This window comes from Daphnia magna, linkage group LG10, assembly GCF_020631705.1.
Source record: "Daphnia magna isolate NIES linkage group LG10, ASM2063170v1.1, whole genome shotgun sequence".
Lineage (NCBI taxonomy): Eukaryota > Metazoa > Arthropoda > Branchiopoda > Diplostraca > Daphniidae > Daphnia > Daphnia magna.
The window spans coordinates 2,107,185-2,247,872 of NC_059191.1; the positions used below are offsets into that span (position 1 = coordinate 2,107,185).

Consider the following 140,688-nt stretch of genomic DNA (forward strand, 5'->3'; position numbering starts at 1 on the left):
AAGCAAAGAAATTGTCCGTCTCTTTTTCTTTCATTACAGAAACGCCCTTTGCATTTTGCATTTTTGTTTTTTTTTAAAGATTTTGCTGCGCGCCTTCATTCCAGTTGATTTGTTGCTTTGTTTTTCTTTCTTACTTTGTTGGTTTTTCTTCATTAAAATATCTAAGAAAAATAAATAAATAAATAAATGCAAAAGGGAAGAACTTGTTTCTATGAATTATTAGACTAGTTGGGTTGTTGGCCACTTTGCGTGTTGTGTGTGGTTCGCGTCATTTGTAAAACGACACGGAACAAGACACAAAAAAATGAATACGTATAACAATCAAATAACACGATCATACGTAGATTTGTATTTATATTTACAGTATTTACAGTACAGTACGTTGAGTATAGTAAAAAATAAGAGTAAAAAAAGAAGTGAGACAATTAGCATCAGGACACTGGTGAGAAATGAATTAGAGAACTTTTTTGAATATTTTGGGCAATTTTTTTTTTTTATTTTTTAAATTTTTTTAAATTAATTTGTTCTTTTAAAATTTTAGTTGTCGCTTTTCCTCGTCTGGTAAGGGGGGGGGGGCGGAGCCTCAAATACGGTTTGTTTGGTTTGCGAGTATTACTAAATGATTAGCAAAAAGCGGCCATCGGCGTTCCTTATACATGTTGACGATAATACAATATATGTACAACACGCTAAAATACATTTTTCGAAAGAGAAAATCAAGTCAAGGGGAACTTGGGCAGGGCGTGGTGGATCACGACGTAATACTTTGTGTGTGTGTGTGTTTACCTCCTCTCGGGTGATCAGTATTGATAGTTTGATACAAAGCGATAAAGGACGTTGTCTCGCAAGATGGCGGGTGGGACCAATTAATAACAAACTGACATTCATATCGATGGTTGTAGAAATGAGTAAAAGAAAAAAACGAACGAAAGAAAAAAAAAAGAGATTACTTTTCATGCAAATTGAAAGACATCATCGGACTGGTGAGAGAGCAACCTTGGCACGTCTATCAAGCGCCCTGTTTATCTCTCATTTGTTTTTTGTTTTTTTTTACTTTATTTTATTTTATTTAATCAAATGTTTATTTGATGAAACAGTCGCAGACAGATGAATAAAACCAGTTTGATTTGAATATTGAAATGCAGAGGGCCATCATCAGGCGAGCTGATGGTATGTACCTCTCGTGTTAATACTGCCATCATCGTCACATCTCACAAACTGACGTCGCTTTCGGCGCTGCTTGTGCTGTTCGAGCTCGTGGCGCTGGAGAAAGAAGAGCGTGAAATGTCCACCGTTACGGCCATCAACTCGGACGTCATGCCGGCTGTCGGTCCCGCGCATCCGGCGCCACCCAATGTGGCTGCGTGGACACTGAGCTGACTGGTGGCCGACGGTTTCTGCCACAATCGGCTCATTTTGACGAGCAGGTGGCGCACCAACTGAGGCCGGCCCGGAAGCTGGTCAACGGCCGCCGACGAAGACGGAAGCGAAGCCACCGGCTCCTCCACGGTGGACGAGAAACGCGAATTGCACGACAAGGCGGCCTGCACTTCTTCCGGAGACAGAGCGTCAGCGCCGCGCACTTGTTTGCGCAGCAGTTGACGACGCGGACTGAGAGAGCGAAGCGTCTTGACCCGCCGCTTGTGACTGGCCGACAATTCGCGATGGCGGTGCGATCCTTTGCGCGACTTGGGCGGCAGTCCGAACAGCCGCCGCACCTCGCGCTGGATCCGCCTGGACCGATAGGCGTAGAGGAAAGGCGACGCCAGCGAATTGATCAAGACCGTCACCAACGTCAAGTGGTAGGCGTACGAAGGTAAGCGATGGCTCCAACCGGCCCAGCCGTGCAGGGCCAGCAGAACGTGGTACGGCATCCAGCAGCAGACGACGAGAACGAGAACAAAGACGGACACTCGGGCGGCCCGAGACTCCTCTCTGTAGAGGAAGAGCGACGCGTTGGAAATGCGGTAGCGCAAATTGTGGACGATCTGACTGGAAGTGGAGCGCAGCGACGGGGTGCGCGATGGCAACGCTGCCGAATCGGCGCAGCCGCTCAATTGACACGAAGCCGACGGCATCATCTGCGAGACTTGGGCCAACGAGTTGGACGATCCGTGGCCGAGACAATGGACGACCAACTCGCTGGCGCTGTGCGTCAAACTGGTGCGCCTCGTCCGCTGGCTGTTGCGGTGGGCTGCGCTGTAGATGCGCAGGTACATCCAGCTGAGCAGCGCCAGCGGCACGACGTAGCACAAGACCGAGCTGGACACGAACAGCATCGTCCACACTTCCTCCGAGTAGCTTTGCAACCAAGGCTGGACGGACGTTTGATTAGCCGGCGATGGTGTGACCGACGAGGGCGTCGTCGTCATGTTGAGCTGGTCGTCGTCACTGGTGGCCGACGACCCGGCCAAGGCGAACAGCTGATCGCCTCTGTTCGAACAGCCTTTCCAGAAATGTTTGCCAGCAGAATCTGGCAGGCTGAAGGCGGACATGGCCACGGCCAAGATCCACTGTCCGGCGAGCAGCAGACACGCTTTGGTCTTGGTCACTCGGCGGTGGTAATGGAGTGGCGCCATGACGGCGCAATACTGGTCGACAGCGATGACCAAAGCGGCGCTAATAGAGCCGGTCGTAACCAAGGTCGTAACGGCTTGTCCAGCCACACAGACGGCGTAGTCGACAGTCGAATGCGTGTAAGATAAATGGACGTCGATCAAGCTGTCCATAAGGATGAGCGGCAATAAAATGGTCGTGGCTACCAGGTTGAACGACAGCAACGACATCACGAACCTTTTTTTTTGTTTTCAAAACGAAAGTAAAGAAAACAATCATCAGTATTTTATTGCTTCTCTCTTTAAAAAAAGAAAAGAAAAGAAAAGAAAACGGTAAACTTTCTCTCGGTGCTGCGAACTCGTTTCGCTATTTTTAGCGCGTTTTGGAATTTGCCTTTGAAAAGATTTGCGCTTTTCTATTTGGATTTTTTTTTTTTGATTTACCTGTTGGATAAGGTGCGCAGGGCGGGACGACGGTAGAAAATGACGATGACCAAGACATTGGCCACGGTGGAGAAGAGGAAGAGCAAGGCGAGCAGAACATGGATGACGATGCCCGCCGCGGCCGATATCACCGATCCTTCCACGTCCATATTGAAGGCGTCCTCGACGGTGCTGTTGGCCGTGCTTCGAGTACGATCAGGTCAGCACCGTTTAATTCCTGTTACCGATAAGAAAGCCAACAGAAATGTTATTAGATTCCGCATTTCGCACGACATCCACCACAACTATAAAAGGACAGACAATCGAAACTGAAATCGGCAACCGTTTTGGTGCGTACCGATGTCTCGCAATCAAAGGATGACCCTCGGCAAATAAAAAAGAATCACAAGACGAAAACACAAACAACAGTAGATGACGAAAAGGACGCTTGTTGCTGGGCAGTATGTCGGTTGATTCGTTTAAGGTTCAACAGAGATACAGTTGATCAAAAAGTTGGGATCGAGTATTCCTTTATAGAAGTCATGCCTGATATGAATAATACATTCAAATGTGAATCTTATTCGATTCTACGGCTCTTTTTATTTCGCTGTCGTTCTTGTTAGGTGTGTTTTTTTTTGCTGTTGTTGTTGTTGTCAATTATGGAAAAATTCGGGGTTTTTGAAATTGTTTTAACGACACAGATGGTGATTGATAACGCCAAGTGTCACTCGTTGAATTTCGCTCTTTTTTGTCCCTCATTTCATTGACTCGTCATATCGCTGTAGTGTTTTTCTTTTGACGCAATGGCCGGACTTGTATAAACTTGTTCTCTCTCTCACCAAAAAAAAAAAAACAAGAAAATTATCGTCTCTTATAAAGTCAGAAAAAAAAGAAAGAAAGAAAAAAAAAGGACTCCTTGTAAATTAAGGGAAGGGTGAGGTAACTTTTGAAAACAAAAAAAAAAAAAAAACGCAGTAAAACAAAAAAAAAACAAAAAACAAAAAAAAAAAAAATCCTTTCCCGTTTTCCAAACTGAGAAAATTTCCGGGACGGGCGCTGACGTCAAGATCTCACCGTTTCGATCAGCGATCTCTATTTTTGTTCCATGACACATTGCAGGGTTCTTCTTCTTCTTCAAAATCAACAATTAAAAAACCCCAAAAATAACTCGGTAAGAAAACTCGAGTTATTTAACTCTCATACGTTTAAATGCTAACCAGAGAAAGTGGCTGAAAACAAAAGAAGAAAAACATGGAAACAAAAATTGAGAACTTTCCGAGACGGAACACAATGCAAACTAAGCACTGCCGGGTCTTCTGAGTCCCGCGGCCATAGTTTGGCCGCCCACGCCCCGTGCCAAACGTCATCCAACTCGGCAAGAAAAGGAGGTTCGTGAATGTAACAGCTTTTAAAGTTGGATATATACTTGCATCTTCTCTCTCTCTTTGGCCAGAGCTAGTTACAACCTTGACTCTTCTACAGACAAAAAAATAATCAAACAACAACCGTCTGAGCACAACTTGTTAAATGCATGCTTGACAACCACGCAATTCGAATAAGAGCCACGCCTGCCGGTTGAAGAACAGCCAAAACGTTTTTACATCGGAAAGCACAATGGTCATAGCGCTCGCTAACTTTAGCTGCCGCTTACAACAACAACAAAAACAGCAACAACAACAAAAAGAAGGAGTGAAGAGACCGCCGAGTTGAAGAAACTTTTGTTTCAAGCTGTTAGGTCGTCATAGAGTTTGGAAAACAAAAGATGGAGGAGAAAGAAGGCACCGACAAAGAGCGATAAGATGAGCATGTGGCAAGACGATTCAAAAGCTAAATGCTTATGCAGCCACTATCTATTGTGGCCGCAGCTATTTGGCGCATATGTTGATCCGCGTGTATAATAGACGGCTATATACCGTCCAGTATGGACAATCTTCATTCATTATTATCATTACATCCCATGTGCTGCAATACAGCGCATAAAAATCCAAAACAAAAACAATCAAATGCATTGAGCTTTTAAATACGATGCTTTGCGTTATTTTTGTTTTTAATATGCAAATTCGTCGCGATTCGAGATGATGTTAATGCCCAGTGTGTACAACGCAAAGCATTGATGGCCAAGAACGAGCACGCTGTTGAAAGAGTGTGGCTCAATAGTCGATCGATAGTTTAGCAGTTTGTCATCCCGCACGGTCAATGACAGATTGCCAAAGCCGTTCATGAAAATGGAACGTAAAAAAAGCCAACATCGGAAGGCGCGAATTGGAAGGAAGAACACAAAAAAAAAAAAACAACAAACTAGCCAAACAACTTAAGAAACAAGCAATATAACTAAATGTATATAGAAATAATGGCCGCGTTGACTGATAAAAAGAAAGAAGAAGGAGGAAAGAGAGACCAGCGCGGCCTCGTATCGAATGCACCGCAATTTCGCCGCTTTTGCTGTGCCGCAATCCACTTGACTCGTTCACAAAAGAGCGTGCAAAAAAAAAACGAGTTAAAGGCGGGATATAAGGTGGAAATGCTCGTAAATGTCAACTCCTTTCGCACCGTGTATGGATAGCCCAAGGATTGGCAACGTCTCTTCCTGCACACCGCGTCAAGTCCTGGGCGCGAATTTCGTTTAACCTTGGACAACGTTTTTGTGTTTTGTTTTTTTTCACGTTGGCCGTTTATTAGGAATCGGAGCGGGCACAAGTTCTACGGCCAACATCTTTTCCGCATTGGAATCTTTTCTTTATTCTTTGAAATTTAGTTTTTTTGTTTGTTTTTTTAGGTTGAATTTTTTCATTCGTTTTGATGACACTACAAAGTGTGACAATCAGGAAACGAGGGGAACGGTTATGAATATTCATTAGATCATTAAAAAAAGGAAAAGATCATTCAATATATTATTTTTTTTTGCTTTCGATTGAAAGCGCCGAAAATATTTGTGACGGTTATTATTTTCGAGGTGGACTCGATTTCAAACGTCGTCATCGATCACGAGTCTGGGAAACGATTCGGCTTCAATTTGTTCTTTTTTTCTCTCGCTGTTGTCGGTCCGTCCTTCCGGCCGCCCGACAATAGGCGGACGGGATAGCCCAGTTTCGTAGCAACAATAAATATACACCGCCCAAACCAGCGAATTGCCGGTGCACACGATATGATGGCCGTTGCTATTGGGATGCGGCCAATTCTAAAACGCGACCTACAAAAAGCAGGGAAGTAAGTCACTGTTTCTTCGTCCGTCTTCTTTTCTTTCTCTCCTTTCGTCTTTTTTTTTTTTTTTCATTCCCCTTTTCTCCGCTTGGGTTTCGCACGCCCGCACGTTTTGGCTTTCAATCGAATGCGGTGCGGACAAGATGGAAGCCAACATATCAAGAACGCAGAGGAGAATGACGGAAGGCAGGGTGGGGGGGGGGAGAGAAAGAAGTACAAGAGCATATATAACAAGATGTATAGGGATCGAATGACATGATTCTTGTTCGGCAAGGTTTCGTCTTTCACCTTCACATCTTCACATGGTTATGGCGTCCCTTTTGGTCTGTAGAGGAGTGCGACTTTGTTTGCCATTATGGCCTCTTCTATTTTGCATGCCAAACGGTGCACATTGCAGTCTTAGATAATAAGACTTAAAATTTGTTTAGTTTTTCAAGTCGGCTGTATAGCAGTCTTTTTTTTGTTTTGTTTTGCATACGAGTTATCGGTCGAATCGGGCCGTCGATGACTCAGTCATTTCTCCATTGAAGGATTCAGTTCAAGGCGAATGTTCTTTTAGTACGATCGCATCCTGATGATGTTTTCTTTCTTTTTTTTGGTTTATTGTCTTTGATACGCGTTTTTCACTTGTTTGTCTCGGCGTTATATTGTTATGGTTTTTATTCGGCACCTCGTATAATAAGAGAGAGGATTCACCCATTTTCATAATCGTCTAGACTTGAAATGAGCCTCAACATTTGAAAACGCCTTCTTTGTTTTGATTTTCGGCCGAAATCCAAAACAGCTCTCTCTCAATTCCATTCTTTACCTCCGTGCACAGTTAAACGGTTTTTGATCATCGTCGTTCAAAATTGCTGCAAGCGTTTGCATTCGTTCTTCATTCAACTCTGTCATGTTCCAGCTTCCCTTAAAAAAAAAGGTATACCTTTGCTTGCAGCTGCTGGACCCACCTGTCTGTAGGCCTTTGCCTCTCTCTTTCTGCCTCTCTAACAGACCCATACTAACACACATACCAAAGCCCCCCAAAAAAACAAACAAAACAAACGAAAAATGTCCATTTGCAGCTAGGCCTTCCAGAGAAATCGTGTGCGTGAAAGAGAGAGAGAGAGAACGGCTGTGAAGGAGCCTCCCTCTTTTTCGTGTCAAGGTTTTCTTCTATTTCACAGCAGTCAAGGCAAGAAGGTTTTTGTCATGCCCTCCACTAATCTCTTTGAGTTCTTTCCCTTCATTCGACTTGTCATTGAACTGTGACCCTAAGAAAAAACCTAATCTGTCGGTCAATGTAAAAAAAAAAAACTCCTACACCGGCCAGAAAAATTCCCAAAATTCATTGAACCTCCAGTGGCTTTCTCGATCCCTTCAGATCTTTCCATCCCATAAATAATTTGTAAATATAATTTATATATAAGGTAGAGACAGAGGGGGAAGAGTCGTGATTGACACCAGGTGAGGCTTTAAGATGAAGGTCTACTGGTGGGTTATAGGTGCAGCTCATCAGGTAACGCGGTACACACCAATCGAGCAAAATCTGCACATTGTGCGATATATACAAAGTACACACACACACACACACCCAAACAACAAACGAAAAAATCAAAAATAAATAAGAAAAGAGATGAAGAAAACGATCGGGTGTAGCGACAGGGAAGCCCCAGTGATGGATTGAATGATGGATGACATTATCACGCTCAAAAGCGAGGAAGTGGAAGGTTGAGGGCGCGCGCGTACGGTGTACGCTCCTTCCATATCTTTCCGTGATGGATGGCGTGCTGGAAGAGGCTTCCACGGACACACTTTTGGAACGTAGGAAAAATATTGAAAGGAAAGTGTTCCGCATGTGTTTTATCGTTTCTTCGACAACGCTGCCCCCCCCCCGCCTCCAACTCCCTTTAGTGTTTCTAACACGTTCCACAGAGTTCATCCATGGCAAGGTCTCCGTGTGGAATTTTTCATTTCCTTTTTATTTTTTGTTTTTTTTTTTTCATGGAAATTTACGAATTTCTCCAATGGTCGACTGATCGCCGATGGTCATCAATGACCATTTCGGTACACGGAGGTTGTTGCGGTCGGCAATACGTCACCCATCAGGTGTTGCATCAGGCAGTTGAAAGGCCCCCCCAAGTTTGGCATCCAGCCGCTTTTGTTTTATTTTTCTTTCTCATCGAATGAGCGCAGAAATAAATTATGAAAAGTCCTCGTCAACAGGCCAATATTACGAGACGACCCACGTAGTTTTAAGGGTGGCCCGAAAAATGATGCAACTATAATCCGGCACACGAGAATGACCTATATCAATCACCTGCATTGCAAGTTTAAATCCCTTTTTTCTTTTTTAAAATCTACGCGCACGCTATAAATGTTCAATTCACTCACGTCTCGGAGGACAGGTAGCTTTTACATGCAACGTCATGTACTTTGCAACTCGGCAAAAAAAAACAACACAACATTAAAAATAAGAAAAAAAAAAAAAGGTCAGTTGTGAGCGGCGTTATCGGTGATTGCAATCGGCGCTTTGGCAACGGTGGGCGTGACCCGTGGCCGTTTATAGCTAATTGCTTCCAGAGTTGTCCATTTATTTGATTTTTTTTTTAAAGACCCTCGATGACATTTCTGCAGTATCATTGACTTTAAACGAATTGTACTATAGCTTTTAGCTGCCTCTTCGAATGTCATTAGTTTCAATGCTCGTGTCACCATGGATGAACGCTCTCGACCCTATCTAGACACAGGCAAAAAGAGGACCCAATCAAAAGAGGGAAAAGGGCCAGTATCAACAGAGCCAGTTCTATAACTTCAAGAGAACGAGATAGGATTTAAAAACAAAAACAAGAACATCCACGATCTTTGTTTTTAAAATGTTCCAGTCGCTAAAAAAGGGGGTTTGCTTTTTATGATATGGTTTGCCTCTTTGTTGTACACGCAGCTTGTAGCAATCCAGATTAATGGTTGTATTCTATTGTTTTGTTTTTGTGTGTTTCTGTTTCTGTTTTGTTCGATTTAAATTGTTAAATCCAAACGTCGAAAGATAAGAAGGTAATCTACCCAAAGCCAGTTGTAGTGTATCAGGAACTGTGCACAAGGCCAAACGAAGTTAGCGACACAAAGTGAGCTGAAACGAATCAAATGGGAAAGAGAAAAGACAAAACTAGAATTGACCTCAGGTATATGGTAGACTAATTAGCAAGAGAGGGGGCAGTCCAGTTGTCGCTGTCTTATTTATTATTATCACTTCCCAAGAAGCACGATCAACAAGCAGAGCTTCAAATCGACCAATCAACTACTAGGAACACGATTTTTTTTTTTGAAATATTATGTGCTGGTCAATTATTATTTTTTTTTTTTCTAAATAAAAATAAAATAAAAATGAATATGTAAAAAACTGCCTTTTTTTTTTCAAATAAATTATTTTCCTTTTTCTCGGAAATGTGAAAACATTGGAGGGGATGGACGCATCGAATCGCAATTTTCTTGGACAACAAACCAAGTCGATTTCAAAATGAATGAGCACCGGCTTTTCAAAGCATTAATCCCCACCCCCCCCTTTTTTTTTAAATAAAATTCTTTTCCTGTTTCACTTGAATTGACGCCATGATTTGCTCTTCTTCAGTTTTCGCGAAAGAAAAAAAAAAACACAATTTCTGCAGATGAATAGCGAAATGTGTGGAATGCGACAACAGCTGCATTTTTACCGGCCATGGAAGGAAAGGTCACTACGCAGTACTATACTCGCTTTATACCTTTTTGTCTTATTCTTTTAGGTTTTTTTTTTCTTTCGTCCAACTCGTAGCCGATGCGGCACTGACCCTTTTATTACAAGAATCTCTCTCTCTCTCTCTCTCTCTATTCGGCAGTGGATTTCTTTTGGCCATTTTAAATTTGTTTTTTTTTTTACGCACATATACCGGACTGAGCGTGTCCTTCAATCAAGAATGTGGTTGAACGTTATTGCATTCTTTTTTATTGAATTGAGAAACAAGACGTGACTATAGGTATATATACAGCGTTTTCGTCCCTTTTTGATTGTTTTGCATATGTTCAATCACTGGACGCTATGTGTTTGCGGACCCCACCGACTGTTCTATATTCGAAATAGTTTGTAGGTGAAACTGTTGCCTTGTTTCCCCCTCCCTTATACCGACTCGCGGTGTGACATCGATTGTTTCTACCCAATACTCGTCTTGGTTGTAACGTGCCAATCGTCTGGCCGGTTGGAAGACGTTTGAAGAGCGGCCAACACGGTCACACAATGAAAGCCACTTACCCGAATGTCCAGTTTGAGTGGCAAGATGCGGTGAGGAAGAGCGAAGAGGCTTCGATGCGTTCAGGGCGTTCCGTTTTTTTTGCGACACAAACCGTTCGGAAAATTGAAAGACACACAGATCAGGATATTGTCTGAAATTTTCCTTTGTGTTGCAGACTGTCACCCTCCCTCCCCCGAAAAAAACAAAACGAAAAAAACAAACAAATCGATCAGCTGCTAGTATTTTTCGACCGGAACGGATAGCAAACACGAGCTCTATTCCCGTTTTCACAATCTAGTCGGTCCATGATTTTCTGTTTCACCATTAGCGCAAACGACACACTTCTATTGTCTTCGTTGGATTCTCTCTCGGCTAGTGCGTCCTGCTAGCCAAAACAAACGTTCCAGTACAAAGCGGAGCGGGGGAAAGAACCAATCAAACTCAAACTCAATCGAAGAGAACTGGAACAATCGATTTGTTTTTGTTGTTGTTGTAATGCTGTCTTTCTCTCGTTGTGTCGTTTTGTTTGTTCTTTTTCCTATTAGGAAGAAACACTGACGGAAATCGAATTGGGGATTCCAACTGGAGGGGAGGGCGAACAGTTAGGAACAGCGTCGACAGCCGAGGGGAGACTAAAGAGGCGACTCGCACTGGACCAGGTATTTGAGAACTATAAGGCTACGCACAAGACGCACAGTCAGCGAAGGGGGCCGGCCAAGCTGGACCGCCTCAGGCTCCCCCTCCCTTCTCTCTCTCTCTTCTCTCTTTTCTTTTCCTCATGTTTCCCTCCGCCTTCTTTCCTTCCAGATGTTCTCCTCTTCTTATCTTCTTCTTCTTCTTCTTCTTCTTCTCTGTCTCGGTATATGAACGGTCCTTACTTATAAGAAGCTTCAACATTTCTTTGGATGTACTCTTTGTTCCCCCCCCCCTCCCTTTCTTCCGTCATTTCATCCCCTCTCCGCTTTACTTTCTTCTTTTGGGGTCGCCCTTTCTCTCCTCCACTCCATTCTGATGTTGAGTTTTTCAAGTTGTGGCCGGCTTCATCATCCATCCGTTATCCGAATTGTTTGCTCACTTCTTATTATTGATTCAAGTTTGTTTTGCTTCCCTCCTCCTCCCCCCCCCTTTTTTTTCTGTTCCAGCCCAGTCCTGTCAGAAATAATAATAATAAAAAAATATTTAAAAAAAACGTGAGTACACACCGCCCACGGGTGTAAAGAAATAGCCGAACAATCAAAAAGAAAAGAGGGTGCGCGTGTGTGTGTGTGTGTGTGTGTGTGTTATGGGAATACGGTAACCTCAAGTGACTGGAACGACGAGACACGGCGTCGCCGGCCAAAAAAAAAAAAAAAAAAAAAGTGATCGATAAACTGCATGGAATACTTAAAAAAAAAAGGGGGGGGGGAGTTGAAGAGAGTGTGGAGTTGACCTGACGTAGCCGGCCCTCACTTCCCTTTCTCTCCGCTGCCGTGGAGAAAGAAAAAAAAAAAACAACACTCCAACAACTTCTTTTGTGTGTTCCAGTTGTACGTCTATAAATATAAGAGTGGGGGAAACTTTGGAGTTGCCAGACGGAAATACAAATATCCGGGACCCTTCCTGTAGTAGACCCCAGCTGTGTCGGCCAAAGACGTGGACTCCGTCGAAACAAGACGGAACAGAGAAATCAAACGGAAGTTATTAGTCGAATGTTGCTGATCGGGAATTGTTTACTGGATTTTAAAATAAAAAATAGAAAAAAAAAATGAAAGGGGGACATGCAAATGGCTTTCAAAAATACCCGAATTGTTTGCTGCAATTCAAAACATGGCAAAAACGGGATTGCCGAAACAACTCAAGTGCAGTGCAGCGGGAAAAGAGGGCGAAATAAGAAAACAAAAAGTGGGGCATGATCGTAATTTTGGGTATCCCACACACAATTCCGCAAAAAAAAAAAAAAAAGGGACGGTACGGTGCAGAAAGGAATGTGTTGTCCCGTCTTCTCCCCTCAATTGCGTATCACGCCCTTCTAAACCAGGGCCGGATTGAAGGGAATTTGCGTGTGATTCATGTGACTTGCATTTGGCATATTGCTTAATGAGGTGAGAGTCTAGAGAGCAAAAACAGAGAAAAAAGGCCGGCTGGTGTCGTCTTTGCGCCAGGTTTCGATTTGCGACGCGTCGCACTTACACCACCGTAGAAGGTCTTTCCGTTCCTGATTGCTCTGCACGATTTCCAGGCATTCGTCGTAATTCATTTTCTTTCTTTTTCTTTTTTTTCCCGTTTTATATTTTGTTTTTCTTGTTTTAGGGACGCCAAAGTTTGCACACCAATCGGGTCTCCTTGAATTGACCGATTGTTTGTTACGTCAGCGTTGACGATACAGCGTCGTGAACGCGAGTCTTTCATGAATTTTGACGCTGATTCGGTGCGACATCCAACCCTCCTTGTCAACCGCTCCGATCCCGCACTGCCGGCCCCCCTCCGTTGCTCATGACCATCCTGGCTCTCTTCTCTCTTAGCCTTGCCCTGGATTAGAAAATTTGCGACGAAAGTGCATACAGAAATCTATATCACTTACGTGTACGCGTTGGCATGTCAGGCGTCACTGATGAATCAAACTGTCCATTTTTTGTTATTGATTAATTTTGTTTTTTGTTTTTTTCAAATAAATCTTTTGCCCGTTATTTCTGATTATATAAGCCTTCGTGATTGATCATTTGGTAGAATAAAAGTATATATGATTTTTGTGACGTGTCGCCATTTGGTCTTCCCTTTGTTCATTTCTGTTATTGGCAGTTGGCTGCCAACTATGATCTGGTTGGACCGGATAATTTTTTTTTTGGGGTTTGGGGGGGGGGGGTTTGTTTCAGTGTTCCACTGTGTAGTTACACCTTATCTATCATCTGGCTGTCGTTGTAGAGAAATCTAACATTTACGCGATTGACCGAATTATTTGGAGCGCACAAAATCCCGCTGCCATGTTTCCCTTTCTCTCTCATTTTTCTTCGTCCACCTCCGTGTTTAGTTTCATATTGGAACAAGCGCAATTGGCGTGAGACAAAGGTTTTAACGGAAGTCTATTTTTCGTTGTTCATTTTTTTTCTTTTTTTGCTGTCGGTTTCCATCAGCACGCTGTCAGATGATTCGTTTCGTAAACCCAATTTTGTTTTGTCAATCGCAATATTATTTGATATTCTTTCATAAGCAAATGGAAGTGGCTTCGTATCGATCATTTAGTGTGACTTTTTCTTTCCGGATGGCATCCAACGCATCCGGCATGCGGACAAAGCCACTGAAATATAATTGAACAATATCATCACTGCGATGATTGGAATGACACGTTTTTATCCCCCGAGCAAAGTTATTGCATAACCTGTTGTCAGGACATGCCCGGACGAACGACAGCACATTGTTTGGTTTTGTTTTGTTTAATTAAATTGGCCCGTCAAGTGTCTGATGCAACTTTTATTAGAAGACTGGCTATGCATGTCCGACATTCCTAGCGTTCCATTTCTTTTGTTTTCATCGAGTCTTTTTTTTTTGTGGTTTTTGTTTCCTTCTTTTCTGATCTAATTAGATGTTAGCTTCTTCCCACGATGTCCCCTCACAGGGCGAAATAACAAAAAAGGAGCTGAATAGCAAAAAGGAATTTATAGTTTTGACAACTCAATTGAATCCCGTTTACAAGTCTAACAAGAGAGAAACATTGAATTCTTGATGGTAATTGCCTGATATGATGACTCGCTTCCAGATTGGCCATCTCTCGAACACCTTTCGGCTTCACTTGCCAATAAGCCGTTGGCTTTATAACAAGAAACCAAGACGATTACGAGTATGGCGTGACTGTCCGTATGTACAGCACAAAATCCGGGCCAATTGTTTTCCCCTTTCATTTTGGAATTTGCAGAGGACCCACCTTTTTTGATGGATCAGTTCCACGAATGAAACCAAAACCCTTGAATCAGAATGATTGGTGGTGATGAGGCCCTGGGCGCACATACCACCACGCATTGTCGTCATTATATAACTGTCGCTTTGTTTGACTATTTTCTTCTTCTTTTCGCCTCTGTCAGTTCCCTTTTCTTTATTTTTTTTCTTCATCAAGTTCTCAACTAGTTACCGAAGAACGAAAGAGGGCGGGTATTGAAAAGACTAAATAACTAACAAACAGGAATTGAAGCCGGAGCCGTGAATCACGACCGTATGCATCTACGTCAAACCTGTTGATAGCACGAGAAGCATCTTTCATATTCCGGATCCTTTTGTTGTTGTTTCACCTTATACCACAAGGGGTGGAGGGATTTAACATGGGCGACGGCCATTTTCTTCTTTTGGGCTTGTGTGTGCGTTTGTTTTTTGTTTTTTTTTTTATCATGATCCTTTATCATATATGTAGGCCTACCATATCGGGGGAACAATTTTTAATGAACGGCTTGATGCTGCCGACCGCTTTTTCCCCCGTTATGCATTTTACCGAAATTTACATAAAGCATTTACAACCCAGGCTATAGGCAATGGCCAATGAAGTGCCACTCATGGTTCTTGATGAGTATCTCCTTATTTAGGCCTAAAACCGAGCGCTACGGAGAAGAGAGAGAAAAAAAAATTGAACTTTCATTTCTTTCAGCTTTTTGGAACAAACATGGCACACAAAATTGTGTTTTAATTTAAAAGGAAAAAAAAAATTCTTTTTAAGGGGTGGTAAACAAGTTATCTTGAAAAGAGCAAAAGAGTTCGTGTTCCCAGCGACTAACTTTGATCCCCCGTAAAAGGCAGAGGCTTGAAATTCAGTTGCGTCAAGGTTTTAAATAAAGATCACAATACATTTCAAACAGCTTAAAACGAGAAGGAAATATTTGATTGGATTTGGTTGACGAAGAAGAACTATAACATCCTACCCGCTGGCAAATTCTCTGATGGCCTTCGTTCTTTGCTGGGTTTTTTCTGAAACCTCGTCCATCTCAAATGACGTCTTCGAATCACGTCTGAAGTTTATAAGGGTCCAACTTTTATTTTCGTACAGGTTTTTCGACAATGTCTGCAACAAATGAACGAAACAAAACATTCAACTAAAGCAACAAACCTCTTCGATAGCCTGTTTAGCGGACTTGTATATTCACGTTGTTGTTTTGTTCTTGTTAAGTTGTACACTTTTCTCTCGCAAATGGTAGAGGTTACAAGTCTGACGCAAAATTCGAGATAAAAAGACGGACTTAAACATCGCTGGACACATTTCTGCTGTACGCTTTACACATGATTTATCTGTTGCGCTATGTATAATATACATACTATATACTTTCAACAATGCCGTTGGAATGAGGTCTTGCGTGCAATTCACGCTAGCTCCACTGACCGCAACTCGCGTGATCACATTGGAAGCGGTCTTGACAACGACTTGACGAAATAGAAAAAAAAAATAATAATACTGGAACACACACAAAGACAACAACAACAACAACAAGAATTAACGTTTTGTTGTCTCATTTTTATAATTCCTCCCCATTCTTTTCCCGCGCCATCAATTTCACAATGTGACATTGAAAATTCCCCCCACCCACCTTACCTATAGAAAACAAGCTCTATACACATTAAATTGTTTTCTCTCTTTTTTTTTAATGTGGGTGCGCTCAAACGCGACTAGGTCGACGAAAGACTGTTAAGGTCAGTGGCGGTGATGGGGACTGCGAGATTTTGGGCTTCCCGAACATCCTTGACGTCCTCACAAGTCATCCGGTGACTCCATATACGTAAATATATCTAATACAAACTCATTTTGGAAATCGGGTTTGAAAATCGTATAATCGAAGCTTTCTCCCTTTCTGTTGGGGTCCCTGGAACGTGCCACCAGTTGGCCCAAGAGCGTCAACAAAAGTGAGACGGCGCCCACTCACACGCCGTCCGTTCATCCTTGTCAGAGCAACGCTGGTGGCCGTTAAGAAATCGGTTCATATTGGGCAAGGTCGACAATCAATCGCCGATGCAGACCGAACGAGAAACGACGTCTGCATATCAAATTCGAATCAAACGCAATCAATTGCCAGAACCATTTAATCCCCCCCCCACCTTGTTTTTATTGTTTTTTTTCCATGTATTTTGTACACGTTTGCCTCGTTAGCAGGGAAATAATTGTCTAAGGAAGCAGAACAGGTTTTCAGGTGTCGCTGTTGATGACGATGGTACCTTACTGTTAAACGAGACGTTAAAAAAAAAATGTGCAAACATCAAAATGCCATATGGGGCGATGCTTTGTCACAAGATGAACGATCAAGTGTTTCATCCGCGTATATACACAAGTGGATCAAGGTTTTTCAGTTGGTTTTTCCGCCTGCCGTTTCTGCTCGGTCAGTTTTTGTTTGTTTTTACATTTGCAAATGACATTTATCAGAACGGTCGCCCCTCCCGGCCCCTTCACGAGCCGGCCAAGAAAAGGGTAGACTTTTTTGTTTTTTTGAAAGCAAAACTGTCAGTCAACTAAGAATTTCGAGACCATCAATTGGCAATGTCTGTTTTCTTTTAAGTTGTCCCATATATACACCTTAACCATTTATTCGATACACGTGCTATTGCAGAAGGGGGAAAAGAAACAAACATTCGTCCTTCCGGCTTCCTGCTTCGCCAAAAACAAATTTCGCATCGCCATGAACGAAATAGCTATGGCCTCATAGCAATGAAGCAATATAGCAAATTCAAGGACTGAACATCACCGTCTTAAGTTTTTTCTTTCGTATATTTATATTTATTATACTTGTTCCAATCGGACATATCTTATATATTTATTTTTTTAAAAAAATAATAATCTTGAATTGATTCTTTTTTTCTCTCATGTTCAGATGGTTAATAGCTTTATATCGTCCATCTCCTTCTTGGAACAGAGAGGCTATACACACGAGCATTGAAAATTGCTTCATAATTCTGGAAATCGAACTGGCAATGTAGGCGACCTGGTTAACCTTTAGTTTACTATTAACGAACGACGTCGACCTTGATGATGTTGAATGGCGAGCGTGGTTTATTATTCCAGTGGCGATGTCATTTCGATATAGACTTGCTCGCTCACCCGCCCTTTTTTGACGCTGTCTCCAATCGTCGTGGACGAGTCGAGCCAAACGAAGGCGAAAGACAAACCAAATCTTTGGACGTGTACTGTGTGTACATATGTCGCTTTGTTTCCATTCCTACTGGACTAGAATAGCGTGCGCATTTTTTCTTTCTTCACCGAGTCATGTATATGTCGGTCAAGGCTCTCCAGTTCTCTTCATCAGCACATCGACAAACTCTTATAGGCTATACAGCTGTACGTTATATAGTGGCCCGTATAGAAGCTGCGGCCGAAACCGAAGTGAGAATCAAATAACGACCGTTATTTTCATCTCGTACATGCGGCCCTAATAGGCTTTCGTTTTTCGCGTGTGTTGCTTTGACTTTTGGCCTATGTTCCTATAGTGCGCCATGTTTGGCATAAGAGAGGCCTCGACGATATAAACGACTTGATTGCATCGGGCTGATGTTTGAAAGAAATAATAAAAATAACAACAACAACCAAAAACAATTCGACACTCTATTGTTTGCCTTTAACTGGCCATATGAGTCGTATCCATCAACCTGTCCAGAAAGTATACCATTGATGGTTTTTTCTTATATATACACTTTGTTCTGTTCATCTTCTTTGGTTTCTCTCTCCTTTTATTTGTGTGTGTTTAATTCTATTCTTTTCTTGTTTGTTTTTTGTTTGGTTTTTTTCTTGTGTCTATACGCCCCACATGCGACAGTGGTACGTTTACCAAACCCGAATTCTTGTAGAAGCTTTTTATTGTGTCAGCTATATACCAATGTTCTGGGAAAGCTTTAGCATTTGTGTATATATGCATATGAATAACTCATGATACTTTATTATACATTCGATGTAGGTACCTCTCCTTTTTGAAATGAATTGCTGATTCGAGTTTGCGATGAACATATTGAACGAGAAACTAATGTACATTACTTCCACCCGCTCCATCCAAGCCATCAAGCGAAAAAAACAAAAACAAAAGGGGGGGGGGCACATAAAATAAACCGGTTGATTGAATAACCCAAAAATGTTTTTTTTCCGTCTAACTGGCACGCACTTCTTTGAGTGCGTGTATACCATTTTCTATCGAAGCGCGGACTGGGCCAAAATAACGAAAGAGAGAGAGAGATGCTGGTTGAACACATGACTTATATGGTCACAGAATCAATCAGCATCAAACGCACTGATCCGGTATTTAATTGAAAGAAACAAAAAGTACAGAAAGAGAAATAAAACTCAATTTCATTTCGTATATGTGCTGCTGGGTGTACATACAGTATACGGATGCATTTGTATATACATTTGCCAACTTGTATTGAGTATATACACAAACAAAAATGAAGGAAACTTGTCCTGAAATCGTGTCAGCTGTAGAGGAAAAGGACGTGAAGGGATCGACACAGACGCAACTGACGTTCGTATATCCGCGTACCACCCAAGTTTGCGGCAAAAGTGCGTTTGATTTTTCTTGCTCGATTCCCATGACCTTTTGCACAGGTCTCAAATGAGTGCCGGCCTCCGTGATTTTACTCACATTTTAAGACAGATAATTTACGTCCCACTCGCATCATGCGCCTCAAAAAAAAAAAAGAAATAAAAACGCATATCTCTTTTTTCTTCGTTTCTCGCTTTGCCAAACTGCGCCCACTCTCGTCTTTTCCAAACTCCTTGCGCACGTATAACAGCTCGACTAATTAGAGCTCGTAGCGGGTGGTGACGTCAGCTCGTGCTATAGCACCTCACGTTATCCTTTTCCTCTCTTACTAAGGCGCTATATTTAATTGATCGTTGGTCTTACACATATTCATGAGTCGTTCATGTGGCGGACTTCCGCTTCATCTTTTCCATCTTGCAAATAAAAAGCCCAAACATTTTTTTTTTTCGAAACTTTAAAATGAGCCATTTGGAAGAAACAAGCGAAGCCAGCAGTTGAGCCGGCCTTCTCTCTCACACGGAGCCCAGCACATAGAAATGGAAGGAAACAAAACAACAACAACAACAACAAAAAAAGACATGACATCATCGGTGTGAACTAGAAAATTGGTCCGCTGCTGCCGCCGTTATTTTTCATGCTGGGCTTAAAGGCCACCCAGAGTGTGTTTGCAGCTGGTCGGTGTGATGAATATTCAAACCAAAAAAAAAGGGTTTAGTTGGTCGCTGTCTCCGACCAAAAACCTTTGCGATCGCAAATCACACGGAGGTCTGAGCCGTCCTTTTCCGTTAAAGACGTTGTATTTGTAAGCAGCAAGAGAGAAAGATAAACATCTGAGTATGACGTAATATAGAAAAGAGTCAAAGCAGAACAATCTATTTATTTTCTTGCTCGATTGGGTAATGATTTTAGTGCTCTGTTTCTCGCTTGACAATGTCGATTGCATCTAAAGCAAAGTCGAGTTGTTGTTTCTTTTTTAAAGTGGGGTGGGGAGGGACGTCGGTTTTCTTTACTGCCCATTCACGTATGGCCGTCAGGGACTTTAAAGGAGGACAGTACATAACATTTAAAAAGGAGAAATTCCATCAGAGAAAAAAAACCAAACACAGGAGGGGGTTATAAACGAATGAATTAGAACTGAGTAGCGAGAATACAGCGCCTCGATGACCTACATGTCTCTTTCATTGTCATCACTTCTTCTTTCGCTAATGTTCGCTGTCCGTCCTCCCCAAAACTACGCGCATCGAACATCATGACACAAGAAATTGGTGCTTGAATTTTAAGAAAATCAAAAGTTATTTCCAGCAGTTCAGTTGACGTCAGCTATAGGTTATAGTCAATGGTACACCTAAAGGCAGAGTTATAGACATAGGCAAACCTCCTGCAATGCAGGATATCCGCTTCGGAAAAGGCCCCCCCCCAAAAAAAAAGAAAGTAAAGAAAACGATTGCTGGATTGAAACAATAAATGGCTATCGTATTTTTCTATGGAATTGCGTGTTTATTTCAGTATATATAGTTAGAGAGGAGCAGCGTATGGACGATGATAGTGTTTGCAAAAGGGCCGTTGTGAACAAAATAAACACACGCGAGAGAGAGAGAACGAGTTATTTTCGCATCTCTGGCAGCTCTTTATTGCTCCTTGTCTCTCCTCTTTTTCTTTTTCTTTTTGCCAGTGGGTCCTGTACAGTTCTTGTGCTGCATTCTCATCCGGGACGAGAACGTCCGCATCGTTTATTTTCAAATTCGTCGAAGAATTAAAAACAATCGTTTTTTTTTTGTTTAAAGAAAATCTCGCAAATTATTCCTTCACATTTGAATAGTGTCGAATAATAATAAACATGATATACATAGATAAACAACTACTGCGTTTGCGCTAAAAGTTTCCGGAATGGCTTTCGACTGTTATGGTCGTGATATGGCTCAAAAATCAAAACTGCTCGTTCATTTCTTTCAGGTTCCGTTTTTGGAAGAGAGCAATTTTATTTAATTAGATTTTTTGTTTTTTTAAATAACGAAATGATAGTTGATTGCCAACTAGAAGCGGCAAATAAGATGCAGCGAGAGATAAAAGAAGAACAAACACGACGAGCCAAAAAGCATTCCAAATGCAACTCAGCTTAAAATATAATTGCGTTCATAAAAAAACAAACGAAACAAAACAAACCAAACAAAAAAGTGGTCCACTTGTTTACCTTGGACGAGGCTCGAGAATATGCTAGCCACTTGGCCAGCATCAGGATAGCAAGAACAAATGTATGTGATTTTCAGCCTTCTCCCTGTTCCAAACTCCGGAATATTTTGTTGTTATTCCATTAGAAAACACACGGCAACCCTTTGGCCTTTTTTTTTTTGTGTGTGTTATTGTTCCAGCCATTAATTTTTAAAAAATCAACGCGTGCGGCCATTAACATCGCAAGGGGCTAGGCTCTCTATTGTCTTATTATGCGCCCCTGCGATTCATCCGCCAACTATAAATTAAAAAATCGAGTTTTGTTTTTTTCCTTTCGATTTTTATGGCCGGCGTGTGATTTTGACAAAGATTTTGTTTATTAGTTATGTACGGCGGCAGCCGCCGTGAGCGTTTCCAGTTCGCCGTATACTTTCACTCGCCATGCGCAACATCCCGCAAAGTCCCCCTTCACATCACGACGTCCCCCCACCCATTGCCCTTTCCTGTTCTAGTCTTTCACCAATTGTTTGCGAAAACTCGAACGGCTTTTTGCCTCTAAACCATCGCTCTATATTTATAAGAAGTGGCTCGGTGAACGCGTGGAAATAGAAAATAAAAAGATAACAAAACATAACAAAACCAGTTGTTTCATTACAGTTCGCTTGTTTGTCTATTTTTTTTGTCGTGGGGTTTCATCGCTTTGCGTTTCAATACGAACGCACTCTCGGAAACGAAACAGATAACGGTAACACCGAAAATGGGGGTCCTCGGTCACGACAAAAAAAACACACAAAAACAAAACAAAACAAAAACATATCGCATTAATAAAGTTGTCAGCGATTGGGACATGTGATCAGCTCTGCTGATGGCCACGGCTCCTATCAGGGGCCGGTCTGATGTTCAGGCGATGACAACGACGACGACCAAAAGTCAGTCAAGGTTTGCGCAGTCATTCGACGCCCGTCGTTCTCTGTACAGTCAAACGCTGGACGCTCAGCTCTTTCTCCCGATGGCCGCCAATCATTGCATCACACAGTCAGCGTCTGTTCTGGCGCGTCAATGCCGCGCACTATTGGCAAGCGACAGCCAAAAAACAAAAGAGAGGGGAGACGAGAGAGATAGAAGCCTGGCGAATGTCTAACTGATTGAAGGGGGTCCCAAGTTCCTGCAAAATAGCCAACCGGTGCGCAATCAATGCGCCCCGTTTCTTTTTAGATCCATTTCCAGATCGGATATCTGTTGCGCGCTCTTGCCCTGCTATGGTTTTGTTTTTTTTTCTCATACATTTTTCGCCTATTCTTGGCCGACTTTTACGTGTCAAGGGTGATGAGCTCAGCGTGAGACACGATCCCGCGTAGTGGTTCATCGCCTATATCTGTTCTACTGCCAGAGCTCTTTGCCCCTCATCGTTCTGTGTTGTGTGTTTGCCTTCGTTTACTGAATTTATATACGAACCGGAGGGAGGCAATCTGATGTGCCGTCCGTGACCGTAAGGCAACCAAACGGGACAGAAGACCAAGGAGAAGACGCTAGTCACGACAATCTGTCCGCCCCGTCTTCACCCCGTGGTGTCTGTCGGCTTGGCAAATCAATACGTAAATACAAGCAGCAATGAAAACATGTCAGTCGTCACCTTGGCAACGGGGTATACGACTTTCTTTCTTTTTGCCTCCTTCTCTTTTCAGTCTTCAGTGCAATTGGCTATTCATTTTATTTGTTATCTGTTTTGTTTCTCTTTTACTTAGAATGAATGTGTCAGTAATAAGCGACCTCAATTTCTAGTTACGCCATTTACCAAACGTTGAAGTCGTCCATTTTGTTTGCAAACTACAATTCTATCTATCCGCTTTTGGTCGCAGTCAGCAACGGCTGTCGCCTTAATGTTTACATTTTATTTCAAAATGCCACTTTCTTTGGGCTATTGAAGCACGTGATTTCCTGGCAGTGTGTCAACCGCACGAGGAGGACTTCCCTCAATCTCACACGGCGAGAAATAAATGAAGTGAATGTTTTTTTCCTTTTTTTGTCTGGGATATTTCGAATGATTTTTCGTCTGAGTGTGTTAATTGCAAAGGAAGTTGCAGACAAACGCCCATCGTAAATACGTCATCGAGCCTCTTTATTTCACACTGCCCTTTCTCCTTTCATCGGGATAATGTATACACTGCATATAATAACGAACTTTCTCAATTCTTTTCTCGCCGTGATTCTTCTCTTGAATTAACGTAATCGTATAGCCCATCGACGGATGTTATTACGCATTAAAGAATTCCCCCCAAAAAACAACAACAACAGAAACACACAAACAGCAGAACATGTCTATACAGCTCCAATCGTTTCTTCAATATAAAGGGAAAAGAAACATCGCGAATAAGGTGGGAGGAGATCATGTAGATGAAAAGCCAGCCACACCTCTACTTCATCCTCAAACTAATTGAAGGTGGATCGGCGCCAACGTGTTCGGTCAGAGCGAGGTGTTAGTCAGCCAGCTGGGGCACTGGGGCCTTACACAGAAACCGGTATTTTTCTTTTATTCTTTTTTAAGGATTTATATTTATCTATAATTTTTTTTTTTGGTTTTTGGGGTGGCTTGTTGCTTAATCTCTAACGCTTAGTTGACTTAACACTTTCCGATGGCTCACGTCGCCCCACTGTTTCTGATATACAGCCAAACAGAATGAAAGGGCTATACGTGCTTCCTTGCTCAATCTATTAAACCCTGATCTACTGAGGACATTTGCAGATCCAGAGATTGCAAGCTATTTCGGTATTGAGCACAACCAGGCCACAAAAAAAAAATAATATCAGTTAGTCCTTGTTAAATGGTTCCAGGAAAATGAGATCTACTTCACTGGTATATATATACTGGCTCATTATTCATTGTTGTTTTATCAGAAATATATGTACCCGTCTAAAAAAAAACTATTCAAATCTATGCGCTTCTGTATACTGTCGGCAAAGTATAAAGCAAATCAGTAATAATAATTGAAAAAAAAAAAAGACCTTGTTCCAGATCTTTACGACCGTAATGATTGACACAGTCAATAACGTCTTATGATATGTCTCCTTCACGTTTATTGAGCTAGCCACGTTCGATATTAGCAGAGGAATCGACATTCGGCGGCTGCTGGAGTTTCGTTGATGATGATGATGTCAACGCAGCAACCAAGACCGAACCTTTGAGAATAGAAAAAATAAAAAATAATAAAAAAATGAACGGAAAAGAAATAATGGAAAACCAACAGAGAGAACAAAGCGTATACGTGACAGGAAGAAGAAATGGGAGGTAGTTAAAAAAAGAAAACGTTTCTCTTTTTTTTTTTTCTGTTGTTGTTGACATCATCCGGTGCGTATAGTTCATCACCTCCATTACAGTCTACCCTATAGCCGAAGCTGAAAAGAAAAAAAAAGACCCAATAATAGGTTGTAATCACGTTGTGCGATGGCCCATCAACAACAAAACGGGTTGGGTCATCTTCGGGATGCAGACAAAGGAAACAAGGTAGAATAAAGAAGAAGACGCGCCTTCCGATGTTGTAATATGCCTGTCTTATAATTTTCTTCAATGAATAAAAAAAATAAAATAAAATAAAATAATTTTTTTAAAGGAAAAAAAAATAAATCTTTTCGCACCGGGCGAGTTTCCGGCGCCCGCTGCGACAAGCAAAAGAGCGAGAGGGGCAAGTATTACCTATAGTATTTATAGATGTAATATATACACGATATATAAAGGCGAAAAAGAGAGGGAGAGAGAGAGAGAGAAGATAGCCTTCAAGAAACCCGCAGCGAGGAGAGGGGCAATTATGTAAATGCAGCTTGCATATGCAAAACAGCGCGTTCGGGACTGTGCAGCAACTGGCGGTTGAGCCTGCCGGCTCACGAGAGGACGGAACGATGTTTGCGCGCGAGCGTGCGGCTTCCTCGTTGTGAGAGCGTAATATACTGCTGTCCGTGTCCATTGATATGCACACCGACACAGCCGCATCGGATCAAACTTGATGGCCTCATATTTTTCCTTTCACACAAATCCTATTGTAGTAGTTCGTGTTGGCGCATATCAATACTCCACATAACGACGGATGCTGCTGCAATACTTGTCTCGAATCCAAGCGAGATGGCCGTCTTCTTGTCATGCTAATGTCTCAGCGCAATAGTAAAACCGGCCATCGAAGAAGATCGAACGCATTTGATTTTTATAAAGGCATGTACACACACATTTTGAAGGGCAATTTGATGTTATTTGAAGTGTATCATCTTTTAACTCGCATGATGGACTTGTCAATAATAACGGCCTAGTAACTGGACAAGTCCTTCGTTTCCCAAGGACCTTTTTTTTTATTATTATTATTATTTTTAAAAAGAATAGAGGAGACGCCTAATCAGAGAAATGCACAGCGATTCATCTGTTGTTTGTCCCTACAGAATTTTGATTTTGACATTCGTTATATTCTATAACCCACACGTTCTTTGTTTTTTTTTTTTTTCTACATTCTTCTTTTGTGCACAATTTTTTGTTTGTTTTGCTTCGAGCTGACCTCTTTGATGGATTGACACGGCACTGAAAAAGCGCCATTATACGATTCATGATTTCTCTCTTCACCTTGGCTATTCTTGACTTGAGCTCACGTCCACGCTGTCGAATCAACTTCCGGGGGTCGGGCCGTCTCTACACGACCGGCCATTACAGCCGTGTGTGTATACCTTTCCCTTCTTTATTTTTATTTATTTATTTATTATTATTTTTTTTTATACATTAGATTTGTGTATTCAATATATTCGAAAGCCGTGAAGGTATTTCACGCTCGTCCAGCCATTCATCACGGTTGCGACATGGCTATGCGAGCGGGAGAACGCGACCGCCAACTACTCGCTTGTTTATACTGGTTTGTACATTTGCACATTGACAACGAACATTATTCAACTCCTTTCGATTTCGCGATGACCATAACCCACCCTGATGCGACGAGTCCAGCGAGTCTCGCTCGTTATAGACTATACTATTCGTATAGATTGTGTATATACCGACATGACATGGTTGGGTTATAAGAAGCCCTTCTTTTGTTGTCCAACGTATATAACATCGATATATAGGCAAAGAAATGTCATTGGGCATGGCTTACGTCTCTCTGATCGACAGACACGCGCACCTCCGCATGACGGCCAATATAGGGACTGGTTGAGCGAGTCAAATGCAAATTTTGTTTGTTTTTGTTTGTTTTTTTGGGTAAAAATAATCAAAACAAACAAGCAAAAAAAAAATTTGTTATAAAGAAAGAAAAGAACAACAGAACAAACATGAAAAAATGGCTAAAATTTGTAGTAAACGAGGAACTAAGAAAACAAAACAAAAGTTTCGTCATTCCGCCTCCACCGATTTCAGGTGTATCGAAGAAGAAAATAAAAAAAAAAACGCAACGGTTTTGGAATGAATGAACGTGCCTCCCTGCTGTGACGCAAACGGAAAAGATGGATTGTCTCTAGCTCGTCGATCATCGGCTTCATCATCACGCACCGATGCGCCATTCATTCGGCGATTATGGTCGGTGCGGGGAAAGGAAAAGGGACAGACAGGACAAGAGCCAAATTACTACCGTCCTATCATTTCGGCGGGGTTTTTCCACATCAATGAAATGACATTTTTTTTTTGCGACTCCCACGGTTGGTGTGTGATTGGGATAGTCAACTTCGCATGGAGGGGTTAGCGTGTTGGAGAACGGCGATAAACAATCCGACATGATTTTTGAACACGGGGGGAGAAATCGCTTGTGACCGCACCGCCTGAAATTTCCAAGTTGGCAATTAAACGAGAATGCCCGATTGCCAAATTCAGGATGAGAATGACTTAAATATATGACAACACCCACTATGTCAACAGAAAAAAAAAGGAGAGAGGAAGAGAGAGACAAGATTGCAATGTGAATGTATAAGGAGAGTCAATTTGTTGATGGAGAATGCGGTGGGTCGTTGAGGACGACTGCACGAACAGTGGCTACTGCGTTCACGGAGGTTGTCACGTCAGCAACAGGTCTGATTGGAAAAACAAAACAAATATAATACTGTATATAAAAAAAAAAAAAAATCCTATCCAAATCAGTCAAACATCCAAGGTTGTTCAATCAGTATATTCATTTTTGATTTAGTTATGTTATCTTTTATCTTTCAGCTTTGTTTGTTGTCTTTAATTTATTCCTAATTTCCAGAGTTGCATCTGAACAGAAGTAAGTTTCTTTATTATAACCAGATTTTTGTTTAATCATTGCCATATAAGCAACTATAGCTATATCATGGTGAATCAACGCCAATGATATGGGAGTCCCAATTGTCCAGTTGTCAAACAAGTGAAAGGCAGACAGGAAGTCGCAATCGCTGTCGAAGAAGCTGGACATGTCCAAAACCGGTACGGAACTATCGGTATGGCCCAGCGTACTGTGTGCCCATTGATTCCATGAATAATAACTCGACGCGTGACCACGGTCAAGGCATGAAATGGCCATCCATCCGGCACACCTTGCCATATACTGCCATTTCCTCCGTTTCCTGTATATCTGTCTCTCGAATTTTTAGTCTTCCAGCCCTACACGTATATGGCGAAACAAATAAAAACAAAACCCAAACCAAGACAAAAGAAAAAGAAAAGAGAGAGAGAGAACAAGTCAAAGGGAATGATTTCTGTCTCTGAATCAATCCGTCTTTCTCAACATCCAAGGCCGGCTATCGCTAGTTTGTCTATACACACACACGTATACAATTTCTTCAACAGTTTTTTTTTTTTGTCTATCGTGCGCTCTTCCGTCCCGTAGTGGGATGTTAGAATGGAATCTCCTGCCCCTTTTTTTTTTCTCCTTCCTGTGTCCTTTTTTTTTTTTCCTATATCTCGTTTGGATTTGAATTTTTGTATTTATTTATACCTCAATTTTTATCGTCCCATTTCCTTATTTTCATTCTGATACAAGATTCGTGTAGTAAATTCGAAATCGCCTGCTGCGGTGGGACGGGACAAGCGGGCCTTCAAAGGGCCACATCTTATTACCATCTGTCCTTTTACCTGATTTCCAATCTTGTCCCCCCCTCTTTTTTTTTTGCTTTCCTGCCACGCAAAGCCACATGTAAATATAGTAACATCACAGGCGCACATATGTTGTTATGTAGGCGAACATACATAACACTGTTTATAAGACAAGTATAAGAAAATTGCAAAAAGAAAGAGAAGAAGAAGAAGAAGAAGAAGGGCTACGCGGAAGAAATGTTTATAGACACGTACTACACATATATCTGTAATTAAAGGAGAGTTGCGTTGGGACAGCCACCGATGCGAGCGGCAGGCGGTGGCAAGAGCGGCACTCTTAAAAAGGTTATGTTGATGATGCGCAGTTAGCTAGAATTTTTGGTTTTCTTTATATTGGGAGAAACGTCCAATGCAAGGGCCCTCAGCGCTTACATCAGTCGGGCCATTTCAACGTCGCTCACCGTGTGCGGAATGTTGTTCGTCGTCTTCTCCTCTTTCAACCGTTCAGCCACGCTGCGATAAATATGCACGTAGAAAGGCCAAACAGACAAAGTTGCAGCTGGATTCCGAGCCATTAATCGACGATTACTATACATAAAACGCTGCCGGCATGAAACGTGTTAACCAGTCGTTATTCAGAGCGCCGCATTTTTGTTTTTCTTTGGTAAACTTTCGAACGATGGTCAACAGCAATGAACTAAGAAGGAGCAGAATATGGTACCTGAAATAAAAAAGAATGTTGTGGCCGTGCATATAGGTTGGTGACAACAAAAACGGGGGGGTAGGAAATGTTTTGGTGAGTAAAAAAAAAGAGGAGGAGGCAGAGCAAAAGGCTGGATAAGCGTCGTGGATGTGGCGTGAGTGCAACACGCAAAGGAGGGTGGACGGGGCAAGAGGCGAAACTATCAAGTGCTTTTTTATACTTTGTCGGGAACGACGTTTACATCTTTCGATACGGTTGGGTTCATTTCCATAATCAAGTCGATTGTCTTCATTCTTCTTCTTCTTCTTCTTCTTTCGTTTTTTAAAATTTAATCTTCGATTTAAAAAAATAAAATGTCTCTCGCCAGTGAAAGTTCCTATTGGTCCACACACTGTGGTGAGCTGTCGCTTCTTTTTCTCGTCTTCTGTATTGTTGTGTGTACTCTGTCGGCCCTTGGCTCGTTGGCCGTCATTGGCGCTGTGGCTAAAAGAAAGAGAAAAAAACAAAAATCAAAGAAACAAAAGACATAACAAGAAATAAAAAATCCCTGAAAAGAGCTAACCGGTAGTATCTTCTTCTCATGTCACAGCCTGAAAAGAGAAGAGAGATTTCGCTTCTTCTCGATCCGTTCTCCCGTGTTTTCTTACTTTTGCTTCTCCGTTGTTTATGGCTATCGGGTTGCTGCTTGTGTGCGTGCAAGAGTTCCCGGACTGGCAGAGTCTATATTGGGGTCCGTGAGATCATCGCCGTTCGTCCCGTTGAATGTTAAGCGGAGAGGAAATATATAGCTGCCCACCTGCGCGTCCTCTTATTTACCTGGTTTTCTTTCTAGCCAAGCGCTGCTGCTTCGGCCAACACGCAAAAAACATTTTTGTTTTGTTTGACCACGTTTATTTTTTCAGTTCTTATAATTTAAAAATCAAAAAAAAAACTTTCCGCTTCTTCTGTTTCACCATATTTTTGTTTTGCTTTTGAAGGCAATCTAAAAGGCCCGAAGTAGAAGCAAACAGCAGCGCTATAGTATCGTCGTCATCTTCAGCCATGAAAAAAGAAAGAAAAGGGGGACAGCGAGAAAGAAATAATAGGTGATCGCGTGATGGAATGCAAAGGCCCAAATGAACGTGAGTGTTTGTTCTTTGCGTGAACGAATTGACTGGCAGCCGAGACGCAGTGAAGATTGGACGACGAGTGCCACTCATTTTTCAAAACGTCATTTCCCGAACTTGCCTTTGTATGGCTTTCGTATACCTTGAAATTCCTTTCTTTATTCGATTAAAATTCAATTCTTTGAAAAGTAGGCGAATTAAAATCGACGCATCTCAAGGGGAAAAAAAAAAAAAAGAAGAGAAATAAAACATCAACGAAACGCATCAGTCAGACCAAGGTTCCTACTCATAGCCGAGCAATATACGAACACGCACGTCGCGTGTAGTTTACGCCACGCAGGCGGATGTTTAATTCGACGGGTCAACGAATTTTCGACAAGAAGGCAAAAGCAAACGCAAAATGTTTTATGAAAGAACGTGTGTGTGTGTGTGTGTGTGTAAGCGTACAATGCGTGTAACTTATTGCCAACAACAACATCACGAAGAATGAGAAGAAAAAGGAAGAAACAAACAACACCCACACCTTCCGACGTTCTGGCTTCTTTCTCATGCTAATATTTTTCTTTTATTATTTGATGTTTCCGAAAATCTATTGGCATTTTTTTTCTCCCTCTCTCTCCTCTTTTTTTTGTGTGTTTTTTTTACGCGTAAACGTATTGGCGTAACGTACACCTCGTTGCAACTACGGCCGCAATTCTGGCTGCTGTTGTTGTATACACCTCGATGCGCGCCTTGAAATCACAATGAGGTCCTAATGGAGTGTGGGCGTGTTGCGATAAATCTTGCCTTTTCGACAAACTACCGTGCAGAGAGATAATCATCCATGGCTTTAATATATCAGTATACCCTCTGACTTCTCGTGCCTTTCCCATTGGCACATTTTGGACTACGTGCTGGTTAAGCAAGTGGTGAGAGAGCCAGCGACCGTCATTTATTGCTATTTTTTTTTCTTTTCCTATTTTTTTCGTTGTTGTTTGCTGAATAATTTAAGTCGACCGGAAGTCGGCCAATTGATGCAACCTCTTTCTTCTTCTTCTCTCTTTCTCTCCTCACGCGCAAACAGTGAGAACGCACCGTGATAACAGTTTCGGTCGACTGTGTTTGGAATTATTATTCTCTTAGTCGTATCGAATTTCGGCATCAACAACAACTATTGTCGTCATCTTTTTTTTTTCTTTTCCTGGTTTGACTAGCCCGATATATCTACGTGATAAGAAGTTTGATCGTTCGGTTTATATATAATGTGTTTTTTTGTTTTTTTTAAAGGAAATGTAAGAAATGATTTTAAGTGACGAAAATAGTCGTGTTATTTTGCGTGGCTCCATTTTTTACGAGCCAAGGGTCGACGCCGCGGGGGAAAGATGCGCAAATCGGATGAAACGACCGTATCATCCGAGCCGCTCGAGCGCGAAACTCACAAACATTATAATGATATAAAATATAGCATGCATTTCCCCTTTTTTTTTTTTAATCCTCGGTGCTTTTCAAGAGCTTCGTGGCGTATCAACAACCGCACCTTAATGTTAACATTTTAGAAACGTAAAAAAAAAAAAAATAGAGAAAATTCTGGTGGAAGAAACAAAGAAAAAACAAATCCCGAAACATTTGGTGGATGTCGGTTTTCCCCATTCCGCACGTGTTGGTGACATGAAAAGACGACTCTCCAAGTTTTTAGACACACCGTGAATAGACATGAAAATTAAAGAAGAGCGTGCCAAAAATATACATATATATATATTTTATTTTTTTCGAAACGAGATCTTACGAAGAAAAGGAATGAGAACCCACATCGTTTGCAGTCATCGTATTTTTATTTTTTGAGTGTTTAGATTTTCCGTTGGTTTCAAGGGCGCTATCATTCCAGCATTCTCTTCCAATATGGACAGAAAAGTGATAGGCGGTAATGAAGGCGGCGGTAAACCCTTGTCATATATTTATTTATTTCTCTTTTTTTTTTTTTCTCGGCCTCGGAGAAGTTTTTTCTCACGATTCAAAGGGCCCATTAAGTCTCCATTAACTTATGAGTGGATACAGATTATACATGCATTGTTAAATATGCATAATATATAAAAAAAAAAAAAATGGGAAAAAGACAGGCTATTTGGTTGGGATAAGATCATTTTTATATTGCCCCTCCTTGATCTTGCGGATAACTCGTTTTCAGATCGACCAGGCGAGGAGAAAAAAAAAAATATTTAAAAAGGAACAAGGCAACAATCTAATAAAGAGAAATCAAGTTTCTCAATTCGATACAGTCTGATTTTGGCTTGTCGATACGGTGACTACGTGCGTTCGTTATTTCAGGCCGTTTGAATAATAAAAAAACAAAAACGGTTGCAGTCCTGCCCCCTTGCGAGATTGGGTTCTGACAGGTAATCCAGTTTTCCTGCGAATGTATTCCACACGTACCCAGTCCACTTTAGAAAAACTAGTTACGCCAAGGTTGTTTTTTTTTCTTCTTCTTCTCATCATCAGATTTGAAGACAATCATCAAATCATCCACTTATTCAAGTTGGCCATAAAGCCAAAATATGATTTCGTCGTCAGATAACTGAACAGTTTGTGTATTTCGACAATCTTCCGAGTTCTTGACCCTCGGCCATTGCAGATAAAAAAAAAAGCAAAAAGGAAAGAGTACCGCACCTCGAAAGCAATAAGATATCACTCTTGTAGCGTGAACCCTTCTGCCGTGTACTTCACCGTCTCGTAGGAGTGTTTCTCTCCTGCATCTGTGTTTTATACATTTTGTTTATTTTTATTATTTTTCCCCTTCATCTTGTCTCGTTTCTTGGCTTACCTGCGCCGGCGCTCAATTCTTGTGCCGTATGCAACAGTGTCGGTCGATCTTCAGCTTCTTTTTGGAATTGAGCCCACGATGGGCCTCGCCCGGCTCTTTGTGAATGGAGGTTGAGCGAGCGCTCATCTCCGTGCCAAGAATCATTTTCACGATCGAACAGTACGACGCGCTTCTTCCCGGCTATCTTGGCCGCATTGCCAATGAGGTGTCCCGAGCTTGCACGTGTGCGCGAGCTGTCATCCATCGCCTGGCCTGTTGTGCAATAGTATCTATCTCTATGGCATGATCAGCCCATCTTACCTGAGTCTCCTTTCATGAATGAACATTTCTAATAGCCTTGAGCCAAAGTGTGATCTCTCTTTCTCAGGCGCGCGCCCATTCACTTGCCGTAAATTCAATCATGTCATTTTCTTAATTTTTCAAGGATGGTCTTTGTGTATCTGTTTCTCTCTCTCTTTTTTTTTTCTTTCTTTCTTTCTCTTCTTCTTATTTGTTTATTCCTTTATGTCAGCGTGTGCGTCCGGTTTTCGGGCGAGTTCGATAAAAAGATCAGATATATTCCACGAGATCAAACGTTAATTGGAAGTGTGAAGCAATGAAAGGCACTTTCCATAGAAGAAAGATAAACTCAGAACTCGTTTTTGGAGTTGGGAATCCTGTTGGGAAAAAAACAGAAAATGGGCGTTTAGTCAAGCGAACCTCTTATGACGTGCAATGGGCCTTTAACGCGAGTTGCTATTTTGCTTTCGTCCAGTTCCAGTCATTTCAAAAGTGAATAGCGACCCTCTCGCTGCTAGATTGGTCGTTTGTTACGCAATGGACGGCGAAAACGTCAGCGTCTTGTTTCTTCCTTCTTCTTTCCCCGTTTTGATAGGTTTCGGTGTTGGCCCACTTCTTGAATGTTTTTGTCAGTTCAGTTTCCGGTACGGTTTTTATGACCGCTCAACAAACGATAGGCAAATGTGGCACTCTTGCAATATTACAAAGAAAAAGAAAGAAAATCAATCACAGATAAGAAAACAATAAGCAAATAAACCTTTAAAAAAATAAAATAAAATAAAATAAAAAAAGATAGAAAGAAAAAGGAATAGAGGAGTTTCCAAAAAGGCTTGTACCTGCCGGACACGAGGATCGCTATCAGCCAACAATTGCTCCACGCGCTCAACGACGACAGGCTGTCTGCCCAGTTCTTTCAGTTTGTCGGTGCCCCTAGGCGAAAACGACGCAAGAAAACGAGCCAGTCTGAACATCATTCACGCTGTTTCCAAGGGTGATGTCACCCAAATGTTGCTTACCTGAGAGACAGGTATCCAATAAGCGTGCAACACCTGGACCTAATCATGGGGTTGCGATTGGAAAGCAAACGCACTAAATTCGTGTCTGCGTTAAACCACAATTGAAGGTTAGACGAGTTGAACTTTTGAAAGTAACTCTGAAATACAATCAACCTCTTTGAGTGAGAATATCTTGGACAACGCTGACATTTTCGGCGCGAGTCCGCAACACATGCGACAAAATGGCCAAAATGTGTCCGACGGCGTGAGCTTTCCTGCGGTCAACGGACAACAGGTGATGAATGGCGGCCGCGCAATCCAGCACGCAGACAGCATCGCAGAACTGATTGATGAATTCTGTGTGTGTTCAATTAAGAAGCAGAATAAAAATGGGGGAGGGGAAGATGAGGTACGGAATGCCATCAACCACCTCTTCATTTCGAGTTACACAAGAACAGATGAGTGATTACCTGCGGTCGTACGAAGGTGTACCAGACGTGCCATCAAGCCCAGCAACATTTCTAAGGACTGGAGATCGTCGGCGGTTAATTCGGCGTCGGTCTTCTTGCTATCGATGCTTCTGTTGCACACAAAACAAACAGTATTCTGACGTGAGAGAATAGGATAATGTAAATTAGACCGTGTCAAGATACCCTGTGCTGCGGTTATCGCCAGATCTCCTTTGAATCATGACTTTGCAAGCGTACAAAAGATTTGGTACGACGCGAGTGTCGGCGTAGGCACGGACGATTAACTCCTCGTCGACTGTGTCTTCGCGGTCAATCCCGGCCCACGGGACGGCCAATAACGTAGCAATTCGTTCAACTAGACTCGGGCTTGCGTTGACGTTTCGCAACGGTGCTACAACCACGGCGATCAAATCCCTTTGCTCAAGCGTTTGTGGATTCTCTATAGCGTCCGAAAGCGTTCCATCTAGAAACTCTTCCCACTCCTCGTTTTCTAGAGATTTCGAAAGCAAAGGACCGGCAGCGGCAGCGGCAGTGGCAGCGTTCACTTCTACGGTCGTTTCCTTGGCCTAAAATTCCCAACATGCGTTAGGAAATATGAAGCTTTGTGCGTTCTTCAACACTTACTTCAATTTTGGCCTCTTGGCTTGGTGAAACCGTTTCCGGAATAGTACTTTGGCCTCTTGGTGAAATCGGCAATGCTTTTTCGCTAAGGATAAAATTATAGGGATTCGTACCGGCATCTAGCGGATCAATATCGGCCACATTTTGTTTTGTCCGCCATCTGGTCGTTTCCAGAATTTTTTCAAGCAGTTGCTGCCTCTCACTGATGCGAGGATCCATTGCCGGTGGCAAATGATGAATATCGGTGACAGCGCTTTGTCGACGCGTCCAGTCTCCAAATGCCCTGCTCGTTCACACACCGCAAAGGAATAAAAGTGCGGAGAATTGTGTCTATTCTTTCATGAAAACATACGGGTTAAACTGTGTGCTATGGAAGGCTGCGGCGGGATGGGCTATTGCTTGCTTGGGTTGAGAAACCGGGGCGCTGTTTCGACGTCTCTCATATTCTTCCAATCTTTGAAGGGCTCGTGTAAAAACCCTTTCCACAGGGGTTAGTTACTAAATATGCCTTAAAATATGGCGGTTTTTACTTGTTTTTGAATGGCATCCTCTGCGATAGATCTTGTCTTTGAATCTCTTTGGCTAGCTCCTGCGAGGCAGTCAATGCAGTCGTTAACGGAAGTTGAGGTCTTACTTGAGAAGGTGAAGTCGTATAAATAAAACTCGTTATCCCCCTTGACCAAATGCGGAACACTGTGTGAAAACATACGTTTTTCAGGTGGTAGCAGAACTTTGTTTTCCAGGAAAGGATGCTCAAGTAAGTGAGGCCAACTTAGCCTCCGGCGAGGATCTTTTTCCAGGAGACCTTGAAGGAGGTTGAGGCAACCAGGGCTCAGATTTGTGGGCCAAGGCACAGTTTCGTAACGAATTTTTCGAATTAGCTGAAGCAAAGACGTAGTGCAAAAAGGGGGTGATCCCACAAGAAGTTCATACAAGATACAACCTAAAGACCTGGTGTTAAATGTAGAAAAACAAATCAATAATTTTCTGTGACATTGAGGCACAATGAAAACAAAATGAATACCATAGATCTGCATTATGGTCATACGGCTTTTCTTCTATGATTTCTGGTGCCATATATAGTGGAGTTCCCTTGACAGATGTTAATACATATGTGTTTAGGTCCATAGATCTTGCAAAACCAAAATCACATAATTTAATGATGCCATCACAAGTCAGTAGTATGTTTTGGGGTTTAATATCTCGATGTAGTATTCTATCTGTATGGAGGTAGTAGAGGGCAGATAGTAGTTGGCATGCAACCATTCGCATTTTGTCTTCACACAGTGTTCCATCTTCCAGCAACTTGTATAAGTCACTTTCCACATATTCAGTGATAACCACTAACTGGAAAAATTCATGATTACAATTAAATTTAATAACCAACCCATTATTAGAATACTTCTTTAAAGGTCTCAAAGGCACCAAGCACATGTACAATATTTGGGTGTCTCAGGCCTTTTTGTATTTCAAATTCATGTCTCAGGCTCTGGAGTTCAGTTTCTGTCCTGCCAATCTATACCACCAACAAAGGAACAAAGGATAGTTGTGAATAAATTTCAAATGGATTTACTAAAAGAGTAGGTCTATTTTTCATAACCTACTTTAGGTATAAATTTGAGGGCAACTAAACCTCTGAGATGCCTGTGTCTGGCTTTGTAAACTCTCCCGAAGGAACCTTCTCCAATTTTTTCTAACACCTCGTACTCTTCCATTTGGTTGTTATGCTTTTCGATGCCTTAGTTAGTTTCAGTGTTTCTGCTACTTAAGCATCTGAATGCTCTGCTGATTTTATATCACCTGTAAAAAAGAAGTAGGTTACAGAAACCCAACAAGAAAACAGAATTTAGAAGAAGGATAGTAGCAGACGGAGAGTAGCAGACGGATAGAATATGTTCCGCCATGGACTACTCTATAGACCAAGATCGGATGCTGAGTTGCCAAGGCTGAATTCCGACCTGCGGTATTTTTCCTCTCGGGCCCTATAGGAGGGAAATGAAAAATAATATATTTAATTAAGTTATAGTTAGTTTTATTACAAAATCTTTGGAATCGTGTACTATACCTCTGTGCTGATATAATACAAAAATTTTATCTCCAAAAAGCTGTTATTTTTCCAGGAAACTTTTGAAGATACTGTTTACCTTTCCACAACACCCCCTCCCCGTATTACAACTGTAGAACAAGAAGCAGACGTTTTCTAAGTAAATTTCTTTTCCTTATGAATAAGTCCTTTAGAATAATCAGATAACTTAAAAAGACTAATTGTGTCAAATAACTCATTACCGACATCACAAACTACACTACTCATGACATAAAAACGAAAACAGTTTGACACTACAGTCACTAGTCACAGTAAATCACTTTACGTCTGCTACGGTACATTGTAAACAAGTACCTTTCAAAAGTTTCCTGGAAAAATAACAGCTTTTTGGAGATAAAATTTTTGTATTATATCAGCACAGAGGTATAGTACACGATTCCAAAAGATTTTGTAATAAAACTAACTATAACTTAATTAAATATATTATTTTTCATTTCCCTCCTATAGGGGCCGAGAGGAAAAATACCGCAGGTCGGAATTCAGCCTTGGCAACTCAGCATCCGATCTTGGTCTATTGTTAAGGACGGGACTGTTCGACATTTCCTATGCCACCCATGTAATTTTTTTTTATTTTCTATTAAATTCAGTTTTAAAAAATAATTATTGACTTACCAAATGTCCCTATATTGAAAATTAACCCTTAACGAGTTATTAATTATTTTGTATCAGAAAATCGGGAAATTGGGCGGGCCGCCGGTGCCATCTGGGAGCCAAAAATCCTAACTCATTGCTTGTTTTCTTTCTACAATTTCAAGTTCAGTTGTCAATCAGCAAGATCATGCGATTTTAGTTGATAGATGGCACCCGACAATTTCGAGTTCAGTTGTCAATCAGCAAAAACTTGCGATTTTTGGTTGATAGATGGCATCGGCGGCCCACCCAATTCCACCTCCTACCAACATTAAAATCGCAATATCTTCTTAAATGATACGTTTTATAAAGAAAAAATTAGATGATTACATTCGCCTTTTAAAGCTGCATTTAATGGTGTATTTTTTATTTTTCCATGAAAATAGCCATCAGTGACACCCTTTAACAAGGCGGGATAGGGAAACAGTCCCGTCCTTAACAATAGAGTAGTCCATGGTTCCGCGCAAAAGCCCAATGCCTACTTAATAGTTAAGGCCTGTAATCCTATGGCGGCGACACGTTACCCAGCGAGAGGCAATCAGAGAAAAAAAAGTTGACTACGACTGCGCTATCTGGCGTTCGCATTGCTACCTCGTTGGTAGTCCGGTAGTCCCCAACCTAGGGCTCGGCCCCGATTACCCGAGAACCAGCTTACTACCGGAAGGTACTGGCGCTAAATAACAAAAAAAAAATTTTTTTAAAGCAAATTTTATGTGTGTCGCACCAGTATGGCGGCGATTATCTTTCAAAAAGTTTCCTGGAAAAATAACAGCTTTTTTGGAGATAAAATTTTTTGTATTATATCAGCACAGAGGTATAGTACACGATTCCAAAAGATTTTGTAATAAAACTAACTATAACTTAATTAAATATATTATTTTTCATTTCCCTCCTATAGGGCCCGAGAGGACAAATACCGCAGGTCGGAATTCAGCCTTGGCAACTCAGCATCCGATCTTGGTCTATTGGAAAAGTAGATGTTCCACATCAAAACTAAGGGCATTTTTTATTCCTCTTCGAGAAAATAAATATTCGGGCTTATTTTTTCGGGTTTAATTTTTAATTTTCAAAATTTGCACAAAAACATTTATTTCTTAGAATTAGAAATAGCTAAAATTGTATGTTATGATTAAAATTTAAGCTGCATATGGAAATAATATTCGTATTCTTATTAAGGTAGCTGTTTTTTAAATAAATGAGATAAACGCGTTGCTTGCGTGCCAGCACTTTCACTTCGTGTTCTAGGTTTATTTTTAAGCTATCGCAGTTTGTTGTAATTATTTCGGTTAAGACTGTATACTCGTGACAGATCAAACTTGTAAAAACAAGTTATTGTACTAGAAATATCTCAATCAATAAAAAAATGACAATTATTGAATCTTTAAAATTTTTCCCATACCGGGAATCGAACCCGAGCCTCCTGGGTGAAAGCCAGGTATCCTAGCCACTAGACCATATGGGATATTACATAATAACGGATTAACGGTTGCCAAAAAAATACATCCGGCTTATTTATTTATTGTATTTCTTCATCTTCCACACGTTTGCAAAACCTAATTCAAGTGACAATTTTGCAACATAATTTTCAACGACAATCTCAAAACGAGGATTTCGAATATCCAGTCGGATTTTGCAAAGGTCGCTTGACTGCATGGGATATAGTCTACCATCCAAAAATATTTCATCTCATTTAAAAATACTTTGTCGCCAAAACTTCCAATCTCATCAAAATTGGGACATGTTGCAGAAATTGAGAAATTTTGCCATTTAAACATTATTGCATTGAGGCAAAGGTGCTGAATGCCTCTAAACACCCAAAACTCAAACAGCAAAGGATAAACTGTGACTTTGTTAGTCGGTTTCATATATTTAAGTGAAGATCAATAAGATTTTTAACTGAAGAAAAGTCACGCAGTATGCGATGATGTGATGCCAAGCTGCTGTTGGCTAAACTGATTGGCCACTGAACAGCATTTTCAAGGGAAAAAGTTAGATAAAATGCATACTGGCTTCTTCGTGTTACCAAGTGCAGCAGAACATATTATTTTACAGATGACTGATGAATTACCTTTTAAGGCTTTGAATTGCTAACTCGAATCAAGAGTACCTTAAAATGAAAAAGATTGTTAAAGGCGTGCAAAAGAACAAACTGTGGAAGCAAAGTTATGGCAAACACGGCAAACAATTAGCGGTGTGTGTAAACAAGCCCAAGTAGTAAATAACTTTTTCACTTTTTTTATAGACGTATTGCACGAATAAGTCCGCCCTTCTTTCTTGCGTGTGATTGAAGTTCTAGCCTACCATATATAGTATGCGGAGCCGTAAGCGTTGAAATTAAAAATATACCATAGAGGAGAATCCAGTGTCAATCAATGAAAGGGTTATGTATTTAGTTATTCACATGTAGGTATAACATGATTTGAAAAACAAAAAGCTCACATCGCCGTGTTGTTGATTACTAAGTTAGTAGCTAGGTTATAATCTATACTGGGTTCGAAACGAGGATTCATCCTCCGAATACCATCGAAAGCACTAAGGTGACGTGATTTATGCTACTCACTTTGACCGCATTAGGCCTTAGATTGGGATTTATACTCAAACAAGCGGATGCTAGCATTTTGAACTGCGTTACGTGACGCTCTAATCGGAGCAAAGAGAAGAAAATTTATGTCGTCGACTACCGCCTATCAATCGGTCTTTGTACAGTCAAACATGCTGTTCGAGTTCCAATGAAATTCAAAGCAAAGGTCAAAAAGTGTTCGAAGAATAAAACCAGAAAAGCTCGCATAACCGTTAAGGACATGTCTGAAATCTGCTAAAAACGTTAAAAGGATTCGAAAAGGACATCGGAGAAGAAGTGATAAAACATATGTGGACACTTTCTTTTCAATATATCCCTATCCAAACATGTATGTACGATAATCTTGCCCTACCGTCACGCCATCCATCAAACGAGAAGACGGAGCGTATATCATACGTGTCCGCGCCAACCAGCCACTTCCTCGTTTTGACCGTGATGCTGTCATCCATCATCCAAACCCCTCACTCGTTCCATGTCGGCACATGCTTTTTTCTATTGCTCCTTCTGTCTCTCGCCGTTGGCGTGTATTGTACAGTATGCGTTTACAACGCAGCACAAATCTTACATGCGCTTACGCAGTATGCCGCATACTAAATGTATTGTAGATATTAGCAGAGTTGAATCCCGCTTGGTCGCGCGTGTCAAACTCGACTCTGCCCTCATCGCTACTATCGGCTGGCCATTTCCTTTTATAAAGTTATGTTTCCTATAATGATCAGTACCCAGTCCAAGAAGAGCCATTAATGCACCTAAGATTTCACGTTCCGGGTTCCTCGAATACACAGGTAATGACGACTTGACGAGCAAGGTTTTTTTCCTTTAAAGTAATTTGGCTAGTGGAGGAATTGAAATTCTTATTGTTGGCTGACAGATAAGACGGCAGGGTCACAGTTCAATGACTAGTTGAGAAAGAGTAGAGATGAAGGCTGTGTGGAGGACGTGACAAAACTTTTGCCTTGACTGCTGGGTATAATATAAAAAACCTTGACATGTTAAGAAGAAAGGAATGAAAAATAGAAAAGAAAGGCTTCTTCTTGCGCTCTCTCTCTCTCTCAGCCCTAAGAAGTTGAAAATGTTTTTTTTCTGTATGGAAGGTGAAAAAGAAACGGACTTATACAGAAATCGCGGGTGGTCTCGTTAATGTTGGAATGATTCTCGATAGAGCACGTAATCCTATTTCTACTAAGAGTATACTATCAAGCGAAGGGGAGCGCACAGCAACAGCCAGAGAGTTCAACAACAAAAATCACTACCAAAAATGTCCATTTCCTCGTTTTTCCTGTTTTGTACGATCGAATATAGATGATAGACACTAGAGATTTGTTTCGTTTTCAGAACGCTTTTGCAAGCATCAATCCTTTTTACATTTGCGTTTCGAATTAAGTAAATAAAGCGAAAAATTAGACAGATTTATTCATTGGAAATCACTAATTAAAATGCAAAGTCGAGCAAGTATATACTACTGTTAGACTTCAGGTCCTGCCCAAAGCATACAAATTTGCATATTCCAAGAGGTATATGCAGCTTTTTATCGCTTTCCCTCTGCGTGGGTGCCTTGACTAGATCAAGATTCGCTGGCAAAACCTTAGATCGATTAGGTGACAAGTGAAGACACAATGATAAAACAATGCAATCGCAATCACTCATATATATATCAACCAAAGTAGTACAGTATATGGAATGGCTGAGTGATGACTGATCTACTTTAAGAGAAAAAGTCCGTTACAGAGCGAGTTCGATGTCCATGAGGATTGCAGTTCCTGTTCCCTTTGTTGCATAAATATCGTGGTTGAAGTTGCTGTGGTTTCGCCGTAAGTAACAAAACTCAGGTCGATTAGAAGAATTTCGACTTCATTTAAATCTCTAATGAACACTGTCTAATTAAAAAATGCATTGATAGAGAGGAAAAAAATGGCTAACTGAAACCCTACAAAACAAATTATGGTGTACAAAGTTGGCATGGTCTACAGCGATTATCATCACCATGTAACAGACTGGTATCACCTTATTGTCAAAGCCGATTTTCAGCAAGCACAAATGTGCGCCAGGAGATTTATTAGCGGCTGAGGTAATGTCTTGCCTTTCACCTTTATCACTGCTTGTTTATAGGGTTATATGTAATTATAAGCCACTATGGACTCCAACAAAGTTTTCAATGACGAACTGAATACATGAGTCCAGTGGAAAGTCACTACGACGAGGGATAAACAAAATTAAGTTAAATGCTATTTTAATGAAGTGAACTTCAAAACCGTTGTGTCGATTATACCTCCGTGTTTTAATGAATTCCAAAAGATCCGCGATTGCGCTTGAACTAAAATTCCTTTTTCTGAATAGACGCAAAATATAGGTAGCCTATACTATCACATTTACTGATGGGGATGATTTCAGTGTGATGTTTATACCTCGCACTTCTGGCACTTCTTTGTTGTTATTTTATGCGCACTTATGAATACCATAGCAAATTATACTTGAACCTGAAGCGTGTAAACGTTTTTTCACAGCATGTTTTTCGATGCTTTCATAATTTTTTCCTTGTTATTTTTTCAGCGTTTTTGGAGAGACCGTCTTTTTATAGCTGAAACAACCCATTTTGAAAATTTGTCATGCTGAATCTCACATGATAGTTAAATCAAAAACAAAACAAAAAAAAACCCTTTGGGTGAATTAGATGCGAGTGATTTTCCCTGCAAGATTTCGCACGTGAAGGAAATGCCAGTAGCTTGTCAATGGAAGCTTTTACGAAACATTTAGGAGTTGGTTAGGCTCAAAACTAATGTCTCCGACAACGGTGCAGTGTACTGGCCAACGGCTGAAGCAGGAGAATTTATTAGAAATACTTTACGATACACTTAAAAGTTTACTTAGAAAATATGAGTAACAACAAAGGAATTCAACATATTCGTCCAAAAATGTTCGTTCTCATGCGGGAAAATCAATGATTCATCCACACGGAAAAATCAGTAGACTAATTTTATGCGCAGCAATCAAAAATTGCCGCATACGGTGAAGTTACACAATAGAATTAATTGTCCTCCTCTATACATAAAAAAACCCCAATAATTTTCTTCCTGGAAAAATAGCGTCATTTAATCTAATCATTTCTTGGCACTAGGTGTACTCTCTAAGAAATATCTCGGGGTTTTTACCGAGAAATAACTCGGTAATCAACGTCCAGACTTTTTTGTCGGCATTTTTTTACCGACAATTTAAATCGGGAAAACAGTGGTAATCCGAATACTATTGTCGATTTACCTTTATTTTCCCAAAATTTGGGGGGTGTATTCACCCCCTTCATTCTCAAGGTCCAGACGTCTGGTTTCCCCCTTCTACCCCTACTGTATTCTTGTATTTTCAAGGTCTGTCTGTCTAAATGTGTGCAGACGTCCTTCATCATCATGCAGTACTTTGTAATATCATAAACGGTTAAGACATTATTTTAATTGTTATTGAATAACATTAACTTAAAAATTTTTATTTCTAAAATATTTCTAATAATTTTATTTAAAGCCAACTATTTAATTTTTTCGCGATGGTTTAAAACTATTATCTCTCTCCGACCTACTACTGTTCGTTTAGCTCTGAGCTGGTGGTTTTTGGGGGATTCGAACCATAGCACCAGTAGGTCTGTTTCATAGAAGTCTGATATTTTACCACTGTGCCACATTGACTGTTATATGTGCATTATAGAATGCACTATATTGTGAGACATGTGTAGGGTGATAGAAAAATTTTCGGGAAAATTTTCATAGAATTGAAAATCTTATATGTTATGTATATGAATTAGACTTTTGGCCATTAACGCTCCATATAAATTGATTTTACGATTGTCGAATTGTCGAAAAAAGAATTGCAAATTAACAACTGCAATCATTCTCTTCATCTTGAGGCCAAAATGGAAAAAATGTGCCTCCCCGTTAAAAAATCCTTATTTGTTAGGTTAACCAATTCGCCAAACCTAAGGGAAAACTACAGTTTTTTTTGTAATCCTTCATTCTTACAAAAACAATACAAACAAAAATGTCCCCCACACCTAGGATAAAAATCAGTTAGGTAATTAGGCAAGGCCTCTGGCAATGCTTTTGTTTACTTTTCTTTGTTACGATCGCCAACCCGCCCTAATATGTTTGTCCTTCAATCGGAATACCGTGATTGATTGTCGGATATTTTTCTTAGCCTTTAAAAAATCATATTGTAGGGATTTTGGCGTAAAATCAGTGAAAAACCGACAAGTATATCGGTAAAAATGTACCGAAATGTAATCTCGGAATTTTTTCCCGACATATTTCTTAGAGAGTAGGTTTCATGAACTGTCGAACTGCTATACAGTTCTTGTACAGAATACATGCACAATTAGATTGTCGTGGTATGATAATTCTCATGACTCACAGCACGCATCATGTTAGCTTTTGTTGTTGAGTTAACCCACCATATGGAAGTGATATACGTCACACACATGAGAGACCCTAGAAATTTTCGTAAGATTCTTTTGCTCAAGTGAGATAACACAGTAGCTAGTATATCTGAATACAAACATTTCGCTGGCCAGCATTAGCTTTTCAAAAATCCTAATAGGACGTTAATATCATACAGTGAAAGTGGCAAACATTGCATGCATTAAAATTATTAAATATTTTTTTTTCTATTTCGTTTTAGGAAAGTTTGGCAGAAACACAGTGACACGTGAATGATTACTTGGCACTGCCAATGACAGTGGTTAATCCGAAAAATGTTTTACGCTTTGAGTAGCAAAGGCTGTCCAGCACTGGTTTTAAAACATCGTTTTGAGAGAATTTTTTCCAAATCCTTCCATTTCTTCCATACCAGCTTGATATTACACTGCATCTCGTGAGGAGTCCGCGTCGAAAAATCGAGTTATTGTTTACAAATATTTTGGTGAGCATTGCTGGGCAAAGTCCGCTATTCTAAAGCTATATAGCCTACATGGCTCATTATCTAACACGCAACTACACTATTTTTGTTATCTAAAATTTTCTGATCAAATGCCAAGGCTTATACCGACTGTTACTATTGGAGAACGGCGCCAAAAGTCTGTCAATGTCTTTTTCTGGTTTTAAATAGGAATTTTGCCATGTAATCAGTAATGGTCCGATAGCCGAAGGCTTTACCAACAACTACTGCACGACTTTGGCGTAAAATTGCAACTTCTTCCCCAATCTGAAACGATGCCAGCATTTCATGGAAATGCCCAAATATGACGTCAAAGACATAACAGGCTGGACACAAACGCCAAGATTTTCATTTGACGTGCTGCGTTGGCGCAAAATTAATTTGCTTGATTAGCAACTTTGACGTATATCTTCGGTGCTAATTGGCGTTTGATTTGCTGATGTACCTTCGCTGAATACTTTGTCGACTTTGGACATGTTTTGATTAACAATAACCTAGGGAACGACTATAAAAATTTTACCTTTCGCATTAGTTCCCCTTATTCAGTTCATTACAAGTAAAATATTTTAACGGTTTAAAAAAGACAATCCGCTTTTCGTTTGTTTCGTACAAGCTTGTGGAGATCCTAGTCTCTCTCTAGATCTTCTGTAGCACTTATGATACTGTATTATATATATACTATACCAAGAATGTTGTTTGTTTATTTTCTTAAATTTTCAACCAAATAGCTTGAAGTGGGATATCAGGAGCAATTGACGAGGTCAAGTGGGATCCTTCATACATGCGTTGAAAATTCAGTTTATGAAGAGAAACGATTTTTATGCCCTTAGTGGCCCTTAGTGCATTGTGAAAGAAACTCGCGTTTTGGAGTTAAAAACATGAACGCCGTTGGTTCGGCTGGTACAATAAGCTGCTGAAAAATGGCCACTCACTGGTTTGTATAGAACCGCTTCGAAAACGTTCATGCTGACTCAAAATTTATAGCGTGGCGACGGCTGTCGACTCCCCGTCGGTTATGGCGCCACGTCTGATCACGCACGGATTCCTCTCCAACCACCTTGGAATCCACAGGGCAGTATGTTACCGAGACTCAAGTTTATATATAAAAATATAAATATAAATATACATGTATATTTTCTTTTTACCCAATCACCATATATGGATCTCCTAATATTAAATAAACAGAAATGTGTGCTTCTAAAATCCACGGTGGATTGCAATACGCAAAAGCTTATTCATGATTCTCAATGCTGATGGCGCCTCTGTGTCCACCCGAAAGTTTTGATGCCCGATAACTTAAGAGAAGGAAGCATTGTCGGTATGTTTTTCTTCTTTCTTTTCTTTTGCACTCTTTTCCTTCTTTCTTTCACGAGGATGTTTTTCTTTCTCTTCTTTTTTTTTTCTTTCTTTTTTTTTTTTTCAAATTCAGAGTCGTGACGACCAGACCGGCGCCTTTGCTATTCATTACATCGCGTCACCGCCATCGCTTTCACTCAAGTCAGCATTTATTCGCTCTGCATCAGTTGGAATGTTAAATATTAACACTAGTTTATGATTATTCAATGTGTGTAAAAATTGACAATGATTTTCTTCAAGGTTATATAGAGTCCCTTAAAATGACGGAGGATAATGCAAGACTGTACTTTTATTATTCAACTGAAAGGTATAGTTTTCGATTGAATTCAACTAGCCTAAAAGAACAAACAAACTGAAACGTCAAAGCGAATCTAGTGCTAAGAAAACTTTAAGGGATTGATTAGCTCCGTGACACCTTGTCCGAATGCGGAAGACGGTTAGTTGAATTCGCAGTAGCAACAACAACAATCAGGGTTGGCAACTGTTCATGCACGTGGGGGAAAAGGTACGTACTATTTTTAACTGGCGGATGTTTCCCCCAAAATAGCTACAACGACACTAGAAAATCACCATTAGAGCGCTTTGTGAAATACGAGAGGACCAAGCGATTTTTGGGATGCAAATAGAGTTTGACATCTCATGTTAGCCCGACTGTCCCCTTCACTGCCAATAAATAAAAAAAAAAACAACAAAAATTCAATGCCATATAGAAAGTTGTAGCAAATGGTGTACAACTCCATTTTGATTACCAAGAATTTCGACTATAACAAAGGCAGATTTTTGTCCCAAGTTATGGTTTGTCGCGTGTTGCGAGCTGTTCGCTTTTTGGGGAACTATTCGGAATCCGCTGAAGCGTATGTAAGGTTCTACGTTGTGGGCTACTCCGGTCCAGGGCGTACGAGGTGCCAAAATCTGCATCGACATTCCGCACGCGATGTACGAAATTGGCAGCAGTTGCCAGCCGAAACAAGTTGTCAAATTATCTGTTTACGCGCACTCCCGCCTTTTCTCTCCTTTTTTTTATGTTTCAAATGTTTGCCGTGTTGTTTTTTTTTACGACTGGACCATTAACTAATAACAGAGGAAATCTTGCTTTACTAGCGCAATGTTGGAATTAAACTTTGCCCGTGACTTTCACGATTTACATTCCAGAATTATTATCATCCGCAATTCCGGCTGTTCATCACATATGATGGGACAACAACAACAAAAAAAAAAAAAAGAGCTCCGCGTAGACGACGGGGAAGAAGATTGATGCTCAGGCCGAACTCGTGACTTGAAATGCTTTTTATGTTATGTGGATAGTCAGTCATTGTATGTGGCCAGTTGAGAGAAAAATCTATCTTCTTTCTTAAGCCGACTGCTTACCTTTTGATGAGATACTGGCGCCGGTCGGACGCAACAGTCGTCATAAGCCAAAGTATGAACACATCAATTTTGCGGAACTCAAGATCGCTTTAGAAACCAAAAAATAAGACAAGAAGAACAAAAAGTACGTTCGCAGTGGGCCCTTTTCCATATCCAAGGAGAAACTCAAATATGGTACAGCCAAAAAAATTAATATGTGAATAGAAACTCAAGAATACGTCCGTTTCCAAAACACGCTAACCTGGAAAGCGATGCCCAACTTTCTTGGAACGATATCGGTATTCGAACATTTTTTTAGTGAACGCATTGCGGAGGGAATAAATTGAATAGTGCGTACCATTGGTCATTGCTTGGTCGATATTCTCCACTATGTTGGAATATTTCCCGGAATCAATAGCTAAATATCCAATGATTTTGTTTTGTTTTTGTTTGTTTTTTGTTTTGTTTTTCTCGTTTTTCTTTATTCTTTTTATGAGGCAACGATTTATGTTCGTTTGAAATCGGGAATAAAAAAGGCCTTGACGTTAGTGTAAAGGAAAGGAAGCTGCGCCACTGACAACAAGCTGGCAGACAAAGCTTGCCAATGCAGGATGCTGACCAAGCTGGCTCCAGAAGAGAAAGTGAAGGACTACTGACAGCGTTGCCGTTTTAACCATCTAGTTCTGTGGTATAACTCCCGACCGTCCAACGTCCTTCTCAGAAACCGCTTGAAGAGCAAACTCTTCGAATGTCTTAATAAAATGCCCACCAACTTTGCCCTTAACAACCAGTCAACGTCCAGATCTGCGAGGCAGTAGGTCGTCCTCCAGAGTGTCTGATCAATGGTGTTGTTGAAACTCCGAAACAAGAGAGGTTTCCTTGCCAAACCGTGTTGATTGCGCTTCAGAAAAGAAGAATTTATTCAATCGAATCTCATTTGTGTAGTTTATCTTAGCAAAAAGAATTACTCTGACAATCCGCAATCGCCTTTTTCTTTATGTTGCGACCTTCAAAAAACATGACTGTCGGTATTTCTATGCAAAAAGAAGGAGAATTATTTAGTCGTGCAAGTCGCCGCCCTTTCCATCGAGCTACAATCAATTAATTTTTGCGGGCCGAGGCTCCATCCTTTTTCATCTAGAAGCCTCTCCAAAACAATTCGGGCAACCCGGATCCCGATATCAAACGAACACTGCCCCCATCTAACGAACTTTTGAACACAAAAGAAGGAGATTAACTGTGTTCTTCAAAAGTGTCATCATTTTCTATACGATACCGTGCTTCACTTGGTAGCGGCTATTGAGATCATCGCTCTCTTCCTGTAGCAAAGGCATCCGGCAATAATGACCAGCAAAGCGGCACTGTTGAGGAGCGATCACTTCACAGAGCAGGCGGCCGACTCTACAATGACAATGCAGAAAACTAAAGAGGAAATTAGACAAGTCAGCCGATCGTTGACGTTTAAGGTCCGCCGTCCTACCAACCGACTTGACGTGACACTGAAACGCAAGAAGGAACGATGCCAGATATTACCGCACTACATCTCTTGGCCGCTCTTGTTGGCCGTCGGCGTGGCATGCGTCGCTCTCGTGTCCTTCCATCTGTGGTACACGTGGCATCTCCAGCGTAAGGTGGAAGTCCTGCAATCGCGAGTAGAATCTCTTTCGAATGTCGAGTTTGAAGAGTTACGTTTTCAACTGCGCAATCTCTACGACCTTTACGACGCAAGCGCTGAAATGAAAAACGGCCATTTAGGACACCTGGCTTTTGCTGACAGAAACCAGGTAAGCTGCTCACACATTTTTGCTCGTTTTCATTTGAATTGATCAGTTTTTCGTTCCTTATACGTATATACAAGAAAATCGAGTCAAAACTTAGTTAATGATTTGATGTCAACTGTTGGACAATGGGCGGACGTGCGATTGGTTGATTCGTATACTTTCGTGGCCGTTGGAAACATGACGATGTTGCTCTACACGTATCGATCGTGTCACGTGGACACTGAACGCTTAAATGAGATGTATCGATGAATCTTAGATGGGCGATTTATTGCTTAACAGGTTTTTTATGCAGTTATTAATTAAACAGTCACTTGTGGTGTAGTCAACCTTGCAGCACGTGTGACGTCTTTCTTTTTCTTTTCTTTTTGGTCGTGAACGCATTTCGCTGTGTTCCCCGTGTAGGATCTATTCTCATTTAAGGTTTCTGTATCCAAAAGTTTTGACCTACTCTGGCCGGGCAGGCGGATTTTCTTGGTCCTATCTCTTTCAAGCATTCTTGCGTCACGCACAGTAAAGAAAAAATTATATATTTTTTTATATATAAACATTCCCTCACCCCTCCCTCCCTCCCTCCCTCCCATCCACATTTAACTGTCGCCAGCCACACCAAATACGGAGGCTTCCAAGACATGTTTTCGACACACCCACACCATATGCAATTATTCACGTAGTTTATTAAATAGAATAGCAAAAATTCCTTTTTTTTTTTTTTATTTGTGATAACGATGACCGTTTCGTTATGGTTACGGCCCGGGACTGTCTTTCTCTCTCTCTCTCTCTCTCTCTCTCTCTCACTCTTGGGAAAAATCCAAGTATCTTCTCGCCAAATGGTTCTATGCCAATTGATTACATTTTCCCGAGTGCAAAAGCGGCGGTGCTTTTGAAATAGAGATTCGAGAAATAGTTGGACTGGTGATAAATCAAAACTTTATAATGAAAATCCATGCGAGGAAAAAAGATAGAAAGCGCACGACTAGACGCGAACAATAAGAAAACGGTTTGAATTTTACATGATTACATGGAAATGGCAGGATTCTAGGACACATTTGCATTCAATTTTACACATAGGCCTGAATAAGAACCGAAGCAGTTCAAGGTTTACGTGAAAAAAAGTGACTCGCTTACACCAAACACAACAACAGAGTCTCGCTCGGCTTTAGCTTAATGAACTGTAAAGAGAAAGTTGAATCATATAGCAGACAATAGAGCTGATGAAAATCACTTTTTTTTTTTTTTCTGTTTAAAAGCTTGTCATAAAGTGTGTGAAATATCATGACATGCCATTTTTGGCTTAAAGCTGGTATTGGTGCTGATCGAGTTTGCCCCCGAAGCCTTAATAATACTGTTTGCCCTTTACTCATTTGCAATGTAAAAAAAAAAAAAAATTAATAAATATCGGCTAGTTAGCATATAGCCTTTTGGACGAAGAACAACACTTGTTGTTGTTGATGTTCAACGGTCGTTGTTTTCCCACCAGATTCTTAATAGAACATGTCGTTTTGGGCTACGTATAGCCTCGTCACTTCACGGGTTACCGTTGTATCCGTTGTTCTCATCAAGCAATTCTCTTTTTTAAGAAGCTTGAATAATATACGCGCTGGAATTAACATATCATTAATCATCGTTCTTTTTATCCAAGGAGGCCGACGAACCTGGAGAGATTCTTCTTATGGACCTCGGCGATGTTGATGGAGAGAAGTCAACAACCCTGTTGAATGATGTGGAAGGGAACCCCATCGAGAAAGACATAACCGTTTTTTCGTCAATACACACTCCTTTAGCGCTGAGCGAAATGACTCGGCTCGACATGGGCGGTGACAGACAGCTGGCCAAAACGGGACGAGTTGCCAAACTAGAACACGATGCGCAAGCCACTGGCAGACAGAAGCGACAGGCTGATTTGAGTTCGCACACCCAAGACGGCGTACCAATTTTCGATCGAGGATACGGTGCTACGCCGAACCGCACCGAAGGGCTTCGCATTTATCAATCACTGTTGGCTAACGGCGGCAAAAACCAGCCGCGATCATCCGATCCTAGCGTGCAGGTGACTGATACGGTGGCCCAACCACCCCATCGGGGAAATCATTTCTGGCGCAACAGGAAAGACAAGCCACGTCATCGCCACCGAACGAAACCATCGACGAGATCTCCGTTGGACGATGACATTGAGTTAAGCTCCATGCCGGAATTCGATGCGGCCAACGGCCAAGATGTGAGATCGTCCGAGACAACGTCGTCGCCATCCAAGAGTAGCGTCGCACCGAATGTTGAATTCCGTCACAGCAGGGTCAAGACGTCTTCAGACGGTGCGGGTCGTGACAGCGTCCCGCTGTCTGTGGATCAGAACGTATGGGCCACATCACGTAGCAATGGAATTTTCGTCATAGGCAATGCGCCCTATTCGGGTTCGTCGCAAGAAGACAGGATTAGCGCTGCCACGGCTCCTGCTATTTTAACGAAGACGGTCGCCGCATCGGTTGGACCTTCCGCGTCCAGTCCAACTAGACTGCAACCGAATGTTTACAAGGTAAATCAACCAGCCGTCAACTCGCGGGCCTCCGCACAGGGCAGTAACGAAAACGGCCAGTTGGGCTCACGTGATCCGCTTCCGTCTCCTCCGTCCAGTGGCAAAAAGAGGGTCAACAAAAAGCAGCTCCGTGATCTCAGCCATACGGCCACTGCTGTTCATCTTGTGGCCGATACGAGAAACGCGTCTTCAGCCAATTTTGAGAATCAAGGTGAGAGCGTATGAGGTCTAGAAATGTGGTACCAACACAACGTTAACTGTTCATCGTAATTCACGTATATTGCTAGTCTTTTAAATCAGATAGTCGGCAATTCTTTCCTTCGTCAGATAAGATCGTTATTTATTTCTCTATTGAAGTATTTTAAAGGAAATGCACCTGGCCCAGGTCAAACTGAACAGAGCGAAATATCCAGGCGAGATATATATATATTTTCTTTTTCTTTTCTTTTCGTACGTTATCGTTGTGAGTAACGATGTTTCTTCGAGGAATTTTATTAAGGAACTATCTTCTCGACCTTGAGTTGGCCAAATTTATGCGCAAATCTGATATGACCTTGCCATTCCCGAACAGTTTCACGGATGAAAAAAAGGAGTGGATGCATCGTCTGTTTTTATTAGTCTTTTATATCGTCACGTTTCTCCACCAGGGAATTTATACACAACTGTTTATTTATTTAATATTCTGCACAAATCCGAGTTTTTGGAAAGCTTAAATTCTTTTTCTTTTTCCATCGTCGGTTAATGTATTATACAGGACACAAGTCATGTCCTATCCGCACTACACGTTTTATGCATATACGTGAGACATAAAGAGCTCTAAAGGTCGATCAGCAAGGACATCTTTACAGTTATCTTTTATCATTTTTTTTTTTTTTGTCTTTCTAAAATGCCATTTCAAAGCTTTTTATGGTGAATATAGCACCACACGATTGTTATCTACAATATTTATAGCCAATTGCAATTTATGTATTTACGTCGTTGTTTTCATACAATGTAAACTTTTTTAGTAGAAATCGCTTCCAGGAATGAACTTGGACTTCATACATCGTGGAAAATAGCTCAAAGCAACTGGGACTCCCCACTCAAAACAACACCGTTAGTCAAAATTGACGGCGCTACACTTACTGTCAAACAGAGTGGACTCTACTTCATCTACGCCCAGGTAACAGCACCCCGTTTCATTCAATAACAATGTCAACGCGAGATATATTGTAGGGCCATTTCTTCTATTTTTATTCCTTTGCCTTTTCGTGTCTTTTCATTTGGGTTCCCCAGTAGGTCAGGCATTTTTAACTTGATATTTGTTTTGGCGTACATTCTAGCAGTAAATTTCCGGCTGAAATTCATTAAGGGGAAATAATTAAACATTATTTGCTACATTTTGGAACCATTGGCTGGAAAGAAAAATAAAACGGAAGGGAGATGTCCGCTCTATTTCGGGATCGGGAGTGTGTGTAGATTGACATATCTAGACCACTGTGGGCTCAGCTGCGTGACAAAAAAAATATTTGTTAACAGGTGTTGGGGGGGGGGGGAGGATAAAGTACTCGAATAAAACTTCAGCTTGTTTTTCGTTAAAGCTATAAATTGTACTTGATTTCAATAATTCCAAGCGTGTGTTTGAATGACTAAAATAGGTGCATTATCTCGACGAGCATTCCACAAACGCTTACGAAGTCTTCGTCAACACGGAGCCTTTTCTACGCTGCATTACTTCGTCCTTCTCAGAAACATCGTTTCCTAAAGCGAATACGTGCTACACGGCAGCTGCGACGCAGTTACGAGAAGGCGACAAGCTGTTTATTCGCGATATTGAACCGCTTCGCTATTCAGTCTTACAGCCAAGTAAAACTTTCTTTGGACTCATTCGAATGGCTCCCATGGCCGATTTCTCGTAAACAAAAAAGGAAACATTTTTAGAAAAAAAAAACAAAAAAACAGTGCGTATTTTTATGTTCCAAAACTATATAAAAAAAGAAAAAAAAAAAATAATAATTCGTCGTCGTTTCATTATTTTCAAAACACGGCGGAGAAGGGATTTTTTTGCATTTTTTTTCCCTTTTATTTATTCATTTCTCCCACATTTAAACTGGTAATCCACATATATATTGTTAGACTTCGCATAGATGAAGATAACATTTGAAACACGCGGGTGGTCCTTTATAATCTTGGTCTTCCTATAGAAAAGTACTGCAGCTGCTCCAATGCAGCCACGTTTTACAGTAATCTTGAGCATTTCAGAGAAAAAAAGAAAACAATTAAAGAGGCATTTGGAAATGTTGGCAATGCACCCATATGTTATAAAAGGTATATTCTAGGATGATTTATTATTAATAATAGTGCCGGATCAAACCAGTTTGATCACAAGCGAGTAGTTTAGCAAGCGGCGAATTCGGTATCACGATGCATCATGTTTTTGCTTCTGGTTACCACCATTGCACTTCAATTCCTACCTTTATTTTTTATTTTTTTTTTATTTTTTTTATTTTTCTATTTTTTCATGAATTTGAAACCTGTATATTTTGTCTTTATGCCTTTATATTACTTCCTGTAATACAACTTCTTGATTTATTTTGTTCGTAATGGTTGAATTGTGATGCACATCATGAGTTGCAAGACTTGCATCAAACTGTTCCCAATGAACATTAAACAAGATAGTGCTTTAAATGTGATATCCTCAGATGGCAATCGTTCTCTGGTTTGTATTTACCGAAGAGTAGGCTATACTATTTTCAGTTCCCCAACCGTAAACTTAATGAGATGTCTGACCAACCCCGACTGACGTCAGAATGTTCACCTGTCAACACCTACGACGAATGGATTTCCCATTAAAAGCTTTTGGCAGTGTCATAGAGTACCTCTCGCTGTTCAGCCTTCAAATATCAGCCAGACGAGTGAGAGACCACCTCCTATTTGAATAGTCGACCAGGCGTGCGGGTAATGCAGCAGTATCATTTAAATTAATTGAACGTTTTAACGCACAAGCCCAAAGAACATTATTTTTATTTGATCGTAACCGGTAGGCATTTAAAAAATACAGTTGAAAAACTACTATTTATTTATCGTATGAAAATTCAATATCGCATAAGTATATAGTATAAAAGATGAAAACTATTAAAATACCAACTGGTAAAAAAACTGAGCAAAGTTAACATATTAATTAAGCAACATAAAAATCATACTCTTGAACTTTGTTAAAAGGACAGCACCAAAAAAACTACCCTGTTTTGTTAAGTAGGCTGTGACTTTGTTAAATCTACGCAAAGCGCATATTTTGCAGCAGCACTTTTAGCTGTTTTCGAGTTGCCGCCAGCACCCTTAAAAACACGAGTACCTTCGATCTCGATTGCCACGCATACTCTGCCATCAGGAAGACTTTCGGATTTTCTATTTTGAAATATTCAGAAGTCATCAAATTGCTTCAAGTTCACAAGAGGACTTAAGTTACCTGATTTTCAAACCAGTAGGGTGGCGTTCATGGAGCTTACGCAAGGCAGACACCGGGATGGATTCGTTGAATTTTTCTTAAAACGGCATAAAGTCAGTAAAACAAAATCGTTTTGTTTTTTTAAGCATTTAAAGATGTGCTTACCCAATGCGTCATGCAGAAAAGGTAGATACGACTGCCACACCGCATCAAGCGACATGCCTGAATCTAGAAATATAGCTCCGGCTACTGACTCGAAGATATCGCCCAATACTTTAGGGACGTCAATGTTGCTAGCCAATTGCTCATTTGGGTCACTGGTTTCTTCAAGAACAAAATACTACCCAAGCGCTTGAATTAGTTCAAACTTATGGCAAAAAAAAAAAAAAAAAAAGGGGGCCATGCGAAATGTTTTATGTACTCACGTTGTGCATGAACAGATGTCCGTTCTCTTCTTGGGCTCGAATAAAACGATCTAATATTGCATTTAAATTTAACGAGAGGTGTTTGAGGTACAGGTGAAACCGATTCCTAACTGCTATTATAGCAAACGTCTCGTTGTTGACCATGGCTGAACGAAGGTCAGTTAAAATGGCGGGGCTGTATTGGCAAGGATTGTCGAAATAAAACCGCGTTACCAGATAATCTGCAATAAAAAAGGTTATTAAAGTAAACAACAACAAAATTGGCAGGGTAAAAAAAGAAAATAATGGTTTAAGAAGGCCATTACCTAGCACCGCATCTCCGAGGAATTCCAGTCTTTGGTAGCAATTCGTAATGCGGTTGGGAAGGTAGGATGCATGGGTCAGGGCTTCTACCAATAGAGCTTTATTTTTGAACGTGTAACAAAGACGCTTTTCGAACAATTCTAAACCGCTGTAGAGCTGCATCAGCGCGTGTTCTTGTTCTTCGTTTTGCGTTTCATCTATGGTAGATGATGGAAGACGAGTAGGAAGCACGGGGAATCCATTGTTAGGGTTAAAGGCCATAATATCGATTTGAGGGACAGTTTTCAACCCCATCCAATTCATGAGCTTGAGGGCTCCCTTAATTCCAGTAGTGAGCAAATAAACACCGATTAAAGCTTCCATACTATCTGCTACGTTCTTCTTATGGACAAATTGATGGACGTGTAAATTTGGTTCGTGATCAGCAACGGGTGGTTTGAATCCAGGCGGACGAAAATTTGACATGAGGTCAAATCTTTGAGCTGCGGTAAATTCTCCGATGGCTTTTTTCTGACCCAAATGAAACAGATGTTTGTTGCAAACTTGACGCATCCGCATCAGACTGAGCCGGCCTTCGTCACATCTACTGTTGCTCGCCTCTCCGTACACATAAATGGATATGATCAGTTTTAGAATCGAGTCGCCGATCGTTTCCAAGCGCTCCATATCGTACCCATCATGTGCCTTAGCAAGGGTAAGAGCCTCTAACACTATGCCAGGCGAGGGCCCGAAAACTGACAGCGTGCTGGGATTGCCCACATCAAATTTCAAATCAATCATTTCCGGTTTACAATTTGGTTGGCATTCCAATGAATCCTCAGAAGCCAGGTCAACCCATTTCCTTTTTTGGTCTTCCATCGAACAAGGGAATTCCAGGAATTCGTCAAGTGCTGGCATCTCGTAGAGAAGTTCGGAACTTGAAGCGTTCGTTTTCGCTTCCGCGATAGATGACGACGGACTAGTTTGGTCGACGGCAGAATCCGGTGGCAAGAGATCCTTCTCTGTTTCGTCATATTCAAGATGCCAAATCATGCTTGCCCCGAGGTCTAACGAATCCGCGGACGCCGACGTTTTCAAGGAGTTTCTTAGAGGCATTGGATACGAAACGAACTGGCTGTCTGAACGAGATTTGGGCGGCTGAAGTTTCAACGGGGACCAGACCGAGGAAACGTTGACGGATCCCGGTAAAAAATCTATTCCCACGTTAGCTTCTTTAAAGATCAAGATGCGAAGTTCTTCGGCCACCAGCATGCCATTAAGACGATGGAGAACGGATGGGATCCATACCACCTGTTTCCAAAGAGATCCTGGCAGCGGATGAATATTGCAAAGTTCAGGCACATGATGCATTGGAATTTCTTTCTTCGTTGAAGCCAATCTGTTGTGAATAAAATATATAATTTGCCATATTAAAAAAGGACTTTAAAACACACTGTTCTATTCACCTCGGGACAAGGAAGTTTTTCCCCGTTATCTCGCGACTGACTTGCACGAGCTGCTGATTTTCATTAGTCAATATCTGATTGTACTTTTTGGAAAAATAAGATGCGTAAGTTTCATTCTCTCTTTCTGGGAACGCAGAGAGCGGTGTCAAGTCTGAAACGCCATCGACGTAGAAGGGATTTAATGTTCCCAGCGGTTTATAGGACGGGACGATAACTGCGTCGACATACTCTTTCGGTTCGAATGAAAACTTGTTGCCCGTGAAAGGTGGCCGTTTTTCCCACTCGACGGTTGGTGCATTGATCATCTTTTCGACGAGAACAAAGTCCAGTTTTTCGGTTGCACTTTGTAGAGGGACAATGAGGTACTGCAAATCAGAGGCCTGTAGGTCAAAATCTAGTTGACGTTTCCACAAGAAAATCACGTCTTGGAAGATAAACTGATGAAATTTTTCGAGTTTTTCTAGCTGACTGTCGTCAAGGATGACTGAATCCACTCCACACAGATTGACTTGGAATTCCCCAGCTCGCGTAACCAAAGGAAACGGACAAATCGCAGGTATGACTTGTGACGTCAAAATGGCTAACTTTGTTTCCACGGCGAATGGAAAAAATAGTTTGTTCACATCCAGGCAAGGCTTCATCAGCATAAAGTCTATCAAATAAACGAAGTTGGGCTCTCTCGGAATAGGTCGGCAATTCGAAAAACAAGCAGGGAAACGACGTTTGCAAATCGTGACGTTTCCATGGTGTTGAGGTACACTGGCATCATCTTCGATTGGCAACTCTTCCTCTTCTTCTTCTGGAATCTGCCGTAGAATAGGAAAGAGATGAACGTCATCCAGCTCTTTCAGTTTGTGAAGCATGATGCATGCTTTTAAAGCAACTGCTCTTTTGGCCAGACGTTTAGTTGGCATTACGTCTCCAATTATCTCTTCTCTCAAGGGCGAGTTTAGGGGAAGAATTAGACGACACTGGTATAAATCGCCAATCGAAAACCCGTTGGTCATTCCACGATTATCATTTGGTAATTTTTGAAGAACGTCTTTAATATTTTTTAGTTGAGCGGGATCGGCTACGCTTTTATCAACTTTCTTGGTTGTTAGTTTGGGGGCCAAAAAGACATCTGGATCTGACGAGAGCTGGCCACAGTACCTAAATGAACAAAGAAAGAAATATTTTAAAAATAATAATGAAATTTAATTTGAAGTAACACTGTGATCGTCAATTCGCTTTCTTTCTCTCTCTCCCTGGCTTTGGGACGTTACGAAGTACACTCGAAGCTTCAACAATGCATGTTAACCAGAGTTTCTTTACGTCACGTTTAGCACAGAAAACGCAAAGTTAATGACGTTGCCTCCCTGCTATAAGGACTATACCTGTTGACAAGCGATATACTACTCAGTAAAGTAATACGGGGTCCGTCTTCACCGTAGGGAGCGTAGGGTGGAATGATTTGGCAAAATAGGTTGTCTAAAACACTGTCCCGATCGTCTTCGAAATTTCCGATAGCCAAGAGCTGCTGTTCAATGCTATGGAACTGTGCCAAATCCTCCAGGTAGCTTTCCGTTTCTTTTTGGCTCATCATCAAACAATAAAAGGCTTTCCTGCTCCTTGCTCGGCCTGAATTCATGACGCCAATAAGTTAATAATAATAAAAAAAAAAAAAAACGAATTTTCTTTTTTGTGTGTCTTTTTGGTTTCCTTTAGAAAAAGGTAGATATTTACGGGCTCGATCTACCTTTGGTCTGAACGTAATCGCAGTAGGTTTTGATGTGGTCGAATCTTACAATTAGATTACAGGCAGGAATGTCGACTCCTTCTTCCTACGAATAAAGGTGAAAAATAAAACATTAAGAAAAACTCCTTCAAAACTGATAAATAAAAATGAGCTACCAGCACAGAGGTTGCCACTATCAGATTACAACGACCTTCGCGAAAGTTGGTCATAATCTCGTTTTGTTTCATGTTGAGAATTTTAGTTTCTTTCAGTGAAGCGTTTCGACCTGATGCCTGGCCCATTGTGAATAATGGCTTCATAAATTCCAAGGTCTCGTCGTGTTTGGCAACATCCTAGTCCAAACAAAGAGATTGCGAATTTAGACACGAAACACACAAATGTCTTGAAAAATAAAAGAGGCGAAAGACCTTCAAGAAGTGGTAAAGTCCATTGGCCATGCATCTTCGTTCGACAAAAATGATGGCACACATCTTAGGATTTACTCTAGAAAAATGAAAAATTTACATTCATTTTCATCAGTATTTAGTAAATATAGAGGCACCTTTGGCGTTCGTCGAGATTTTTTTCGGGACTGAAATTTCGAATTATTTCCAAAAGGCGGATCACTTTGGGATGTACAAACAGTAATAGGCGGTCCTTTGGCGAGAACTTGGCGAAATAAGAAGTACAGATTTCCCTGCGCATTCAATATGGATTAAAAATAGTTTACGTCACCATATTCCACACAGCGGCTACTTAATTTCCCTGCAGAGCGCAGAAACTTTGTCCAAATCCGCCAAAAACTGAGGAACTTTGACACGACTCTTGGCTTGCTGTAAGATGCGAATATATACATGTGCGCAATGATAGGCACCATATGGTCCTAAAATAAATAAAGAGTAATTATTGATCAATTCGCTCTAACAACTAAAATCACGGAAAGAATTGAATAATGTCCTTTACCAACCTAGAGCTCTAAGGAGATAATCTATGTCTTTAAGTGCATCCAACAACATATCGATCTTGTCTGGGTGTTTTGCAACATCAGATTCAACTTTGGTAATCAATTCACCATACGAGTTTTTAAATTCTTCCATTAGTTTAAACACCATATCAAGGATTATAACGCTCAATGTCAGCGAATATGGATTCTGTTTGTTATTTTCGTCATCGTACTGAAGGACGATTTCGCAAGGCTTCGTGGAAGACCTGGTACATTAGAGATGACACGTCACATATTAAATTATCGCAGGATATGCCTACACTGTTTAGTTAAAGTTACCGATAGACCGTTTCTACACTGGATGGAATTTTGACGATGCACCCCATTGATTCAGAGAGCTTTTGAATGACTTCGGGCACCTTATGAGGTTTGCATCGCATCCTAAAAAGCGCTGCCGTCAAACCAAGAATTTTGGGCCGGCGCGAACCTGTAAGAAAAAAACGAAACGATTCAATTTACCTTCAAAAAATAATAATAATGGTTTCCATGTACTTTCATAGCTTTGCAGTTTCGAAAGGACTTGTTTCATGGGCGCATCTTTCACAGCAGCATGGCACTCGTCGAATACCAATAAGTTAAGTTGGTATGCTGAAAAGAAAGCATGGTTCAAAACATCCACAAAAATTTGAGCCGTCATGACTAGGACGTGATTCTCTTCGAATTCTGTTTTCCACCTGAAACAATTTATGATAATTGTTTAACATTTGGGCTACACACATTAAGTCTCTAAAAGATAGAAATGACCTTTCTTTTCCCCAAAAATCGACACCCATACTTCCATAGAATTCTTTCACTTTCAAATAAGTGTGACGTCCTAATAACACAAACAAACAATAAAGTATGAACAAATCAAAAAAATAGTATAGACGTACGCAAGTAGGCTGCCTGCTGAATAGCCAACACAATTGTAGGTACAAGAAAAACGGTTCTTTTCCCGCCCAAATCCAATGGTTTTGTGACTTCATGGGTTTTCTCCTTAATCAAAAGGGCTGCTATAAATGTTTTCCCGGAACCGGTAGGTAGGTAAACGATTATATTTTCCTCTAACGCTGCTTGAAACAGTTCCACCTGTAACATAAAAAGAAAACAGAAATTTTAGCCTCCTTTTTTGACTTGCCTAACAAACTATTTCAGATTAGTGCCTGGTAGTCTCTTGGGGTGAAATCAGCATCCACAAAACCTGTACCGGCTTTAGTTTCCATTGCTGGGTTTTCTGAAAGCAATTTTTAAAAAATAATGACAAAATTTGGATGAGTTTATAAAATTCATAAGTAACAACTAGGAAACATGAATTAATGTAGTGCAAAGTGTGTTTTATTAATTATAAAAAAACAATATGAAATATTGCGAACCCCAGCTTATTGTCATATATGCTTTGGTAGGAGCACCAATGACTTAAATTCAATTTTCTTTGTCGTTGTTTGAAAGGTGGTATATCTCTGAAGCAAACTTCATAACAGGTTAAAGAAGAAGTGCAAACCAGTGCAAACATAACCAATGACTAGCAATAACCAAAGCTATCCAGAAATTGCAAGACGGAAAACATAACCAGTACGTGCTGTTAGTGTTGTCTATTACCACAGAAATTTTAGGACAAATACTATTAAAAGAAACATAAATCATCATAGCACAATCATTTTCATTCTGAACCTCAATGTTGAACACAATAGGCGAAAATCAGCTGCCCTACAAGCATTTAAAATTTCGAATATTATCGGGTATTATCCGAATATTTGAATGGACTAGATTTGAAAAATGACACGTGATTTTATGGTTTTGTAGCCAACACACTAACAACAAACTTCTAGTTCGGGTACTTGGGGTTGTGTCTATATGTTATACTATTACTTACCAGTTGACATTCCCTCTTTGAAGTAGAATCCGGTTAGTCAATTCATAGTGTTACTCAGGCTGTTGGACGTAAACAACGAAAAACTTGAGTGTGCTTTGCTTAGTCGTTCCAGCGGGAAAGACCAAGGAGGCAAGGACCAACACATGGCCGACAGCGACAAAAGCGACAGTTGAGAAATATTGTCGTCAGCACCATCTAGTTGTAACATTGTCGTCAGCACCATCTAGTTGTAACATTGTCGTCAGCACCATGTAGTTGTAACAATTTGGGGTGTGTTTTGACACATTCTGGAAAACCACGGTCTATGGTAAGATAACATAGATAACATCTGTTAACATTACAATCTCAATTTTTTTTCCTGCTAAGTTGAAGTGTTAGCAACTACATTTACGCTATGTCATAAATTTTACTTGTACTTTTCTCCTCTCCAATCGCGTGCATTAATCGGCTACACAATATCAATTAGGTAGCCAAATATTTGTAGTTGAAATGTTTTATTTCAAATTTTAAAAATCTCGTTAAGTAGTATCAAACACCGAAAATTCTTGAAACAACCTTCTAATTGTAAGACAGGTGGGCCAAAGCGCAGCAGAAAATAAAATGGGAATCAGAGGCCATCGACAATAACCGTATCCTTAGTTTCGCCGAAAAACTTGGGAGGTATGTGTCGGTCGACGACTTGTGTAGGGTAATAAGATCATACAGTAGTTCTATGTCCCAATCTTAACGGTGACATTTTTTTGCGAATCCCATCATCTCAATTACCACTACGATGTCTGGTAGCATGCTAATCAACGCTGATGGTCGATGAACTGCTGAAAGTACCGGTACCTTAATAGCACCTGAATGTGTATAAAAGACAGCAATTCTCGTAAAGTAAATCAGTAGCTTCGTCGAGGTTCTCAAAGAATACAAAGCTTGTCTAGGAATACAAAGCTAAAAAAAATGGTAAAGCATGTCTTTTTCAACCTACTTATTTGTGATGTAAATGATGGCCCATTGCAGTATTGCGTGTGCCTCTTTTGCATAAAATTTCATGCACAACCATGCACTAGTCGTTGTTTAAACTAATTATTTTTTCATTCCCCATCTGCAGCATTCATTGCTAGCATTTGGTTTGGTTTTCGTCGTTATGATGACTGATGTTGCTGTTGCCCGACCGGAACCACTGCCTATGTTTTTGGCTAATCGTGCCATCCAATCAACAGGTAAGCCGCTTAGTTTGCATTTGAAAGGCAGTTTTTATTTTGTAATCTGACTATCACCATCGCAAAAGGATTCGAAGTAAAAAAGGCCGACCAAAATGTGTCGAGGACTTCGGTAGCAATCGGGGATTCAGCGGACATCCCAGTACCGGCCGTGCAAATTTCAGATGGAATCTCCGAAACGAATAAAGACGAAGTTTCACCTGTGGCAACATCAAAAATCCCGTATGCCAAAGACTATATTGCAGACGTACCCGCTACCAGCGATTTGGTATCCAGCTTGCCAGTTGCATCCAAATCGGACGTGACAGCTGCATCCCAAACCATCGTAGATCCGACGGAACTCAATAATCCGGTTGACTTGCCCGTTGCATCTAAATCGGACGTGACAGCTGAATCTCAATCCATCGTAGATCCAACGAAACTCGATAATCCGGTTGACTTGCCAGTTGCATCGAAATTGGACGATACTGTTGGATCTCAAATGGCCATTGATCAAACGGAAGTTAATAGTCCGATTGATAATAGCGCAAACATGGGTGATGCAGACCTCGCAAACAACAGCGAACCAGCGTCAGTGCTCGACGGTAGCAACCCTAGCGATGATAACACGGACCAAACTGCATTCACGGAGAAAAAATTGTTGAAGAAAAAAGCTGCAAAGGCCAAGAAATCCAAAAAAATTAACAAGGTGCCATCACTGAACCGTGTGCGCCTGTTGGACAGTTTGATTGATTTACTTTTGGACTCGCTGATACCAACCAACGACGACATCAGACGCAGCAGAAGGTCCCGCTCCTTTGACGAATTTTTTGATTATGCCTTCCCTTCATCGCCGTATGTATTTAACTATTTTTAAACTAAGATCGTGGCGTATTTTTTATCTCTCTTCGTGCTATAAAAAAAAATAGTTGGAAACTATTTATTCTTGGAAAATGTTGAAATAAGAAATATACATATTATGTATACTTACTTCGAAGAGCGTTCAAGAAACAAATTATGGGCTTCAGAGGCAAGCTAATCATGTAAACATTTACGATCCTCGTTATAAAAAAAAAGACATTTAAAAGTTGACACTCTCTACTGCGAGCGATGCTAGAATGAGTCTATAGCGTCATAGTGAAAATCCACCGGAAAAACCCATTCAATGTCAAAAGTCATAGAACAGGGGAAAGTGGACAATAAGTGTCTTGTTGGATTATTCTGAAATTAAGATTCCGATTTATCTCAATTTGCCACGTCAGTGGTAACCCCAGGCGTATAGTATTTTTTTAAAAAATGCCAGTTCTACATGAAAAAAGATTTCTTTAATATACTTAAGCGTTCTCATTTCCAAACACGATCTGTAACTTAGTGACAGCGACGGGAACGACGTCAATGGAATCTTGAAAAATAACTAGCAGTAAACACGAAATCGTAATAAAAACATTGCGGTATTCTCCTCGTTTTTTGTTTCATCCCAAAAGAAGGAATCCAATTGAAACGAGAATTTTGTAAAAATTGTAGCAGCTGCGGTGAGCAGAGAATCAACTTGGATTCCAGAGTTTAAAAATACAAACACGTCACACCACCGCCACAAGGCTCTTCACCGTCCAGTATACCGAAAGTTAGGAATTAAACAACAATATAAGTAGTTCATCATGCAACTTAGTTAATTCTTTTTTTTCGTGTCTGGAGCAGTACTTATCTTCTGATAGACGTTACGTTAATCAGGTCTGCGGACAAGATCAAGTCGCCAGCAGCTAACGTGAATTGCAGAGCTACAACTCGTGACTGTTTACAGTTTATCGGAAAATGTAAGCTCAACTTCCTCAAACAAAGAGTGGGCCAGCACTGATATCGGTGCAGATCATTTTGATGAACGGACAAGGGAAGAAAGGGCCCACTCGATCACGGCTTCCTGATCAGAGTTGTCGAGTCTACAAGGCGGCGAACATAACTGTGAAATCAACAAATCGTTCACTGACGGTGAGTCATTATCCAATAATTTTCTTTAAAATTCTCGTCTTTTTTCTTCAGATGAGGCATCTCCGGCATAGCGGATTCGCATTTGTCACGTCAAAGCGATAGGCCAGCCCAACAAAAGATTGTGAGATTGATGAATAGCGTCAATTTTTCTTCTCGCCTTCTTCATGTCGTTCTATGCAAAATTCTTTTTCGGGAATGTGTGCATTATCAATAGTTAATGATGCACATCAGTCATAGGTGAATCCCAGTCAAATATAAAACCGAGGCTCAATTGTGTGTACAAAACAACTATAAGCACCTGTTTCAGATATTACCATAAGCTAAAGGGTGGCTTCGCATATGGCTTTTAAACCAAAGATTTTTGTTTTCCCCTTCATCTTTCGAGAGAGATAATCTACCATGGTCTAACTGATGAATGTTCAACACCCACGCAATAAAACACGGCAAGCCAGCAGCCACGCCTCGAAAGCTATTTTAAGCGATCCCTGCTGGAAGATCCGAATTGCATCTTTGTGGCTTTGAGAAAAATCTCCCTTTTTTCTATCGCTCTCTCTTTTGAAAGCATTGCTACTGCTGTTTGGCGTGCCCTAGCCTCAACAAGAATGAAGGAATGCACTGCAGTCGGCTACACGTTAAAATGCTTTGACTGTTTGACTCCTTCAAAGCAATCGAATGTCTGTGCACTAAAATTGATGGAACCTTCCAGACATTTCAGACTTGCGCTAGCTGCCGCATCGTTAACACTTTAGTAGTTTTCACGGGGTGACACACAACGTAGTACATCTTTCCGTAAGGTTTACGCCCAAACAACGGACACAAAGTTAAACAGCTCTCGGTTACAGGTCGAGAAAAATCAAATCTATAGTTACAGTATACAGAGTGCGAGGTTCATTTGTTTCAAGAACTACATGCAAACGTGTTGGATTCAGTTTGAATAATTCTTTTTGACGCTGTACGGTAGAAAATGACGACCAAGACGACAACAAAACCACCGTTTGCGGTAGCCAAGAAAAGGGTAACCTTCGTCCATAATCAATACAATTCACCGTTGGAACTTTACTCAGCCGATGAAATAGCCCAAACTCTTCGTCGCCATGCTTCGTTATTGTCTAATGGAGCAGTTGGGTGAGTGACTCATCACGACATTTTTTTTTTTACTGCATTAATGTTAAATATAAATTACAACAATAATCTGTAGAGCAATAACGGTTAAGCTTGTTTTCGATTCCTGTTTGACAAGGCGTTCTGACGCAAGAGCTATAATTAAGCTACAAATCTTCACATACGTGACGTTTGCCTTTCTTTGTTCGGTTTAGAGGACAAATGTTTCCATGTACGGATTATTTTAGACAGTATTAATCCAAATGCTGATTAAAGAAACGTTATTTTCCTTATTGAATTGCAAAAACAAAACAAAATTGTTCCATTTGGGTCGACAGTATGCCCCGGGAGGAATCACCTAGAGCCGATGAAAAACGACCTTAAAAAAAAAATGCCCGTAGAACAGAAAAGGAGAGAGAAAGGATACGATTCTTTTAATTATTCATTCTCTGTTATCCCGCTGTGATAACGTTCTGCTCTTCGGAGAAGCCAACTCTAACGCGTTCTCTTTTATTCCCCTGGTTTGATGCACGTGGCTCATTGTGGTGTCTAGTGCAGGCTGCTGCTGCATTTGCGCGGATCTTGCATAATGAGATACCTTCGTCGTTCTTTTGGTCCCTCCTTCTCGTTGCCGAAATCCAGGCGTACCTCCTCCGTGGTGCAGCAGTTGCTTCTCAGCTTGCATTTGACTCACTACAGTCGCTCGTCCTGTTCTCGCAACGTTTCTTATACTGCTCTATAGTGTTTGAAAATCTCCATCGATAAAACAGCCCACGTCTTAAAGCACCTAGTCACGTTTTGGTAGCCGCCCAAGTGAACTCAAGTGAAGGCCAGCATCAGGTTTGTTGTTAATAACTTGTACGTGAACCAGAAATTCTTCAGCAAATTACCGGCTGTCAACGTCTTGAAGGCTGTTCTGTTGGCAAGGACGAAACATTTCAAGCTCAACTTCTGCGCTATAGCAATTTGCTTTTCTCGCTTCATCCTTCGAGAAAACAGAAAAGGTAAAAAAAAAAATCAAAAATGACGTCATACAGCACCATGTAGTTGTTTTCTAACGTGAATTTCCCTAACATTCACGGCTCGTCCGATTCGGCAAAGAGTCGTATGAGGAGTGAAAGTTTAGCCGATGCGCCTTTATTATCAGACTGGACAAGACTACGCGAATGTGGACGATGGGGCCCACTTGAAACAATCGAATGCTCAACCTGAGACTTGTACAATAACAAATTGTTGGGAGCCCTAAAAAGGCACAAGTTATATACATGTTGAGTCATCTCGAGATACACGAGCTCGCGTGTGTTTTCGTCCTTTTTTTGTGTGTGTTTAAGGTGAAGAGTCATTCCAAGGCCAATACTGTGTGATTCTTTCCCTGTTTCTTTTGTTTGTTACACCATCAGTTGGCTGTTGCGGTGCGCTTCCTAGATGAATAATTTCGACTGAAAAGAAAAAAAAATCATGTTGGCATGCGCTCCCGCAATAGCAGGTTTATTTTTTATTTCCGCATTTGATCTTCCAAACGACTGATCTTAATGATGTCGAAGTCGATTATAGAGTGTGAGTCAGCATCAGAGAGGCCGAATTTTGTGGGGTTATCTCGACTGAATAATTTGGGTAAGTCAAAATGGAGATGAACACCATTCCACAGGTCGAGAAAATTCAAAGCAGCGATGACGGCATTAGCACACAGGGCGGGTGTCCAAAGAAGCAGCTACCACAGCCCACCCTTCTTTTTTTTTCTTTTCTATTTATAAAAACTAGTAGTCGATGTGTGCTGGCCAAACTTTGACTTCAAAACATGACCCGGAGAGATAAAAGATAGTCTGTCCCTTCGTCGCCGAATGCCAATTTGTCAACAGTTAATCGCCAGCTAGATTTCTTATATCTTCATTCCGTTCATTCCACCCTTTGATTTAACGTGTTTGATCATTTTGGGAGGCAACTGATACACTACCGAAATAAACTGAAAAGCCTTTTTTTCCTTTTCTAAGAAACGGATGAGAAAGAAATAAGAAAAAATCCACACAAAGGTGCTGGAGAAGGAAATAGAAAGTCTTTCTGTTTATACAGCCATCCATTTAGAGAGAATTCAGTAAACACGGCTTAAAGCTGTTTACTGAAGAAGAGCTCATCGTTTACCTGTTGAGTGTCAGATACTGGGAGGCGACAGTGTCTTTCCCCTTCCTGTTTTGTTTTTTTTTGGTACGGGAAGTAAAATAGAAAAACGCCTTCGATACGCATTTTGTTTATATCATCAAAATAAATGATTCTTAACATGTGTTGGAATCTTATTTTAGGATCGACTTTTGCTCGCTGTCGCCGTCAGTTTTAAAACGATCAGAAGTCTACAAAATGTTGACCGAAGAGCAGCAAGAGCAGCAGGAACGTCGGCCTTGGCAACTGCGCAATAAAAAGACGTCTACATCGTCAGGTAAGGATCTGAAATTATATCTCTTTCCCATCTTACCATATACTGTAAAATACTGTGGTAAAAAAATGTCATAGAGGCACGTTCTTTATTTGGTCGTTTGAAAGCATCCCGGAATTAATAGTAAACTACGTAATCACGTCGTTTAAAGATTGGTGTATAATAAAGCCATAAGCTTTTTGAATGTCGTTAGTCGTTCTTTGATTTCATCTCTTTTTTTTAATGTACGTTTATACAAAAAATGATATAACCACCAACCTACCGTTTCTTCAAGGTCCTTTAAGACGGATCGTTTGTGCGTTTCTTTTGAATTGAATCACTCGGTATGCATCCTCCCACCGGCTATTATGCTCATGATCCAGCTGTCTTGATTCTTCTTTTCCCAGAAAAAGAATCATCACCCATGAAAATTGCTCGCATTGTTTTAGACAAAACTATTTTGACATCTAGCCTTTTCCCCGCTGTTAGATTACGTCATTTGCTGCGTGAATTTCTGGTTTTTTTTTTCTTTCTATCGATCAATACCAAATAAGTCAAGACAATAATAAGCTATCCGATAGTCATCTACTATGTCTGACGCATAATTCAGAGCCGTCCCTAATTGCATAGAAATGATTATGACTTTAGATCAATGAAAAACGAAAAAAAAGATGAATAAATCATAAACCTCTTGAATTTTATGCAATATAGACATGAAACGCGTAGCCTGGCCGCCAGTCGGTCCTCATATGGCCCCCGAAGTTCCCAGCGCAAACGAACACGACAACGGGACCGCTAGTGTGCTGCAGCAGAACGGCGCCGAAGAGATAACGCAATATTATCAAAACGATACGAACAGGTTCTCGAACCAACATCAAGTCTCGCCCGGCTCAAAAGTTGCCCCACCAGTCCCGCCCAAACCGGGCGCCCGTGAAATTGCCAATGCTCAGGTAAAGCAACCAACGGGTTTTTTTTTTTTTCCTTTTAATAATAATTATGTTTTATTATTACAATCTTAAAAATGATTCCTTACTGGGTGACGGATTCGTCGCAACCATTAATTACTGTTTTCATTTCCATACGCAACAGCCATCAGGGTTCTTTTTATTCTCAGCATAAAACGAGGGCGCGATCGACCGTTTTCTTTGGAATTTTTATCGCAATAGTTTACGATTGGGCGTGGTGTGACGGTAAACGGCTAAAAATGTTGGCTTTCAACCCCCCCCCCCCCTTCCAATGCTGCAATCCGCCATCCGAACGGTAGATGGATTAGGCGTATAGTATTTTCTATCGTATTCTCCTTTGCCACAACAGAGTAAACATTGACCGGCGTGTCACGATTCTATTTTTGGGGTGGCCGTCAGCGGTTGCGCAAATATGTTGGCGAAAAAAAAAAAACGCGCAGCTGCCGAAACTGGGATAGACTAACCACTTAAGGAATAGAGCTAACTATTACACGGCGTGAGGCGAACAACAACACAGACAATGCGAAGATGCGTCATCTTGTCGTCGTTCACCAAAACCGCCGGCCAAGGAACGCCGAGAAAATTGAGAGCGACAGATCTGGGTGAAACCGTTTCAAAGAAGTGCGGTATCATTAGTAGCAGGAGAGACGTGTGCCAGCCACACGCACCACATCTCCCTGCTAACCTTAAGCAAGAGAACAAAACAAAACTAAAAAAAATCGGCCTAGTTTTCCAACTTTAAGTGGCGCCCAAAATGTTTGTTTTTGCTTCCGATTTTTTTTTTTTATTTGACCGCGTTAGCGTTGAAAGAAGTGAAGCAGAAAAAAGAAGGGGGGGAGCTCTGCGGTATAGCGCCCAACAGCAAACTTGTTTATCTTTCGTTCTTGTATAAATAGTTTGCGTTGTATCCGTGTGCAAAACGAGATGTTCAAGGTTTTCATTCCGTTCGTGAAAGTCAGACCTGTTTAAATGAGTTGGGTTTATCTGTCGGACGGAAACGCCACGATTAACGGAGCTAGACGCGGAGCGAACGGTTAAAAGAACCAGCAGCCGGGGCTATCAGACAAACAGCGTTACGGTGGAAATAAACTATTGCCACCGGACTGTGTTTAGACAACGGAATTATCCCGACTGGTCCAACTTTAATTCCTTCCTGGAACACAGAAGGATTTATACTCAGTTGAGTTTTCATGCTGCTGGATCGACAAGATATCCTCGCAGAAAACTCAACCTCGTTAACCAAGAGAACAGCAACGATTTTTCCACGACGATTCAAACGCTGAAAAGAATTGCAGAACATCCACGCAGAGCGAAGAGTTTAAGTGTGAAACGCTAAAGGTAACAGTCATCGAAAAGCATCAACACTAAACACTCGCTATACGAAACTAGGAAAATGGCCCAAATCCAAAAGTAGATTCGATGTCTCATCGTTTGGACGGCTAGACTCACGCAGAGAAGACTCGCTGCAGCGGCAATAATGACCCTCAACGCGACGCCAAATCCGTTCGCAGGGCGTCAGTCTTTAGTTACGAGGCGGCACGCGCGCACAGCTCTCCGACTTCACCTTCCTTTTTAATAAACAGCCTGTGTGATCGGCTTTTTTTTTCAATCGAAAGGGCAGAAGGATTCGCACAACTAAATTCTGTCGAACTTGAAGTGAGTCTTTGAATAGCTTTGGCCACACAGTGAACTCGTTCATTTCAACTGATTGCAATCGATTGCATCAATCAGAAATGAGCACTTTGAATGCAGAGGGCTTTGTTGTAAATCATTATACTTGTTGACTACGTACTCAAGCCCCTTCTGAAATAGATTCTTTTAGTAGTTGAGGAATATTCGTTTGATGGTTATTGTTGTTTTAAATTTATGACGCAACTCACATTGTGTGCGTGTGTGTTCCAAGAAAAAAAAAAAAGAAAAAAAAGAGCTCCAAGCCGAGTGGATGTTTGCCAGACATGAGATCCTCCGCCCAACGTCAATTCAGCATAGCACTAAACTCTTGTTTTTCATATATTATTTGTCTATTCCGTTTACGGCGTTTCTGAATTTCCAATCCGACTGAATGCATCCAAAAACTGAGATTACGATCACCATCTTAGGTGCTCCTGTTGTCAACCCAGTCACGTCTCGTGATAAAAACAACAAAATAAGTTCTTGTGTGATAAGCAGCCCTTTTATTTTCCATTGAAAGAGAGCCAGATTGCTTAATTTCATTTCTCTGTTTTCTATATCTTCGGCAGCAATCAGCCGAATACGACAGCGACAATACAATGGCAGCAAATGGAATGCCAGAGGCTTTTGCTTCAAACGAGTTGGTAGGAGAGAGATTGTTGATCGCCAAGCCAGCCCCACCGCCCGGCTTAATCCTCCTCAAGAAACACGCACCGATTTCGCAAGAACCTCAAGCTGTATTCAACTCACAGCCTGTTTTCAAACGAGCCACTCCAGTCCGAATGCTTGGAGATATGGTGAGTGCGTTCAATTATTTTACTGTTATTCTCTTTCTTTGTAAACGTTATGAATCGGATTTGAACGGATTGAAATGGCTAAAACTGGAAATTTGTTTTTTTTCATCCCATATTCCCGTAGGTGTGGCCTCCAAAAGGGGCGGGCGGCTCATCGGACAATTCCACGCAGTCACCCGGCGTTGTCCGTCGTCAACCCAAGAATTACCAAGAATTTTTCAGCTCCAATCAATTACCCGCAAACTTCCCAACGTATCGCGCTCCACCCGGTACCCAACATTTCGGGCTTGAAGAAGGTGAAAACACCACGCCCATGTGAAGTCCGAAAATCATTGCGATATGGGACGATGGCTCACAATTTCTGGCCAAACACACAGCCATCTCTTTTCTTATTTGATTAGCTGCTTACGAAAGACGGAAAACAGTTCCATTAAAAACAAACGCAGCCCTCTCCCCCTCCCCCTATTTTTCACCCTCGTCAAATTTGTTACCACTTGGAAAATCATGCTATGCGTTTTTTTCTAAACGAATTTTATTTTTCATTATTATTATTATTTTTTTTTTGTATCCCTTTCGCTTTGTGATATATATTATACAGCCAGAAGGGTTTGATTCGTCTGGCGCCGTTCTGCACAGTAACTTGAGTGAACATCCAATTTTTTTTTTCTTTCTTGAAATAACTTTTTCGGTTGCAGAATTTCCGCCTATCGTCAGCTATCTTCTTTGTAAGAATGACCCATTGGATTTTCTGCTACAAACTTCTCGACTTTTGGGCCTTGTCTTTTTCTTTTGCTTTGATTTTGCACGTCAAGCAGTGCAATTCCAGCACTGAAACTACTACTGCTTTTCGGCTTAATAAGCAAAATTCAAGGGAGTCAACAATCAAAAAATTGATAACCAATAGACGAAAACTGCGTACCAAACCGCCTTGCCTACTCCTTCCGTCATCTGGCTTCTCCAACCAGCTCTTTCTACACTTTGACCATCGTGTCTCCGCATTATTATTATTATTTTTTTCTTTTCCAAATTGTCGAATCTGTTAACCTAAATCTAATACATGATGACAAAAACTGAATTTCATTTTTCTCCATGTTCATTTAAAAAAAAAAGGAGGGGTGATCACGCTTCAACAAACAAATAAATTTAGAGGGGAATCTTTTTAAAAACAGGCGAAAAATTTAGCGTTTCCTGGAAAGGTTACATAAAGTGAATTAGGCTAGGGCAAAACCTTGATTCTGTTGAATGGCTTGAAGCAACTTGTAGCGAAGCTTTTCCTTCGTGTTGTACAACGGAAGATCCAATAGATTGAAACACGTATGAGCGACAGGCAAGTACGAATCGCCACCCGCTGTCCTTTGGATAATTACCTTACAAAAACGAAAAAAAAAATGAAAATAAACATTCAAACAAAACACTACAAACGAATAGCTAAATTACATACTTTCAAAGCTTTCATCCCCAAGATGGGTATACGATCTGAACCGGTAAGAAAGAGGAGGAAATTTTTTTTCTGTTCAAGAGACAACTCGTGGAAGACTTCCCAAAATAGACGAATAGTCGGGTGGTCGGAACTGAAGCCGTTTTTATACTCGGCGTTCTCTTGCAGCGCATACCAATCGTAATTTTCATTGCCTATTAAGAAAAAGGAAGGAAAAAAAAAAATGTAAAACCAACATTTGCGGTAGAGATCGAAAACGCCTGTAACTAACCGACAACTAAATCCATGAGCTCGTGCGACTGGAACAACCGAAGGACTCTCCCACCACAGACTTTATGAAAGCCCTGATTAAAGGCGTCGAAATGCTTGGCAATTGATTTGTTCAAGATGAAATCCACGTACAAATCGACATATTCCTGCCTGAAACCATCGAAAGGTTAGCGATTGCTTCTTTACCATTCCCGATTGACTAACGTTCATTCTAAGATTGGCTTACTTGTTTTTTTGCGTCACAGGAATGTTGGCACCACCGGGTTTTAATTCATCGGTCTGGACCGAACCAAAAACCTCTCGTGACATCACAAAACTAAGGCAAAAAACTTCATCTATATCATCTCCCTCGTAATCCAGCAAAGAATGTAAACTCCTAAAACAAACAGCAAAATACGTATCATCACGGTAAAAAAAAAAGAATGGGCGTCTTTGAGTACCGCATTAATGTTGGACACAACCCATCTATGTCGTCTAAATGAACAGGCTCGGCCAGCAACTTCTTATACAGGACTAGGGGGAAGGGTAAGTTGATGATGGTGAAATTGTAGATGGCTAAACCACACAGCAACCCTGGAATGCAACACTAATGAAGGCGCTGTTCAGTACAAACTTCTATATCTGGACTTACCAATTAAAAAATACATGCCCTGCTCTTCTAGGGACAACTCTGAGAAACCATATTGCCCTGCTTTCTTGGTAGTGAGTAAACATACCATATTTGGGATCGAGTATCTCTTTCAACAACAACATGAAAAATTCTTTCCGTACTCCACCGGCATCTTCAGCTTCCTCGCCGTGAAACTTTACCTATTAAAACAATTCGGTCAGCTCTACGTCTGTCAGATTCGAAAACATTGATAAGCTCACCTTCAACGGCTTCTTCAGGTCTGCACTAGCGCATTTTGACAGTTCACTAATGGTATCATTGACCAAATTATCACGCCGGACTTCGAGTATCAGATACTGTTGAACCGCAGGAAAACCAAAGAAAATACCTCTCGTAGCCGCTTCTTGCATTGCCGAGTGCATTTGTATGTTCTGGTCGGCTTCCAATAGTAGAGTTTTGGCTTTGGCATCGAAGACAAACGAGTAGTTGCACAGCCGGAATTCCTACACACACACACACACACACACAAAACCAAACAATTAATTGGCGAAAACACTTCGCATTTCCAGTTTCGATTTTTCACTTACCTTGTTAGCAGCGTCAACTAGCCATTTAAAGTAATCTCGCTTCACGTCTACTTTGTCTGTTAGTTCCGGGATGTAAAACTGCTCATGCCCGACTTTTTTCACGACTGCTTGACGATTTACGTTATTTAATTTCTTCAACATATCGAGGCACGTCTTGAGTCTGATGCCCAGCCTTGTCGTCTGAAAAAGAAAAAAAGATTTATGGACAGTGAAAACTTGACAACTTCATGGCACTCAAAAGTGCGTACCTCGGTTGGATCAAAACTGGATGGCAAGTTTACGATGTGAACGACAACTTGCTTGAAAATGTTAATAAGCCGAGTGAAGTAGTCGGTGTTTGTCGACGCCAACCACATATCTACAATCACATGTCACTCGTATTTTATGTCAGCAACATCTGCCTAGACCACTAGTATGTCACGTTACCATAAACCTTTGCCGCATCATGTTTTAAATTCAGTAGAACAGACGTAAAGGGAAAATGTAGCTCCTCAAAATATTTAGGCTGCTGGAACTCATGGTACAGCGGAAGAATGAGGTAAACACGTAGAATCTCTATATCTGGGATGGATTGATTAAGACTCGGGAACAGTTCGTTACAGATACATCGTCGTAGCTATTGAAATACACGGAAAAACAAATTTGCTATATCGGTGTGTTCTACAAAAATGAAACTACTTTTTTTTTTATTTACCAGAACGTAAATTGTTGGATGTTCAATTCGGCTAATCTGTCCAAATGTTTCCGCAGCCAAGTGAAGATCCAATCCTAATAGAATATAATAAACTATGATATTTGGGGATGTGCTTTAAATTTCATGTGGATAAGGTACCGTGATTTTTTGAACTGCAACCATAATGCGAGCCATCGGCACGTAAAAATGACGCATTATAACAGGCAAGATGTGAGAAGACGGTTTCCACATACCTGCCTCGGAAAAATGAAACATTTTTAATGGACCTCTACGCAGCAATCAGTCTTAAATTAGTACCTAAGAAGGTCTAAGTCGACAGCAACGTCCGGAAGAAGTGCTCGCACTTTTTTTATTTCCTCTGGAAAAATACTTAAAATTTGCATGGCAGCAGGATGTTCCCGATAATCAGCTGATTCAAAGTTTTCCTAAACCATACAAATCGTCAAGGTAAAACGTTTTTGAGTAAAACACTGCACGGCATATCTTACCGTATAGGGGCTAACAAGAGCAAAACTCTGATCTCCGCCACAAAAAATATTCCGTACAACCAGGTGGTTGCCTTCAGAATTTACAGATGATGATTCATCAGCTAGTGCTCCGGCATTGTTCGCTCCAGCCACGCTGACAGTAGTTTCCCATTGTCCGAGTACAAGTTGTGGTGCATTTACGTTGGCGGTTGATTTTGTCCCCAACTGGCCAGATCCACACAATCCAAAGGCATATATCCGCCCTTTTGAAGGGACAAACGCTAGAGTATGACATCTAAGGAATGAAAAACACGATTTAAAAATCGGTCGTATTTGACGCACAACGTGCCATGCCCACCTTCCGCAAGCTATTTGAGTAACGGTAGTACCCATTAATTCCAACACTTTTCTTGGCAACATTTCATTGGCAGACGTGCAGTGGCCCAATTGGCCATACATCCCCGCTCCGAAAGTGAATACCCCTCCGTCGCGGGTTAGCGCGGCAGTGTGATCCATCCCACATCTAATGTAAGTTACCCGTTGGAATCGCAAGCTCTTCAATTGGGTCGGCTGAGGCCGATCGACTGAATCACCAAGTCCCAATTGCCCAAACGAATTCTTCCCCCAACCAAAGACAGCTCCTGAATAAATTCAATTGTCAATTTTGATGGATGAAAACAGTGACCTAACAAGCATTCTCGTAGTATTTACCAGAAGGAGATACCGCAAAACTGAAGTCAGCGCCACATGCTATATGACTGATGGGGATTCCGTGCAGAAACTTAACCAAACAAGGTTTCAACTCTGGTGTTCCAGAAGATCCTAATCCTAGCTGCCCATGGCTGTTGGAGCCCCAGCAGTATATTTCACCCACTACATAAACAAATCTGTGGTGTAACTAAGTATCAAATGTAATACAGTTGTAAAATGCTTAAGATCAATTTGCTTTCTCTTACCATTTGTCAAGGCCATTGAATGGCTACGTCCACAAGCTATTTGAACAACTTGTTTGGTAGCCAAAGATTTTACCATTTTAGGAGTTGGCATTATGGATTCCTCAACATTCAACCCCAACTGCCCACTTGAATTGGAACCCCAAGCAAACATCTCGCCCCATTCATTTTGAGCAAGTGTATGTTGTGCTCCACATGCAACTTGGGTGATGTTATGAGCTTCTAGGCCATCCACAAGTTCTGAAATAACAAAATGGTTCATTGATACATTTTTTTCTACCATTTAAAATCAGCATGAACCTGCTCGTGTTCTGGACCTTCCGTGGCCTAACTGACCAAAATCATTTGACCCAAATGAATAAAGCTTGCCATCTTCCATAACTAAGACTGTATGATTATCTCCACAGCCAACTGGAATTTGTAGCAAAAGATACCTACTTTTTTGCTAAAGAAGCAACAAATAATAGTAATATACCTTGAACAATTTTATCAGCTAGAGCAAAAGGTGAAATTCTTGGTTGAGTTATTATTTCTTCTTCCAAACCCCCCAACCCGAGTTCGCCATGCTTCATACTTCCCCAACAATACATGACTATAAACAAATTCTTTGCGGTTTAAGCAGCAGGATTCGTTACGATACGAAGCTTTTTTACAGCATTACTTTTTAGCTGTGCAGCTGAAACCCAGGTAGTACACCCCTAATTACTGAAAAACACTCGCCCCCCCCACTTCTATTGGTATTTAAAAGCAGAAATCAAGTGCTCCACATTTATTACAATCATGCAACCAGATACATAATTGTTTTGCTTGAAATGTCGCGAAACTCAACTACCCTCGAAGTTAAATCGATATTTACGCTAGATCGATAGCTGCCACATCTTAAGAATTAATACTTAGAGAGCTCAAAACTTCAAACAGTCCACGGTTCCACACGAACAACCACGAGACCGTCTCGAAGGGTCGAAACCGTAAGCCCTACATCCCAGTGGGACTACTCCGGCCCTCTGATTGGCTCTCTCCACCCTTACACCCTTCCATATCTTTCTGCTTTCCGCTCCCACGTTTTCCAGGTGTACACAGTGTGGTTTTCCGTGGAGCTTCCGCTTTGATTTGTTCGTTTTTTTGTGTGTATTTTTATTATTTACATTTATTGTTTGCTCTTTATTAAGTTTTACAATTACAATGTTTTTACCTATATTAATTGTTTTTTTCATTTTATATAATAGATTGAATTAAGTACCGGTGTGTTTTCTTAAATTAGTGGAAATTGTCACCCATGGGCACTTGGGTTCGGTTGCGGGCCGGAGAAAAACGGTTCCAAAACCCGATTTTGAGATGATCAGGAAAACTATAAGTCCAAAAATAAAAAATAAAAATTATAGTAATGGGTATATCTTTATAAAATCTGTCCATTTCGGCAACAATATTGCTTTAAAAAAAATACTTATAGAGTTGGCTAACGTCCGAAGTTGCCAGTTCGATGAAATTGTGAAAAAAAATTGGACACGAACTAGTAACAGTTCTTGCATGGCGGCTTACGGAGTTTCGCCCGTTGTAGTTTTAGTTTTAATTTTTTCCATTGAAATTATCTTTCTTTCCATTCATAATTGGATCACGAAATTCCTTCGTTATCAGGTAATCTTGTAATTTTTATTTGACCTCGATATAGACTGTACTTTATTTATTATTAATTTTTTTGTAGACGTGTTTACTTTCTGTAGCAGACAAAAATGGATGTTGTAGAGGAAACTGGTGGGCTGATAAGGGAGCCCGCCAGTTTTTGTCTGCTACAGAAAGTAAACACGTCTACAAAAAAATTAATAATAAATAAACTACAGTCTATATCGAGGTCAAATAAAAATTAGAAGATTACCTGATAACGAGGGAATTTCGTAATCCAATTATTAATGGAACGGATGAAAATTTCAATGGAAAATAATTAAAACTAAAACTACAACGGGCGAAACTCCGTAAGCCGCCATGCAAAAACTGTTACTAGTTTGTGTCCAATTTTTTTTTCACAATTAATCGAACTGGCAACTTCGGACGTTAGCCAACTCTATTGGAAGATTAAACCGATTTGCCTTTTTTCAGGTAGGTCGGGGCGGTTTAGCGGGTATCCGGTAATCCCCATCACAAAATAATATGTAAAATTAAAAAAAAAATTTGCGGAGAAACTATAAGACCAAAATTAATAACTTTTACAGAAATGGGTAGCTCTTGATGAGTGCTATCCATTTCTGTAAAAAAATTAAGATGATTTTCATAAACAAAAAAATTTTGGACAAGAAGTTTTTTGTAGTTTTTGCGCTCTAACGATATACTCGATCCAATAGACGTAAGTAACAATTATCATTCTTTTTGAAACATTTTTGCGTATGAATATTTTTTCATAATTTATACAGATATGGATAGCCCTTATCAAGAGCCCATTTCCGTGAAATTTATTTATTTTGGTCTTATAGTTTTCCCGCAATTTTTTTTAAATTTCCCGTATTACTGGGAGAAGGGGATTACCTAAGACCCGCTAAACCGCACTGACCTACCTGAAAAATGGTGAATCGGTTTGCTTCTCCAATTAGTACTTTTTAAGCAATATTTTTACAGAAATAGAGCAAGAGGTAAGCGCGTACCCCCTACTGTTTTACGAACGCACCTTACTAATTTAAGAGAGAAATTGCGGCTGGCGGCCATGTTTGTATCTCGATACAAACATGGCTTCTAGCCGCAAAAGCTATCTTAAAACCATATGGTGCGTTCGTAAAACAAGGGGGGGACGCTCTTGCTCTATTGACAGATCTTATCAATATATATCCATTACTTGGATAATGGCAGATAAGTGAAGATAAATATTAAAAAGATAAATAAAATGTATTGCATGAAACGGGGAAAACAGGGACAATGTAGTGTAATCGGGTTGTTGAACCGTCCGGCCCGCACCAACCCAATTGCCCATGGGCGACAATTCTAACTAATTCTAATGAAAACACACCTATGTTTAATTCTATCATGTTCTATAAAATGAAATAAGATTTAATAAAGGTAGAAACATTGTATTTGCATAATAAATAAATTAAAAACAATAACGTAAATAATAAACATACACAGAAAAACCAACAAATGAAGGTGGCAGGCTGGCAGCCCAACGGAAGAATTCACACACCACAAGCAGAAGGGGGGGAGGGGCTTAAGGGTGTGGATAGGGAGAGAGCCAATCAGAGAGCCGGGATAGTCCCACTGGGATTTAGCGGTGACGGTCTCGCGGACACCAAGTTGCACTAGAAAGTTGGTACACAAGCCTCCATAAATATGTGCCACCCTCCGAATGGCGGGAAAACTTTCCTCTTTCTTCCTCAATAGATGTTTTTCACTCCTTTATCGGGTGAGTAGGGTTGGGACCGAAGCGGCTGTGGCGCTCAATTGAATTACCTTGAAATTCGAAAGAGACTCATGCCTTGATTAGTTAAAAACGTGTTTTTTTGTGAGTAAAGAGTGTATATTGTGAAGAATTGTGGAAAAATGACTGAAAATTTCAAACTATCGTCCCATTCAAACAGACTTGGGGATTGGGCATACGACGCGTCAAGGACGTTGCCGTGCGTCAGGGTTGACACCCCTAGCGGTGTTGTACCAAAGTGCAACAGCCGCTTCGGTCCCAACCCTTCTCACCCGATAAAGGAGTGAAAAACATCTATACATTGGCAGCGATACTAAATTTTTCCGCCATTCGAAGGGGGGCACATATTTGTGGAGACGAGTGTACTTTGGGGTGTAAGCAGACGAAGTACTATAATATAGGTTTTTCACAACCAGATATATCATGGTGTATTGAAGGTGGGATCGTTGCAGAGTGACGTATTCCCACTAGTAACATCGTTAATAAGTAAAAATAAAAGGTTGTTTGTTCATAAGTAAATATTTTCAGAAATAAAATTTGGCAGAAATAAAAATTGCCACGAATAAATGTATTTATAAGTAAACGTATATATTAGTTTTACAAGTAAAAATATCCATAAGTAATTAATGTCATAATAACAAAAATTATTATTTTCTCATAAGTAACAATTTTCACAAATAAATATACCAAATAGAACTATTTCCAATTGGAACTAGGCTTCATTAGTAATTCATTTTACAAGTAACACAAAATAAATTAATTTTTGTACAAATATTTTGTAAAGTAAAATTATCCACAAATAATTATATCCACTAGTAACACAAAATTATTTATTGTATAAAAATGTTCATAAGTAACATTTTTGACAAGTAACTTGTTTCTTTAGTAACACACTATGTATAGACCTCTTTTACATTGCGGATAGCAGGATTCCTGTAGACCAAATATCTAAATCCAATAATTTATGGTTCAGTAATGTTGTGAAAAGATAATAATTAATAGCAGCATTTTCGACTAGCTGCTCTTCATGCATGACAACTTCTATCATAAGACCAAGTGCTGCATCTTCTAACATTGCAACTAAGACGTCGTCAACCACTTGACCCTGGATAAAAAATTTTACAATGAGTAATGGATCAGAAGACAAGTGCAGCGATATGTTCCTGCAACACCTTTGCCTTAAAAAATAAAATAATGCTTACCATTGAGTGCCGCATATCCTCAATTGTTGTTGAAATTGTGCATTGTAAATTATCTTCCCATGAGATATGCAACTACGATCAAATAGACTTTCATCAACAGTTATGAATAGGGGAGGGTGGGGTTATTTGGACCGGTTTTTGTTTTTCTCGTGTAGGGCCTTTCCTAATCATCCGATTTGTAAAATAAATGTTTTATTGTATTTGTATCACTTTTTTCTTTCTCCAGTATTTTTTATTTTATTTTAGAGTCGTTAGTTTACCCGCTACCGATTTTTAAAGTTGCGGAAATAAAAGTGGGCGTGGACAAATTTGGGGTTTATATGGGACAGCGGGGTGTACTATGTGAAACACTCTAAATTTAGCACTAAAATGTTGTTATAAATTAATTTAAAAAATATTATGCGATTACATTTGCCACCTAGTATTTGTTTTTCGCTATGTTTTTAGGTTTTTTGGTATGTTTAAAAACATTTCTTATCTAAAACAATATGTTCCATGTCACGGACAAGGAAATCTGAATGGGGCGGTACTTAGTAGCATCGATCATTAAAAATATAGATTAAGAATCATTGTTCCGCCTCAGTAGCAGATGACGTTATGGCATAGGCCCTAAGTGATTTCAAAAGTTGACTTCCGCTGTGTCTGTTTCGTTGAGGCAACATTTTTTGAAACAGCGCGTTTTTTTTTCGTACTTGTTTCACTTTCGACACCATTCTTCCGCTTTTGTTGTTTGAAAATTGAAGCGGATGCAGAATCCGACGACGCCAATACTGCATTGAAAATGATCATAGATTATGATACAAGAATAAGGTTATAAAATACAAAAACAAAGACTAAATTAAACTTGCTTTACCTCCATTTTCCGTTCCCCATTGTCCAGTTTCAGGGGTTGGTAGTTCAGGGATTTCACTGCGAATAGTGACAACTGAAACCGGCGGACTAGGAGAAGAGATAAGAACTAGCGTTTCACTCAAAGTTACAGGAGGGAACGACGAAGGATTCGAAGCGGTCATCGTTGTTAATTCAACCGGTAAATGATTTTGAGACTGTTTTTTTCCTTTCTGGCGCACCTTCTTTCCTGCAGTTAAGTACGAAGCTTATCAACACAAGAACAAAAAATAAGAAAACAAAGTCTACTTTGATCTACGAATAGGAATCACATTCGTTTTACCTTTATTTGTGGTAACTGGTTGTCCGGTTTCACGAAATGGCAACACTGGGTTTCCGATGGAAGTATTAGCAGCTGAAATAACCGCTGTGATCAGAACCTGCGCTTCACTCGAAGTTACAAGAGGGAGCAGCGAAGGATTGGAAGCAGCCTTTGCTGTTAATTCAGCCGGCAAACGTTTTGGAGAAGCTTGTCCTTTAGTGTGTGCATTTTCTCCTGAAGTTGAGCCTAACTCTGATCCAGAGGGAAAAACCTGCGATTCACTCGAAGTAGTTCGAGCTTTTAGCGAAATGTCTGTCAATGGTTGCTCCGTAGAAATGGCAGCAGCAGGATTTTGAGTACTAGTGGTACCGAATGGCGTCGGTGTTTTATCGAACTCAACTGGAGTTGTTGCTGAACCCTGTACGGGAAGTTCAACTGAAGTTGACCTTCGACTCTCATTGCTTGAATTGTGTTATTAATTATCCCAAGGGCTTCTTCTGGAAATCGTGTTGATTTTTTTGCAAAATTGTTAATGTTTTTAATTTATCGTGTAATTTTAAAGTTATATTATCTTTATATATATTGCCCAAAGTTCGAAACAGCATTTTCTTTTTCTGTTTTGTCGGTTAGGTCCAATATAGACCTAGATCGAAAAATCGAAAAAGAATATTTTGTTTCTGGGATTTTTTCGGCTATGAAATTTCGTTATAAATTTAACAATTTGGGATAGCCCTTTTTAAGGCTATCCATTTCTGTAAATTTTTTCTATTTTGGTTTCTTAGTTTGCCCACAAATAAATTGGAAAGTTTTGTTTATCCCTGAGGGTATATATGTATATATACCGAAGGACTATAACAATTTTAGGGTATGGGGTATAGGGGGTAGGGTAGTAGTAGTAGATTTCAGAAGGTTTAATGTCCATTATGTATTTCCATATACGTTTCTTCCCTGAATGACCAATCGTCCCCAAATTTTGTACAAAATTTCTGTCAAAATTTGATACGTGGTATAGTGGTTTTTCATTTGATTCTATTACAGTTTAAAAAAATTAATTTGCGTAATTGTTACCCAGCTGGTTGCCGAATCCTAGGCAGTGAATTCGCTTTTGTTTGCGTAACCTTACAACTGTCAATGCATTGCAGTCAGTGCAGAAGGCTGTATAACAGTCATTAAACAGTAAGCTTTTTCTTTAACAAAATGTTTTAAACAGTATATTTTTATATATTTTTTTATATTGCTGTAGTAAACATGCTGCCAGAACGGAGACTATGGAGAAGAAAGTTACACAGCGGCGATAAGATACCTAATTTTTGATGCTATATCCACATGTATTATGGTGGTCATCTGAACAGGTATGTCCTCAAAGCCATTATTGTGCTGGTTCACCACCAAAAAAAGGATAAAAAATACAAAAAAAGTTAATTTGTTTTCTGTATCTTTGCTGGCCGATATCTTGGATTAGGGCAAGCATTTGCCATATGGCTCCTCTGTAAACACAAAAAAAAAATCAATTTTTTAAGAATAAAAATAAAAAAAAAAACCTTAACTTACGTTGTGGCAAATCCTGTGTTTGGCAACTTTGTCGACATGCCTAACTCTTTTCTTTTTTGATTAAATTTTTTTTTGTATTCCCTCTGGATTGGGAATTTCAGATGGTGGAGCTGGACCTGGAGCTGGACCTAGAGCTGGTGAAGATGGAGCTGGACCTGGAGCTGGACCTGGAGCTGGTGAAGTTGGGAACGGTGAAGTTGGGGACGAAAAAGCTTGGGACGGAGTAGTTGGGGACGGAAAAGCTGGGGTCGGAGAAGTTGGGGACGGAGTAGTTGGGGACGGAAAATCTGGAGACGGAGAAGTTGGGGACGGAGAAGTAGGGGACGGAGAAATAAGTGGTGGTAAAGAAGATGAAGAAAAAGAAGAAGGAGAGGAAGAAACTGGACGAGGAAGAGGAGAAAATTTTGGAGAAGGAGATGATGGAGTCGGAGAAGGGGAACTGGGAATGGGTGAAGAAGGATAGGGGGCAGAAGTCGAAGTTGGGGCCACAGCATTATCATTAGCTCTACTTTAAACAAAAATAAGTATTAATTTTTAAATCTAAATATTATTAATTATCTATTATAACTTACCCTAATTCACGCTCTTTTTTCTTCCTATAATATTGCCTCACGAGTGAATGGCAATTACAATAGGAAGCTGGCAGCCATTGATTGTCCGTGTCTGGACAATTTTGAAATTTAACAAAATACCAGACTCGGAACTTACCATCTTCACACACAAATTTGCTTTTTGAAATCAATCAAAAATAGACAATTTTTTTCAAAAAAATTGCCCAAAGGACATTACCGAAGGAATCTTGTTTTTTTTTGGGGGAGGGGTTAAAGTCACAATGACGAAATTTAGCATCGATCGTTTGGTGCTCAAAATACTTAATGATTGTAATATTTGTGTTGCTCGTTATACCAGGAACACGGTGGTACAAACAAATACTCTTATATTTCTGTTTTTAAACCTGAACTTATGTAAAGAACCCCCCCCCCCCAAATGGTGGCCATTTTGTAAGCGCGCCCATTTCAAATATTAAGAAAATTTTTATTTTAAGATTCCCGTTAATAATATTGGTTAATGAATTTAATAATAATAGGGAATGTTAGAAGACAAATGTTTATACTAAAAAAAACAATATATATATATGTGTATTTCATTATTATTATTATTGGTTATACATAATGGCAACGTTTTGCTTCGCCCTATGCTTTAGCCAACTCCATATCGTTCAGAGACCTGAACCCTGCCAGGCAAAACATGACGACAACTCCTGGTAGCTGTAAACGATACCAAGAGTTGAAGCTAAATCTAAAAAAAAGGTTATTGTAAAAGAGGTTATTGTAAAAGTTGACGATCTGAATTTGTATGTTCTTAATTACATTAATAAACAGTATAAATTTTTTTTTATTCTTTGTTGAAGCTTCATTTGTTAATTAATTCAATTGGTTAGCGAAACCCAGCAAAATATTGGCAGCATCAATATCATTTGGGTGAACATGCCTGTGATTGTGGAATCGTGTGCGGCACCTGGACACGTTCTAACCCCCGATGCTTCAATAATTTGCACGCATTGCAAACAAAAAATGTGTCCACGATTTAAGATTGTGTCTGGTATACGCAGCCAACACACTGGGCAGTTACCGTCATGGTTTACCTCTGTAAATTGTTGAACGGCATCCGCTACCGACAAATCTTCGTCGAGATCTTGTCGTGCATCCTCTAATGGCCTTAGTCGTCGAAGTTCTTCGAGACTTGCCAAGAAATTTGTTCTTCGACGAAAGAAATTTGCTTCTTGAGCCACAAAAAATCTCTCTATCCCGTTAATATCGACTTATTTCGCAGAGTCATCCAATTCCAACTGTGGATCCACCGGTGCAACCCGACGTGCATTGCGTCGCCCCCTTTCCGCCCCGCGTCTCTCGTTTATTGGAACAGCAGGATTAGCATCCATGGCTTCTTTAAGAACTGTGGCTCGATCTCGCATACGTACGCGAGCTGGACGTCTGTGAGGTTACCCTCTTCCACGTCTGTAGTCAGCTTCAGGGTCGACAACGGCTGAATCATTTCCTTCCTGCCTTGGTGCTGGTCTTAGTATGGCCTGATAGCGCCGCTCTTCCTTTTTCACGCGGTCGTCCTCTTCCACGACCCCTTACAACTCCGGCCACGGGATCTTCTACGGCAGCAATTTCTACTCGATTTTCCAGGATGACTTCAATTTCCACAATTTGATCTGCTTGAACGCCTACGTCCGGGACATGAAGATCGGCCTGTGGAACATCCAGCAAAGCCTCGAATGCCGCACGCACTTCATGTAAAAGGCGGTTTAATTCTTCAGCGTTGCGCTCTTCAAATTGCACTTCGACGGGCTCAAAGTGGCACGCTGCTGCCATCAGCTATCCCGGATGCTGATGCGATCACTTTGTAAGTTGACCTGCAGAGCCCTAATCTCCCTGTCTCTTGTTACATACTCTCTTCGTCTTCTGTCTCTAACAGGAGTGCCATCCCTAAAGGCTAAATATGTGTATTCAGTTTTTCCTGCCCAAACTCTTGAAGTCGATCTAAAAGAAAGTAATTTAATTTTTTTCCAACGTGCGGAAAAGATTAATTTTAAATTTACCAAAAAGTACCACGGGTTGAGGTGTGGGTTTCCTACATGGTTGTTGAATGAGCGATGGTTCGCTTCCATCTGGTTGTTTGTTCTGTTGTTATCCATGTAAACGCAGAATCTCTGTGGTCCAATGCGGTCTATCCAAAAAGAGCGAATATAATTTACAAATTGATGGACGCGTACCCTACTTTCCGCGTCAACAGCGTTACTTATTTCGTTGGCGTAGTTCAGCAGTTCCTATTTTTAAAAAAATTAATAATCAGAAACTGTTACATTGATGGAAATTTTGAGCTACCACCTCGAAGCCGTTCCAAGCCCGATCGGGGTAGAGAAAGGCAATTGAAATTGCCATTTTCACCAGTCGCTTGATGTCGTGGTTTACTTGGGCCTAATCCTAGGTAGCAGGCGTACCTATATTTGGATTTGAAATAAAATATATAAAAAAATTATCATTACCCGTAGTTATTTGGAATAAAGTTTTATCAGAGGACTAACCATCCCAGAGTGGTAATAGCAACCACGCGCCCTTCCAGTCGGAAATACGGTGGACATAGATTGCAGAATCAACAGCTCGTAATCGCTGACGAAAAGACTGGGTTCCGGAACTCTTCCTTTAATCTGCTGAGAAACCTCCAATAGCCGACGAAGACAGCATTCGTACAATGCGCGAGACTTGTTAGTCACCAGAAAAGATGCCACTGCAATTGCCTAATTTTTTTAAAATAATTGTTCGTGAACCCTGTATCATCTTTGTAATATAATACAGACATGTCAAGAACTTACCGTGCCGTACGATATAGCGTGTAAAGAAGCTAATTGGTAGAATCCTCTTGGTGTTGCGGGAAAATTCCCATCCGTGTGCATCTCGTGGGAAGCAATAAATTCCACGTTCACAAACACTAACGCTTCTCCGTCTCCCGCCGTCACGCGTCCGAAGAAAAATTGGTTTGCACCGTTCAAATCCATTCAAAATAAAAAGCAGAATTAAAACATAACAAATATTAAAAAAGAAAATAAAAAAAATATTTACTTATTCTAACTTACCTGTATCTCTGATGCAGTGTATCGTATTTGAAAAAAAACGAGTATTTTAAAAATACAAATACTGTATTTTAAAATACTCGTCCTTCAAAATACATTTTTTCTCCCAAAACATCAAATACCAAATAAAATAAATACAAATACAGAATACTTTTTTCTGTATTGATTTCTATTGCTCCACATTTTTTCCATTCAAACTAGTAAATGAACTACATAAAGTTCTTGTTCCGTTTAATGAAGAGAAGCATATTGCTTGAAAGCTGGAATTGGCTGCGTGTTGGGTGGTGGATCTGGAACCTTCGGACTTGATGGAATTATTTCTTCATCCTCATTTCCTGAATCCACTACCAGCCATTCTGTACCATCTGCAGTGAGAAGTTGATCCGGGGGCTCATCTTAAGTATGAATCTCATTGGCTTGTGAGGCCTGACCAGAAGACTCTTCGAGCAGCATCTGATTCTCTTCGTTGAGAAGATCTTTTTGTACTTGAGTCAGATTATCCAAAATAGGCTGGGATTTTCTGGGACGTACACGGCCTCTTACTCCTTTATTTTTAACTGTTTGTCCAAGGTTCTGTCTTGCCGACATTCTTGTCACTGAATCAGAGGATATGCCAAGTTGTTAGTTTATGCCATTACGTATTTTAAGAATGTTCAATAACTTAAACACTTACCGTGGGTATAATACAAGTTCTTCAGAACGCACAGTAATAAGAAACAATCCGATTTGTAGAGAACTAGAGATATACGTTAAAGAAACTTGTAGTCTGGGAGCTCAGCGACCAAAAGATGCCTTTTGATTAGAAAAAGGTTTAGGGGTAAAATAGGGTTAGGGGGGTTGTCAGACGCAAGAAATGCTACGTCTGTCGACTGGCGGCTGGGGCGTTCAAACGTGACGCGTTCCAGAAGTCGGCGTGAATAGCTTTGTTTAGCAAATATGAATTATCTTTAAAAAGTGAGCCACTGTCATGCTGATCAACATTCCCGCATGACAGACGTCAAATTTAGGGACTTAAATATAAACAGATCATCTTAAAAATTAATACAAGTGTAAATTTTGCAAAGTTGTTTAGAAAATCTAATTTGTAGATTAAAAAATAGAGGGAAATCAACTTTATTTAACTTCCAACAGACAGACACAGACGTCATAATCTGAGGCCTTGGGGGCATCAGACGTCGGTGTGTAACGGAATTTCACGAGCTTTCAATCATTATTTCGTACTGGTAACGCTGTATTCGAGGCGCATAATTTGAAACAGCGAGATGGTTTGGGGTTGATACATGACTTTGAAATTAGGTAAACGTAAGCAGAAAATGCAGTAAACTGTTTATTTTAAAGTGGCGCATTAGTTTACTTTATCAGATGACTTCCTGATTATTTGGTTTGTGTTATTGGCAGTTCTTGGTTCTTTGGTTCATACATATTAAGAATAATTAACAATTAGGACAGCAAAAGCAGTACTGAGCAAAGGTAATTAAGGCAAAACGCAAAAATTAATCACCTTCCGAATCTGAATCTTTTGAATCTGAATCGATCGAATCTGCTTCATTTTATTAATTTGTTGTTAAATGGATTGCCATATTTAATCTAAAAATCTAAAAATATATATAAAGATAATATAATTTTAAAATTACACGATAAATTGAAAACATTTCCTGTGAGATTGTTTCCCACAGGATAAATAAGAAAAATAATAAAATTATAATTCTCACCAATTGATGTATTTTTCTGATAAATGGGAACATAAAAGTCGTAGTATTTCACACCAAAAAACCAAAAGGGCAAACCGATTCTAAGGAGACAAAAAGGTACGCCCCTTACGCTCTCTTGTAGCAGACCGTTACTGTCGGTTGGTCGCCCTGGCAACCAAAAAAATCATAAAAGGGTTCAGCAACTTGCAACGGTCGTGACATCCCGGCCCCGTTCAACTAAGTGGAAACGTCTGGGGTCTGAGATGACCTGAAAAACAAAAAGCTTAATGGCGGGTCTGACATACTCTCCGTACTGCGTTTGGACTATGGCGGTCCTGACGACTCCATCCTGGCCGGGCATTACTTTGGTTATCCGACCTACTGGCCACGTTCCCCGTGTGCTCTTCTTGTCGGCTACCAGCACTAGATCTCCCACCATGAGTCCGCGCGTCTGTTCGGTCCAATTTTCCTCTCAGTCAGGGTTGGCAGATATTCGCGGAGCCAACGTCCCCAGAAATGCTCGACGATTTGCTGTGCCCGCCTCCAGCTCTTGCTGTTTAGACGTTCCGTCGGGCTAATGACTGCGACTGGCAAATTCGGGTAGTGGCGGCCTAGTAAGAAATGGTTTGGCGTCAGCGAGCAAGGATCGTTCGGGTCCATGTGTCAGTGGCCGGCCGTTAAGTAGAAGTTCTATCTCGGTGAAGGCAGTGTAGAGTATTTCGTCGGAGGCCACTTGGTTCTGTAGGACGTGCCTCAGCGTTATTTTGCATGATTTTACTAGACGCTCCCACGCTCCACCAAAGTGGGGGGCCGACGGAGGAGAAAAGTGCCACTCAATTCCTTTTAGCTGGAAGTTCTGTTCTGCATGGACGTTGAATCTCTCGATGGCCTCTCTCATTTCTTTCTCCCCGGACACTAGGTTAGTGCCATGGTCGCTGTAGAAGATGGCAGGACTCCCTCTACGGTTGGCGAAGCGACGGAAAGTGGCGACAAAGGAGTCCGTTGTGAGACTGTATGCCATCTCCAGGTGAATCGCTCGAGTAACCAGGCAGGTAAAGAGAACACCGTATCGTTTCTCATGTCGCCTACCTACCACCACTTCGAATGGTCCGAAGTAGTCGGTACCTACATTCGTGAACGCCGGAAGAGGCCACTTTTAGCATGAGCTCGTCCAACGATGTTGCTTCGTTCATAAGTATTTGGATGGTGCAAGGCGGTTCCAGTGACACGACGTGAACGTCGGTAATCTTTGAATGTTGTTGTGTGCGCCATGTGGTTTGACTGGGCCATTGCTCGTCCGTCTTCAACAAAAATTCCTGGCCGGCGAACCAACGATGATTTTGACTGAGGTTCGTCGCTTTGACTCCCCGGCTACAATCGTCGGCAGGGTTCTCAGCTCCAGGGACGTGGTTCCATTCAATCGCTTCGGAATAATTGAGTATGTGAGTCACTCGATTAGCTACGAATTCTTCTAGTCGGGAGCGGTAGGTATTCACCCAGTGAAGAACAGTCGTGGAGTCGATCCAAAAATACCTCCACCCGGTTATCATGCTCAACTCCTTCTGCACAATTCGTGCAAATTCGACTGCTGTCCAAGCGCCATTCAGCTCTAATTTAGGTATTGTCAGTTGTCGGACGGGAGCCACACGAGATTTTCCCATGACGAAGGCCACATGAATCCGTCCCTCACGTGAGTAGCGCAAATATGCGACTGCTCCGTACCCGTCCTTTGAAGCGTCAGAAAAAACATGTAATTGCACGTCGCATTGGTCGGCCACAAAGTTAATAGGGCGAAAGCATCGAGGGATTCGCAGGTTGGTTGCTCTGCCGAGTTCAAAACACCAGTCGCCCCATTCTTGCAAGATGTCTCCTGGCAGCTGCTCGTTCCAGCTGCTTCCCCTTCTCCAGATCTCTTGCATTAGAATTTTTACTGAAATGATGACGAGGCAGATGCACCCCAGAGGGTAAAAAATAGAGACTGCGGCGGCGAACATTTCCGTTTGGTTTTGACTTGTGGTGGAGGTTTGAAGTTGAACTGGAATTCGTCAAGCTCGCAATCCCAGGACATTCCGAGCGTTCGTTCAATAGGCAGCCGATCCAGATCGATGTCCAAGCTTGAATGGGCTCGCTCGGTAGCTGGTATGGAAGTCAAAACGGTTCTTGAGGAGCTCAACCACTGGTTCAAACGGAACCCTTTATTTTTCAGCATTGAAATCATCCGATGTGACCACTCCATGGCGTCCTCTTCCCGGTCGAAGGAATCCAAATAGTTATCGACGTAGAAATTCTTGACTACCTTGGAGAGCAGATTGAATTCTGGTTGGTCTATTGCCGCCTTCCAGAGGGCCCAAGTGCAGCACGCTGGAGGCGATGTAGCTCCAAATACGTGTACGCACATTTGGTACGTACTAGGCGCCTCTTTACTGTTTGGCTCCCTCCATAAGAAACGTTGAGCAGACTGATCCGCCTCAGGTACCTTCACTTGTAGAAACATCTTTTCAATGTCGGCTGATACGCCAATGGCAGAGACACGGAAGCGCAGGAGTACTCCGATTAGACTGGTGAGAAAATCCGGCCCTGGTAGTAGTAAATCGTTTAATGAATTTCCTTTGAATTGAAGCGCTGCGTTAAACACTACTCTTAACTTGTTGGTTTATTCGGGTTGGTTACACCAAAATGGGCGAGGTAGTTGGTTTTTCCTTCAGGCCCGGCTAATTCCGTTGGGTGGAGAGGTCTTACAAACCCAAGGTCAATGTATTCATTAATGATTTTGCTGTATCTCACCGCATACGCTGGATCCCTAGCGAAACGCTGTTCGTTTGCAAAGAGGCGCTGCAGCGCGAGGGGGTGGTTGTTAGGAATGGAGAAGTTGTCTGTCGCCCATAACAAACCGACTTCGTATCTTCCTCCCAGATCTTGTGTTGTGGTTTCCAACAGCTTCATCGCCCGTTTGTCCGACCGACATACGAATTTTCCGTCTTCTTTCGCCGGGAGTGCTCGCGTGTCTACCTCAAAGAGGGATTTCAGCAGGCTGTCTAGTGCTACGGCGTTGCATGAGGTATGACGCTCTCTAGTCGAGTCGTTTACCACGAGATATGAGGGTCGGCTTCCAAAAACGGTCCAACCGAGAACGGTCCGCATCGCGTACGGTCCCTTTGTGTCAGTTTTCGGACGTCGGACCTCCACGGGAAGGTGGGCTTCTGTGACATCCATGCCCAATAACATCAGTATCGACCAGTCGTCCGTTTGTGGGAGGTCTAAGTCGGCGAGATGATCCCATCTGGCTTTTTCCACTTGCCAATCCACGTTGTTTCGAGTTAAATTTAAATGTGGAACTGCGAGAGCGTTTGCCACTGTGCACGTCCAATCTCCATCTTCGGATTCCAATGTGAAACAGATGTTAGTAGCGATTAAATCAGGATCTCGTCCGTGGAAGGTTGAGAGCCGAATTTTCTCTATTTCTCCGGTGAGTCCTAGTTCGTTCACGATATCGGCTCTTACAAGCGTGACTTGACTTCCGCTGTCCAGCAACGCTAGGATTCTTTTGCTATTAATTCCTGCCCGAATCACCAATGAGACGATGGGTAGGATAATCTCCGGCCCCCTTTTCTTGGATGTATTTGTAGCTAGACACAGAGCGTTTGCGCCAGTAAGTGGAGGTGCGGCATCTCGCGGTTGAATTTGAGCTAAACCCTTGGGAAGTTCCGCTCCATGCAGCAATGGGTGATGTTTGCGGTTGCAATTTTGTATAGAGCACGTTATGGTTTTCCTACATTCGGAACTTGTTTCTTCCGATGTTTTCTTCCGAGGCACCTAAAACAGTTGCCCTCGCTCATCACCATACGGATTCGTGCGTCGGGGGTTGCGGCTATGAAGACGCCGCATTCATAAAGTGGATGTCCTTGCTGTTTACAAAACTGGCAGTTACCAGAAGGTTTACTGGACGGATCTTCCCTCGCCATCGTGTCTCTTGGCAGTTGTCCTTTGGCGGCAAAAAGGACCGCGGGATACTCGCGTCGACTTGTTGGCTCAGCTCTCGTTTCTTGATGGTTCCTTGTCTGCTTTTCTCTTTCTCCTGTCGATCGCTTATGGATCGGGGTAGTCCATATATCACTGTTTATTCTTTCTTGCAACCATCTGTCGAGATCCATTAGCGTCATTACGGCAGGCCTTCTTCTATAAAGATAAATTCTCCATTTACTTCTGAGATCGCTGGGTAGCTTGTCGGTGACTAACTCAAGAGCGGGACCAGAACAGATGTGGGACGCATTCTCGTCCTGAAGCCCGGAGGTAACGTCGTGTTTTTGGGCGGCCAAGTCGCGCAGTGCGTGCCCGTCGCCGTCTCTGCAGTTCCTAATACGTTGTAGGCTGTGCAGGTAGGCCCGTTCAATCAGGTACGGATCTCCATATCGGCTATGCAGCTCGTTAAGGACTCTTTCGTAGCTGTTGGGGTTTCTCAGCATAGTCTCGAATCCTTGTCGCACGTCTGGTGTCAACATGTTCCTTAGCGCTACGATTCGCTGGGCGTTAGAGGGCAAAACTTCGTGAACGAGCTCTTTAAAAGATCTTGAAAAAGAGCGCCACAGACGCGGGTCTCCGTTAAAGGGCGTTATCTCGATCCTGGGTAGCATGGTTGATAACCAGTTGAACCCGCCCCGCCGTGGTGGTGGATTTGGTAAAGTAGCCCCGGGAGGGTTGTCGAACGGTGTTGAGCGGTTTAATGGTCGCGGTGGCGGATCCGGAAAGATAGTCTCGGGACGGTTGTCAAATGACGTAGAGTTGTCATCAGGCCCGCTCGTGTCTCTTGGATTTGTAATTTCCAGGAACGATTCTAAAGCTCTCTGACGATTAATTTCGCCCTGTAGCTCGACTCGCTGAGCATGTGAGTTGCGTCGGATTTCTTCAATTTTCTTATTAGTTTCTTCCTCAGTAATCTTGAGTGCTTCTTCTGCTGCCATTCGCTTCTTCTTGGCTTCTGCGAGAACGACCGATGAGTCACCTTTATCGTTCGCCGGCCTTTTCACCCCGCCGTTGGGTGCCTCGTCAGACTGGATAGTGTTGAGGTAATCGTTGATAAGTTTGAACGCGTCGCGGGCAGCAGTGTCAGTCCTGATCGCCCACTGTTCCTCCGTATCAAGCGAGTCGCCTGTTGGAGCTATTGCTGATAAGTATCTTGAATGATGGTACAGATTGGTTCATCAGTTCTTGTATATTCTCCTTTAGCAGCGTCATGGTATCTCTGCTAGCCTCCGAAATGATTTTCTGCTCCACAGAATTCACGGTCCGCGTGAATAACCTTTTAGTAGTGGATCGCCTCGTTTTGTAGACCTCCGGGTCTCTTGGTTTCTTAGTTGCCTCGCCCCCTGAGGCTTCCGCATCGTCGTTGTCCATACCAATTGCTTGGTCCGTTGCCTTATGGCTTTCCAAATGCTCTTATGGCGAGGTGCGGTTATTTTCCGATTTCAACCTCTCCGTTTTTTTTTTTGACGAAACTCCTTAGAATAAATTATAATTAGTAAACGAGCGTTTCGGTACGGCGTAGTCTTATTTACCAAGTACTTGGTCCGTTGCCTTATGGCTTTCCGAAACGTTCTTGTAGCGCGGTACAGCCCTGATTGTTCTAATTAATTCCCTTCAATTGCCTTATGGCTTCCACTCGTCTTAAGAGATGGACAAGAAAGAATTGGTATGCAGTTTCCTTGTCCCGATGATACTAGGATGGATATGCAATGATACTATAATGGGCTGGTACTTGCATGGAACCTCTGCGGCTTCAAGTGTCAGAGTGAGCTTTGGCCTTTGTAGGCTTCCAGGGAATCGGTGGGTGACTTTCTTTGTCCAAATGGACTAATATTTGATAGGACCTCTCCGGGTTCTAATAGCAGGGTGCACCTTGGCCTTTGTAGGCTTCCAATTTCCACTGCATGTACAGAGAACCAATTGTTAGTACAAAAGAATGTCGTAAATGTGAATTTAAACATGAGGTGTGTGTGTAAAATCTTGATTCGTGAGACATTTAGCCATGCCTAGTATTCCTCCCGGGTTTCGGCACCAGTTGTGAGATTGTTTCCCACAGGATAAATAAGACAAATAATAAAATTATAATTCTCACCAATTGCTGTATTTCTCTGATAAATGGGAACACAAAAGTCGTAGTATTTCACACCAAAAAACCAAAAGGGCAAACCGATTCTAAGGAGACCAAAAAGGTACGCCCCCCACGCTCTCTTGTAGCAGACCGTTACTGTCGGTTGGTCGCCCTGGCAACCAAAAAAATCATAAAAGGGTTCAGCAACTTGCAACGGTCGTGACATTTCCAATTTTGCAAAAAAATCAAAACGATTTCCAGAAGAAGCCCTTGGGATTTAACAACACAATTCAAGCGATGAGAGTCGAAGGTCAACTTCAGTTGAACTTCGTCCACTGACTTGTTACCACTTAAAATCAGTGCTCATCTTCAACATGCCTCGACGAAGACGACCAAATCCTGCAACGATTCAAACATCGTTGCCACCGGTATCACCACCAACATCACCAACCGGAATGGTCGATTTAACCTACTACGAAGTGGAAAAGATTTTTAGGAAAAGGTAATTTTTTTTTTGTTTATTTCAATTTTAAATTTAAACCTATTAAGTATGAAATTACATTTTAAAATCGCAATATTTTTTAATCTCTTGCAGAGCCTCTAAAAAAACCGGAAGAGCTATAAAAAAACGGCGACCAGCTGCCACTGTCAGGCCCACATCGCCTCTTCCCGGTCCTTCATCCCCTCGACCAGGTCCTTCATCGCCTCGACCAGGTCCTTCGACGCCTCGTCCCGGTCCTTCATCCCCTCGACCATGTCCTTCAACGCCTCGTCCAGGTCGTTCATCGCCTCGTCCTGGCCCACCATAACCTCTTCCTGGCCCAGCATTAGCTGTGCCTCATCCGTGTTTACCTAATGCCGGGCCAGCATCGCCCGGCAATTTCTCAAAATTTTGCCCCGGCACGGCATTTTTAGACGCCTCCGCCTTCCGCTTCGAGAACAAGCTCTAGCAAAGGCGACGCAAAAGCCATCAAATCAAGCACCACCAGAGCCTCAGCCCGGTCCTTCAAGATCATTATCCCCAAGACCACAGACACTATTGGAGCGGATTAACCAACAAATTAAGGCACAGACAATTCCAAAGCCAACTCCAGTCGAAGTCCGTTTCACAACATCAACTCCAAGGCAAAGATCCAAGAATTATCCCGGCATAGAAAATAAATAAAAGATTGGCCAAGAAATTCGCCAAACACGGGATAGAAACCTCTTCGGAAGAAGAAGAAGACGAGATATTAAATCACCAGTATCAGCCTGAAAATATAATTGTTGTTGATTAAAAATAATAAAAAGCATAAAATTGTCAAAGAAAACTGTGTTTTAAAACACACAGTCTCTGACATTAGATTTACCAAAATCTAATATGCACCTCCTGCTCCTGCATTTTTTCCTCATCTTCCACCCCCATTTCTGCATTTCCCTCCTCCTGTACTTCTCTCTCCTTCCTTTCCGCTTCATCCTGTACTTCTTTCTCCTTCCTTTCCGCCTCCTCCCCATTACTACCCACGTCCTCCTTTTCCCGTTCCGCCTCCCCCCTTCTACTACCCTACTTTTACTTCCAATTATTTACGCCCTCCCTTTTAATTCACTTCATTTTTTATTATTCATTTCTCCTCCTCCAACCAAGAATTCCATTTCCCGCAAGTCCCTGCCACTTTTTCTCCCGTGTGTTTTTTGTGTTAAAGAATAAACTCAATGTTAACATGAAACTATCACGGGGCTTAGTAAAATTGAAATTATCTGTCCTTGCACTTACCATTCTTAGCAGTAGGGGAGGGTGGGGTTATTTGGACTGGTGTACTATGTGAAACAGCTATTTAAAAAATATTTAATTTAGTTATAAAATTCTAAAATTAATACATGATGTTGTAAATAGGTATCTACTTTATTCCCTAAAAAATAATTAATTTTGTACATTAAGTTTTGTCGTTATTTAATAAATGAAAAAAGCCCTTAAAAATTCTTTAAAAAAACCCAGGTTTTTATTGAATTTACTCAAAATTTCAAAATTTAAAAAGAAAAGTGAGATAGCAAATGTGTAGATATACCATTAAGCTTTAATCACCCAAAAAAAAATTTTTACTTCTAAAATGTGTTCTATAATTCAAGTTTTCCCAAAAGCGTTTTTGGGGGGATATTTGGGACGCTAATGTGGGGTTTTTTGGAACAAAAAGGGAGTTTCTAATAGGCGGAGCTTGGCTCAATGGCAACGCTGAAAAAATAGTAATTTTTAAAAAATGTATTTATTGTTTTAGCCAACTCAAGTTGGGCTGCACTTGTGCACACGTTTGCGTGACTGCTGCGCCACTTTTTCTCTCGCTGTCAACCCTATACAACTAGCGCTCATGGTGGCGGAAGGGCATAAACTCTTTGCACTTGTGTGAACGGTTGCACTTGTTCGAAATTTGAATACGAACTAGAGCTGCATTCTAATGGTACTTCATTTGGAGTTTAGCTCTTAAACAACTGAAAATGGCATCTTCTATAAGTCACGAATCTCCTTTTGATGAACAGAATGACAATTATATTAGTTCAGAGTCGGTAACCAGTAATGCCTTATCTGAAACTTCAATGTTTCAGAGTTCAAAACCTGATGGGCCAGTAATAGATCAAATTGAAGCCAACAATGAAACTGATGAGCATGAATCTGATTTTGAAGATGTAGAAGAAGATGAACAAAATGGGGATGAAAATGAAGAAGAGGAAATTATTCAAAAAGATACTGATGTCAATGGTGGTGCACCATCTGTATTGAGACTTGGCTCGTTCAAGATAGCTAATCCAAAGAGAGCCCCAAGAGAACCTGGCACGAGTCAAAGTGCTAAGAATTATAGAATCAGGAAAATACAGGGAGTGGTAGGTGCCAACTCAAGTTGGGCTGCACTTGTGCACTTGTGCTTGGCGCAGCAGTCACGCAAACGTGTGCACAAGTGCAGCCCAACTTGAGTTGGTTTTAGCAACGTCGTATTGACTGTCAGAATGTTATTTTTCCTGTTTTTTAAAGTTTAATCTTTCTTTGGCTTACATCAGTGTTTATTCATAATTTTTATTTATTTGAAACTAATATTGTAACTCAAAAAGAATCGAAAATACTGTGAAGAAAGTTTATTTTCTTGATTATGCTTTAGATGCCTCTGAAATACAAAAGTGTTTATAGGCACAGATTTTGTTTTAGAAAAATGGGTTCTTTGTTGTAGGCACGTGCCTACAACAAAGAACCCAACTTCTGCCAGCAAGCCCAAGTGGGTCTTCGAACTTAGAAAGCCTAGACTTGCTGACAAGTCCAAGTGGTTCTCAGAACTTACATAGCCAAGACTTGCTGGCAAGCTCAACTGGGAGTCGGAACGCCGAAAGACAAGAGACTTATTGCTCATCAGACACGGCGAAGTTGAATAGTACATCAGTTGGAGTCCAAAACAACTTGAAAAAGGCGAAAAGTAAATCTCAAGATACGGAAGATTTTGTCGACGAGACACCACAATTCATTTCATGCAATACTACAGGCAAGTTCAACATTCGTTGTGCAATCCTTTACTACTATGAATCATGTTAATCAACCCAAATTGTTGACTAGATGCCGATGTAACGGGCCTATTGTCAAGTGGTGTAAGTTCGGCGAATGCATCTAATGGTGGCTCAATGAATTGGACGAACACTAAGGTATATATGTAAAATGCGTGAATTGGAACAACAAATAACTTTCTTTTGAAATTTGTTTATTATTTCAGAAAGCAAATGTCAGCATAAATAATGGTCCATCCTATGAGCATTTGATGGTCATGAAGGCTCTTCAGCAAGTAATAGAGCTGTCAAAAAGATTGATTTGAGAATAAGAAATATTGAAGACAAAATTGATCGGAAAATTACTCCTGAAATTGAAGGAAATAATTGGGAGGGACTTCCACTTAAAGACGTAACTGAATTTCAAGCATTTGAGAAAAAGTTATTGTCGGACCCCCAGACGTTTGATGCTGTGGTAAACTCAAAGTTTTTATTATTCCGAAAAAATCAAGTATTTTATATATTTGAATTCTAAGGTTCTTCTAGTGGAAAGATGTGGTGGCGATACTGTTGCTGAAGCGGTAACTAGGGCGTGGGATCGAATAACAACGAAGGAGTGTCGATCTGCTTGCAATTGGTGCGGAATTAAGAAAAAGGGTGTGAAGAAACATAAAATTTCAGGCTCTAAAATTGTTGATGCTGTTCACAGTAAGTTGAGGAGTATAATTTTTGAAGATTGTTAATATCTAAACAATATTTTTATTTCAGAGGGTGTCCGTAAGACACTACCAGACGCTAAGGATTCTCAGTTGGAAAAAGAAACGAAAAAACGTTTCGTACGGGCTCCAGAAAAACTGAAACCAGCCAAGGCATCGTCTTCGCAAACATCACATGTTGGTGATGAAGAAGACAGCGACTGAGTTAAGATTTCAGTGAACATATATCGACATAGAATCAGCTGTCGGTGTATTCCTGCACAGGATCTCGATTGATTTATTATATTAAAAGATTCAACTAATGAAACAAAACAATCAAGAATAACCAAGAATCACATGAGTTTAAAGATAATTCAAGCTTCGAGACCAGATCAAATACTGGATTCAGTCTCATATGAAAGTCAAGAGAATTTTTTGGATATGGACTGCTGTAGACACGGGTAAAGATAATTCATGTATTATATAATATTCCTTATGCTTCGCATGTGTCTATATTGTTCTTATTTAAAGTTAGTCATGAAGGAGGTCTTTATGAAAAGGGAGATATTTGTGATCCGGCCTCGACAGGAAAGATCTTCTACAGGTATGTTGCTCATCAATATTTATTTACAGGCTTCTGGGAAGCCAATGCAGCTACCGTTTGTGTTGCGGTTCAGTTTTACCCTTAACAATGGCCAATTCCGTCACGCTGGGCGAATTATTTTTCATAGCTTGTTTAGTTGAGGTCTACAATTTTTTCAGTACGTTAAAAAGTTTTCTTACAAGCCCATGGGCTTGTAAGAATGCTCTGAAGATGTCGCATGAGTGCACTCATGCGATACCAGCCATGCTTGATTTGCGGTTTCGTTGTCTTTCCCCTGAATATTCTGTGAACCTAACCTTATTATGAATTTTACAGGTCTTTAAGAATTACCGTTGGCTTTCCTGTCCTGATCAACACTCGTCCAATATTCTATCAATTATCACCGGAAATGCAGTTGGCCGGATGGAGTACTACTAACGGTTGTTGTGCTGTTATACCTGGCCGTCCAGTCTATAAGCAACACTGGCAAGAACATCTGATAAAATGATAAATGTTTACATCCATTGATTTGATTTAAAAAATAAACCGGTATAATCTAATCGAATTATTCTTTTATTAATTTTTTGGTTAAAAATAAATAAAATAACGGGACATACTGGAAGGGGTATTGGATAGAGAGTGTACGTACTAAGGACATACCATGTATATACTATGGGCCACAGCAGGGTATCGTATATTCATCCAACGACATCCCCAGTACATCCGGAAATGCTACCGTTGAACGTTTAACGGACGTCTCTAGAACCACTAGACAAATCCAGTTTCATCCTTGTTAGTTGCTTATTTTATATCCTATAGTTATTAAAAACAGGACATTACCAGGGCATACTGGTTTCTATATCGCTCGGAGGGGAAGTATGCATATCAAGAGGGGATCCCACGGATAACGGATCCGTATATCCCAAATCCCGCTTCGGACATGTATATTACGTCCCACGGACGTACGTGTGCCAGTAGGGACAAAACGAAACAATTTGATTACATCTAAACATCATTGATTACTTTACGGCGAGAAACACGCCCAGATCTCGTAGTGCAAGAAACAGGAGGTTCATCACAATTATTGTTTACGTGAGTATCATTTTCTTTGTTTGTTACATTATCTTGAGGTTCCTTTCTCTGTCGATGACGTTTCTCTGCTGCAGCTAGCTTACTTTGAGTGGCATTTCTCTTCTTGTTCACCTGAATTTCTTTTAATAAACATCTTTTTAACCGTTGACTTTCTTTTTCAACCTTCTTGTTATGTTCAACTTCAATTTGGTCCTTCTCTGGAGTGTCCGTTAAAACTCTGCTTCTACCACTTCTCTTTTTCTTTTTTGGCAACATTGAAGTTGGATCTTGGCTTACTCTTGGATATGGGCTTAAATCAGAAGGGCTGAAAAGTGTTTTTGTAGGCACAGTCTGTTCTAAAGTAGTGTCTTCTTCAACGATGGGAATATTACACTGGCTGACATCTAATATTGCTGGTTGACTTGAGGTATTAGGCAAATGTTCTTCCGCAATATTCAAAGGACAATGGTCTTCTGTAGATAACGTTAAAATCACTTTATATTTGCAAAGTTTAAAGTAAACTAATATTTTACCTTGACCGAGATCTTCTTCTGGATATGATTCGGATTCACTGTGGTTTATTTGTTGTCCTACAGGGGGATTAATTGTCGGATCAATTGAATCCACGTCAATAGGGATAGGCGCTGTTTTATTATGATAAAAAAGGTTAATTTTCATATGTAATTTAAAAAATATGTTAATTAAACAGACCTGGTCGGTCAGTAACTCTTGATGGGGCATATCTGTCTTCAGAGTTTTTATTTCTATCGAAAGGAAAAATTCCAGTGCATTCGAAAGCGGAAATGATGTTTTTGGGCGTCATACTCTCAATGAATGGCTGCTTACTTAGTTTGGCCACTTCCTTAATAGTGATCCTTTTCCCAGGATTTAGTCGAAGCCACTCATTTTTATTTTTTAAGGCAAAGGTGTTGCAGGAACATATCGCTGCACTTGTCTTCTGATCCATTACTCATTGTTAAATTTTTTATCCAGGGTCAAGTGGTTGACGACGTCTTAGTTGCAATGTTAGAAGATGCAGCACTTGGTCTTATGATAGAAGTTGTCATGCATGAAGAGCAGCTAGTCGAAAATGCTGCTATTAATTATTATCTTTTCACAACATTACTGAACCATAAATTATTGGATTTAGATATTTGGTCTACAGGAATCCTGCTATCCGCAATGTAAAAGAGGTCTATACATAGTGTGTTACTAAAGAAACAAGTTACTTGTCAAAAATGTTACTTATGAACATTTTTATACAATAAATAATTTTGTGTTACTAGTGGATATAATTATTTGTGGATAATTTTACTTTACAAAATATTTGTACAAAAATTAATTTATTTTGTGTTACTTGTAAAATGAATTACTAATGAAGCCTAGTTCCAATTGGAAATAGTTCTATTTGGTATATTTATTTGTGAAAATTGTTACTTATGAGAAAATAATACTTTTTGTTATTATGACATTAATTACTTATGGATATTTTTACTTGTAAAACTAATATATACGTTTACTTATAAATACATTTATTCGCGGCAATTTTTATTTCTGCCAAATTTTATTTCTGAAAATATTTACTTATGAACAAACAACCTTTTATTTTTACTTATTAACGATGTTACTAGTGGGAATACGTCACTCTGCAACGATCCCACCTTCAATACACCATGATATATCTGGTTGTGAAAAACCTATATTATAGTACTTCGTCTGCTTACACCCCAAAGTACACTCGTCTCCACAAATATGTGCCCCCCTTCGAATGGCGGAAAAATTTAGTATCGCTGCCAATGTATAGATGTTTTTCACTCCTTTATCGGGTGAGAAGGGTTGGGACCGAAGCGGCTGTTGCACTTTGGTACAACACCGCTAGGGGTGTCAACCCTGACGCACGGCAACGTCCTTGACGCGTCGTATGCCCAATCCCCAAGTCTGTTTGAATGGGACGATAGTTTGAAATTTTCAGTCATTTTTCCCAGGAAATGGATAGCCCTTAAAAAGGGCTTTCCAAAATTGTTAAATTTATACTGAAATTTCATAGCCGAAAAAATCCCCGAAACAAAATATTCTTTTTCGATTTTTCGATCTAGGTCTATATTGGACCTAACCGACAAAACAGAAAAAGAAAATGCTGTTTCGAACTTTTTTCGTTATTACTTATTGATAAAAAATGTAACAGAAATTGATAGCTCTCCTAAAGGGCTATCCATTTCTGTTAATTTTATCAGATTTTGTCTTTTACTTTGGTCGCAAATAAATAGGAAAGTTTTGTTTACTTTTTTGGGGGGAGGGGTTGAAGTCAAAATGACGAAATTTAGCATCGATCGTTCGGTGCTTAATCTTCGTCAAAATACTTAATGATTGTAATATTCGTGTTCCTAGTGATGTCAGGAACACGGTGATGCCAACAAATACTTTTAAAATTCTATTTTTTAGCTTTAAATTATGCCAAGAAAAACACCCCCAAATGGCGACCATTTTGTAAGCGCGCCCAATTCAAATTTTAAAAAATTATTTTTAAGGTTTCCCTTAATAATATTGTTTAATCTTCACAAACTGTTTTTGTTGATTACCTTAAACAACCACCATAAAAAAACTTTTTAAGCTATTCTGCTTTGTTTTCCCCTAACTAGTGTAAAAGCTTCTTTGTCTTACTACTAGATGGTGCTTCATCTCGGGTTAGCCCGAGAACCCCTTGAACAGTCCCGAAAGCCGCCCCGAAAAAAGATTCCTTTTAGGGTTGCCATTTATCGGGTTTATTTTTCCTTGACCGGGGATCTAACCCGGGTTTTCATGTCCCAGGCCACAGCCCTAGAAGGGGCTTCGAAGACCAAGTTGAGTTGTTACTACTGAGCAGTTGCGACAATGCTAAATATTGTAGTAAACATAAAAAAATGTTACTTGTGATTAGGGATCGGCCCCGATTAGCCATAATCGGGTTAACCGGTCCTCCCCGCCCCGGGAAAAGGCAATCGGGGCTGAATCGGGGTTCCATTTCGTCAGCCAGAGCGGGGCGGGGTAAAAATCGAGGTTAACCCGCTTGCCCTGACGCCATTTGCAAAAATGGCTCTTGAATTTAAACTTCAAATTTGGGTCGGGTTTTTATCGGGGCAACCGGGACCAACTCCCCGATTTTCATCATAATAATCGATTTCGACTCGATCGATTACGTTTTTACGTCGATCGATTGATTGCAATCGGGGTTGCAGCCCCGATTAGGCACCCCGATACAACCCCGATTGAGATCGGGGTTCAAAAATTTTCACCCCGAGCCCTGAACGCCCCATCCCATGCCCCGAATTTCGAAACCCGATTGGAAAAATGCACCCCGATTAGGGTTGGGGCCGATCCCTACTTGTGATACATGATACCTCTGGTTCATTTTATTTCTAAACTAATCTCAAATGTTTTTACGTACGGCATACGGCATACGGCTTAACAATAACACCCATGGACACTGGCTAATCGTAGATAAAACTATTGAATGTCTGACGAAATACCACAGGAAAAAAACAAAATAACAAAGTAACGCCTTTGCAAAGACAACTTAATGTTTAAGATCAGGTGGCAAGGTTTCATGTACAATGTGTATTTCTGTCTGAATAACTAAACCTGTACACAGTAAAAAGAAAATTTAATTTTCGCCAAGAACACATGAACTTTGTTGAGACACTCTATTCCGTGACTTATTGTGAATCAAATTAATGAATAAAATCAAACGAGCATTACGTAAAATTAAATCTCTGATTCGGATAAGTGATGTGATTGCCCGTCAGCGTCAGCCGAAAACAAAAGCAGCGCCAACTGGTCATAAGAGGCTTCGTTTCTTCCTCGCGACTGCAAACAATCTCGTCGCTGAACAGGCCCGAGAGAGTTCGGACATTTTTTAGGGTGCCATAAATGGAAAATATTTTTGTCTGGTGCACGTATCACGCGCATCGTAGATCGTATGTATTTCCGGTAAAGAAATAAGTCCTCTCCACCCCAACCTGTCGTCTCATCGCCACCGTGGAAACCGCCTAAACTCAGAAAATCCGACCTGTTTTTTATGCCCATTAAATAAGACATGTTAGAAGAAATAATTCGTCATTCGTCCTTTTGGTTATTATTACCGGTAGGTACACACCTTAAAAAAATAATGAATATTATTAATGTAATTATAATTAATCTGATGTTTTTAAGAAATTGACAGACCATGCCAAAACCGAAATCTCTCCAAAATCCAGTATCTTTGTGCAGCGTCGGAACTTGCGAATCGTCACGATGGCGAGTGTAGCGTCTAGTCACATTGGGATTGTATTGACTGAAAACGATTGGGAAATATGCCTGACCTACAGTATAACGAAAAGAAATCAATTCTTGCATGAGGTAATAAACTAAAATGTACTGAATACGTTTGGGTTGGGCGTTTCGTCGGCAACGCTCGAGGAAAGCCGAATCAAATGCCACATCGACATCGCACAGGAAAATCAAAACATCGTCTTCTATTGGCGAATTTTCCCAGTGTTCCACGCCAACCTGAAAGAAACCAATCCCGGTTATTGCATGTTTGTGGAACACCTCAAAAATGAAAATACTTGTAGACCACGAGCTCTGGAAAAGGTAGAATTGATATTCAGCAAATGAAAATTCGAGAAACCCGATGCCTTCTCGAAAATCAACATTTCTCGTTGTATTTCATTCCAGTGCTTATCGCCGAAGAAGACTACAGTCAAGTGGATGCGGCTTTGTCCGGCGGTGAGCACGTTTTTCTTGAAACGATTCAGAAAGGACTCGAAAGCCGACAGTCGTCCAGACAACGGAACGATGATGTTCACTATGGGTATTTCAAACTGAAGTGGCTGTTCAAGACGGACAGCTACCAGAGGGGCGTGAGGGCGTAACAGAGACACTTTAACCAAATTGGCTCGCTTGGAATGATTGTCTGTTGACGCTGCGGCTGGTTGTTGCTGATGGTTGAACCACAATTCGTACTGCGTCCCTTCGATCGGGTCGAGCCTGTAAAGTCCTTCAACGAAATCTGACGCGACGTAACGTTTGGTCTTCGCTGCTGGTTGAGGTAATGCACCTCGATCGCGATTATTATTCAAAACGGACAGTGCTGAACTGACGGCTTCTTGTAAATCCTGCCTGCGTGATCCTATGGGGCGTTCTACCACTCTTCTGCCCATACCTGCTTCCGTCGAGTAGTAGGCTTGAAGCGTGAACAAGGAATGCGGAATAATTTCGTACTCGTTGTGCCATTTTTTGCCTTTTTCAATCTCCGATTGCTCAATCTGCGAATTTTGAAAGTCTAAAAACAGGATTCCGTGGGGGAAAAAAATTAATCATTTTACCTGCTTCTGGATGTAGCTGATTGAACATGGAACATCGTTCCCGTTGTTACTGGCAACAGCGACACCAACGGGGGCGATCCCGCCTGTTCCAAGAGAAGATGAGGCAATAAATAAAAAGGGGTAGACATGTGACGTTAGAAAGAAAAGTTTTCTTTCTGATGAGGCAAACAAAGGAAAACTCGGGATTGACATATACCTTGGAGTCGAAGACGGTCTTCAAGTTGACTGATGACTTGCTTCAGCTGTTTAAGCTGTCGCTTTAGCTCTTCGTGAGGAAGAGACGAAGGCGACGGTTCTGTGGGCGCAACGATTTCTAAAGGCAGCTGAGACCCGCACGGCTGGATAACTAAATGATCGGAAATAAAGTTTAGTTCCGGGGGAACACCACCAAGGGAAATAAAGAGAGGAAACAAAAAGGTTCTATGACTAGGAACGTAGGAAGAAAACAATAATAAAAAGAGAGGCACGCAACCCACATCCACTTTAAAGATCATTCGATTGCGTTTGGGTATTAAGACGACCTGTGCAAGACGAGGGGTTCATCGACTTTGTGAATGTGCGTGCTCGGAAGACGAGTTGAGATTAGATGAAAATCCAACGAGTAAAGGAAAAGAGTCAACCAGTTTCATAAAAATACGACGGGTGAGGGACGAAAGGGAGTAACTCGAGTCGAGTCAAGAGGTTCTTGAAAGATATCGCTTACCTTTCGAAGCAAAAGTCAAAGCATTGTGGCTGTGAAGCGAATCGACGTTGCTGGATAGCAACGAAACTGCGACGAACGTGAGCACGACGAGGGGTAATGCTAGTAAAAACAAACGCAGCAAAACACGTCGTGCGCTACGGTTCATGGCGTTCTCATCTTGGACGTCGTCGTCATTCGAGTTAATAGTTTAGTCGTCGTCCACGTCGAAATCTATGCCACCTCTTCCTATACGCCGTTCTCAAAAGTCTCAACATCACAAATTGACACACACACAAAAGAGAGAACGGCATTAAGTTATGACCAACGATAAGAACGAAAAAGAGATAAAAGAACATTTTAAGAGAATGCGATCTGCGATCGAAACTTCTGATATAGCGATTGGAAAACAAACTACCTCATCAACAAGATCGAGGGGTTGACTTAAAACTTAGGAAGACAGCGGTAGTCGAATCGTGATCGAATGCGGACGAGGCAGCTATTCAAACGACAGTTGGGTATCCTGCAACAAGATCTGACGGTTAAGGGAAACGGAACAACGATAACAAATCAAGGGCCATGTCTTTTAACGCACAATTTATGTCTATATATATCAATGTTTTTAAGTTCTAAATAAACGTGTCCACCAAGTTGTGCGAACGGCCAGTCCCGCTGATTGAATTATCAGCCGGCTGCAGCCACTGAGTAAAAGCTTCTTTCACTCTCTCGGGACAGATGGTGAAGACTGAGTAAAACACCCATACAGACGACCAATCAGACGCAAGAGCTTTTTTTTTTTTTTACTCTCTCTAATAAGTCAGGGCCGGCTGTTGGGGAACTTGGACTAAAGATAAACAGTAACGCACAGCTATAAGTACCACAATGTTTTAAGGTCTAGTGAACAGACAGCTTGACGAGACAGGCAACTTTTTATTTAAAAAAAAGCTTCGAATAACGACCAATAAAGAAAACAAAATACAGGGACACAAACTAGAAATGATGTGGGGGGGCGAAAAGGTGCTACAGTTCGAGAGAGAAGCCAACCGATCAGGTTAGTAAATAATACTGTAGCCTAAAATTCCACCAATACTTGTCCTAATCCGACATTTTGTACGACTTCTTCAAAACATTCGCGCGAAGCGGTAAAATGAAGGCAGCTCACCTTTTCTGTATAGCAAGTGGAGAAGCGGCACCAATTGAGTTACATCAGACAACGAATAACAAACTATATACGATTGTCCAGGTTTCCGTTAGGTTTCCGTCAGTCCAAACAGGAATCAAATGTTTTAGACAGAAGACGGTGTACCGCAACGGTAGCTCCGTCTTTCTGTTCGGGCTGGACGACAGGACTGACACTACGGGGGAAACAACAAAAAAAAGCTGACGTACACCAGCCCCAAAGTTGCTAGTGGAATCGCTCCTCCTTCTTCAAGCCCGTCCTCTTGTCTCATTCCCGCTCCTCTTCCTCTCAGCTTTTTTTTTGTTTTTTTCTGTTTCTTTTTTGCTAGGTCCTCGTCCAGCCCGTCTGGTTTCCCCTTCCTCCCTTTCTTTCGTTCCGTGTCGATATAATACACGCGTGCTGGCCTCTCTTCGGTTACTTTCGTCTTTTTATTTTGTATTTAATTTTCCTTTTCCACACACACACACACACACACATTACAACGGGTGAAATAAAACTGTGGGTACGCGAGGAATCGGATACGTGTAAGCTGAAGCGGTCCTGCTAGTGCCGTATTTGTTTATACACGCCGAAAGATTCTTTTTTTTTTTTTGAGGTTCAATTTGAGGAATCCGGTTCCTGGGGATATTTTTTTCTGGCTAACAAGAATTTCATTGTATATACGTATAGAAATGGGTGACCTTTGACAAGCAAAAGCATTAAATGAAAAATGGGTGGGAAGGAAGCCCACAAATGGCGACACAGTGAAAAACAAGAATTTTGGCTTTTCTGATACATTCTCCCCCCCTTTTTTTTGTTTTTATGCCTCACGTTTACGTAATTTCAGACCCTGATTTCCGATCAGTCAGCTCCGTTTTCAGTCGCCTTTACACAAAACAGAAACGGTCAATTCACGGGGTGGTATATAGTCGCCTTTTCTGACTTGACACGGAGCTCAGAAAAGACTCTGTCGCTTCGTGACACGTGCTTACAGGCCAGGAAGTAAATGTCCAGGAATGAAGATGCGAGATTGTCACGGCTATGTGAATAAAATACCGAATATATAGCATTCCTTAACGAGGATGCGTTCCGCTCGTAAAGAAGTGGTACAAAATCGACCGCACAAGACGTAGGTAGAAACTTCGATCTAGACTTAACTATAGAAATAAACGAGCCATGGTCTTATCGCTGTTTGTGAATTCAAACAAGCCAGCTTGAGTTGAAAATCTTGAGAGTACATCAATGGCAATCGAGATATCAAATGACACACACGAAGCTGTAGAAACAAAAATGAAGCTGGGGCGAGGTCTATCGAGTACAGCCGGATCCTTCATGATCGATGATGGGCGGGTTTTGCGGTTGCACGCGAACGATTTGTACAGATTTACAAAGTGTCTAGTCCTTCTGTTACTTTGACAATCAATCAGCCAATTGTACAGCGAGTGCTCTAGATATAACTGCAGGCATAACGAGACTCAAACTTTTCCATCAAATTTACTTTACCATTCCAACAGCTTTTCCTTTTCATAGTGTGCATATAATACTATCTAAAGTGTAAAGTACATCCTACTTCAACCAACATGGGAGGGAGTGCAGCACAAGTTGCCTTACGCTCATGGACACACGCACACCCCCCCATTTTTTGTTTAACCCTCTGTCCGCTTTTCCGTCTTGCAGGAAACGCGGCCCTCTTCCGACTACACCATTCGTTATCCTTTCACGCTTTGTTCTGACAAATGACCCCGTCATTAGCACAACCATCTATCACGATTAGAGGAGCAAGAGGGAAGAGTCGCTTGTGTGACACATACGGTTAAGACCAACTTTTCCTAAGGTAAATAAGTGGGTTGAAAGCCAAGGCATATCCGCTGCTGCAACTGTGTGTGGTGTATACGCCATTCCATTAGGAGGGGCCATTTGCTCCTTGGCTTCGAATGCCCAAAAATGGAACAAGGGCAATAATTCACAAGTGCGCCGGCGTATCAGGGAGGCGTACGCGTGGGCAGATACAATTCCCCCACTTTGTTATCATTTGGGGGGCATCCTCCCTTTTGTCTCGCTATTTTTAAAAGCCAACTGTTACAAATACCCCACAATGCTGCGCTGGCCACACGTTCCAGACGTGCACTTGAAGTCTTCATGTTGACTCATGCGTAAATGGCCGTTTTCTAACTTTTCCGAAAAGTCCAAGATTCTCCGACAAAGCTAAAGCTAAAACAGAAGATCGCTAAAAGAAACAGAGATTTAATAAACAGTTTACGTATACCACATGTTAGGAGAGGCAAAATTAAGTAGACGACAGAAGAATGGGTTTTCTATGGAAGCATATCAAATGGGAAAGTCAAAGAGCAGCGTGAATAAGAATACAATTAGTGAATAATTTCTGGAAATGCAGTAATGTAACAAGTTTATGTATTCACAATAAGGGATTCCCTATTGAGAAATAGGGGTCACGAAAGCGTACCGTAAAAATCTCGTTTGTTTTTTTTTCTCGAGTAGTAATCGTTTAATATTCTTTTGATATAGAAATGAAAAATTTGGACGGTTTGCGTTGCTAACTAAAACGACTGCTATCCGTCATGCTACGACCAAAACTGTAGAAAATGGAAGCTGACGTCGTATTATTACCTTAGGATTTTGAATGAAAAAAACCAAAAGCGCAAACGAGATCAGGAATGAGAAAAAAAAAAAATACCACATTTTGATTTAATTACCCCAGGAGCCAAGAGGTACGACGATCGCAGTTGCATTGTCTTCGGAAGAATAATGTAAAGCAGCATCAGTTAAGCAGTGGGCGGCTTCTGCTGGATCTTCAGTTCGTTGGACGACGTCACAGATTTCTTGATCCGACATAACGCAATTTATTCCATCAGTAGTTAATACTAGGAATGCATCTCTTCCATGCTTTATCTGTAAATAAAAAAGTAAAAAGCGGATTGAAATTACTAGTAAATATCACAAATCACGACAGTGCAATTGTCTTTGGGCGTTCAAACCCAAAACCTACCTTAACCTTTCTCACGTCGGGGACAGCAGTCACGCCAAACGGCTTAAGCTCGAGGTCACCTATGCTTCTCGTCATCGCTAGTCTACAAAAAGAAGACAGAAATTTATTATTTCAATTTATTTCACTTAAACAACTATTGAACAATTCACCTTCCATTGACCATTGCTCGGCCGACGTCATCTACAATAATCTTTCCTTGAGATTGCTCGATCCGTGTCTTCATACGATTGAATTGTCTTTAGAATATTGAAACCAGTTATCCTTATAACTGAAATACCTTTTCGGCTAAGAGTGATGGGCAATGGTCCGTTGTGAGTCGCCTTGCTACTCCACCCCGACAGAGCATTGCACGACTGTCTCCCTTTAAGAAGAAACAAGATTGCAGGACATAAGGAAGGAAAAACATACAGTCATAGACTAAACTAATGGCTAAACCCACCACATGACCAATATAAAGGTCCATATTTTTGTGGAGAAGAGAAATTGTGGCTGTTGTTCCAGGGACATTGCTGGTTGCTAGGATAACCAGGTAAGTGATATAATTGTGTTTGATCTCATCTAAAAGTAATACCTTTTCCATGGTATGCCCACCATCGTGCAAAGGAGTTGTTTACTTCGAGAAAGGCAGCATCAATTGCATGTTCGATGTCACTGACACTTAATCTGTCCAACCAAAATGTTAAATGATCTTCCATGTGACGATAGCAATAGTCAGCACACTCTGAGCCACCATGCCCATCAAATACAGAGAAATATAGTAGATTTGGTCTTAGCTCTTTCACGACAAACCGATCCTCATTATAGGATCTCCTTCCTTGAATGGAGTGTGTCCCGACTGACGAGGTAAGGATCTGAGGTATGGGCTTGCCGTAGTTGATACTAGACTCAAGTTCAAGAGGCAACTCCGTCCGGCTGTCCCACGTTCCTAAAATATCGACGTTGATTGGCTTGGCGGAGCCATTTTTGTGTTTGGCGATGGCAGAATGGGTCGAGAATCTCTTGGCGGACTGCAAGAACAACAAACGCGATTTGTTGCAGTTTGCAATGCTTTTAGATAAAAGAAAAGTTGAACTAAAATTCATATCTCGTCGAGCGTCAATAGATAGGTGAAATTAGGAAATATTCTAACAGGGATTTACAGGAAAATTTCTCTCTTTATATACGTAATAAAACCGTTTTCGTTCGAATCCCACTTTCACGTATGTATTTGTATCAACGCAGATCTTAGATCTCACCCTCTTATCTCTTGGCTCAGACTACCAAATTTGGCAAAACAAAAATAGAAGCACACCATCTGTACGCATAAACCTGTTTTAAATTTACCGCCATCTTCCAACAAGAATGTGTACTACTCAAAGCATTACACTGCATCAAGCGCTTTTTTACGAAATGATGAAATGAAAATTCTGTCCAATCCATAATTTGAGCCAACACACTTTCCAGTTACGCGCTGACTTTTCTTGAAAAACGTTATTTTCGTGACCGACTTTAAAATTTCAAGCCTGGCACGGCTATGCTGTTTCAGGAAAATTGTAAAAATGGGTGTCAAGCGTGTGTGCAAAACTTGTTTAGGGCTGTTGACAGAATCTCAGAACTGCCATTGGTGTACAAGATCACACTTCTCTTTCCAAAAAATGTGACATCATCGTGTTGACCCTGCTGATCTAAAACGACACGCAACAAGAATAAAATAGCATGGACATGTAACCAAGACAGCTAATACTATAACAAGCTTAAAAATTATTTAATCAACTCCCATCATTTTTTGTGTGGAATGCTTTCTTTCCTTCAGAAATTTGTTTTTTTTTCTTCTCCAGAATATGCCATCATTCAGATAACGAGATATGACAAACTGACACATTTTTGTTGTTCATGCGTTCCTTTATGAATGCATGAATGCTTTATCCTTTATGAGCTATGTCATTGCTAATTGCGACATTCAGAAATGGGTGAATAATTAATTAATTGCCTTTTTATACGCAAATACCAACTGATAGTTTTCACCAATTCCATTTGGCATTGGCCAGTTGGAGAACGTAGAAACCATCGCGGCAATAATAATTCAGATAAAATTGAATAGCATTATCATTTTTGCGCAAGTTCTTCACTCTTTTTTATTTTTATTACTACACCGAAGGTCAACAATCATTCAACTAGGACGGAAAAAAACGATTCAATGCCATTGACGATGGCTATCTTGCTGACGTGCATGTGTCCCCATTAACATCTCGCAATGACTGTAGTGCAATTTGATAAAAAAAAAAAAAATCAGCAAAGTCATTCAGAGCAGCTTTACGTAATGCACCTTTCTTCAAGGGGCTAAAATACAAGGTTAAGCTCTTCGATAGCAACACGAAAAATAACCTCGCTCACCGTGACGAGGCGGAACATAAACCTGAAACGCGTTGTTTGATTTCGCGTCTAACTCAATAACTTTTCCAATAGCACCATGCACCGGTTTAATAAAAGAAAAGATTAAACTCTTTGTCGCGCTTCGAATAAAATTATGCAGATTTTGAAATCATGTTAGCAGTCAAGCCAGATCCTTAAAAAAAACCAAAAAAAACATTTCTTGGTGAAAATTGGTAACACGAAAAGTATAGACAGAGAACTTGATTACAGAAACAGGCAGAGAATTGAACAGTTTCCTAGACGTTATACGGTTATAGCATCCAAATACGGTGAAGACGTGTTTGCGGTGTCCCAATTTTCTCTCAGGAAACTAGCGCACGTCGTCAGCTACAACTTTCAATTTTCTTTTTTGTGTGATTTCCTTTCCTTTAGTAGACCCATACGGATTTAATGAGCGGTTTCGCATACATAGGACACCGTCAGCCAGCGTTATGCGCATCAGCTAGAAGAGAGTTGCGTCTCTATCCGTTCAGGTAAATATAAACTTCGCTAACTAGTTTTAAGCAGTGAGAAAGCTGAGAGCAGCTGGGTAAGGAAATCTGGTTACGAAACCACATTTTCTGTTGTTGTTATTGGTTTACCTAAACTGAAGCTATAGACCGAAAGAAGGAGAAAACAAAACAAAACAAAAAAAAAAGTAGAAAACGAGTGAGAAGAACGCGGCAGAGAGAATAATACGTTGCAACACGGAGTGAATGGTCCACTGGAAATTATACAAACCAAATAAGTGTGTTTACCTGGAAAGTTCGACAAACATAAGAAATAAATGGATATGAGTTATGTTGAATGGTTTATATTTATTTCCCATTTTTTTATTTTCTAACCAGTCATCATGCCGTCTTCGGCCATCTGCCGGAAAGGTAATTTGAAGAAAACATTTCACGCCAAGTCACGATGCCGAATATCTTGTGTGTTATTACAATGATGCGCAATATAACCTTTAAAAAAAAAAAAAAAAAGATTGGGATTTCCCCTTCATTACAAATGCGCGAATTTTAAATGGGTACATCCGCATTGCCAAAAACCAAACACAGCAAATTTTGCAATTCTGCTTTATACACTCAAGAATTATGAGGTATTTTTGGTTTTTTTTTTAACCCAACAACAGAAATAATATGAAACTGGTTGGGGGAAAACCAAGCGCAACAATGTCCGCTTTTGGCACTTGTTCTTCAACTTGGATATATAACGAGGGTCACGGTTACTACAGCATTTCTATAACCACAAGGGCCTTATTTTTGTTTCATTTTTTTTTACTATGCCCTTGTACACACAAAACGTATACTAGGTTAGGAAAAACCCAAAACAAAAAAAAAATACCGGCTTTCACGGAAATCCCCCCCAAAAAATGCCATTCAAAGTTTGTTTTCTACAAGGCGTGATCGGCATTGAACGCATGACGAAAATCACGATTAATAATAAACAAGGCCCACGGACGACGGACAAGCTGTTTTCCTCGATAGAAGACTGACTGTTTCTGTCAAAAAACCAAAAGACAAAAATGGAAGCAATCACGCACGAACGAGTTTTATTGAACGCTATAGGCGTGCAGCCGTCTGTGCGAAATGTCGACACTTGTGTCATTTGCGCTATTGTTGCGGAAGTCCATCATGTAACCATCAACATTTTATATATGTGACTCTTGTTTTTATATTTGAAAGGAGCCTATTGGCCAAGCACGTCCAGCGGAGTAAATTTGCGCGCCAGCCTTTCAAATGTGGGAGGACATTCGAAGGAAAGATGTAGCGCAATTAAAAAAGACAAAGAAGGGCGGCAAAAAGGAAGTTATATATCGTCGTTCTGGTTGATGACGCTGCAGATAGACGTCAAGGACTGGTTGGTTATAAAAGAATTTATTAGCTGCATTGGTCGTACCCAACTCTTTGACAGCACAAAAACAAAAGTATAGGTAAAGAAATGAGTCACAAAAGAAAGAGAGAATAAGAAAATCTACTGGCGTCTCTTTTTGACATTTGTAAATAATAGATTACTTTTGCCTCTTTTTGTATTCTCTCTATACACGTGCCTGGTTAACCCCAAGAATCTCATCATCTCATTTTCTTTTCTTTTTCTTTTTTTTTTTTTTGTGTTTTTTTTCATCGGTTATCATTTGGACCATCTCACCACAGAGTCATCACTTTTTATCTTTTCGCAAGCCCGGAATCAGTTCTCGTGCCACCGAGTTCTATTGCTCTATACTTGACATCATTATGCCCCCTCCACACACACAAAAAACGACATTTGTCTTCACAAAAAAAAAATATATAGCCTTTTTTTTCTCGAATCAGTAGATGTTGAGTGCATATATACACACATCAAAGAAAGACTCCCGATAGTCTGTTTGCATATAAGAGGATATACTACATCAAGAGGTCCAGTTTCTTGACAGCCGCATCTCCATGTTTTGGCCGAGGATCAATAGTCACTTATTGATTGGCACAGCACCTTCATTAAGATAATGGTCTCAATGATGGTTCAACATGGTCGCAAGTGAAAAACAAAACAAAGTATACACTTATTGGCTTTACAATAATTGCGCACATGCGAAATTGGGCAACAATTACAAGAGATATCCTACTGTATTATGTCATTATAGTAGACCAAGGTCACGCATATTCCCAATCGTAATCTTAAAACTTCGTGGGGCCTGGTGCTGAGAGAAAGTAAAAATGCCTTTCTCCTATTGACATTCACAACCGGCACACCTATGTCTGGGATCGGATGGGATCCGGGTCGGACCGAGTGCCGTAACCTTGGCCCTCTTGACCTAATTCTTCTTACCTAGACTTTGCATTTGTTCGACACCGAGAAAGAGAGAGGGGCGTAAAGATTGCCCTCTCTCTTTTTATTTGTATCCGTACGTGTAAGCCGAAAATACCTAGAACGGTGAAAGAAAAACAAGGTCGATCTCAGTCAAAGGCCGACAAAATCCGCGCCCAGGTGGAAAAAATGAAGGTCTACGAAAAAAACAAAAACTTAAATCCGGCTAAGGGAAAGAGAAAGTGAGACGGGTTATGTCTGGCAAAGTAGATAGTGAAAATAACAAGATTTCATCTTTAGAGTTCAATCTAAACTGGTCACCCTGGAGGTGATTGATGCAAGCCGGTTTGGGAAAATGATTGCACACATTCTTTAGAACTTGTTCTTGTTTAATCCATGAGGTGATTGGGTATATCTAGATTTCCTGTTTTTTTTTTTTTTTTTTTGTTTTTTGTTTTTTATGTTCGTTTGCCAACTTACCTGTTGGCCATTGTAACACGTTTTCATCGTTTCAAACCCCTAGAAATGAAAGTGGCCCGTGCTGGGACATGTTATCCAGGTGGTTTGAAGATGTCGTCACCGTCAGCTCGGTGTGAAACAGCGTGGAATGTTTTAAATTTTCCTTTTTTTTTTTTTTTTAGTTTTTACCCATAAACACAATCGAAAGGATGTGGTGGATAAGCACCTACACGCTCTCTCTCTCTCTTTTACAGTGTAGCCTACGTTAGTATCATTGCATATCCTTTTTCCCCGTTTGTATTTCTTTTCTCTTTCGTTTGGCGATCATGGCGCCTGTAGCTCTCCAACCTTTAAAACTTTCTATTTGGCTCGTACGTCGCATCCGTTGCGCGTTTGTCCTCGTATTCAAATAACCCTCAAAAACAGCGAAACGCATTTCGTGACGGAGCACACGCCAGAGAATGTCTCATTTTCACAACGGATCTCATTCATTCAGAAATCGCCTGAACCTCTTCTTTCTCTCCTATACCTGAGTTGTTGTTGTTGCGTAAGTTTGTCTCTTTCATTCGCTTCGCATCTTTCATGAAACTCAAGTTGCATTTTTTTTCTTTGGCGTTCTCTCGTCCTAGTTAATAGATGTAGGTATTTAAATGAATCATTTCTCTTTATTCGATCCCAGCCCTCGTCGGCGTTGAGTTCCTTCTTCCTCGCGCAGCAAGATTCGCTACTCAATGGCAATAGATGTAGAAAAGGGCGTCATCTACAATAGAGAACGATAGAAAAAGAAAACGTCGTCGATCGATAGCGAGACGTGCCCAATAGTTTTCTCCACAGCTTTCGGTCGTGAAAAAAAGAAAAAAAAAAAAATTTTTTTCAAAGATGCCATTTCTCGTGTGTCAGTCACGAGATTAAGTGCTGCCCCGCTCTACCCATGCCAATGAGAGTCCATTCAATCTGCGTGATCACAGTCAAGCCGTCTAGCGCGAAAAAGAGAGACATGAGAATTCATTCATTTTCGAGTTCATTGTACTCGACGCAGGGAATTGGGAAGAAGCGTCGTCGATTGCTGAACTACGCCCGTTTGAAATCGTTATTTTTGAGTGCCATTCTTTTGATTCATCTATTCACTATACATAAAAGAAAACGGTTAACATGAAATTACAATAGAAAGAAATAGACGATATCATTAAATTGCTGGCCTAAGAAAACCCCTAAAGCTACAACGTATATAAAATGTCTATCGTTTTTTTTTTTTTTTTTAACACGAAATAGCCAAATCTTGCAGCCCGACTGCAAAGTTTTGCCGGTGGCTGTGATGGTTTAGCAGTTAGGTCTTTTTTTTTATTTTATTTTTTTTTTATTTAACGGGCCGACCGGATAAAGCCGAAAAAGTCGAGTATATAGAAGCCGCGCGCGCATCACAGTTTCGGAACGTGAGTGGGCGGGACTAGAATGGCGCGAGAAAGAGAGAAAATTCTCGATGAATGTACGTAGATGGGAAGAATGAAACCCACCCCTGCTCGGAAAAGAAGGAAGAAGAAGAAAGCAAAAGCAAGTCTCTCTAGATTGTCTGAACGTGAACATACGTAGATAGACCGAGGACGAAGAGAGACGGAAGAGTGGAGAGAGAGAGAGAAAGAAAGAAAGAGAGAGAGAGAGAGAGAGAGAGAGAGAAACCGACGGGAAAAAGCCGGGGGTTTTCATTGATCCCGACCGTTGCCGTCCACGCGGCTAACCCGCTCCAACTCACCAAGTTTTTGTCGTTCCGGTGTTTAAAAGAAAAAAGACGGGAGAATAATAAAATAAGAAGGCCAACAACTCGATTGCAAAGTATATCAGTTTACTTTCACCACACACGGGTAAGTTGTTTGAACAAGCTTTTACCTGATTTAATTAAGATTGTTTTATTTTTTGTTTTTTTTGTCGGTGTATTTTTATTTTCTTAAGAGACAAGAGAGACAGAGAAAGAGAGAAAGAAAGGCTTTCTTAACTGGTTTTATTTGTTGTTTTGTTTTGTTAACCATGTGGATGATAGACACCATTTTATTCGAGTGGCCTTTTTAAAAAAAAAATTTTTTCAAAATATGACTAAGAGCTTACAGTGTCGCTTTTGAATCAAAAGGACTTCCTAGACTAACGAGTGAGCTCTTACGAACACATGACGAGACCAGTTTCTTTCTTATTTTTTTGGGGGGCATTGTGCCCGTAATTTTTGTTATTTAAATGTGTTGTCACTTTTAAGATATGCATTCTATCGTGTGGGATGTATATACGTAGATTAAACATGGCCTAACGTTCACAGTAGGATAGAACGACAAAGAGAAGTTAACGGTGCTTTATCATCGAATAACACCTCAGGATATATACCTGAACGCTAGTCTTTTTTTTTCTTTCTTTCTTCAGTACTGTATCCTTGTTGACCTGCCTTAAGGCTTTGTGAATAGTTTTTCTTTTCCATTCTTATTTATTTATTTTTTTTTGGCGAGGGCACAAAAAATTGCTTTTTGGTAGTGACCGCTACACGCAGACGCACGTAGCAGACGGATTCAATCGATTTAAATTCAGTTTCTTTCTTTCCTTTTTTCTTTTTTTTTTTTTTAATTCAAAAAAGCCTCTTCTGTTCAAGTCATTTTCAATGCTAGAAAATGACTCTTAATAAGCCGATTGACAAAAGAAAAACCTTCAATTGTGCAAAGTAAAAAGAAGTGAATTTCAGGAAACAGGTTGATTCGTTTGCTGGATTGGACGCACATTAACCGAAATTATACGTACATATAAAAAAAAAAAAAAAAGGCAGATAAGCCGTGACCGATGGAGCGTTGTCCGATTGGATTTCGTTTATTTGATCCGATGTGTGCACGGGCGATTCGGTGATGCCTCGCTCGTTGGTTAACGACGCAGCCGATGGGTTAAGGAAAGCTAAATTATAGGGGGCGTGTACTGTATGTATATACATAAATGGAGTTGCAGATTGATGGCGTCCGTCGCCAATACGTCTCCTTGGTAACAGGTTAAATCATTCCGGTTTTGTCTCAGTTAGAAAGCGATTTCTTTAATTCCTTTTTTTTTCCCCTATTTTTATTCGGGGAAGCCCCTCTCTTCCTTTTCTCGTCCGCACGATCACGAAACAAATGACAGCCATGCGATAGCTCCACGCAAAGTCTTGTTGTTATTGTTTTTTCGTGACCGTGTTGGACGTGATCGCGTCACGATCGCAGACAAGGAATGATCCCCAAATGTAATTGACTTCTTTCCTCGGTGTGGTTGTCACGGTGTATTCCCTTTTGTTGTTGTTGTTGTTGTTGTTTTTTTGTTGTTGGTTCACCGTGTTTTGTTTTTAATCATTATTATTGTCGGTTTATTTGAACTGAAATTCTATTTTTGGTGTCGATCGAGGCTTTCTTTTTCCTTCATCTTCGCCCCTCCGTTTTCTCGACGATCACGCCACTCGGTGGTCGACTGCTGGTTGGTTATCCCGCCATCGACCCACTCTTGTCCGTCTCCATCTTTCTCCTCCTCTTTCGTCTGCTTCGCAGCTTGCCATCTGATTTGCCTGTTGTCTTACCTACGTGAGAAAGTGGCTAGCATTTTCGCCACATTCAAACGCTCTTTTGTTTTTTTTTTTTTTTTCGCAATCGAATTTCAATCGTCATCATTTGCAATCCTTCTGATTTCACTCTTTGCATTCCCGAATTTTAAAAAACGAAATAAAAATAAATCACGTAGCCAAATCCTAGAAAGAAGGCGATGGAAAAATGAGGCCGTGCACATGCGCAAAACATCCGCCACAGCTGAGTGGGAGCCAAAGAAGGAAATCATGAAATGTTTCATTCATTGCAGAGAGGGGGGAAACCATCCTTCGCCCAAATAGCACCTTAATCAACATCTCTTTATTTTATTTGAGGGCGTATTTGTCATTGTACTTGATTGCCATTGGCAACTCAGCCTTCCTTATTGACGTGTCCCTCATTCCCAACATCCAAACTAATTCAGCAATAAAACAAAAACACACGAGTGGGAGTTAGTTTGCCCTAAACTATTTACAAACGAATAGCAAATCATAATTTTATTCGTTCCCATATCCAATTCATCTTTTATTTTATTTTATTCTATTTTATTTATTTTTTTTTTGCGTCATATTATATACCCATGTGTGCGCGTGTCTCTATAAACACACCTCCAAGCTAGACGCGCTTATACCTTTTGTAGCCTTCAGGGCTAGAAGTGACCTGTATTCCTCTCTGCATCTACATGTTTTTTTTTTTTTGTGTTTTTTTGGTTTTTTTTTGGCTTGTGGTGTAGGATACCTAACCTACCTGCCTCCTCCTCCTCCTCCTCTTTTCTTCTTCACCGCCAAAACCACTTAAGGCTAGTCGAACCACCTGTATCGGAGTCAGTTGGAATTCTTCATTGCTGCCGTTCAGTTGTCTACCTGAAAAGTCTGTCTCTTCCATCTCTCTCTCTCTCTCCCTTTTTATTTTTATTTCTCTCTCTGTCTCTTCGTTTTAGACAAGTTCGAACCTCGCCCCTCGACTTTTTTTTTTTTTTCGTTTGTTTCAAGTGAGTGTGTCGTGTGTGTAGTGTTGAGGACATACCCCTCTACTTAAGCTATTCATCTCCCTCTTCTTTTGGGCACACACACACACACACATACACACACAATAGACGGACTACTTTTTGTTTCTGCTATCAAGATCTGTGGCTCTTTGACCAGGACAAACTGGAACCCATCCTAGTTTTTGTTTGACTTTCCTGGAAGTGCCTTGTTGGTATTTTTCTGTCTAATCCCCAATACTCCCCCCTCACGTATTTGTCTATTCACTCCTTAAAAAGATTTTTAAAACCGTTTTTTTTGGTTCTGATTCGTCTGCTGGTTACAGCCAGTGCTGCGTGTGTGTGTGTCTCGTGTGTGTGTGCATGAGTGTGTGATTCTGTGTCTCTCTCTCGAATCCTCTAAAGAAGGGAGGAGAGTAGAATCTAAAACTCAATCGATTCTTAAAAGAACAAGCGTGAACAAAGAGGAGAGAAAAAAGGCAATAAAAAATTATGTTGGAAATAGCTTTGAATAACGTGACAGACGCGATCGGAGCGGCGACTGGAACGGGCGCATCCAACAGCAAAATGGACCACCTGATGACGATGCCGAATTATTCTTACATCTTCAAGTTCGAGGACGAATTCGAGCACACGGACGCCAAGATTCTGGTTCAACCGGTACTGGACGGGTTGTTTCTACTATGTCGGCATTTACATGCTGGTCATTTTCACTGGCCAGCAATTGATGGCCAATCGGCCGCGCTACGAACTCCGAGGACCGCTCATCTGCTGGAACATCATGTTGGCCGCCTTCAGCATTATCGGAGCCTGTCGCACCATCCCCGAGTTGGTCTACGTCACTCGGAATTTCGGCCTCTATCATTCCGTCTGCGTTCCCAGGTAAAACATTCACTAAACTTTCCTTCTTTCGTCACCTATTTTTCTCTCCTTTTGACCATTCGCTTCTCAACGCTATTTCATCACACACATGTTGTAGCCAACGATTTCTTTAAGAGGGGCAGGGCCATCTTTATGGTTAGTCTATGAAAAAAAAAAAAAAATGAATGTCCCAACTCTCTCGTACGATATTGTTTAGCCTTCAACTGAAAGAGAAAGTTAATTTTATTTTTTTCGGGCCGGGTACTCGTGCACCCAGGAACGCATTATTTTCGTTTTTCAACCGTAAGCCCTATAAATGAAACGTACGGATTTCTTCCCGTTCCTTTCAGTTTTTGAAGAGCTGACGTCATCAATTATTTAGAAATAAATTCTTCTTATGGTCGAATTCACTTTCGAACTTCGAACTTGTTTGATCGACATGATAGAACCGGTTGTGTTTATTTTTAAATGTATCAGGGCAGGTACGAATATCGCTAATCCTTAGTTCCTTGATGTATATGCAATGTGCGTAACTGTATCGATAAGAAAGTTTTACGGAACGCTTGTTTTTTTCCGGTTTCCTTGTAAATGAGCCAAAATGTAAAAATCTATTTGGTCCGAGGTGGACGAGTGCATTGACTTTTTGATCCTGTCTACACGTAATTGATTTCATTTTCGTCTGACCGGTGCCACGGTCGACTGCATGGAGAGTCAAAGTTAGTCCACACGCAAAACATTTACAATTCTGATACTACAGCGAGGGAGGGGAAAGAGAAAAGACCTAGGTAAAAAAAAAGAAAAAAATCGAATGATATTCGGGAGAGAAATAGAGAAAAAAAAAAGAGAAAATCGCCCTAAGGTTATTATAAGCGCCAGAAACCCAAATTTTTTCTAAAAAAAAAAAAAAATTGTTGGGAGTCCTATCCATTTTTGTTTACTCCATTTCTTTTTTTTTTTTTTCTTGTGTGCCCGTTGTCGTCCTTCCTTTTTTCGTGCGGATATACCTATATGAAGGTGGGACAAACAGGAGTAAAGAAAACTAGACTAAGCTCCAGCTCGAAAAGACTATACTACAACACCTGGCCAGTTTTTATGTTGTGTTTTTTTTTTTGGAACACGGGTACACGTGTGACTGACCACCATGTAGAACCACAAACGGTATACAGCATGCAAGAGCGCCCCTTCCCCCCTCCCCGCTCCGGCATTTACAATCACCTACTTCCTCTAAATTACACATTTTCAATGTTGACTTGACCGTGACATTTCCCTCTCCCTTACTAATTCATTTCAAATTTTTTTATTTTCTTAAATAAAAAAAAATATATATAGTTACATTGAAGATGACAAAGTGTCTGGCTTTTGGTCGACTATGTTTGTCTTGTCAAAAGTGCCCGAACTGGGTGACACCATGTTTATCGTCTTACGTAAGCAGCCTCTTATCTTCCTCCATTGGTATCATCACGCCACTGTCTTGGTCTACTGCTGGTAATTATTCAATTATTTAAAAAAAAAATTAAATTCCCCTATTGAAAATACGAAAATATTCTCTCGTCCCATCATTTAGGTACGCTTTCACGGAATACACGGCACCAGCGCGTTGGTTTATCGTCATGAACTTTAGCGTCCACTCGTTCATGTATTCTTACTACGCACTCAAGGCTATGCACTACCGAGTTCCGCGCATCATCGCCATGGCCATCACGGTGGCCCAGCTGTCACAGATGGTAGCCGGATGTGCCGTCAATCTTTGGGCGTACCAAGTGAGTACTCGCCTTCTAAACTCACCAACTGAAAAAACAAACAAAACAAAACAAAACAAACCGTTCTTGAAGGGCAAAACTCTTCGCTTTTGTTGTGTTTGACGTGATTTATTATTTTTCGTTTCAAAATTAAAATGCGCAGGAGGCTTGGCATTTAGCGCATCCGTGTAGGCAACACAAAGCGTTGGCCTACATCTGCCCAGTGGCGCGTTTCATACATTTTTAAAAGGAGAGAAAAGTAGTCCAAGAAGAAATGACGAGGCATTCAAAAAAAAAAAAAGCAAAAAAACTGGGCAGTTACCCAAATAAAAGTCGGCAGTTTTCTAAACGGCGAGAGAAACGGCATCGACTTATTTTCTCGATGTTATTTACAAACTGCTCCGATTTGTTGGGTCGGAAAGATCCATAAATAGTGAAACTGGTAGCCCTGGACCGATGAAGGGATCACGCGTGCGCTGATTGTTGAGGGGGGGTGGGGTAATTAACCGTTTTTCTTCTTTTGATTGCACGGATTCCTGAAAGAAAGTAGAAAGTTGATTTTCAAGTCCGTCAACAGACTTGTCTAGAATCTTAACTTGAAATCGACGTGAGGCCAGAGCCGGGCCGCAATCACTTTCCAGCAGAGTGACCTCGAATAGGATAGTAGGATGTTTTTGTTTCCTTGTCTAAAAGGTTGACTTTGCACCCTGGACTTTTCTCTTTGGCTCTCTGTCGCTTGATTTTATTTTTATTTCTTGTTCAATTTGCGGGTTCCGCCAGCGATCGAATGTCACCCCGATAAATTGGATGGAGGGCTTCAAAGGTCTTGTTAGGTCCTTGTGTGTTTGTGTGTGGCCCCCTTCGGGAAATTGCACAGTCGATAGCAACTGAACGATACCATCACTCTACGATCACGCCATACACTTTGCCCTCGAGTCCAGTTATTTATAATCGAATTGCCACTCTTCCAAAATAATGTTTTCAAATTTAATTTCATCTCTTTTTTTTGTTTGTTTTGTTTAATATTCACAGTTGAAGCAGAATGGCGAAGCGTGCAACGTCAGCGAACACAACATCAAGATGTCTCTACTCATGTACTTTTCGTACTTTGTCCTGTTTGCACGCTTCTTCTACAAGGCTTATGTCGATAGACGGGCTCCACGTAAAGGAGTCGACACTGCGCCCGCAGTGCCGGCCATCAGCCACAACGGAACGGCCAAGAAAGTCCAGTAAATTACACAACACACTCGAAAAAAAAAATCAATGACATTACGACAAGGAGAGTACGAAGATATTCCTGGCGCAAAGATGAAGAAAGGTCAAGAAAAAAGAGATTAACGGGATGCACACGGAGCTGGTCCTTTCACTCGTGTTGGTTTTATAGTCTTTATATTCAAAAGAAATAATAATAATTTAGATTAGCGAATGAAAGGGAGAAATTTTGAGAGCAAATCAATTTGCTCCTTTCTCGTACGTACTACGTGTATCAACATAATTTTTTTCTCCTGGATTTTTCTTTTCCTTCTTTTAAACTCCTTTTCTTTTTACATATATAGGGTACTCACAAATGTTTGTGGTGCTTTCTCGCACTCTTGTCTCTGTAGGTTCGAAACTCCGCCTACACTGCAATATTTTTTCCTTTACTTAAACATCACACCCACACACGACCGTCATTATTTTTTCGTGTTTCTCTTATGATTTTGTATAAACACACGAAGAAGAAGAATCACACCTGCTGATTCCATTGTTTTAGCCCCGCCGTCTCCATTGTGAATGATTACGGGATGATGGGCGGGCAATTGTAATTGTACAAGGGAACGGGATCGAGTGTTCAGAAACGCTAGATGAATTTGAAACAGGAAAAGGAAAGAAAAAAAAGGAGGCTGTTAAGGTTAATATTTGATCACTTGTTACTGTATAGAAAAGATGTCAAGAAAGAAAAATAGGCTAATCATGTCTGGAATTTCTTAACATTTCCTCTTATGTCTCAACCCCCTCCCATTCCATCTGTTCCCGAAGAGCTCCGTTTTTGAAACATTTTCCATTTTGCTTCTGCTGGATGTGTCATTTTTATGCGCGTCTTTCTTTTTTGGGGTGTGTGTATGTGTGTGTTTGTGAAGACGTCGTTGGATGTTACCTCCTTCCCTCACGTCTACATTGCGCGACGTTGCAGTTTTGTTTTTCAACAGCAGGTTCACTTTCTTCTTGCAGTGCAACAAACAAAAAAACAAAAACAAATACAAAACAAAACAAAACAAAAAAATTGAAACGTGGAACAGAAGCGTGCGAAGGTTATTTTCCAATCAATAGCGAATTGAATTTTCTATTCATTCCTTACTTTTCATTATGTTTCCAATTATAATTTTTTTGTGTCTCTCCTTCCCTACCCAATATCTCATGTAAAGGGAAAGATTGGATTCGGTTTCGCTCAAATGGTTCTAGATCTTTTATTACAGCTCCTCTGATTACCTTATACTATTCTTATTGTACACCGCCCGTCTGATCGCCATTATTCCTTTATTCTTACTCGCCCTCTACCCAACATTATTAACACACGTGTTACATAACAATAATCATACAGTACCTCGATTTATGACCCGGAGAAGAAAAACAAGTGGAGGATTGTGAAAAGAAAAGAGATTGGCTAAAGATAAATCAAAGACATATGAAATTTCATGTTTTTTTTGTTGTTTTCTTTTTTCTATTCGATGTCTGGGTTTCATGGCAACCGTCAACTTGATTAACAACTCTACATCGGCTGCTTGTTGACTCTGATTCGTTAGAAATTCGATCAGGGAAGTAAAGTGCTAGGCAACGTTTTGCAATAAGGGGGTTGCAGTTTTCAGACGCCATCAGCTTACACGATCGTGTTTATTTATTTATGTTTTGGTTAGTTAAAAAAAAAGTCGTCTGCGTTTTAAATAAGAAAATCTTGATTCAACAATCAAAACCAAAATATTCGTACAGAAGATGTCTAGGGTTCGGCCCCGGTGGACTCATGAGTTAACGGTGACCAGCTTATTTCCGGAATGTACTGGCGCAACGCCAAGCCCTAGAGATATTAGAGGCATAGCTAGAAGATGGTTTGCAGGATAGAAGCTGTGGCAGCCATTAATGTACCGTTAACGTTATTTCTTATATGACGGCAGTTGACCAGCTTACTACTGGAAGGTACTAGCTCGTTAAATCACTAGTCGTTAAATCAGCCGATTGAAGAAAAAAAGAGAACAAAGTGCTGTTAGTGCCCCAACTTTAAATTTAGACATTTTAACGTTTAGTTAGAAAAATAAATAAGGCAAATTGAAAATAAAACTTAATTTTCGAGGAAAGCATTCAATTCTGGATTGAAATCTTGTATTTTATGCAAAATTTTGAATTGGGCCAAAATGAAAAAGTGGAAAGAGAAAGCCCTTATTATTTTCGTCAAAATATTCAAAAATCACCCAATCGATCAAAATTAAGTAGAAGTGGACATAAAGACAAAGTGCATTTTTGTGATCTTCGTTCAATTTTGAATCTAAATCATGTATATTTTTCTACATTATTGAGTATTTCTGAAAAGAAAAATAAATGGGACAAACGTGCTGCTGGCGCGCCAGCACTGCCGCTCCGTTTTCTACGTTTATTTTAAAAATTATAAGCCTCGCGTTAAAAAGAACTTGCGTATCGTGATTGTGGTTTAAATACGAATCAAAACACGTATTATGAACTAAATCTAAAATTTAGCCAAAAATGAAAAAGTGGGAAGGCCTTCTTATTTTCGTCAAAATCTTCAAAAATTGACATCTCTCAGAATTCAATAAAAACTTTCAGATATCCCTGAGAGATTTACCTTGGTAAAGCTAGAAGGCTATGCCGTGGTTATTATGGGCCCCAAACTGTTTATTGTTCCCCAGGGGTTCCAGCCGGGTGGCGATTGGCTGCGAATTGGGCAGAATTTTTGCGTGCAGAAACGGGAACTTTTTCGTTTTAAAATTTTTAAATGTTATTCGCCGTCTAAAACTATGGGCCCTAGGCTTGTTTCCGAATCTTGTTTTTTTTTTTTTTTTTTTTCTTTTTCCCGCCCCCCCGGGGGCCAGAGCGGGCACCAAAAAAAAAAAAAAAAAAGGGAAGAGGAGAGGAGGGGCGGAGAGCAAAACCTCATAATCAAAAACTTTATATAAAATTTTTTTTTTTTATTTATTTTTATTATTTATTTTTTAATTTTTTTTTTTTATTTTTTTATTTAAAAAATTATTTTTTAAAAAAAAAAAAAAAAAAAAAAAAATTTTATTTTTTTTTTTTTTTTTTTTTTAAATTTTTTTTTAAATTAAAAAAAAAAAAAAAAAAAATAAATATTTTATTTTTTTTTTTTTTTTGGGGGGGGGGGGGGGGGGGGGGGGGGGGGGCGCCTTTTTTTTTTTTGGGGGGGGGGGGGGGCCCCCCCTTTTTTTCCCAGGGGGGGAAGGTCGGGGGGCCCCCTCAAATCAGGGGGCTTCCCCCAATGTAGGTTTCTTTGTTAATTTTAAAGATTTTTTTGTTTGATCATAATTCAAATTTCGGTCGTATAAGACGGGCTGAACCAGATTGGTTGGTGAATTTAGGGACCCTCCTGTGTCGCGAGTTTTCGATTTTTGGGTGAAATTTTCCTATAGTTCGATTCTCCATGTAAAACTGTATTGTTTAAGGTATTGTTCTTGATGAAAGGTTGGTTAGTTAATTTTTAATTTGTGTTTGTTTAGAAATGGTGAGGGCGGCTGTCGTTTGTCATTTGTTTTATTAGCATTTTAAGAAGAAGGAAGTCAGCCGTGAAAACTGCTTGTACAATCAGTCTTTCGTGTGCTGCCATCTAGTGGCAAAGACAACGACGGAAATGTGCGATCCTAACCTAACCTTACCTTCCGTAGCGTTTTGGCACTACAACTATTTTACTTGTTTTAGCCATCGCGGGACTTTTATTATTTTTATATTATTATTTTATTATTGATCAACCTAACAGGTACTTGGTTTTAAACTAGGCTATCCCATTGCTGTTTTTTTTATTGAATAATTGCGCAATAGCGCGCCACTTCACCATTCAGCCCGGTTCAGCCATTGACGTATGCCCAACAAAATCTCGAAGGCGGACACCCAGTGGCCTTAATACTCAAAATTAAACGCTGATTCCGGCTGTAAGATTAGTTTCCCCATGAATTATATCGTTTTTCAATAAAACGCAATCGTAGTAATTATAGCGCAAATGCCTTCTAAATTGTTACTTCTCAAAAAGTAGAAGTGGCACATAAAAACAAAGGGCATTTTTGTGATCTTCGTTTAATTTTAAACCTAAATCATGTATTATGAACTAAATCTAAAATTTAGCCAAAAATGAAAAAGTGGGAAGGCCTTCTTATTTTCGTCAAAATCTTCAAAAATCGACATCCCTCAGTATTCAATAAAAACATACAGTTATACTCAAAATTAAACGCTGATTACGGGGCTGGAAGATTAGTTTCCCCATGAATTATGTCGTTTTTCAATAAAACGCAATCGTAGTAGTTATAGCGCAAATGCCTTTTAAAGTGTAGCTATTCAAAAAGTAGAAGTGGCACATAAAAACAAAGTGCATTTTTGTGATCTTCGTTCAATTTTGAATCTAAATCCTTTAAATTTTTCTACATTAATGAGTATTTTAAAAGAAAATAAATGAGACCAACGGTGTTTTGCTGGCGCGCGAGCATGATTTTTCCGTTTTTGCTTTTATTAAAGAACTATATAGACCCAGTGCAAAAATAAATTTTGTTTTGGTTATTGTTGTTCGATTCTCAATCGTAATCATGTAGGCCAATTTTTAAAGTAGGTCTAGAACTTTGTCAAAAATGAAAAAGTGTTGAGACTTATCCTTCCCACAAAATATATTTATGTAACCATATATATTATGGCCATATATATATTACGTCACTGCTATTGGTCGGTCCTCCAAGGCCATCGGGAACCTGTCGAACACCGCGTGGGCCATTGAATCTCAACTTAAAAGAAGCGGGCTGGAAATGAAATTACCAAAACATTCGTTAGATGGCTGTTATAGTATGTCGCCATGGGAATCACAAAAAGAAAAACTTTCAATCCAGATACTGTGCGATTGATCTATACATGATCCTATCCACCTGCTGAAGGGTATTTCTAGCACAAGCGCCAAACATCGCTATTCACCGTTTTCAGATGTTCTCAAAAATTCTTGAAAAATTTCGCAATTGTACCCTATGACTGTAATTTCTTAAGATGAAAAAGAGAGAAGTGTTAAAATGAAAATAGGGAAGACACGAATCTGTTGCTTTGGAATGCACAACAGACATGGAGACGCAAAGTCTTTTATTATTCATTACATTTTAGCCGACTCAACGATTATTGACATTAATGAAAGTAAAATCAGAAATAGATACAATCAGTAAGACGTTCACTATTAATTGTGATCCCACGTATACTGTTACGTAACGAAATCCCGTCAAATCACATACTGTTTGCTGTGGATTATGGGAACTTTTCTGTCACTTCCGGTTTCGCATGTCGTACTTACCCCTTCGTTATAAATTCTAAGTTAGGGCATTCCACGTGTTACCACTCAACAGAAGTTAGTAGCCTATCCTTTTTTTTGCAGAAAGAAGAAATGGGAAAGTTCATCTGTGCACCTAGGAGAGTCAAAGACAAGCAAGAGCTGTACTAAAATTTAATTAGAACCATGTATTACAATTTCTTATATATAGGCTTATAAAAGGTTGTCCGGAAACCCAAATATAATATAGTTTTTATACTGTGCCCTTTTTCTCCTCCGCCCCCCTCTTTTTTTGTTTCGTGTTCTCTTGCCGTCGACAATACAACGCATTTTTATTTTCACATATATAAAATCATGCGCATATATTGCCTTTTGCCGTATTAATGAATGCCCGGAGTGCCTTATCGATTCGGAGACATGTTGCAGCATCGGCCAATATGGCAGAAATCGCGGAAAATTTATACCTCATATATAAGCAAATAAGATGCCAACTTTTATGAGTAGTCCCCATAAGACGATACGTCATCGCTTGCGACAGTTACCGGACAGAATATATCGATCACACGTAGGCCATTATATATATGCAAGGCTCAGATCGTATTTAATCAATTATGAATAGTGGGTCTCTAAAACTCTACATAAACGGAGAAAAAAGTATTGATAGGTTTGGTTTTGAAACCACTTTGTTATGGATCAGCTACGTACATATAATGTCGCCCACGACATTTTAGTATTTCACTAAAGGCCAATCCTTTTTTAAAACCCCATTTAACATAGCGAAATTCTGCGTTTATTTTCATTTACTAATGCGTATACAACGGGTAACCATATTGCTTATAGGCTACTCTACGTAAGGCTACTGCATCACAAAGCATATGCATTCAAGTTTCGTTATTATGTAAGATTACATGCCAGTTTACTACGAAGAACTGTAAGAGCGTGTCCGAAAAAATATATAGGCTATATATACTAGGCTTGCTATTATTCTCACGGTAGGCTAATATTTCTGATTCAGTCCCTCCTCTGTATAAAGATTCCATTGCGCTAAATCATGAGAAAAGAAGAGCAACTGTTCACAATAAATAGACGCTTCACGATAGGATTCAACAAACCCCAGGTATAGTCAACCTAAAGCTGAATTATTATATACACTAAATATAAATAAATGTAATACAAATGTTCAATAGACTTACAAAGGAGGCAAAGGATTGGCAGAGTATATAGTGCCACAAATAAGTTTCCTTTGAATCTATGGTAGGCTATAATAGCCTAATACTTCTATTCATCATTAATAAATGTTCTATATACGAAGAGATGTTTCTATAAAACGGGTTGTAAAAATAAAAGACCCTTACATTACAGGGTCTGTTCCAGACGTATGGCAAACTAATCCGTAATCTTTCCAACTAAAGTTTTCGATTTGGAATCAACTTTATAATAAGGACTATAAATTACTGCTTAAGTCGGCAAATTTAAATTTATTTTTTTTTTTTTTTTTTTTTTTTTTTTTTTTTTTTTTTTTTTTTTTTTTTTTTTTTTTTTTTTTTTTTTTTTTTTTTTTTTTTTTTTTTTTTTTTTTTTTTTTTTTTTTTTTTTTTTTTTTTTTTTTTTTTTTTTTTTTTTTTTTTTTTTTTTTTTTTTTTTTTTTTTTTTTTTTTTTTTTTTTTTTTTTTTTTTTTTTTTTTTTTTTTTTTTTTTTTTTTTTTTTTTTTTTTTTTTTTTTTTTTTTTTTTTTTTTTTTTTTTTTTTTTTTTTTTTTTTTTTTTTTTTTTTTTTTTTTTTTTTTTTTTTTTTTTTTTTTTTTTTTTTTTTTTTTTTTTTTTTTTTTTTTTTTTTTTTTTTTTATTTTTTTTTTTTTTTTTAATTATTTTTTTTTTTTTTTTTTTTTTTTTTTTTTTTTTTTTTTTTTTTTTTTTTTTTTTTTTTTTTTTTTTTTTTTTTTTTTTTTTTTTTTTTTTTTTTTTTTTTTTTTTTTTTTTTTTTTTTTTTTTTTTTTTTTTTTTTTTTTTTTTTTTTTTTTTTTTTTTTTTTTTTTTTTTTTTTTTTTTTTTTTTTTTTTTTTTTTTTTTTTTTTTTTTTTTTTTTTTTTTTTTTTTTAAAATCATTTTTTTTTTTTTTTTTTTTTTTTTTTTTTTTTTTTTCCTTTTCCTTTGAATTTTTTTTTTTTTTTTTTTTTTTTTTTTTTTATTTTTTTTTTTTTAAAAAAAATTTTTTTTTTATAATTTTTTTTTTTTTTTTTTTTTTAATTTTTTTTTTTTTTTAAAAAAAAAACCAAAAAGTGTATCAATTACCCCCCTACATTTGGTATGGCTATAGGCCTATATCCCCGCACGCTACTGTACGGATTCGGAATCAGAACAGGTATATGAAGGTGAATAAGCTTTCCCAAAGATTTTTTCATCACAAAAAGTGCATTGGCCTGCATAATGAATCGTTGAAGAGCTACTTATACCGATGTGAAACACGTGCTTTATAATTGTTGATGAAAAGCCAGCAGCTACAAAGTTGTTGTTTTTAACTGAATAATGAAAACACGGAAGGCAATTCAGAATCTCGTTTACGGTCTAACGGATTTAAGATCAGCGCAAATCCTTCAGGATAAATTGAAATTATGTATATAGAATATCAAATAAATCTTATTACAGTATATTGATAAATAAGGAAAATTTAATTCTTCTTTCGCGTTGCGTGTCAAAGGTCGGCATTTACGATGATTACGTAAGTTGAGACTTTTGCAATCGAAATTGCCAAAGACAACTTGCAAATAGAATTAGACGTAAAAGGCATCAAAAGCTACTTCAAGTTAGGGGCCTTAAGATGTTTGGCTATGAAAGCTTTGATGTAGCCTAGTCCAGAAATATATAAGAGAAAGTAGGGTATACCATCATAGGCTACTTTGAGAACAAGATCATAAGACCTGATAAAAACATGACGGCGAATCATTGCTGTGCCATCTCTCTGTTCAATAACTGGCTCTTTTGATCTTCACCAATGCCCATTAGATAATACCTACCGTTTCTGGTTCAGCGGGGTTAAATAATGTGTTTTAGTTTTCTCCTTTTATTTTCAGGTCGCGAGGCAACGAGATCACGCACGGCCATTTTCGCTCTGATTCTTTTTGCATAGGCGTAAATATTAATAATCTATAGCGTCTTTGACGGCGTATTCTAAAATACAGGCTTCGTTTCATGCGTATAATAGTATTTAGAGCCGGATTGGACTGAAATCAAAGACAAAGTTTTGCCGTGAAAAATAATATAAAAAAATTAATAATAATGAAAAATAAAGAAGAAAAAAGAAAAAAGAAGGCCATGAAAAATGCAGCTAGGAAAACCAATTATGATAATGTGTGGCATTGCGGGGCGAGAAGAAAAAGAACTCGAGATATTAGTGCACGCTTCCATTCTTTTTCTTTATTTGGGCTGACGTCTGCCAGCTTTATTCCACTTGTCAACCGTCTCACGATCGAACTTGGGAGAACGAAATATGGCAGAGCTCTCGGGTAGTCTAGCACGTGATTCTTCCGGGATATTTGGTTTGTAAAAAGTTCCAACTTTTCTGAGCTACGCAAAATGAAGTACTGGAAATCAACCAAACCTTTTCAACCCACATATTAGATGGAAAATATTATAGTGCTTTCGTGCGCTGTATGTATATACACATCGCATGGGTAAGCACAATATTTAAATGAGACGAGATATTTAAATGATTATTTAATGAGAGAACGGCAGCATGTCCTTTCATATCGATCTCAAAATTGATGGGCAAATTTGATGGGCAGTCAAATCAAATTTATCAACCGGATCTCAGATCTCAGATACCTATAAAGAAAAGACCATTATTCGCAAAACTTGAACTAATTTTAAGAAACAACTGCTACAGAACCACTTGAATTTTTAGCTTTTGCTAAGTAGCTATTTACTACACCTGGATTTTCTTGTGATTAGCCCTGTCCCTTACCTACTGGCACGCAATCGATTCGACCTTGCTGTACTCAAACAGGAAAAGAGAAAAAGGAAAGAAAATGTTTCACTTCGACGATTGCTCTGTCCCCTAAAATTCCCAAAAAGGAAGTGCTTTGAGCCGCTATGTACCCAACATCTTTATAACTTAGCACCCAAGGCGAATGGCAAAATAAGTAGACTAAGAACTTAATTCTCAACATGTATATATATAGGTAGCTACAAAATTGTCACCTCCGTATATAAAATGTCTGGGAAGATGATGGCGGCTTTAGTTCAAAAGGAATCCGTAGCCCGTTATGGTATATAGAGGCCCCGTTCAAATCCGTCAAGATGCTTATGCAACGCAACACCTTACCTAATGAAAAAAGAAAAAAATGTAATGCTGCAGATTATCCTTGTGGCGCAACGTCCATTGGTAAATTCGTGATTTTTCTTATGGTTGTAGAATATAGCTATACTTTTATTATTGGAGCTTACGACTAAAGGTTGTTTTTTCTTTCTTATTTTCGTCTCCCTTTGATGTCTTTATTAACACGACACCTCCGTCGATGGTTGCCAAGTTTATTTCCTGCGGAATAAAGAAAACGAAAATAAAAAAGACGAAGTCTCCTAATACACAACCTTAACACAACCTACACAACGTGATAACAGATCAAGCATTTCTTGATGGGGAAAAATAAAATTACCGATAGTGGAACGTATATACATCAGGAGTTCCAATGAATAAAGATCTATCTGCGTTTTCTTGCACTGTTGTTGGGAACGATAACAAATGGTAAAGAGGCTGTTGTGTTATTCAACTGAAATGCATTTCACTATTATGAGGATAATCCTTTTCATGATTCAAGAGGAGCTTAAATGATTTATAGTTTAATCTCCTATTTTATAAACTAGATTTTCATTGGTCGATAGCTGAAACTTGCACGAATAATCGAAGCCCATGGGCAAATTTGTAATAGGCATGCATGTGGTGGGAGCCTACAAGGAGCAAAATGCTATATACCGTCACATGCACACAATACACAATTTACATGTGACGCGATTAATTTTAAATTATGCTCGGCTGTACATTCTAACAGAGAACCCTATATAGAGCAGGAACAACATTACCATCGCTCTTTGGTAACTTACAAACATTGCGGGGGCGAGGGCGAACATCATTTTCCCCGTCCCTTTTTTTAAAATCAGAAACAAGCTCGTGAACTTTATATCACAGGTACAAGTATAACAACAGAGTTTTTATAGTCACAATCCGTTTTCTTTAGAGCTTGTTAAAAGTGTCCAAGTGACGTTCAAGAATAGTTTATCGGATAGTTTTCGTATAATAGAGTTAAATCTTTTATCCGTCGCCCACAAGATAAAAAAGCGATGGAATAGTTTCCACCATAAGAAAACATTTCAAAATCACATCGTGTATAATTCGAAACACAGTAACCAACAAAAAAGGTATAATAGAAATAGAAAATTTGAATAAAAAATTTCGCGAATCAAACGTGTTTTGATACAAGCGTTTGGCGAAGGAAATGCAATGAAAACATTTGGACAGTCAGCACTTTAAACTTAAGTATAACCTGCACAACGTTAGCCTAATATATCTTTTATTGGCTACTCGCGATTCGTTTTGGTCCGTTGCCGGCCAATACAACAACACTTGACGACAACCCACGCGAATGATTCATTTATAGACTATACGTTGTAGGTCTACCGCGTATGTTTTCCATGGCCGTTTGCTTTATTTCACGGCAAAAATCCTCAGGTCTTAAAATCACAAGAAGACTGGTACCAAAACACAACTCCGGAGAACGTTTTCCTTTTTGTTATTCTGCGTTATCCTCGCTGATTATATAATTCTCGAGAGCCTTTCGTCGTTTATCTTGGTACATTTCTGTTTAAAAAGAAACGGTAGCCTAGCCTATACGCTTCTTTATTGCATGTCTGTGTGGCTTTCTTGAACTACGGCGGAATAAAAACAGAATCGTATAGGAAAAACAGAGACGCCCACTCTTTTCGTGCCAGTGGAAAAGAAATGGAGCGTATATAGAAGATTCGGAGCTTAATGAAATAGACTGCCATATGCTATATACACTGTTGCTTGTTGTTTCAATGAAAGAACGCGCGGCAAAAGGGGGGCCGGAAGCGAGGGCGCAATCGGTTTGATGTTATCCGGCAACAAAAAAAGAATGGGCTCCTCCCAATAAATTAAATAGATTTACAATTATACCTTAGCTTGATGATCTAATAATCTAGTAGGTCTAGCCTATATACATTCGCTATTTTATGTTTTTTCTCTTTTTTTTTTTGGGTTGCTGGCCAATTTATATTGATTACCTTAATAGCCAACTATCTCTATTAGTATATAGAAAGGAATCGTCAAGATAATTTTATTGGTTAGCATGTCAGACCTTGATGACTTGCCGGCCGGGCTTTTTGCGTTATTTTCCCCCCTCTTCTTCCGTGCGCTTGCTGTTTATCGACTTGACGGGCCGAAGAGTAACAAAAGCCAACTAGACTGCTGGATGGCCGGCTGTTGAAGCGCAAAGGGGAAAACCTCACCATCGTTCTCTCTTTTTCCCTCCCTGAGGATATAGTTAAGTCAGACGCACGCATCGTTTTTTAACGAGCAGCTCTATACTAAATAACAATAATTTTAGAACAAGAAAACAAAAAACAAAAAAACTGCTAGTTTAAGTTGAACAAACACCGTGGATGACGATGGTTGGACAGTAATAGCCTCTCTGGAACAAGAAAACAAAAGAGGAGGTTATTACAGTCGGTATGTACGGTATATAATAATAGAAAGAAAAGCACACAGTCCAATACGAGACGTGCAAAAAAAAAAGCAGGAGGACAAAAAAAAAAATCATGTGAAAATTTAAACAGTTCATTGTTGTTGCTTTATCGACACTGTTTGTTTTGCTTGACTTCTCTGCTATGTCCGTGTTGACATTACACGCACAGCAGGAAGTGTATTCGAGGAAATTCTTTCGTATAGCAAAACAATGAACGGCTATTAAATGATAAGGTCATGTATAAATACTTTAAAGCGAATTCCGCGTTGTCTCTGTCGATAAAGCAGAACTTCTGAGAATATAGCTGTGCGCTATCCAGACTTTCTCTTTCAGCACCAAATTGGCGGTCGACGGTGAACAGCAATAGCAATAAAGCTCTAGATACGGCGCAGCATCGGTTTAATAAATCTCCTTGGTGTTTCATTTGTCTGCAAAGGCTCTTCTTTCTTGATTAAAACTATTGGAGGTAGTGGCTCGCGTTATTGGCCGCTTGCGGCAATCGACTTTTGTGTTGTCGCTTGTCGCTTATCAGCCAAGAAACACAAGAAAGAACAAGAACTATATATAAGCAATAACTTTTTAGCTGGACTTTAATTCTTCTTAGTCGTGTTTGATAAACGATTTTATTTTTTAACTTGAATCATTGGTCTCGTTTATAAACAAATGCACATATTTCAATTAAAAGAATATTAAGAAATAATGAAAATGATTAATAAAAGAACCGAATGATTGGCAAATGAAAATGAAAACGGGGAGTCTAATCATCATCTATGACATTCCTTCGTGACGTCCTTTCACGATGACTATCTTATTATAATCACGCACCCATACCGTATATTTCTAATTAACTCCATATCGGTTGCATCGATCCCCACTCATCACTATACGAATATATAAATCACGCAACTTTTATTATTAAACATATAAAGGACTAATAATAAGTCCTGCTGTGCTGTGTGCTGCTTTAATCCCATAACAGCAGCCGGTTGTCAACGGCCAAGTATTCTGTGCGGGTATGAGGCTTCTCGAATAGATTCCACGCTACGCATCATAAAGTCATCCATGGAGTCTCATCGGGGCGAAATACATGGCTGGTTCTACAGGTTTCTCATTGGCAAAAACATTTCGTGCCATCCACCCGCTGAAGATGAGGGCTGCATCATTCACTTTTGTTGCCGTGACAACTGCCTGTCCGATTCGTTGTGCTACAAAAATCGGTCAGGAAAATATATCGAGAAAAGACGTCACGTGAGTGACAGGCCAAATGTTTAATACAAGTACGGTGAGTATATGGTGAGACGGTGGGCATCGAGTATTGAACAGACACACACAAAAAAGAGGACGGAAATGAAATTTCGGCTGATTCTGTTGTGTCTTCTTGTTGCGCTTCATCTGAACGAGACATATGTGACTGAGCAAAGGAAAACATGTGCGACGTGTTGAGGGGAATAAGGTTCAGATTAGCTTGAGGTTCATGACAATGTCTATTTTCAATTTGCACTTCCATTACAGACATGTGCTATTCTTCTGTTCGATGGTAGATTTTTTTTTTTTTTCAACGAGATCTGAAAAGCTTTTCTGTACATAATGACACGTGTTTGTCAAATTGACAATTGGATGGGCTTTGATTTGAGAGCGTTCATGTTTGAACCCAACGGTGCGACGACGGGATGGATGGGGCCAAAGTTAACCAACAACGGCAACCACCGGGAATTGTGTAGGCTACGCTCTAGTTTTTATTTATTTATTTCTTTTCGATTTCTTGGTGACCGTGAGCTTCTCTAGTTTTATTCTTAGAGGGCTACTGTTCACGTTGTCCCAGATACACTTGTACAACATTTTTTCGCTTTGTTATACTCTTTTTTTTTTCCAGTTCGATGTAACCCAGTATAATGGAACAGCATAGAATCGAATAAAAGCGGGAGTCGATTAAAGGTCCGTTTAGCTTCGAACCTAATTCGATTTCTGTGAACGAAACACAGTCTTATATATAGCCCCACGCACGTACAGCACACCCACCTATTTCTATACGTTCAATGTGATTTGGTATCCGGACAACAAACGACCACTAGATTGGGCTATAATCGACCGCTATTTTCATCATGCAGGATGGTGAGAACACTTTTCTATATTCGGTCACGTCTTCAGCCTCGCCCTCTTTTCAGACGTGACGCTTATAATCGCTGTGTTGCATTGTTGACCGTATAGTATATACCGGTGTCGGAGAGAACGATTACTTCCATCGCGTCTCACCTTTAACTGTTCACTCACAGATGACACACGTCAGCGTATAAAAGTCTATTATACGT

The 140,688-nt window shown here is 40.3% G+C and overlaps 12 protein-coding genes, 5 long non-coding RNA genes and 1 other non-coding gene across 19 annotated transcripts; 7 read left to right on the forward strand and 11 right to left on the reverse strand.

The window, feature by feature from the left end:
- Nucleotides 1-326: 326 nt before the first annotated feature.
- Nucleotides 327-11,053, reverse strand: LOC116932965 (adenosine receptor A2a). The gene is made up of 3 exons (XM_032940862.2): nt 10,441-11,053; nt 3,000-3,216; nt 327-2,793 (listed from the first exon to the last, which is right to left on the reverse strand). Exons 2-3 carry the CDS (start codon nt 3,146-3,148, stop codon nt 1,212-1,214), a joined length of 1,731 nt encoding a protein of 576 aa, XP_032796753.2. The 5' UTR covers nt 3,149-3,216; nt 10,441-11,053; the 3' UTR covers nt 327-1,211.
- Nucleotides 11,054-28,288: 17,235 nt separating this feature from the next.
- LOC123476998 lies at nt 28,289-29,509 on the reverse strand. The gene is made up of 2 exons (XR_006652071.1): nt 29,329-29,509; nt 28,289-29,249 (listed from the first exon to the last, which is right to left on the reverse strand). It is a non-coding gene; the product is annotated as an uncharacterized LOC123476998 (long non-coding RNA).
- Nucleotides 29,510-33,108: 3,599 nt separating this feature from the next.
- On the reverse strand, nt 33,109-36,936 carry LOC116932889 (serine/threonine-protein kinase fused). Its single transcript, XM_032940791.2, has 13 exons — nt 36,639-36,936; nt 36,437-36,550; nt 36,059-36,381; nt 35,744-35,985; nt 35,565-35,667; nt 35,387-35,512; nt 35,038-35,317; nt 34,597-34,979; nt 34,414-34,523; nt 34,118-34,300; nt 33,965-34,049; nt 33,785-33,878; nt 33,109-33,639 (listed from the first exon to the last, which is right to left on the reverse strand). The coding sequence occupies exons 1-13, from the start codon at nt 36,747-36,749 to the stop codon at nt 33,583-33,585; spliced, it is 2,211 nt and encodes a 736-aa protein (XP_032796682.2). The 5' UTR covers nt 36,750-36,936; the 3' UTR covers nt 33,109-33,582.
- A 2,222-nt stretch (nt 36,937-39,158) lies between these two features.
- Trnae-uuc lies at nt 39,159-39,230 on the reverse strand. The gene has a single exon. It is a non-coding gene; the product is annotated as a tRNA-Glu (tRNA).
- A 6,711-nt stretch (nt 39,231-45,941) lies between these two features.
- LOC123476999 lies at nt 45,942-48,554 on the reverse strand. Its single transcript, XR_006652072.1, has 2 exons — nt 47,366-48,554; nt 45,942-47,279 (listed from the first exon to the last, which is right to left on the reverse strand). It is a non-coding gene; the product is annotated as an uncharacterized LOC123476999 (long non-coding RNA).
- A 176-nt stretch (nt 48,555-48,730) lies between these two features.
- Nucleotides 48,731-54,845, forward strand: LOC116932354. Of its 2 annotated transcripts, none has more exons than XM_045180088.1 (4): nt 48,731-49,747; nt 51,384-52,485; nt 53,285-53,436; nt 53,912-54,845. In XM_045180088.1, exons 1-4 carry the CDS (start codon nt 49,307-49,309, stop codon nt 54,170-54,172), a joined length of 1,956 nt encoding a protein of 651 aa, XP_045036023.1. In that variant the 5' UTR covers nt 48,731-49,306; the 3' UTR covers nt 54,173-54,845. The 2 variants fall into 2 exon arrangements, with proteins under 2 accessions (XP_045036023.1, XP_045036022.1); XM_045180087.1 differs by having other exon boundaries at nt 48,732-49,747; nt 53,282-53,436.
- Nucleotides 54,846-55,259: 414 nt separating this feature from the next.
- Nucleotides 55,260-62,607, reverse strand: LOC116932351 (endoribonuclease Dicer). The gene is made up of 19 exons (XM_045180086.1): nt 62,447-62,607; nt 61,737-61,807; nt 61,467-61,662; nt 61,339-61,408; nt 61,087-61,268; nt 60,874-61,021; nt 60,559-60,800; nt 60,348-60,474; nt 60,154-60,288; nt 60,020-60,095; nt 59,768-59,944; nt 59,613-59,697; nt 59,251-59,494; nt 57,875-59,026; nt 56,432-57,807; nt 56,127-56,347; nt 55,867-56,041; nt 55,723-55,798; nt 55,260-55,661 (listed from the first exon to the last, which is right to left on the reverse strand). Exons 1-19 carry the CDS (start codon nt 62,454-62,456, stop codon nt 55,505-55,507), a joined length of 4,920 nt encoding a protein of 1,639 aa, XP_045036021.1. The 5' UTR covers nt 62,457-62,607; the 3' UTR covers nt 55,260-55,504.
- Nucleotides 62,608-62,653: 46 nt separating this feature from the next.
- Nucleotides 62,654-64,623, forward strand: LOC116932356. Its single transcript, XM_032940144.2, has 3 exons — nt 62,654-62,753; nt 63,543-63,654; nt 63,723-64,623. The coding sequence occupies exons 1-3, from the start codon at nt 62,751-62,753 to the stop codon at nt 64,508-64,510; spliced, it is 903 nt and encodes a 300-aa protein (XP_032796035.1). The 5' UTR covers nt 62,654-62,750; the 3' UTR covers nt 64,511-64,623.
- Nucleotides 64,624-65,493: 870 nt separating this feature from the next.
- LOC116932355 lies at nt 65,494-73,632 on the forward strand. The gene is made up of 6 exons (XM_032940142.2): nt 65,494-65,619; nt 66,581-66,744; nt 69,018-69,151; nt 69,839-70,077; nt 72,333-72,560; nt 72,682-73,632. The coding sequence occupies exons 1-6, from the start codon at nt 65,509-65,511 to the stop codon at nt 72,874-72,876; spliced, it is 1,071 nt and encodes a 356-aa protein (XP_032796033.2). The 5' UTR covers nt 65,494-65,508; the 3' UTR covers nt 72,877-73,632.
- A 27-nt stretch (nt 73,633-73,659) lies between these two features.
- On the reverse strand, nt 73,660-78,501 carry LOC116932353 (probable E3 ubiquitin-protein ligase HERC4). The gene is given in 20 exon segments (XM_032940139.2): nt 73,660-73,924; nt 73,999-74,189; nt 74,267-74,415; nt 74,492-74,641; nt 74,706-74,838; nt 74,897-74,942; nt 74,944-75,075; nt 75,136-75,378; nt 75,463-75,642; nt 75,711-75,820; nt 75,889-76,078; nt 76,157-76,230; nt 76,295-76,389; nt 76,454-76,581; nt 76,645-76,918; nt 76,982-77,264; nt 77,335-77,496; nt 77,580-77,816; nt 77,877-77,987; nt 78,052-78,501. Coding segments are annotated over 20 exon segments (3,159 nt in total). The 5' UTR covers nt 78,167-78,501; the 3' UTR covers nt 73,660-73,768.
- Nucleotides 78,502-82,784: 4,283 nt separating this feature from the next.
- LOC123476921 lies at nt 82,785-84,075 on the reverse strand. Its single transcript, XM_045179928.1, has 4 exons — nt 84,044-84,075; nt 83,347-83,786; nt 83,029-83,253; nt 82,785-82,945 (listed from the first exon to the last, which is right to left on the reverse strand). Exons 1-4 carry the CDS (start codon nt 84,073-84,075, stop codon nt 82,785-82,787), a joined length of 858 nt encoding a protein of 285 aa, XP_045035863.1.
- Nucleotides 84,076-96,669: 12,594 nt separating this feature from the next.
- LOC116932421 (basic proline-rich protein-like) lies at nt 96,670-97,104 on the forward strand. The gene is made up of 2 exons (XM_032940211.1): nt 96,670-96,797; nt 96,891-97,104. The coding sequence occupies exons 1-2, from the start codon at nt 96,670-96,672 to the stop codon at nt 97,102-97,104; spliced, it is 342 nt and encodes a 113-aa protein (XP_032796102.1).
- Nucleotides 97,105-99,860: 2,756 nt separating this feature from the next.
- On the forward strand, nt 99,861-100,616 carry LOC123476879. The gene is made up of 4 exons (XR_006651903.1): nt 99,861-99,952; nt 100,021-100,268; nt 100,330-100,501; nt 100,562-100,616. It is a non-coding gene; the product is annotated as an uncharacterized LOC123476879 (long non-coding RNA).
- Nucleotides 100,617-105,721: 5,105 nt separating this feature from the next.
- On the reverse strand, nt 105,722-108,332 carry LOC116932720 (chondroitin sulfate N-acetylgalactosaminyltransferase 1). Its single transcript, XM_032940557.2, has 8 exons — nt 108,188-108,332; nt 107,681-107,830; nt 107,485-107,567; nt 106,726-107,424; nt 106,543-106,666; nt 106,343-106,479; nt 106,261-106,274; nt 105,722-106,187 (listed from the first exon to the last, which is right to left on the reverse strand). The coding sequence occupies exons 1-8, from the start codon at nt 108,330-108,332 to the stop codon at nt 105,884-105,886; spliced, it is 1,656 nt and encodes a 551-aa protein (XP_032796448.2). The 3' UTR covers nt 105,722-105,883.
- LOC116932722 lies at nt 106,120-109,760 on the forward strand. Its single transcript, XR_004399667.2, has 3 exons — nt 106,120-106,262; nt 106,331-109,214; nt 109,304-109,760. It is a non-coding gene; the product is annotated as an uncharacterized LOC116932722 (long non-coding RNA).
- A 1,790-nt stretch (nt 109,761-111,550) lies between these two features.
- Nucleotides 111,551-113,658, reverse strand: LOC116932422 (protein phosphatase 1K, mitochondrial). The gene is made up of 10 exons (XM_045179929.1): nt 113,653-113,658; nt 113,565-113,585; nt 113,469-113,521; nt 112,901-113,376; nt 112,769-112,845; nt 112,607-112,690; nt 112,479-112,546; nt 112,330-112,411; nt 112,037-112,232; nt 111,551-111,950 (listed from the first exon to the last, which is right to left on the reverse strand). The coding sequence occupies exons 1-10, from the start codon at nt 113,656-113,658 to the stop codon at nt 111,877-111,879; spliced, it is 1,137 nt and encodes a 378-aa protein (XP_045035864.1). The 3' UTR covers nt 111,551-111,876.
- An 8,747-nt stretch (nt 113,659-122,405) lies between these two features.
- LOC116932723 (elongation of very long chain fatty acids protein 6) lies at nt 122,406-127,790 on the forward strand. Its single transcript, XM_032940558.2, is given in 5 exon segments — nt 122,406-123,159; nt 123,161-123,396; nt 124,705-124,860; nt 124,940-125,135; nt 126,147-127,790. Coding segments are annotated over 5 exon segments (942 nt in total). The 5' UTR covers nt 122,406-123,006; the 3' UTR covers nt 126,348-127,790.
- On the reverse strand, nt 127,088-129,139 carry LOC123477104. Its single transcript, XR_006652425.1, has 2 exons — nt 128,947-129,139; nt 127,088-128,730 (listed from the first exon to the last, which is right to left on the reverse strand). It is a non-coding gene; the product is annotated as an uncharacterized LOC123477104 (long non-coding RNA).
- Between the last annotated feature and the right edge of the window lie 11,549 nt (nt 129,140-140,688).

Coding starts and splice junctions, on each gene's coding strand:
- LOC116932965 (XM_032940862.2), bottom strand. CDS start 3,148: ATGGACGTGGAAGGATCGGTGATATCGGCCGCGGCGGGCATCGTCATC. Junction 2,794..2,999: donor CTGCGCACCTTATCCAACAG/GTAAATCAAAAA, acceptor ACAAAAAAAAAG/GTTCGTGATGTCGTTGCTGT.
- LOC116932889 (XM_032940791.2), bottom strand. CDS start 36,749: ATGGAAGAGTACGAGGTGTTAGAAAAAATTGGAGAAGGTTCCTTCGGG. Junction 35,668..35,743: donor TCTGCTACCACCTGAAAAAC/GTATGTTTTCAC, acceptor CACCTTCTCAAG/TAAGACCTCAACTTCCGTTA. Junction 34,301..34,413: donor ACACCTTCGTACGACCGCAG/GTAATCACTCAT, acceptor GAACACACACAG/AATTCATCAATCAGTTCTGC.
- LOC116932354 (XM_045180087.1), top strand. CDS start 49,307: ATGACCAGCAAAGCGGCACTGTTGAGGAGCGATCACTTCACAGAGCAG. Junction 49,748..51,383: donor CTTTTGCTGACAGAAACCAG/GTAAGCTGCTCA, acceptor TTTTTATCCAAG/GAGGCCGACGAACCTGGAGA. Junction 52,486..53,281: donor AGCCAATTTTGAGAATCAAG/GTGAGAGCGTAT, acceptor AAACTTTTTTAG/TAGAAATCGCTTCCAGGAAT.
- LOC116932351 (XM_045180086.1), bottom strand. Junction 59,027..59,250: donor AGTATATCGCTTGTCAACAG/GTATAGTCCTTA, acceptor TTGTTCATTTAG/GTACTGTGGCCAGCTCTCGT. Junction 55,662..55,722: donor CCTACTGGTTTGAAAATCAG/GTAACTTAAGTC, acceptor ATTTCAAAATAG/AAAATCCGAAAGTCTTCCTG.
- LOC116932356 (XM_032940144.2), top strand. Junction 63,655..63,722: donor TCGTGCCATCCAATCAACAG/GTAAGCCGCTTA, acceptor CCATCGCAAAAG/GATTCGAAGTAAAAAAGGCC.
- LOC116932355 (XM_032940142.2), top strand. CDS start 65,509: ATGAACGGACAAGGGAAGAAAGGGCCCACTCGATCACGGCTTCCTGAT. Junction 65,620..66,580: donor CAACAAATCGTTCACTGACG/GTGAGTCATTAT, acceptor GCTGTACGGTAG/AAAATGACGACCAAGACGAC. Junction 70,078..72,332: donor GTGAAATTGCCAATGCTCAG/GTAAAGCAACCA, acceptor TATCTTCGGCAG/CAATCAGCCGAATACGACAG.
- LOC123476921 (XM_045179928.1), bottom strand. CDS start 84,075: ATGGATAGCCTTAAAAAGGGCTATCCCAAATT. Junction 83,787..84,043: donor AAAAAGGGCTATCCCAAATT/GTTAAATTTATA, acceptor ACACAATTCAAG/CAATGAGAGTCGAAGGTCAA. Junction 82,946..83,028: donor ATGGGGAACGGAAAATGGAG/GTAAAGCAAGTT, acceptor TTTTCAATGCAG/TATTGGCGTCGTCGGATTCT.
- LOC116932421 (XM_032940211.1), top strand. CDS start 96,670: ATGCCTCGACGAAGACGACCAAATCCTGCAACGATTCAAACATCGTTG. Junction 96,798..96,890: donor GAAAAGATTTTTAGGAAAAG/GTAATTTTTTTT, acceptor AATCTCTTGCAG/AGCCTCTAAAAAAACCGGAA.
- LOC116932720 (XM_032940557.2), bottom strand. CDS start 108,332: ATGAACCGTAGCGCACGACGTGTTTTGCTGCGTTTGTTTTTACTAGCA. Junction 107,831..108,187: donor TTTGACTTTTGCTTCGAAAG/GTAAGCGATATC, acceptor CCGATCATTTAG/TTATCCAGCCGTGCGGGTCT. Junction 107,568..107,680: donor AGACCGTCTTCGACTCCAAG/GTATATGTCAAT, acceptor CTCTTGGAACAG/GCGGGATCGCCCCCGTTGGT.
- LOC116932422 (XM_045179929.1), bottom strand. Junction 113,377..113,468: donor ATAAAGAGAGAAATTTTCCT/GTAAATCCCTGT, acceptor TTTATCTAAAAG/CATTGCAAACTGCAACAAAT. Junction 112,846..112,900: donor GTGGGCATACCATGGAAAAG/GTATTACTTTTA, acceptor TGGTTATCCTAG/CAACCAGCAATGTCCCTGGA.